General features: G+C 46.4%; 5 protein-coding genes across 20 annotated transcripts in view; 2 read left to right on the top strand and 3 right to left on the bottom strand.

Moving 5' to 3' along the window:
* The window catches only part of LOC121595635 (potassium voltage-gated channel protein Shaw-like), a 67,069-nt gene extending 57,438 nt beyond the window's left edge, over positions 1-9,631 (top strand). For all 9 annotated transcript variants that reach the window (XR_006005196.1, XM_041919744.1, XM_041919743.1 and 6 more), the window contains one exon: positions 2,153-9,631. Coding sequence is in view for 8 of the 9 variants with exons in the window: in XM_041919744.1 (XP_041775678.1) it covers positions 2,153-2,181 (29 nt within the window). In the remaining variant the exon portion in view is untranslated. The remainder of the gene's footprint in view (positions 1-2,152) is intronic.
* Positions 9,632-21,205: 11,574 nt separating this feature from the next.
* On the top strand, positions 21,206-78,249 carry LOC121595873 (potassium voltage-gated channel protein Shaw-like). Of its 5 annotated transcripts, none has more exons than XR_006005210.1 (10): positions 21,206-21,304; positions 22,698-23,010; positions 37,694-39,360; positions 42,893-43,010; positions 49,975-50,169; positions 50,272-50,490; positions 51,527-52,130; positions 52,346-52,435; positions 58,662-59,375; positions 75,802-75,893. XR_006005210.1 is itself a non-coding variant. In XM_041920205.1 (9 exons), exons 3-9 carry the CDS (start codon positions 39,158-39,160, stop codon positions 76,236-76,238), a joined length of 1,866 nt encoding a protein of 621 aa, XP_041776139.1. In that variant the 5' UTR covers positions 21,206-21,300; positions 22,698-23,010; positions 37,694-39,157; the 3' UTR covers positions 76,239-78,249. The 5 variants fall into 5 exon arrangements, 3 of the variants coding, with proteins under 3 accessions (XP_041776139.1, XP_041776137.1, XP_041776140.1); XR_006005209.1 differs by lacking the exon at positions 58,662-59,375 and adding an exon at positions 71,097-71,529 and having other exon boundaries at positions 75,802-75,887; XM_041920205.1 differs by lacking the exon at positions 58,662-59,375 and having other exon boundaries at positions 21,206-21,300; positions 75,802-78,249.
* Positions 33,486-34,773, bottom strand: LOC121595875. 4 transcript variants are annotated; one of them, XM_041920208.1, is made up of 3 exons: positions 34,483-34,594; positions 34,270-34,419; positions 33,486-34,215 (listed from the first exon to the last, which is right to left on the bottom strand). In XM_041920208.1, exons 1-3 carry the CDS (start codon positions 34,509-34,511, stop codon positions 33,642-33,644), a joined length of 753 nt encoding a protein of 250 aa, XP_041776142.1. In that variant the 5' UTR covers positions 34,512-34,594; the 3' UTR covers positions 33,486-33,641. The 4 variants fall into 4 exon arrangements, 3 of the variants coding, with proteins under 3 accessions (XP_041776142.1, XP_041776143.1, XP_041776144.1); XM_041920209.1 differs by having other exon boundaries at positions 34,270-34,401; XM_041920210.1 differs by having other exon boundaries at positions 34,270-34,398; positions 34,483-34,588.
* Positions 78,250-80,761: 2,512 nt separating the features above from the next.
* Positions 80,762-88,857, bottom strand: LOC121595874. The gene is made up of 5 exons (XM_041920207.1): positions 88,793-88,857; positions 86,094-87,017; positions 82,646-82,795; positions 82,411-82,574; positions 80,762-82,350 (listed from the first exon to the last, which is right to left on the bottom strand). Exons 2-5 carry the CDS (start codon positions 86,506-86,508, stop codon positions 81,217-81,219), a joined length of 1,863 nt encoding a protein of 620 aa, XP_041776141.1. The 5' UTR covers positions 86,509-87,017; positions 88,793-88,857; the 3' UTR covers positions 80,762-81,216.
* Positions 88,858-92,750: 3,893 nt separating this feature from the next.
* Positions 92,751-135,415, bottom strand: LOC121596034 (mediator of RNA polymerase II transcription subunit 15). Its single transcript, XM_041920602.1, has 5 exons — positions 134,586-135,415; positions 110,879-113,299; positions 93,919-94,107; positions 93,576-93,824; positions 92,751-93,496 (listed from the first exon to the last, which is right to left on the bottom strand). Exons 2-5 carry the CDS (start codon positions 112,136-112,138, stop codon positions 93,116-93,118), a joined length of 2,079 nt encoding a protein of 692 aa, XP_041776536.1. The 5' UTR covers positions 112,139-113,299; positions 134,586-135,415; the 3' UTR covers positions 92,751-93,115.
* Positions 135,416-139,430: the final 4,015 nt, after the last annotated feature.

Genomic DNA, 139,430 nt, shown 5'->3' with positions numbered 1-139,430 from the left:
AATTGCGATTGTGGCGATGTCCTTGGGCGACTCTTGAAGCCGGCCGCGTTGTAAGCTTTGCATGTCGGTGGAAGCAAGGCCGGGACTTATACCGTTGACATTGACATTCACCGGATTTGAATGACAAATATTACGAGCGTTTGGCTCGTGTTCGCGCGCTTGCGGTACTGTTTGCAGCGCTTAAAAAGAGGATGGGAAACATCACGTTCGGTAGCCGGTGCGGACTTGTGATGAAGGTAGAGGAACGGTGGTGAGAATGGTTATGATAATGGGTGTTGGTTTCCAATAAGTGTTTGTTGGAGTGGGGAAGAGTAAAATTCCACCAATGGAAGGCACTGTTGAGTGAGAATTAATCAGTCCTTGTTTCAGCTCTTGTTAACTCATCGATGAGTTTATGTTGGTAGTATAATGTTTTTCAGATGAATATTGAGATTAGCCTTATATTTTATGATGCTTCAAGAAGTACAGTAATGTTCTTATTGAATGATTCCCGTCCTTTGCAATTTTTAAAGCATTTAGCCTTAAAGACTTAAAGGCTAGCCTTCATCTGTATATGATATTCTTGTCCTACAAAAGCTCAACTTGAGCAGTAAAAAGCCCAAGCAATAAACTAGAAACATTATGAAATCGCCCATATTCTACACCATTTGTTACCCAATCTAATGAGAAATATGAGCTCTCTACTTCTTTGTCTGCGAGTGGAAGAAAGACGGACACGTTCCACACTGCAAGTACGGTACCATTTGAACACTTGTACAAACTTTTAGCCTCTTCATAAAACTGTCCCATTTGCCGTAAAAGAACACTCCAGCCGTTTCTTTTTCTGTTTTTTGTACGTTCAATGTCCCTTGAAGGCAACACAGTGCATGCAGCCCTATTCCTACTGTGAATCCCAGCCGCTCGCGCGTGTATGAATGTGTGTCAAGCGATGGCAAAAAGTAAATGATTAAAACCATAAACTGTAAGCGCACGAGGGGACGAGTAATGGAGCACAACAAGCGAAGCAATCCTGTGCCACGTACGCACGTGTGCCGTATGGTGGTCGCCTGGCGTCCTTTCACAAGCCATTTTTTCCCCCCGCAAGCTTGTTGGTCATGCCTATCGGGGCCAGCAAATGGGTGAAGTGAATGGGTAGGCTACAAATACAGCAATCCGAGTTTTTCCAAGCAAAAAGTCACACCGGAAGTTGCTCATAACCTTTCCCGTGAAAATGGTACTTCTTTTGGGGGGGGGGGGGGGGGGGGGGGAGTAGAAAAACAACCGGCGAAACTTGGGCAATACGGCCATGGGTTTTGCTACCGATGCCGGAAATGTTATCATTAAAATACAGACCACCAGCACACCCTGTTCCAATTTATGTGTGTTTGTGTGGAGCACTGTACTTCTGCTTGTCCATCGTTTTTATGGCTTGTCGTCCGGCAGCGGTAAATCCCCACAGGACACATTGTTTTATCGAGTTTCGGACAGGACTGGTGAAGCTGAAGCTAGAAACCTTTTCCGAGTGACATTTGGGCGTTTCGGTGTATTCAAGTGTGTGTGTGTGCTTGTGTGGGACGAACTTGGGATTGTATCGCTGTGGTATTAAACCAAGAAACTGGTCATTAAATTGGTCTTCTTGGGAAAAAAACTCCTAAAAAGCCTGAGTTTATTAAAATTTAATACCGCAACGGCAAAGCCTTAGACATCATTAAATTTAAACATAAATCGTTTGACAACTTCTTCCATCCCTCGGATTAAATTATCTCACCCCATCTCACCCGCCCATCTTGGCTCGGCAATCAATCAACGCAATAAACGTGCAACATCTCGCTCCAATAAGCTGCATCGATTTACACTCGACTCGACTCAATTTCGTAAATCAGTGCAATTTCCCACCCGTCAATCGCAGCAACTAGATACGAAGGTCGTGTCGGACAGATTCGCAACCCCCACCCCCCTCGCTTGTAAACAGTTTGCTTCCTTTTCCTTCGCTCTAAACTCCATCCTATTAACTACAATTTACTATTACTACCACTCGACCACTCGCAACCTCCATTCCATTGCAGCTCCTCTGTTCTGCGATCGATCATTGTTGCATCAACACTGAAGGCGGAAGTTTTAACCGTTTCTTTGCGCTTTTGCGTTGCTTTTCTCTCCTTCTCTCTCTTTGCAGAAACAAAAGAACCCGTGGGTAACGTTTAAAGACCCACGACCACAGCATACAGTCCCGCCCGCAGCCCGGGTTCGCGAGAGGAGCACGAGAGGATGTGGCTACATTGCAAACTGTCAGCCCGGGCACGGGAGCAGCACCGACCGAGCGAGCCGTTCCGTTCCCTTCCCTGGGCCAGAGATGCAGTGGCGTGAGCGTTTTACACAACGATTGGTCTTCGAGTTCCGGGAAGGATCGGGTTCGCTTCAATCAATGCCCGCCGGCTAAACGGATTGTGCCTCGCTGCGGTTAGATCGCCATCGTCGCCATCGTCGTCGTCGTTGTATGGCCCCGGGAACATTTCATTTAATTATCCGTTGTATTATCGCACAAACACACGTACCGAGTACGACGTGAAACACGTCGATACACACACACCCGCACAAACACTTTCCTATTACCAACAAACGATCAGTTTCTTCAGCTCGCCTTAAAGGGTCAGCAAAGCAAAAAAGAAATGTTGCAAAACACACCTCAAAAAAGCCCTCAAAACCTTGACCCTTGCTCTTTGATCTTGCGTGCTGCTTGGGTTGGTTTCGTGATCCGTTAAGGCTACTAGCGCAGCGAAGGAGGAAAAACTTTCCGGACGACGAAAACTTTCGGACACAAAGAACGCAAGCCCCAACCAGCAGGCAGCGTCCCCGGACATTGGGATAACTTTGTCTTACGAAGTTGTCCAGCTGCGTCCCTGGGGGTTGGCGGTAGTCGAAGGGACCACCCAGACAGGGCAAGAGAAGTTCTAAATCGTTTAAAAAGCCGGCAGCCTGCGTTGGCGGTCGTGTTGAAATGATGAATCGATGGCACAGTCGCTGGAAGTGGAAAACTTTTCCCCTCCTCATGATCGTTTACCGTGTGTTTTTTGGTTCCCCCCATTGTAGAGTGATTCTTTTAAGGCTTTATCCCGAATTTGAGCCGATGAGCTTTACTGCCGGACATTCCTGCACCAAAAAGGTACTCGGAAAGCTATTCAAATTTGAAAAAGCCAACCTGGTATGCAGTAAAAATGAAAAATGGACCACCAGTTCCATCAAGCTAGAACCCTACGCCCCTGGAGAAATATCGGACACGGCAAAGGGACGACCCATTCAACTGGTGGGGATGAATGTGTTTTTGGTCCTTCGAACCGGATCAGATTGCTCGTTTGTTTTGCACAGCGCTTCGTTTCCTCATTTCCATTGCGCTGCTTTCGAGCGAATGTTGGTGCAAAGGCAGCATGATTAATACGACGTTATGTGTCTTGTGCCAGGGATCTTTTGTGCTTGCTGGATTGTTCTCCACCCGTACCTCAAACACAATCAAAATGCTGGCAGATGCTCGGTTTGGTTGAAAAATGTTTGGCCCAGCTGTGTGCGATGGCCAACCGTTTCGAGCAAGCAACCGAAGGGCATGGGAACAGAATTCCACTCTCCTCGTCGGTGGGCTGCGTCGTCGGGTACCGTACATTGTAAATAATATGCATCGATAAACAACACGACCATACTTGAAGCGGAAGTGGAGCAGTGTAAGAAACGCGTAAAACACCCAACATCCCATCAACCGTATCGATAACTAGTTATGTAAAACTAACAAAAAAAAAAAGGAATGAAATATTATTACTTGTAAAACTGTAACCGTTGGGGGAAGGAGGTGAGGAGAAAGCACTCGATGGAGATACAACTCATCCCCGCGGAGAAGCAAAACCGATGGGGACATCTGGGGGTGGGAAATTCAAAAACAAATGTATATTTTAGAAACAAAAGGCAAATCGAAAAGTGATAAAACAGTTATTTCCAATGGGAAAAAGAAGACGGAAACGTACGAAGGCGGTAAAAGAGAAGATGATGTAGAGAGAAAGAGAGAGAGAGAGAGCACCCTTGGGGGATCTCACATTCTCTTCTCGATCTCTTACTCCGTTACGTACGTTCCGGGAAAGTTTCCGTTCTGATTCCTTCCCTCTACTCTTACACAAGCTCTCTCACTCTTTCTCTCTATCCCTTTCTATCTCTCACAAACGATTACACATACACAGCTCGATTGTGTATGCACACTTTCTTGCAATCATTGCTCTTTAATCGTTTTTGCGCTAGTTTGTGAGGCAAAACGTATTTTCGTACAAAAACGCAAGGAAAGAGAGGCACAACTTTGTGAAAGATATCATTGGGGTAGGAGTAATACATTTAAATAAGCAAAAACCTGAACCTTCGCGTTCGTTCGAACCGCATTCGATGGGAAAGAATGAATGAAAAGCTTGTAAATATTGTTGACCAAAAAAAAACACACACACACAGATAGGAAATAACTGTTACATGTACACTGTATCGCATAAGCATAAGATGCACCTATATTAACTCTTTCTGTGGCAATATTTCTCATGTACGGGCGATCGAATGTTTGTGTGTGTGTGTGTTTGAGTGTGCCTGTTTGTTTGGAGACTTGAGATTTGTGTACGTGCGAGTATTTTAACTCTGCCTTGCACTGAACGTACTCTACACTTCGACGCTGTCGTCCCTCCCTCGGCTTAAAGTCCACGCTAGCACAAAAAAAGCGATAAAACCCCCACTTTTAAACGAAAAGCAATAGCTACACCACTCTATACGTAAAAAGCGTTAACAGAGTCCTGTCGATCCAGGAGGTCGACCCAACCAGCGTTAAATTAAACAACAAATCTAACTACCAATGGGACCAACCGAACGCAGCAACACAGCGTGCGAAGCGGAGCAGCAACAACAACTTTGCAAAAGCTGATAAAAGCTTGACCCAAAGCTTTCAAGCCGAAAAAACGAACCAAAAGGCAGGAACGACACAAGGACAGGACACCGGAGCGCCGATGGAAAAGATGGGACATTTGCATGTTTATAACGGGAAATGAATTTGTTATGAAGCTTCCCAATGCTAACCGATGGGCCTTGGCTTCTCCTTTGGCTCTTTGGCGGTACGAAAAAGTTCAAACCTCACCACATCGGGCGGTACAGCACAGTGGATCCTCCTAGTACTGGACGAGCATGTTGATGATGATGTCGGTGACGATGGGGAAACTGATTGTTGGAGACACTGGCCGAAAGCGTGTATGGATTGTTTTGTGGGGATTCTGTATTTTTTTTCGTTTTTCACACCATTCACAGAAGACTAACTAGAAAACATGTTTGTGTGCTGAAACGTTAATTTGCATTTTAATACGTTTCTACTGAAGTGTGCAACAAGCGGGATATGTGGCACGGTTACAGAGCAAGCTATTGTTTGCTCTTACGTACTTGTAGGATCGAGTAATGACAACTCAATTGACTTGTTGTTATCACCAAACCATCGTTTTCCCATAACAATGACTTTGAATTTTAATAGCTTTATGTTTAAATAAAACACAAGGCTAATTTCAGGCTTGGTGCAATACAGCTGTAACGCGGATTGCATACATTTTGGCGCTTAATTTTGTGTTGGATGCAGGTGGGAAATATCATTTCCTGGTGTATATTTTACCATTAGAGGACACCTTCTTCCACCTTCTTATTAAAAAACTCCTTAAATAGACCCTGTGACTCATGCCAGTCTTCTTTCTTCATTTTTTGAACCCAAACCTCTACATAATGGTAGAATAATATTCAACAAATGTGTCCTTTCAGCTTCTACCATTCGCCTACACCGTGGTTACACTTATCCTACTCTTCTCATCACTTAACCCCTAACTCTCCAGCTCGATCCTCACTAACCAATCTTACCGTAAGTGGTACTTTCTCACCCTATCAGCAATCGCTCAAGCATTCTCGTGCTACGTGACGCACTTGACTATGCGTCACTTGCTGGCGACAGAGGTTTTTTTTTGTGCTGATTTTCTCACTGTTTAGTTTTTGTCCGCACAACCCACGAGAAGATGAAAAAAAACCGAACCCACACTGCTCCCCGTATCGATCCCTTATCATTGACACCACAACTTTTCCGCCATCGATAGCTGTCGTTCATCGTTTTTCACCTCCTTAATCAAATTCCGATGAGCCAGCAGAACCGGGCGAACTGGGTCGTCTTGGGGATCCTGTTGCCGTTGTGCGTGTGTGCGTGCGTATGTTTGTGTTGATTTGCTATACGAGCAAAACATTTTCAAACACCGAAATTTTGTCTGTTGTGAAAGAAACATGGCAACAAAAGTGTACTTTTCTGTTTCGAGGCACCGCACTCGACAGAAGGCTCCACGTGTGCTGTGGAACCAGGGAGGGGAGGGAAAAAGAGCATTTGACAAACATCGCCCGGGACTGGCCGTAAAGTGTGGCAAACATTTCTTCGCCCCACGCGACCCACGGGGTGAAAAAATTGGAAAACTTTTGGGGGAGCCATTTCCACGTAAACCGTCCTGCTCGTTGACCTATTTCCGGCGGCCTGTCCCGTCCTGTACGGTTCCCGGAGCCCCGGTTGATCGCTAGAAGCCGTTCAAAACTTTTACGCCTCAGTCCTCAGCGCCTTTCTGTTTTGTTTTGTTGAGAGTGTTACTCGATAAAGGTGAAATGTGTTGTTTTTTGTTGCTTTTTTCGGGGATACCTTTTCGTGCAGTATTTTATTGTCAGTTTTTTTTTTTTTTGGTCTCACCAAAAAACATTCTAGCGCCTTACTCGACCGGTGCGTCGCTTGTTGAACCAATGCTCTATGCAAACATCAGTCACCACAAAAAGTCACCTCTTTTTTCGCCTCCCCCCCAAAAACTGAATCATAAGAAACAGTAAAAGTTTGATGATTTGAAGCACCCCAAAACGTTTGCACCTTCCATCCGTATCTGATCATCTTTAACGACAAAAGACGTTCTGCTGCGTTCGGTAGCACAGAAAAAAAGGGGCGAGCAACAACTGCAAACATATGGGGACAAACAATCAGCCCATCAAACGGGCACACATACGCTCGTGTGCAGATGTACGAATAAAACATGCAACCTGGGAAGACTGCTTGCTCCCTCGGCATTCTCCAACACAAACAAACCGTCATAATAAGCAACAAAAAAAGGCAACTTTACGCTTCTGACTCCCAACAGCAGGCGGCAGGACTGGGTGACTTTATGAGCACAATCAATGGGCCGGAAAATTTATGCAAATAAGCTCTGACATTCAAGCATTTTCCGCATTTCTGTCTTTGTGTGCGCTTGCTATTTGTTACGGTTTGCGCGCTGTCTGTGTGTGTTTGTGTGTCGTTTATACATACAGCTTTCGAAACAGCTGCGGTTGATGCTTGCACATAATCAGTGGGAAACGAGGGATTTTTTTACTACTGCTTTCAAAGACACAAATCGTGCGATCGTGAGGATGGGAAACCTGAAGTGGAAAATTTTAAAGATACTTTGCCTTTTAACGTCTTTTTTTATGCTATCCTTGCGCCAGCAAAGCAATGCATTTAGATAGAAGACAAAGGCACACACTTTTCCCGGGGAAAGTGATGGAGACGCCTGGTGCTCTGTGTGAATATCTTTTAACGCACGCAATAATGGCTTTGGAACATTACAAAAAGAGCAACCTTAAGCCCGGTATGTGGTATGCAGTAAATGAGACACTATTACGCACACAATGCAACACATGTGATGAATAGCATTCCTTTTGTTGGTTGAAGTGATCCTCCCATGCAGGGGGGGGGGGTCTATCTTAATCATTTTCTTTGGAGTGTGGTTTTGACATCGTACCGATTGCACCGTACACACAAAGAAGGGTGTTGTTTTGTGCAAGTTCAACGTTCCATTTGTTTCACTCACTACAACCCCTCCTGAAAGGGACTCTTCGCTCAATGTCAAAGTGTTGCTGATTGATTGGGACCAGACCTGCTGCTGCCGGCTGCCTTTCAGTTCACCAATCGAGGCGTCGAGATGCTGATGTAGTGGAAAAAAATAAATAAAACGGTAATGGAAAGTGATAATGATGTGTTAATGTTGCACCTTGCTGTGCCGAACGAGTGCCAGCTTTCGGTAATGGGATTGTGCCGGTTTAAGTAAGACGTTAATGCCCCTTTGCACACAGTCCCTTGCGGGTGCTTGATTAATAAGTGGTGATTTCATGTGCCGGTATAAGATTGAACGGTTCGGAGATAACTGATGGACCGCACACACAGCTTTTGCTTTCTTTGAATAAATAAATCAGTCTGGGTGTGTGAAGCATTTCCCGCTATTTATTTTACTACACCATTGAGCTGCTCAGCCGTACAATGCACTCTTCAGCCGTGCCCAGTAATAATTCTTCCACGTGCTTCTCAACGCTTCAACCACTGGAACACACACAAACACACACACACATATTCGTCTGCCCACGGAGTGGCTTCAACGTGCACGCTACGGTATAAGCATTACTTCTCACTTTGATTGATCTGTGATTTATATTAAGCAAACAGCAATGCATTCGCATCGTCGGCCCGCTACTCAAGCACGCAAGCATTGAGTTCTGTGACAACTGTGCACTTGTGGTACTCTTTCGCAAATGGCAATGCGACTGTAAATAACTCACCAACCGCTAGCAAATACACTCAACACCGATGCGAAAGTAATACCTATTTTACTACACGCTGCGCTGTATCATTCTGCTAATGTAAGCAAGCGTGTCTAATGAAGGAACAATATAATGAACGTTACAAACAGCATTGTGCAACATTGATTGCATACTGCTGAGAAATCGAAAAGCTACAGCTACACCCTGATGCAAACCCAACGCAAAGCTACTTATACATAACATGATACTAACACTCAACACATTAAGCAATGTTACAAACGAACAGTAAGAATAGTTTCATTACGTACCTATGAACGCTATCAAGAGAAATCAAGCAAGCACAAGCAAGCAAGCACACATACAGCAAAACCATTATGCAACACCATACTTATAACGCTTCCTCACAAGGGATGAACTCTTACAAAAAAAGAAGCTTCAGGTTCGGTTTTATTCGTAAAATATACTTCTCTGAATGTGAATAATGTGTGAACAAAAAAGGGGCAACAACAAAAAACTGAAGAGAAGAAACGGTGGAAGGAAAATAATAGACAAAATGCAAGAGGGAAAGGAAGAAAAAGAGCGAAATTAAACAATAACACTACACAAGTATTGTAAAACAAATATCAATTGTTCTTCGAACTTTAATTGATAGTTTAAAAGTAAAGCAAACAAAAAACACACAAACTTACAAGGGATTATTAAGAAGGTCGATTGGAACAAAAAAAAAGGTATATTTGTACGGACAAAGTATGTAAGGCAAACGCATAACACAAAATTGAACATGATTCTCATGGATTGCGAGGGCACATTTGCTAGGATACAACAAATAAAAGCATTAAACAATAAACAAAAAACCACAACTAATATTAACACTCATGTCATTAAAAATATGCATTTGATAAAAACAAAACAAAAGATACTGAAAATAAAAGTTGTACATTTTCTTTCCGGTTTTGTTAAGCAGATCAGCAAATCTAGAAATCAGTATCGAGTAAGTGAAACGAATCAAAGCGATTAGAACAAACAAAACATATTACAAATAATTGTCTTGCACAAAGTGGTTGGCTCAGTGAGCAATGTTGAGAATGTTGTATATAGCGTAAGCAAAAGGCGTGCAAAATAATATGGAAAACGAAAGAAAATGTATTGAAGGAGCAAGTTAAGCGATGCACTCAAATACAATACACAAACACACGCTAGCTAAACGTGTTTTGCGTTCTTGTTTTTTCCGTACTCGGTTACTTGAATAGAATGGCAAAATAAATAAGACAAAGCAAACGTTTTTAAAAAGAAATGTTATTACAAAAGATATCAGCTTGCTAATATATACTATTTAAATCTTAATTCACTAATCGTAAGACAAAATTAAACCAATGTTGAAAAAAAGGCGAGCAAAATAAGCAGAGCATGTTAAAGGAAAAGAAGGAAACACAAACTGAAACGGTCTGAACGTGAGTGGTTTCTGGGTGCGATGAAAAGGTCACGCGGCACAAACGAATCGAAACTATCACAAGCATACACTAAACATATGTAAGGTCCAAAGCGAAGTGAAAGAAGAAGAGAAAGAGAGAGAGCGATAAAACCATACCACACGTAATCAAGAAATACATATTTTAGAACATACATAAAACTACACAAAACAACTAAAAATCCAAAATCACAACGCTGCTAAGAGAGTGCAAAACAGAGCCATACTAACATAAATACAATCTGTTGTACAACCAAAGGGGGGAAACAAACCGACAGACATGCAAAACCTAAAAACACAACAACAAGGGCACCGAAAACGGAAACGCATAACCTGAAGAGAAAAACACACACAAAACTACTGTAATACTTAAAGAAAAGCAAGGAAAAGTGGAAGTGGACACTTCCGCACCAAAAAAAAACAAGTAAACGATTGTGCAAAAAATAATGAAACAAAATGAATAACTAATGAGCGTTTTTAATTGCCACTTTGAGAAAGCTGCTGGGTGTGTGGGAAAGAGTAAAGAAACAAAAAACAACAACTGCAACTACGCTTGTACTTTATTTTGCTGTGGCGTAACGCGGGAAGCAAACTAATCAGTAAATGATGTGGAAAACAGGCAGGCACTTAGCTGTGCGCTCTTGCGCTGATGGCAGGATGTCATCAAGCTCTTCCCCAAAGCATGATAAGCGTACCACGGTATAGATAACAGTTTGTCGATGGGGTGCAATGAATTATGTACGTATTTTTTCTTCTACACTTCTCTCATTCGTGGATCGCTTTTCCTTCATTTTCCGATCGCAAGTGTAGCACAGCACAAACTTCATCGCTTTCACACATGGTGAGCTATCACGCCATATCGAAAAGGGAATTACTGCAAGAGGGCAAGTGAAGAAGCATCGTAATGAAAGTATAATTAATTAAATTGCTTTAAATTCTCGTATCCTTAATCACATCCAGTCTTTAAGCCGGACTGAAGGGGAGCACGCACGGGATGAAATTTGAAGTACTCATCTTCTCCCATGCTAACGGACATTGAAAGCTCATGTGTGGAGAAATGGTGTTTAACACACAACAAAAAAAAAAGTCCCACCCTTGAGTAAATTCCGCTTTTTTCCTTCCAACGGGCAAGAGCAACATCATACCACCCCTGGTAATTATTGCTACCCAGCCCGTACTCAACTTGCATCAACTCTCATTAACGCTAATTTCCATTCGCGATTATTATCATTACCGGAGTCCGAAACGTTGGGTTGGGAGGTGAGGGGTTGCGGTTCGAAACGGGGTCTGTCTCTCTTGTGGGAACACTCTTCATTACGTTGAGCGTGATGCAAACCACAACTTTTGCACCATTTAACAAGTTTTTAGGGTGCAAAATCAAATTATACGATCAACCTCTTTTTCACAGAATTTCTCCTGCAAATTCAGTGTGTGATCGTATGAAGCGAATTTGGATCAACTTTTGGTGGAATTAAATACAATTTAATGTGTCTGTATATAAACCAGTAAAGGCTGTACTTAACGAAAGGAAACAAATTTATATTAATCGTCTCCATAACTGATTTTGGGTTATTGAAAACCCGGTAGGTATTGTAACGAACTTACAGTCGTTGCCACCTCATTTTGGCTCTAAGGCATCAATTTTTGACAGTGCGCATCAATTTTTGCCTCTAATGCATTAATTTTTGACAGTGTGCATACATTTTTGACTCTGACGCACCTATTTTTGTCTGTAAGTCATCAATTTTTGACTCCTGTAGAAATCATGTCAATTTTACAAGCTATTTAGGCAGATTTTTACAGGGTTTTACAAGTCAGAATCGAATGTCAGCAAAACAATTTCAGAAGCACAAGATTCAGTTTAGCTGTCAAAAGTTGTTGTTTCACCGCACCGATGCTATTTTTCACAAGCGCAATTTGATTTTTAAATCGCTCAAGTTTATTTTTTAGAGGGTTTTCGCATCGTTTTGCAAATTCAAACACCTATTTTGAGAATATATGATTGAGATCAGTGCTGTTATGCGTTTAAGCATTATATTTATGAAATATTACGTATTTATGGAAAAAATTGCGATTTTCAGTGCAAAAAGCTACATAAACATTGTACATGTTTACATACGCAAGTGCTCGTAGCTTTTTGCACAGAAAATATTATTTTTTACAATAAATACATAATATTTCATAAATATAACGCTATAAACGCACTAAATAAATGATTTGTATACAAATAATCTCAACATACGTGATTTAATTTGCAAAACGATGCGAAAGGCCTCTAAAAAACCAACTTGAGTGATTTAAAAATCAAATTGCGCTATTGAAAATAGCATCGATGCGGTGAAACAACAACTTTTGACAGCTAAACTGCATCTTGAGCTTCTGAAATTGTTTTGCTGACATTCGATTCTGACTTGTAAAACCCTGTAACATTTGTTATCTTACATCTCATAAAAAATACAAAAAATGTGTAAATTGATTGTTTCTTGAGAAAAAATGATAAAATTTTAGAAATTCTAAAGCTTTTGTTTACAGCAGGAAATACATGCCAATTTTTTTCACTCCATTAAAACTTCCAAAATTGGCAATACAATTGTTTTATTTTAAATTCTATCAACAAAATGATTCACTACTTAACTTAATATCTATCATTTCAAAACACACAGTTTCAGAAATTACTTAAAATTTTGTAGATAAAGCGATTGACTCACAGTCAAAAATTGATGTCTTCGAGACAAAATTTGATGCCTTCGAGGCAAAAATCGTGAGACGCTGTCAAAAATTGGTGATTCCGAGACCAAAATAGGTGAGTTAGAGTCAAAATTTAGCGGCAACGACTGTAATAAATGCTGTTCAGTTACTATGAAGCAGCTAAGTTGATTCTAAAAGCATTCAAAATTGCGTGTATTGAGGCGCTCTAGGTTTTATCTAAGTTGATTTTTCCAACCTTTAGAAACAATTTCAATATGCATGACTAAATTATTGCCACAAAATCTCATCCAATTTTCTTCTATATTTGTCAAACTTATACCTAAATATGCTACGATTATACTATTATTCCGTTGATTTGTAGGTTTAACCAACTATAATCAGATTCTGATCCAATCCAATGCGTTTCCAAATCATCGTCTAGCCAGCCATTAATTGTTTTAATGCAACCAAACATTACGACCCGTTTGGGATGAAAGAGTTCTTTATTGGTGGTGCTCTTGAAACCAAATAAACTTACCTAGAACAGTTTCACAATCACACACAAAACAGTCGAAGAAACATCTCACCAACGGGCAACGGAAGTCGAAACGCACGTCACCGCAACAAAACACCTACTATCATCACCCAGATAACGCACACCGCTCGGACACACGAAGAATGCTCCACTGCTGGCGGCAGAATGCACGGCAGGAATGTGCTTTATTTCCACTCCGACGCACATTCGGTCAAGCATGGTGCGTAATGAAGTTAATAGGGAAAATTTATGATCCATACGGTCAGTTCACCTTCCGAGTTGGTCGGAACATTGGTCGGCAACGGGCAAGGCCAACTTCCGTCCGTATTTTTCGGTAATAAATCGAAAGATGACTACCAGATGCTGCTGCCGAACCGTTCCACTGCCTTCCCGTTTTCGCATCACGGTTCTTTGCTTCTTTGTGCTGAGGCGTCAAGTGGGAAGATAACGGCGCCGGAAAATCGAATGAAGCACCCACAAGTGCCGGCACAGAATGCTTCGGTGGCTTCAAATCAATAACTTAGTTTTTATTATTCCCTCCGCCTGCCAGGCCGCAATGGAATTGATATATTTGAGATACACCGCTTCTTTCAAATGTTGCCCCCGAGGCAAACCACTCGACCGGAGTCACGACAGGCATGTAACATACAGCGCTAAAAGTAACATAACTTCTTGACACAAGTGCTTATGGTGAATTTAAAAAAAAAAGGTTTCTTCCGAAAATGAAAATAGACACTTCACATTCGTGGGAATTGTAATTGTAACCGGGTTGGAAAACGCCCAACATCAAACACACATATCAAGTGAGCTCCGTCACCGTTTGATGAGGAAATGAGTTAAATTTAAATTTATCACGAAATTATTGACATTCACTTCTGAGGAACAGTTACTTCTCAAGGTAAAAGTGGTTTCTAATGAAGGCTCTTACTTTGCAGTGAATGTATAAAACACGCAAACAGATCTCATCCAGCATTCCAACGGTTGAAGTGCTTCACTGTTATCGCGTACAATAATGTGTGGGTACTCGCTGCATATGCTGCGCTCGATTTTTCCTTTTTCTTCGAATTTAATAATGAAACATCGTAAAACATGAATGCGTATCCCTCTGTGCAGGCTCCCGATATTCCACCGACATTCTACCGAACAAGCAAACCGTCCCTTGCCTTTGTCCATGCTAGATGGGGCGCACATTTCATCACAGCAAGCGTATGCCATTTCCACCAGCAAGCGTTACATCAATCCATGGGACCTGCTGTGCGGAAATCGCTGTGAGGTTGTGTGACCTACTACTGTTTGTGTGCATTCTGCATTGAGGTCGATCTCGTAGGTTAATATCACACATTCCAGCTAGCTCGCGATGCGTTACGATTTGAGCGGACGCAATATCATCGCAGCTATAGCATCAGCTTTGATGTACGGTTATTTGATGGCAGCATTTTTGTGCAATCGGTTTCACGGAAACAGGTATGGTTTATGATATGGTTTATCTTGGAATGATAAACAATATTGAATGAACCTTTGAAAATACTCAAAAAATAACAAAAAGATGAACAAAGTCAAACCATTTCAATGGAAATTCGAAATTCAGTTCGAGGAATAATAAATTATGATGAATGCCTTCCAAGCCTTTTTTAAACCTGTGCAGGTGAAGTAAAGGAGACTTGGTGATGAAGTTTACATAATATCAGGCGTTTTCTGTTTGAAGCATTAGCAACACGAAAATATATATTTTAATAAATTTATTTACTTAAAATTAGGATATTTATTAATTTTCAATATTAATTAATTATAATTAATTAATTTTCAATATTCCTCACTTATTTCCTATACATTTCGATTCGCTCTCGCTTCTCAAAGAAAAGATTAGAACCGCTTTTCCAGCTGTGCACCGTTATTTCTTCAATCTTCCCCATAAGCCAGCTGCTAAAAGCCACACTCAGCAAATGGAAATTGATAGAATAAATGATTATCATTGACAAACCTCAACAAACCCACACACACACACACACACCCCCACTTGCACACATCTACCTCCCGCGCGCACACACACACACAGATCACACACAATAAGCATAATCGTTATCATTTTTCATCCGTTCCCGGGCACGATGATCGTCAAAGTCGAAGAATTGGCAAATAATAATGCGCTGCTGCTGCGTCTGTGTTGGCTGCGTGTATCGAATTTCCCGCGATTTGCTTGCGTCGCACACACGATCTCCATCCATCTTTCACCGACAAAGCCACGCGGTTCCGATTACTTTCACACACACACACACACGTAGTCGTGGTCGATAGAACGAAATTGAAACTTGCTACATTCAGTGCCAGAGCAGACGACAGTTTCGGCGGGGCTGGAGATGGAAAAGTCGATATTGAGATAAAGTTTTCGCCCCCTCGCTTAGCCGCGGCAAACGGAACTGCGCGGTAAGTGGAACGACTCAGCCACTGTGGTTTGGGGTCGGGAGTATGTGTGTGTGTATGCGAATAAGAAATATTATGCTTACTCCGTGCGAATACAAAAAGTACAGGACAGGATTGATGATAACGTAACGCATGACGGCTAAGCCATTCTGCTGGCCATTCTGCTCGTTCTATGCCGGCGTAAACGATGATGAAATATTGGGATGTTTTTATAATAATCACAAGCACAGAGATTGGATGGCCGGTGGGGATGGGCAAGCTGCTGTACCGCTGCTGTACAGCAGCTTACACAATCAACCCGGGGCACGCCTCACACATGAGCGTTGCCCGATTGTGCTCGAAACATGATGTGCTGCAGTCGATGATGCTTCAACGTGCGCTTGGTGGCAAAAATCTCAACCCCGCACACGAATCAATCCCAACGAGGGCCGATATTTTAACGACAAAAAATGACTCCTCCTCGAGGATACTTTTCGTTTCACAGTGTGTGCCCTCCTTTTCTTTGCGCTGCTGCATCAAACAGCGTGCCAACTGGCGGAGGGTTGTGGAGCAGTTGAGAAGTTGTATAGAGTTGTGTGTTTTTTTTTTGCTCCTGCTCCTGCAGCTCACTTGCTTATCGGATGCGGCGTGTATGATTGATGATGTTTGAGCTGCTCATGCTTTTCAATAATAGGACAAAAATGGGAGAGGAAGCTCAAGCAAACAAAAAAAAGCTCGCTCAAACTCGTTCCAGACGGGTTTGGCATTATGTTCGGCTTTCCCCACCGGCTAGCCGCAGTTGCAGTTCTATGACGAAGGCGTATTTCATCACTTTGCTGACGTTCTTCCAGGGGGAGAGCAAAAGGATAGTGAAAAAGGCTCAGTAATATAGGGGTATCATTTCTCCTTCGTGGTGTTTGATTTATTCTCCCTTAATCTTGCCCGTTACCTTTTAACAAAAACACCAAAAAGCGGCACAAAGTTGTTCTACAAACGAGCAACCAAACTCATCAATATAAATCAATTAAAAACGATGAGCTTTGAACTGCGTTCAACCGCTCAACTACGTTACCAAGCAGCTGTGAACACCGCTAACGATAATTCCCTTTATAGCGTATGCAGTTTGATTTTATCACCTCGCTGTTCGCTAAAACCTCTATGGTTATGGTGGATCATTTGCTTCGATCTTCAATTAATTAAACCATTCCCCCGGGATGCACAACGCCTCGCCTCACCCTCGGTTGGTGTGCCGTGCAGCAACATCAGCGCTCAAACGGCGACCGTTTCCGCTAACGATGGCCGGAAACGGTAACTCAACGGATTAGCGTCACAAGCATGGGCATGGACCGAGGGCATGGAATAAAACGGAAATTCGAAAACTCGGCCAACTCGAGTGAGGACGTTTAATTGGGATAAAGTAAAACGATACAAACGGGATGTGGCAAAACTAAACGATTGTAATGTTTAACGCACAAAACACGTGTTTAAACACGATAATCAATTTATAAAGGAAGCGACTTTTAAATCTTGCTTCTACAGCATCCTCCAAATTATAATATGCGTAGTAGATCAGCTTCAGAAATGCGCTCACTCACACAGACACACACAGTGTGCTCATCAGTTAATGAGCAGGATAATTTTACGATCCTCAAGCCTTACCCTTTTCCCAAACGCACAGCATTTCTTGCCATCCCGCCAGTGCGACTGCACTGAGTAGAATTCATTATTTTCCAAGGTTACGACGGGTTGCGCACATAATTACACCCTTCCCGTGCATAATCCCAAAGCCACGCTCGTAAAACGCCGAAAGCAAAAGTGTCGGCACAAGAAATATTAACAGTTGGCTTATATATATAAAAAAGAGAAAGAAAAAAATGCTCGACAGAAAGCAACAAATCCTCCAAATGAAGCTGACAAGAAGGTCAACATTTTCTCATAGTGGTCGTCTTCGTCGTCGTCGTCGTCGTCGTCCGGACGTGCTCCAGTCCCGAATGAACCACTTTTGGTGGAATGTTTTTCTCGCTCCATTTTGCTTGTGCCCTCGTTTCATCCAGTTGGTTTGGCTGGTGTTTCGTCAAAAAAGTCCCCTCCCCCCTTCCAACTGAGCGCAACAATTGCAATGCACAACGGCTTCAACGGCTCTTCTCACAGTAGAACCGGTAAGTACCTAAAAGCGTGGAAGAGGGTGCCAAAAGGAGGTGAACATTTTCTCACCCACTGGCGCTCACTGCTGTTGCTACTGCTGCCTCTACTAGTACTACTGGTTGCATTTTAATGACGATTTTCTAATTAGGCCAACACCGTAGCCACCGTTGGCCGGCTTGCTTACAGGTGCGCCCTTAAAGTGTTAGCAGCGTGAAGTAGTACAGCCCCGCGCTGTATGCACTTGTTGTTTGGCACAAATGAGAAGTGTGTAAAAGAAGGAGCTACGAGGGAGAGTGAGAAAGCGAGAGAGAGCGAACAAAGAAAAACAACGAGTACGCGTGGGCTACGACTATCGTTAAAATTCATAATGATCGTCATACTCCAAAGGCTTAGCCGTAGTTGAAGCCCAACGGGAGCGCTGCAAGGGAGGAAAGCTTTTTTTATGAGTCTTGAAGAATGTTCCACAACGGTGGTGGAATGGTAAGTGAAGATGGTAGAAGAAAGAAAAAAACCCCGAACAAAACACACACACCCCATTGTTTGTGTGTGTGATGCGATTGTAACAACTTTTTCCTTTGTTTGGCGGCGGCGTGCAAAAGTTTGCAAATTTATGTTTATTGTCTCCTGCTCGGTTTTGCGCGTCTGGTAAATTGTTTCGTTTTTGCGCTCTCGTGCACACGGTCAAAGCAAAACACTCAGGCGTTTTTTTTTTTTCTGTTGCTATGGTTGATCATATTTTTTAACCCGCGATTATCTTGTAGCCGTTTGTTTCCCGCGCCACAAATGTATATGTGTTTGAATTAGTCGATAAAGTTATTCTACGAAAGTGCAAAAAATATGATTAAACTTTTTGCGCTAATTGCGGGCTCGCTGTTTGCTTCTCTGTGTAACCGAAACCTCCGCTTCCATTGGGGGGGGAGGAAACAATCTTGCAAGACATAATTCACACACACGAGCGCAATTCGTGAAAGGCAGAACTTTGCTCCACAACTCTTCTACGCCCGCCCATCCAAATGGTGACATTAATGATACTTAAAACTCTCTCCGTAGGTACTTGTTTTTTCTATTTATTTTTGTGTAAAAAAAATCCCCGTACCAAAAGCTGTACATTTCCATTTGGCAGGCGAGCGGCATTCACTGCGGCGCAATGTAATAAATAAGCAAGTGAAACCAGCTTTGCAGCTTCTGTCGATGCTCATTATTTTTAAGAGTGGCACGTGCGAAAACTCTGACATGTCGTGTTCAAGGCACTCATAACTCGTAACTCATACCTGTTGAATAGGAGAGTTTATTTTTTACCGAGCTTAGTGTGTCAATTCTCAATTAAAACGGAAATCACCTCAAGAAGCGTACGAAAACAATTGGCTGTGACATTTGCACACAATGAGCAATGGAATTCGCATCAAATACACGCTCTTTTTTGTTGATTCTTTTGACCCGTAGTCTGATGAATTGGTTATTATATGCTTTAGTTTCTATTAAATTTTCCAATTCCTTGCTTTTCAAACATTTACCCCCACTAAATCAAGCCTCCTATCCAACGCTTAAGATAAATCGCTTCAGCAACGTTCAGCAATCACCCCCAAGCCGTTCAAAACGGGAACACTTCCGGTTCTGATTATAGCACCATAAGGCGCCAAGTGCTTCCGCTGCTTGCTCCCTGCTCCCCGCGCCGAAGCCGGCGCACACAAATCGACCGACCAGCTTGTTTGAACGACTATTATTTACAGAGCCAACTTAAGAAAATGATTAATGAACAACCTTTTCCCCCGAAGCGCTGCTGCCCTCGGAGCGCTTGAATGAATGAGTGAAATCGAACGAACCCCCTAGCGTAGCCATAGGAGAAAGCCCATTCCCGTACGCTCGCCATGCTCGTAAACAAATAGATGTAACGATGGTTTTTATTGCTTTTCTTTTTTTCTGGTTTTGGCGAGATGTGAACCAAACACAAAAAACTACGCCCAACGTTGGCAGAAACTCAATCAACGGCCATTGACATGTTAGAGAGCAGAGGTAAAGTGGCTTTGCTTCCGTGTTTTCTTTAGACACACACACACACGAGTTAGGGCATAAAAAAGACTTGACTTCACGCTGATGGGAAACCAATTTTTGCAATACAAACAAGCACAACGTGATAACAAATAGTAGAGCTGCTGCTGGTAACTTTTCACCCACGAAAACATAATCGATTACTGGTGGTGGTTGGTTGTATTTGCACAGTAGTGATAATTTATTATTATTAACGATTCATCGACCGGGCTTCCTATTTTGTCGATAAAACTGTGCGGTTTCGATAAAGGTGTCAACTGTTTGATTAGTGGCTAATTGATTTCGGAATCGTGCCAATCGACACTAAGCCTACCGGGCAAACCCGTGCAGCTTTTTGCTGTTCTCTTCTTCACGGCGATCACAGTGAGAGTAAATTGTACCATTAATTTAATGTTGATTTAAAGAGGATAGTGATGTATTTTTTGCATATTATAGCATTACAAATATATTTAGAGACAAAAAAAATCTAAAAATTCCTACTAAACGTTTCGTTTCAATAATCGATTAGACCCTCAATATGATCTGTACAACATTATACAACAATTCTAATGTATATTTGAATTGTCATGATTACAGACTACCACATTAAGTCTGCAGTTAATCGAGCAAAATCCCAATTTACTCGAAAATTCTTCAAAAACGACACGCATGTTGTGTCATAAAAAACTCTGCCTGCAGTGCAAACCGTCATTTCAAACGCTTCCAGCATTCAAATAGCTGCAACGATTCAAACGAGCAAAACGATAAGTGTTCGATCTCTTTCTTGCTCTCACCAACAAAGCAAGCAAAAAGAGAGCGAACTCTACCGCTCGCTACAGGCTCTCGCAACTCACAGCATTACGCGCTGCTTCGTGCTGTCAGTGGAGGCGCCTGGCCGTCGGTACAACTTTCCCCCCAGCACACTCAACAGTTTGTCGAAACCGTGCGAGCGATAGAGCAAGCGCTCTCTCTCCCTCTCTCTCGCTTCAACAACACAATGCCGGATGGCACGACTGTCATTCTAGCCGTGGCTGTCAGCCGTTCGGCTCTTGTTTACCTTTTCCACTTCGGCTTTCCGGCACCGTTTGCGGCGTTACGAAGCGTGCGCTAGAAAGAGCAGGCAATGCATTGACTTCCTTTTATCGCGCACACACACACACACACACACACACACACACACACACAAACACGGCATGCGCTTGCAGGGATGTTATTCTAGCCTTGTTTTCCTCGGTCCACTTCTTTCTGTCTCTGCCTCTGGAGCTTCCTCGGCTCCACGGTCTGGCGTATCTTGCAACTCCACTGGCGCACCAGTGAATTTGAAACGCGGAAAGCGTAAAATTCGCTGTTAGTCGGTGCCAAATCGTGACCGCGTTCGCACACAACATAACCCTCCGGGAGTTTCGGGCAGGACGGTGACACACACACAGTGAGTGAGTGAAGATAGTAACGTTGATTAATTAATTAGAAAAAGAAAAAAAAAACATGTTTTGGTTTTAAAAAAGTTTTAAAAAAATATAAAAATGGAGCAACACGAGACTTGCTGATCATCCGCAACTCAAACTTCCCGTTTCTCCAGCACATGTGATCGGATGCGTGATGCGGCTAATTTTGCTGTACCCTCTTTTCTCCCCCCTGGGGTGGAAAATTAACCATCAAACACCCCGAAAAACCGTTACCGTTACTGGACCGTGCGATTGTGTGCGTGTTTTGTTCCCCTTCCACCCGATGTTTAGCGCCGAAATGGTGTTAATTGAACACAACATTAGAGTGAAGTTTGTTTTCCCCGGGTGGGCCCCATACATACATCACACCACCCCGTGGCCGTGGCCATATGCTGCTGCTACGATGTGCTACCACCGTTTGAAAGTTTAAAAATTGCGCAAAAGAAGCATAAATAAAGCACTTTCAGCAAAACAGTGCGTACGGGAACGGTGCGTTGTGTGGTGGCTGAGATGGTGTTGTTTGTTGCCCCAGTTGGTTCGTTAGCGTCCGTGGCCGTTAGCCTCCAGTCTCAGACCGGTTAATTAGATTATTCCGTCAGATCCGCCTGCAGTACATCAAAGGCATCGTTTTAATTAATCTCGTTTCCTTAACGAACGGTTGAATAATGGAGGTATTAGGTATTACAGTGCGTGTGTTTTTACCGGGTTTTTTCTTCTTTTTGTTGTGTCTGTGTTCAATTTTCGGGTAAATTTTTTTGAACCTTTTTGCCATAGACGGTATTTATCCCTGCTCTTCTAGCAAACATTTTTCTTTGCTTTTCTGTTACAACCCTCCCTTTGTGCTCTCTCCCTCTTTTTCTTTCGATTTTAACTTCTTTCGTCTCGAAAAGCTCCCGTTGCTGGTTTTCTCGCCCTTTTAATCCATTGTTTCAACAAAAGTTTCACTTTCGGCACGAAGCCAACAACAGTGCACAAGCGAGCGACCGGCACCAATTACACGCTTGCCGTGTAATTATGACACGGAAACCTCCTCGGAAACCATTTATTGTATCTGACCCGGCACCATCTTCAGGCGCAATTACGGCGAGCTCATGTGGAAAACTATTTGCACCCCCCGGTTATGCTGTGTAATTAAAACCATTTACGCCCTTTTCTCAAACACCCTCCAAACTCCTCTCTTGCATGGTGGCTAAGTGTGTGTGTGTGTGTGTGATTGCGCGAAAGCAATTTTCCCTGGTACGAGTGGCAAGACCCGATTACGATCTTGAGTTGAGTGTGATTTTTCCGGTGCTAAAGTTGAAGAAAAGGTCACCGCTTGCAAAGGTTTGTTTGAAGGCGAACAGCGATTCAAGTATCTAATTTGAATGTGTTTCATGTACAGGGATCGTCCATCCGACACAAAACCCATTAAACGGTGGGAAGACGTGCTTGTGTGTGTGTGTGTGTGTGTGCATACGTGTGTGTGGAAAGTCGAAAAGATTTATCTAAATTCGACCAGACAAGATTCGCGTGAAAGCAATGCAAATGTGCCAAAATGGAAGCAAAATTGCGAAAGCAATTAAAGGTGATGGTGTTTCAGGTGAAGTGAAGACGAAAGGGAGCAGGTGTTAAATGGAATGTAAAAGATACGACAAAAAAAACGAGAAGCTCATTGTGATTCAAACGACGTTCGCTGTGCTTAACAAATCAAAACGGTACGTTACTTCCATGAATGTTGTGTTGTTTTGTACAATTTAACCATCAGAAATCAATGGCTTTTGCAGAAGCTAGAATGACTTTTTTAAATTTAAAGTAAAGGCAGCAAAAGGGCATAACGGCTTGCTAGACAGTGATCATTCCTGAGGATCATAATTCCCTTTTAATTAAGTGATACTCCTTTCAGCAAGAAATAACACCATTTTTACCAATCGATAGTGAATAAATACATTTAATGTACATGCCTAACTCGTCTCGCCTGCCCAACGATTGTTCTCCATTCTTTCCCATCATTTTAACACTTTCCACCTAATTCCACAATAAGCAAATGATCACAACGGCTCGCCAGAGCGCTAGAACGAGGCCACCGAAAGCTAAAACCATCGTTTGCCATGGATTTAATGAAGTTAATCCCCACACGGAGGAAGTGAAATTTTCATTTCAACACCATACACATAACACACACTCACATGCTGCACAACAATTCGATGAATCATTCAAACCCACCAGGCTTCAACATAACTCCAGCACGCTGGACCAGATTACCACCAGATTGTTCCGTTGTTTTGTTTTTCCGTTTTTTTTTTTTTTTGTTGCACGCGTGGACTGAAGGTAGCACACATTTTGGATGGAAATCCCGCACTTTGCTTCCCAATCTTCAAAGTGACTGTACGTGTTTTTGGTGGTGGTGAATGTTCATCAGCTGTGCCCACTACCGCCAAGCGTATTGAGCGACTTTGCTTTATGCAGCGAAACGACCATTTGCAATTCAAATCCCGCGAATGTGCCGCCGATCGGAACCCGCCCAAGATTGAACTCGGGAAATTTTCTGTGCCACGGTGGACATTTTCGGCCCAATCAGCGTTTGGTGGAAGGAAAAACAAGAAAACGCGCAGAACCGAACCGAAAGAATAAATGTAACACGACAATGGGCTGCACGAAAATAAAGCGCCCGGCAACAACATCAATCCATCGCCGAGCGTGTGGAATGGAAAACTGCAGCACAATTTCGGAAAAAGCGATTTTTGTGCTCCTTCTTTTGTTGGTTTGTCCCAACACACCGGATACACACGGAGGGGGTAATTGAACTCGCAACGCATCATCACACCGTCGGTAGATAATGGATTCTTCCTTCGAGGGCAGAACACACTCTTACCCGCCCTATCGCCACGGCTTTTCAACGGCTTTTCATTGACAGTTTTTCAGATAGGCCCTTTCAAGCGCTCGTTATTTATCATCACATTGGGCCAAAAATAAAGGGGAAAAGTTCATCAACACCCTTCTTTTTTTTTGTGGGGAGGGAGGGTAAGAAATCGAGGCTCCCAAGGTCACAAACTCAATTTGCTTACCTCGCTCGTTTCCTTGCTTTCTGGAGCTCGGCATCTTTCGCCACCATTTACGATGGCATAAATTTTCCTCTGGTGGAAATCTGCCACCACCTTTGCACTGTAACGGCCGACGGCGTTCAAGATCCAATCTTGGCGCCGTGGAAGGAGGAAGAGGAAGGGGCTGTTGTTTTCCTTTCCACCGATTGAACAATCTTCCATTAAACATCCGCAAGTTTGGGTGCATGTTCTATTTTTTGACACCACGCGCCGATCGATTCCCCCTTTTTGCTTCACTCTCATGGTGAGGAGAACTGTAGCAAAAAAGATAAAAATTTACCCTCGCAAGTATCTTATATTTTCTTATCAAACTAATGATTTAGAGATAAAAAAACATCGATAAGAAATAAAATGGTGAATTATTTGGCGTGTTCCCAGACGATCACAATCATTAATCAAACCAACACCAACTGTCAACCGCTCTCACGATGATCGTCTCATTTTACCATCCAGTAAGAAAATGAAACTCCTCCTCATTTCCACCCACCAAGCCACACATTATCACTGATCCGAGCCGGATTTCCGTTTCATTTTCCCAGGCTTTTAGCTTCCCCTGCCAATGGGTGACACACGGTTTGCCATTTTCGCACAACGTAACGATCGTTCCGGTTCGATGGCATAAATATTTCTATTTTTCCAGTCCCCTCCCAACACCACCTTCTTGCTTTGGGCGTGCTCTCTAAAGTTCACCGTCGCCGCTAGCTCCCCAGACAAATAAATTAAATAAACATAACTCTTTTTCCCTCGCCACTCAGAACAGGCTTTTCTTTGGCACCTGGGTGACGACGAAACAAAACAATTTAAACACCACCTGGGACCTGTGTTGCTGTAACTCGGTGCGTTTCTATCGGTACGCACAGCCCGGATAGTACCGGAGAAACCTCCATTTCCATTTCCGTACCTAAATCCAGCCAAATATCAAGCCCAACTCTCCTGGCACCTCGTTGCGAAAGCACCCTTCTCCCTTCTTGCCTTAATCCAGCGGGCTTCCAGCATGGGGCCTAGATCTTAACAGCTTTTCCACCTACCTACCTGTTGGCTTGGTTTGGAATTGAAATATCCAATTTCGTTGTCGTTTGGGCCAGGGTGGCCCATTATTTGTCGTTGTTTGTCAGCGTACGACAGCCACTCGCCCGAAGGCTGGTGGCCGGAGACAACGGGTTTTGCCGGTGCGCCAGTTTCCATTTCCTGTTGAAACTTTACTTTCATCGGAAAATGGAGCCTCTATTTATCGGCCAATCTAGAGCATGGATAAGGATAATATGCCTATCTGGGACGGGCGCTGCCCTGTTTGTGGGGAATCGATGCAGAATCTTTCTTCATTAATCTCGTGCACAAACAAGTTGTCGTTGCGGCCCGGCCAATCCATTCATCATCATTCTTTGTAAACAAGGAAATGGGTTTCGAAACTTTTCAACCTAAAAACGCTTTTGAAATGAGCTTTCAATGGAAAATACACAAAGCGTAAAAAAGAAGCAACATGATAATTTCCACCATTAAAATGATACTTTACGCCTAAAAGTATGCAAAGTGTTCATTTTGTCCTTTAGAATCGCCAGCAACGAATTCGGTGTCACAAAACTGCATACATTTAGGCGCTGAGCACGCATTTGTTCGAACCATCCATTACACTGCTTGAATTAATTATATACTTCACTAGTTTCTTTCCACCTGAACGATTTCTCATACATACTTCAACAATTTCGAATCGATAATTGACCCATACAACCCAACCCAACTCTTCAGAAACTCCCAACTCTCAGACACCCAAAACTACGTCCCAAAGTTCCTCTCCCACAAAAGCACCATCCCAAGTCCCGAAAACTGTCAACGCCAAGGTATAAAACTTTACCCCACCCCAAACTTTAAAACACAATAACGTACGAGCTTAATTGACCAACACCTCCGGTCCGGAGACCGGAAGGAACTCTCTCTCTCTCGTTTGTAACAGGGACCAACTGGTAACCCGCCCAACAGGACTTTGAATTTAAATTGGATTTGAATTCCTTTGATTGATTTGCTCATGCTGTTGCACTCCAAAAAGCCCCTCCCCCGATAAGGTCCCATTGAGAGGTTGAAGCTGTACAGTTCCGCTCTCCCACCCAACAGATACAGATTAAGGAGAAAGAAAATCCGATACACAAACGTCTGGACACATTTCTTTCTGCCTCAGTTGATCCTGTCCCAATGCTGTCGCCTTCGCCACTGCCGAAAGCACACCCCTTCCACAAGCGTCCATCCCGGTCAGTGCTGAGTGGTGGTAATTTGCATATAAATTCGATCTGACGTCGTCGGTCGAATCGAATCGAAACTCGATTTCTACCGCTACCTCTTCCCCCGGCGCGCGTTGTTTCGAGGAGGGTTTCGATTTAGCATAGCGTCCTTGACTGACACATGGAAAACGATCGTCTGTCGTTGTTTCCTTTCCGGTAGTCCGGTACAAAAGAGAACCTGTTCGTGCAATTGCATGCCAGACTTTGCCCACTGTACTGCAGCAAGGGAACTCTCGGGTGTTTGCACCGAGACCGAACGTTTCACCCCAAAGAACACCAAGAAACATGAACGCTTCCAAAAATAAAATCAAACCACTTTTGTGAGCAAAAACCATCGCCGGTGGCATCGCTCTTGCTCACTTGCTCGCAGCGCTACCACAGTACCGACAACAGACGGGCGACACCACAGAAAATGTTTATTCATGTACCTTATGGCTTGGTTTTAAGGCTTGGCCCGTACTAGCTGCCGGTCTTTGCCGGGTTGTGTCGGGTAATGTGTCCCATCTTTGTGGCTTCCCCCGTGGCGGAAAAGCGGAGGGAGCGAGAAAAACAACAAGCTCGAGGAGGGTTTTTTGGCTCAGTTTATTCGTAGGGACCATCCCAAAACCAGAAAACGACGCAAACGAAACGCTCAGTACGGGGTAGCTTTAACCTCTTCTGAAACGATTTGATTTATTAGAACCTGAAAATGAAACACTGACCCTTTTGCAGGCCCTGCCTGGCCAATTTGGTGGCACGGTTCGCCAAAGTGTGATTTAATTCTTTGATTTGCTTGGGTTGCTCTTTCCGACACACAGCACTACTCTGTCGTCACGCTGCAGACAAACAGATAAAACGCCAGCCAACCCTGTTCGTAAAAAGGAAGTGAAGAATTACGCGCTTATCATTCAACCGCACGCACACGTGCAAATGTGCATCGTGCGTGGTTAATTAATTTTTCCCATTTATGTCGAACATCAATGGATCAAAAGTAAGGATACAGATCATCAGGAGCAGTGGATGGGAGGACGGCAGAAAAAAAAACACAATTTATAATTAATTGCTCTTTGCAGCAAACGGGAGAAAACCACTCGTTTGTTGTCAGTCATTGGGAAATTCGGAAGTAGGAAGATGCTGGTCATGCTGGATGAATCGATGTAATTGGAAAATGCCGGTTCGTTTGCGTAAAGCACGATAGGTGGTAGTTCAATTACCGTTTCGAGTGCGATGCTGTAATTAAATGGGTTTATAAAGGGGCGTTTCTGGAAAAAATGCCACATTTTTATTGATGAAAGAATGCTGCTGTTTAAGGATGATTTAACATGAATTTGTGCTCTTTTTGTTGCCAAGCAAAACGAATATTCCATAAGCGTTGCTCATGATTGTACCAAACAACCGTATCACTTCATCGATTTTATTGCCCCAAACACTCTCCAGTACAACTCACAACAGCTGATCTTTCTCAAATTTCCACAGTGAAAAGAATCACTAGAGTTTTCATTTCCGATCATCCGATCCGGTACGCAACGCGGTACCGTGAAAGCGAAACTGATCGTAAATCTCACCCTCTCGCACACACGTTCACTCTCTCCCAAACTAGAGCGGCCTGGTAAACACTGCGCTATAACAAAGCCGCTGGCGAACGCCACTGGAACGGAAAGAAAAAAACGAACCCTTCGACTTCGACAGCTATAAAAAGAACGAACTGTTGTTAATACGTCGTCGCCATCCTCGTCGCGTGGCGTGGCGGTGGCGCACGGGTCAGCCGGCGAGCAGCGTGTGCCGACGAAAACACTTCATTTTTCATTGCCAACACTTTCGAGGGAAAATGGGAAAACTGGTGAAAAGGGTTGATTGGCCCGAAACGAACAAAACGTTCGAGTTCGATCGAAACAAAGTGATCGGGAGTATTTTTGGAAGATGGATCATACACTGTCTCCTTTCAACGACTAAATTTATCATCGTTTGCGGATGTTTTTTTTCGCAAACTTGGTTTGATATTCCACGAAACATAGAACTTTGCTTATTTCAAAGAGAAGAACATCAGCATTAAAAAGCATATGAAAAAGCGTTTGCAAAATAAGATCATATCAACAACAAGCAGGAGGTTTGTTAATTAAAAGTAAACATTCCACACACCAGCACACACACACACACACACGCACACGAACTTTCGTTCGTTGCTCATTTGCTTGCAATCAGCAGCAACTCATCATCAACCGTGAAGCAGGAAAAAGCTTTCCTCGTAGCATTTCCGGCTACATATGAAAATAAATTCTTCCCTCACCCAAACAGGGATGTAGCGCAAGGAGGAGAAAAGTTTAACCGTACTGAAGAAAAATAATTGCACTAACCAAAAGGCCTTGTCGAGAGAAAAAGTATGTGTGTGTGTGCGGTTGCAGTGCTGTTTGCTGTGGGCTATGCGGAAAAAGGCGGCAAATAAAAACACATTACTCTCCTGCGTGTTGCTTGCGCGGTTGTCCCGTTTTTTGCTTTGATTTAAACCACGCGCAAACAGGCACTTTTCATGCGGGTGAAGGAAGATGGGGGAAAAATCCACCACGAAGTGCAGGAAAATTGTGCAGAACGGAATAAAAATAATAATCTGAGATTAAAAACAAAAGGCACCATCCGCTTCCACTTATCGTAATAACCCGCATGATGTTATCTTCGATCAGGAGGGTAAAGAGGATCAAGAGGATCTGTGGGGGGGGAGGGGGAAAACCTATGCAGAAAACTTTCAATCCACGCTCTACGGTGGAAATGCTGACGGGAAACCAGCATTTATGTTCTTCAATTATTTCTACACTTAGCCGCGAGCGCACCGAAGTTCAGTGCGAGTTCAGTGAGAAATGTCGATGATGAGGACCAGATAGCGAGTGAGATAGCGCGTGAAAGCGTCATTACATGAAAAGCTTACCGAGCGCTTTCAGCAGGAACAACTTCCGACTATTATTTATCGATCCGCCGCTGTACGCTTTAGTAAAGCTGCACGCATGAAACATACCTTTCTTAATGGATAAGATGCAGCAAAACTGCACCACCACCCGCAGCATCGGAGCATGTTTTAATCTATATGCAAATTACCAGCTAACATCTTGTCACCGGATCGGAGAACGCAACCTACCACCGGGAGACAATGCGCTAATACGCTCACACACACACACACTGCACTGCGGTCCAAGTCTTTAGCTGCGCGCCTGGAAAAGGGCGGCTGGCGAAGATTGCGCTTTTCATTGCCAACCTGGGGGAACACGGTTCAATACAATGACAACTGCGCTCAATCGCTCGACACCGTTACCGCTGATGAATCACACATCCGGCCGGGGAGGTTTACATCCGCAAGCGAGCAATATTGGTTTTACAACCACGGGAAACGATTCCAAATGGAGTGATGATTCAGACCATCAAATGTTACCATCGCAGGAAGAATGATGATGATGATGATGATGATAGTTTAAACGGAATAATGGTCGTTGCGGTGCCAGATAATGTTTATTGTTTCATTCTGGTTTAGAGGCAAGTAAATTAAGCTGTGAAATATTTGTGGAACGTTCGGATGGTGATCAAGCGAAACGTCTGTTGTAAAAATAAGAGATGAAATGGCAATCTGCTCTTAGAACCTAAAGTAATTACAAATTAATATAAATTCATATTTTCCATCTATTGCAACGCAAAAATCCACTCCACAACTTTCAATTAAAATACTAACCTTTCAACCACGACGCTTAATTACTCTTTTCGAGCTTAAATTCACACACAAACATTGGATTGGAACATTTAATTCAATAACCAACGAAAGCCACACTCTCTCTCCCTCGATTGCCACGTATTGCAATCACGTACCACCAAACAACACCAAACAGCACCGCTGGCAGTATATTTGAGTCGGCCACCGCCCCGAAAAAATAACACCCACCCACTCTCACCCTCAGGAAGCAGCTAAATTAAATTAAACTCTTTCAATTGAATTTTATTTAATTGCCACCAATTGTCACGGGTTCCGTTCCCGTGAATGCTTCCCGCTCGAGCGCTGTCACGCTGTATTCAATTTTTCAAACCTTATCCAAAGCACACAACCCCAAAACAGGAAGCGCCACACTAACCCGAAAAGAATTAAAAACAGCATCCCTCCCTTTCGCTTCTAGCCCACACCAAACAAACAAACAAACACGGCACAACTGTGGTGGTAGGGACACGTGCCCAATTGGGTGTCTCTATCACCAAAGCTCGCCTACTATGATCGTTTTCCACTGTGTATGTGTGTATGTGACTCCCGATGTGCAGCCTACCTAGCAGCCGTCGATTACGTTGTGGTTCGGTGAACTAATTTTTGCCATTGTTTGCGGATCGTTCGTTTCCGGTGGCGCATAGCTTCCGGTTTTGGGTAGGAGAGTGGCATACAAAAACACGAAACCAAGAGTCAAGTCGATACACAATGGGTGTTTAATTAGTGAATAGGGAAGGAAGGGAGGGAATGCAACAGGTGGGAAGATGGGGAACGTACTGAGATATTATTTAAAAGTATTGGAATGTAATTGCATCAGCGAAAAAAAATAATTAAAATCAAACATGAAAAGCATTAAAATGGATTCAATAAAAACAGCCCAATCACGGCATTATCTTGATCTCATTGGTGTGCGTTTTTACACTTATCTTTAAGCAGTTGTTATCCCAACTAAGCTTAATTATCAAATCATGTGTGAGACACCAACATCCACTCCTCTTCTCAATGCTCAACTTATGGAAAAAAGCCATTGATTACTGATTCATTCCCCTTCCCATCGCATCTAAATCCGACCATTCTACCCACTATAAGCCATCACCGCGCTCCGATTAGCTAACCCCAAAAAGTGTGTTGCCTCTTCTTGCACGACGTTAATTTATCTCCTCTCCCCTGCAGCTTAATCAGCACATTACCATCATCACCACCATCATCCTCCGCCTCCGCAGCAGCAAATCTAAAACAGCGCCGGTTTAACACCTTTTCCTCAACCTCAACTGCCTGCTGCTCGCCCCCGTCCCAACGCAACGTTCAAAAAACAAAACAAACCACCCACTTTCCTGTTTCGAGCATCGTAATTGTAAGCGACCGTTTGTTGCCCTGTGGCGGTTTAATACAGAGAGCGAGAGCGCCATAAAAATAGCACCAGCCCGGTTCTAGCGGGCGGAAACTCGGCACAATTCGGTGTATCGGAATTGTGTCAGATACAGTGCGACGACGCATTGGCAGAACAGATGTAACATCAACATTCGCGGTCGTATCTTTGTGAGTGTGTTTGTTGCCTTTCGGATTTACTCGGAAGAATACTGGAGGGATGTTTGGGGCAGAACTGTATGGCATTTTACAGAGCTCATCTTTAATCCAACTAAAAGCACTGATATTGATTTTTAAAACAGACGACCAAACAAACCGCACACAACGACATCTTCTTTAAATTCGCCTGTTTCGTTTAACCTCATTTCTGTGGCTGTCTGTTGCTGAGAAGGATCCTGTCATCCTGCAGCCGGAGAGACTGACTGAGATCTGCTTGACCCAAAGGCACCAGCAAGCTGGCTATCGATTTTGCTGTGCCAAGAAACTGCGAAAACTCACAACGAAACACACCAAACGAGACAAAAACCACTCAGACCACACTGTCTAACAGAGCTTTACAATGTCCAAGGGGTGGCTGTGGTGTGGTTTACTTGAAATAGGACCAGGACGAACAGAAAACAAGAATAAAAAGCGCCTCTCGACCCACTGCACAACAGGAAGTGTGCCAAGTGACAATAAGACGATATCAATTATTCAGATTCAATTTACATTCGTATTTGCCCTGGTGCTTCACCGCCGCACACAGTGGATGGATCCACCGACGCTTAAATCTTTCGCCATCGGCAGCCGCGCTTTAAGTCTTCCACCGCTGCTCGCTGCGGCACACGGGGAAACAAGACAATCGGATTAGCGGTGGAAAGCTTGTGTGGAAAGGCCACTACAACCGCTACAGATGGACGACGGTAGACCAACATGTACTGTCGCTGTGCGCCTTTTCCCGACCACACCCGACGCACCGGGGGGTGACCGCATTGGCGAAAATGCTAACCGGAACAAACGAACAAACGAACCGGGACCGCCCGGTCACCGGATATCGATTGCAAATCGGCTGTGCATGTCTGAACAATGTGCACGATGTGCTCTGCCCTTTCTACCCGAGGGATTTGGTGTGCCGTTTTTATGCCCTCCTCCCGCTTGGATCGATTGATTGTGATGCGGCACAGTATATCGCTCCCACCGGTGGGACACCACAGTGCAAAGATGGATGAGCAAAACCTTGCCCACCACAGCACACGCCTTGCCACCTTTGATTTGGCGTGTCATCAGGTGGGTTTTGGAATGCGCCGGAGGATTACAATTATGCTTAGCTCGCCCGGGAGGATGACAGTTTCTTCTCGTGGCGGTACAAAATGGGTTTGAGACCACCAAACAGACAAAGAAGAACACAGTCAATCCTTCATGGAACCACAGCGCGCTTACCACAGCGACTAGCGTTATTGCTCTAATCAGAAATAATCACTCGAACGGTCTTATTGATTTAGTACACATTGAGCTCACTCTGGCACTGCGGCCACATGAACCACTTTTGCTCGGCTGGTTTGATGTGGTTCACTTGTTATGCTGATGGACTTTGCGGTAAACAAATCCAACCCGATCGATACCAACACGGGAAGTAACAAACCGGCAACCCACCGCGGGCCATATTTATAGTTGAGGCCATTACTGCAGAAGGTCATTGAGAAATGGGAAGGAGAAATGTCTACGCGGCAAGCAGCATTGATTTGAGTACAGCCGTTCCGAACGTTTGCTCTCACATTATGATTATTGCACACTGAGAAACATTTGCTTGGAAAATTATAAGCCAATGATGAGGTTTAACATACTTGATTATTGGATGATGATGATGGTACTTCTTCACTACATTTTCAACCAACCCAACAACCACGATCAACAGCTCACTCATCAATCGGTAGTAAAATACTGCCAATCCAACCGAAAAAACGCTCCAGCGTCATTGCCAACAGCTCCAGTAAGCTGAGGTTGTGCTTACTCTCCGTTAGGCCGAACATTTTCGGATTCAGCTCAATTAGTTCGTTCGATTGCGCTGAATCGTCTTCCGGCTCCTCGTAGTACACGGTTGATTCCTCGAGCTCATCCTCTTCCGTTCGCTCCCAGTGCTGCCTCAAAAACCAGTATATCGCGTAAACATTAACATTGCACACCACAACGATCACCGCCACTACCAGCACAAATAATGCGATCGATCGCCCAACAGCCGCACACAGTGAACCGACATGCCATCTGTGCCGCGAACCATTCCGCAAATGCTCGCTGCAAACGTTCACAAACGTGCAGTTGGGATGCAGTGAGGCGTCACCCTTCAGCTCCGGATCGCAGCGGCAGTCAGTGTTGCTCTTCTCGGGCTCATCTTCATACTTGATGTCCTTCACCTTGCCGGCCGGACTTCCGAACCCGAGCTGCGACTTGGCATCACCGACGTGCAGCTTCCTTCGTGGAATGCATTTTTTCCTGCAAATACAAAGCGTGTTAAGTAGTGTTTTATTTAAACGATTTGTACCTTACGTTTGAAACACAGTCACTGGCGATGCGGTAGCCTTTGCCACCGGGATCCGTGTTTCCCGGGGGCTCACCGGGCTGGCGGTGCCTGATCGATTCGACCTCGGTCCGGTGAGTGTGTACTCGCTCTTAACCCTGCTAACGAAACGAGTGGAGCTGTGAATATGTTGGAGTTTGAGTTGGAGAGGGTGATGCAAAAGAGAAACGAAACACACTTACTTGCCAATGGTCAACATTTTGCTTACCATGTTTCGTTTGGCACTCGTTTGGAAACGGCTTTCTTCTTTGTCAACCGTCACTGTCTACTACGATCGATTCGAGGCGTCTTTCGCTCGCTTTGGAAAACCCGTAGCAACACGAGCAAATGTAGCAGGTTACTAGAGTGCATATGAAGAAAAGGAAAAGGAATGCAATTGAGACATTTGTAATTTCGCGACAACTGGTTTCAATATGTACAAAAATAGTCGCCATAAGTAACCCTCACCACAACTATTCCATGTTGTTTTGCCCCCACACTTTGCTGCACTTTAAATAGCATCGATCGAGGTTAACGAAGCACTGGCTGCTCTCTTTCTTCAGCTCGAATCAATGACCTTATTTCCATTTCTACCACATGCACACAGCAAGCCATCCTTTACGAACCGTTTCAGAAAATTAATGCCTTCTCCTAGTGCCACTTTTGGTGGCCACATAAAACACTAATAATGAGCTTCTTTGGTTACGGCCAGGGGGAGGCAGCCAGCCAGCACTAGCAGCAGTGTGTGGCGTCGTAAATTATGAAAACGCTATGACATTGCACTTCGGCTCCGGATCGAACCCGGATCGAATAATATCCTATTTTTCATCATTTCATACTTCATCAGCCCCTTATAAATCATTCACCAAAATACGTCCCGATGCGTTTTTTCTTCTCTCTCTCCCTCTCTGCTTCTCCATCCCAGCTCAGCGCTGGGAAAAACAGCGTTGACCCACTGGTATGGTATCGCTAGTACCACTAGTGGCATAGTTCACATCATCATCAGTCATGTTGTGGTGCGGTTGGTTTTTAACAACGTCACAAACGTTCCCCGAGCGGAGACGCTAGCCACGATCGTCCTGTCGAATCATTTTCTAAACACGAGTAATGTTGATTGGATTTTTGACATCGCCTTTGGCTTCTCGCTCGCCGTTAAAACGACCCCGGGACGGGAGCGAAACTTGACATAATATTTATATAACCAACTCATCACAAACTCCTGCTGAAGAATGGCCTACTTGAAGGCGCAATCACCTTACACCACCAAGGGTGGGTTTCGTTTCGGTGTGTCATCAGTTTCTCCCATACAGGCCATGGGATCGATGGGAACAAATATTTTCCTGCTCTCAAAAGCATTGAGCGAACACTTTAGAGCAAGAAGTGGAAGCAAAGTCCACAACCATCGGCTCCAGAGAGATATCGAGCTGCTGCTTTCAATCACCCACAAAAAGAGAAAAAGAGGAAGAGCGAAACGAAACAGAAGCAAAAAGTGAACTAATTCATGTCGCCAAACGGCCCCCCAAGTACGTACGAGAAAATGACAAACTTTATCGAGCGGCTTCTTCAAAATCTTTCCAAAGAAAGTTGTTCGAGTATAACAAAAAAGGACCCCAATGAATGGAGTCGGATTACGGCCAATGCCTGACTGCCTGCTGCTTTACGTAGGGTAGCTGTTTTTTTTTTTAGAGAAAGATGACGCAAGCTGTTCCTGTGCAGCATCTGGAAGCTTTCGGGAAGCGACCGCAGCACGCTCAGGCTCGTGCTACCGAACAACACCCTTCAAAATGCCCCTGTCGCAGGGAAAAACAACAAGAAACAAGAATATTCCAGGAAGTGATTAGAACAAACGAAAACCTATAAAATCCAATTTGTACAGCGATATTTTGCTGCCAATATCATGCTTGCGGCAAGGCAACTGTACGCTCGATCTTAATTGAACGTTCCGTGGGAAGTGAGAGGCTATTGAGTTTCTGTCCCGGGGCAGACATACTTTTGAACGATTGCGGATGGACGTACGAAATAATATGGAAAAGTTGAAGGGGGGAAAGAATTAAAAGATCATTTGTCTTCCCACACCCTGCTGTATTGGGTGAGTTCGATTGAATGAGAATTAATTATCATTTTGCTTATAATTCATGAAAAATGATCCATCTTTCCTGCGGAGGACTTCGAAGAAATGTTCACCAAACAAAACAAAACGCAGCACGAAATAAATAACCCAACGATGATGCTCATAATCTAACGAGTGATGCAAGAGATCTGAAATTAGGTTTACCCACTTTGCCCTTCTTCTCGTGCTGGGTGAGGGATATCAGGTCTTAGGACGTCCTTGATTGCATCTTGTCGAAAAGCGCTGAAATTATGAATAAACTTCTCGTTTACATTGCACGCTTCCAAAGACATTTTAAGAAAACATAACTCAGCTCCGGTGCATCATTCCAAGCAGAACTAAACATGCTCCTCTCGAACCCATCGACCATCTCGTGGTGCATCACTTCAAACATAAAATCCGTATACAATGAAGCCAGAAGCCGCTTTCGTCATCGCGGCCAACTCCCTCAATTTTAGAACCGTGTTTAGTACAACTCATCCCACCATCCCTCTTGCGCACAGCCAGCGCACAGCCCCCATTACGGTGGCGTGTTGTTCGGCGCTTGCCTTGGCGTAAATAAACAGTGTGCGCGCTCCGCCACCAGGGGGGAGGTACAGCCGTGTTTGAGCACGAGGACCCTAGGAATAACAGCATTGCTTTTGCGCCGTGAGAGTTTACGACGGAACTTGCGTCTTCTTCGGGCGAAGACACCTTCCACCTCCCTTCCCTCCCACATTGGCCCCCACAGTCGAGAACGCTTTGATGAGCAGCATCCGGATACTTCCGGGCTCCCTCGTCGTGCCACCTTCCCGCGAAGGGGTCTCTAAACAAGCCTCTCGTCAACGGGCCGCAATAAAACCATCACCCTTTCGTAACTGGCCGCACGGGTCGGCGGTCCGCGGTTCGGCGGGCGCAATGTTTGATTTATAGTGCGCCAGAAGCCGCACGCGCACGCGGTCTCTGTTTTTAGTGATCTTCAAAGTTTGCCCTTTTATTGCAGAGGATAAACAACGGTTCTGTGTCATGCGGTGTGTGCATGAGAGTGACCCAAATCATGCCGCCCCTGGGAGACTGAAACAACGTCTTCTTCCCTGTTTTAAGATTCCATTATAATTTGAGCAAACTTGCTTTGATGTTAATAACACATTTCGCCCTGAAATTAATCGCCTTTTGCACCCAAAATGCCAAATTGGATCCGTTTTCCGAGAAGCATGTACTTTCCTGGAGCAGCAGAAGCAGCAGCTTTCAATTGATTTATTCATGGTCAAAAAGTTAATTCCTTTCTCTGTTTGCGTTCTCTCTGTCTCTCTCTTTGTCCACAGACCATCCCTGCAGTCCGTTGGAACGTCACCGTGAAGCGTGCGCCCGGGTCCTGGGTACGATAAGACTCCACATTTGCAAAGTCGTCGACTGGAATTGCCCTCCTTCGTCGCCGTGTTTGGCCACAGCGTCACCATCATCATCATCATCATCATCTCGGAGCGCCGTGTCGTCATCTGAATTTTGTTGGCTTCGCTGTAATAAAGAGACGGGTCCAATTTGCTAAATGTGCCCCAAATGCTAGCCTCAGCGTGGAGGGTAATGGTGAAGATACTTTTAGGAACACATTCCTGGAATACGAGCGGCACGTGCAGGAGGAAGCCAGTGTAAGTGAGCTTTATACGCTTGATCCAGACATAAAACCACCGTCGTCGTAGCTGCCTGGTCAAAGACCCGTGCCACACGTTCCGCCGCACCACCAACCAGCGCGTTTAAACCATCCTCTGTACCACGCCTCCTCACACAAGCGAAAAGGGATACGCACCGGACGTGACCATAGAAATTGACTCCTTCGCCTTCATTTCCGCTCCGCGCCGGGATCGCACGAGCATCACCAGCCTTTCCAGTTGTTGCGGTGCGGTCACATTTTTTTTCCGGCGGCGTGACAAATCGATCCCAAGTTGCTTCCGTTGTTGCAATCGATACACGCGGTGCGCCCGGGAGCTTTCCCGGCCTACCCACGGGAAATGAGAAAACGCAAACGCATTAAACCGTAGCAGCAGCCGGCGGAGTCACATTCGGCATTCACGCGTGACGTGCGAAAGTGTTGATCATGCCAACTGCCTGACGGTACGCCTGGCATGTGCGTGTGCGTGGCAGTGAGTTTGGTGTTTTTCTGTCCCGTCAGTGCGTCTACAGTGAAGCGTTCTAGAGGTGGCTAACAAGAAGAAATAAATTATCGGTGGTGTGGTGTGTAGTTTGTAGCACAAGAAAAAAAAGAGCCGGTGTGAGTTAAGACGCCGGAAAAAGGACCGGTTGTGCCATTAAAAAAAGGACTTTTCCGAGACCGTTCAGCGCTCAAGAAGATTAGTTCGAAGAAGATGCAACAATAAGTGCCACGTAGAGAATGTTTCTCGGTGAGTCCCCGATAAATGGGACGATCCCTTTTTTGTGCTTTCATGTTTGTGTGGTACAAGGAAACAAAGTGAACCTCGGAGTAAGTGAATCTGTTCGTGCGTAAAACAAACCCACAAACTGTGTGTGCGCGTGTCTGCTATCGTCCCCATTAAAGCTGCTTAATTTGTGCAGTGTGCGTAAGTTACGAAACAGTACGACCCGCTGCAGCAGCTCCCAAGAACGACCACCCTTCAAGGTCGCCGAAGGATGCGGCCCTTTCCAGTGGCAAACAACCGGCGGTCCCTTTTGCGGTAGAGACGCTGCAAAACAATCTCCCCCCACCCCCTGGGCGGCCCCGGTGTTTAATTCATTTACTGCTCAAAGCACCCAATCTCCTGCTCGGCCGCACCATGAACATTATGGACTCGGAGAACCGGGTCGTGCTGAACGTGGGCGGCATACGGCACGAAACGTACAAGGCGACGCTCAAGAAGATACCGGCGACCCGGCTGTCGCGCCTTACCGAGGCGCTAGCCAATTACGATCCGATCCTGAACGAGTACTTCTTCGATCGGCACCCGGGCGTGTTCGCACAGGTGCTCAATTATTATCGGTAAGTGTGCATGTATGTGTATATATGTGTGTAGAGATGAAATATTATAAATGCCATCAGGGGAATGAACAAGGTACAGCCTTGTAGTGAATAAATTTGATAAAATGGTTGTGAGGTGAGTAACTGCATTTCGTGTTTATGTTAAACCGAATCATATTCTTAAAGGGATTTGAAAAGCTTCCCAGAATTTGAGAGCTTGCTTTATCGCAATATCAGCCTAAAGATATACAATCTCAGCTCATGATGGAATGCGTCTTCAAAATATCGCCTAAATATAGGCAATTTCTTTGCAAATGCTTTTATTTGATCCGTATTATGAATTGTGAACAATTAACAGCTCATTCTAATGAAAATATATATAAATGGACTCTGTAAATGTTGTTCTAAAGAGTTTACACACATAAATTCCTCATTGTAACTAGTTCCGTGAAGCTATACCAACACACTTCCTACAAACTTTATGACTCACTATCATATGGTTACTCTGGACGGTCTATTCCAAACCCTGTTCCCACATCCACTGTACACTGGAAAATTACACACCTCAGCGATTTCAAGCCGATTAGCACATACGTTTTACAGTCGTACGGGACCCTCTGCTAGTGGCTGTTAACGTTCTCGGCAAGCTCCAGCTACGATCGGTGTGAAAATTATCCGGAACACTTCCGCATTTCACGCTGCAATCACTGGACCGTGAGGAATGCAGCATGACACGCGTGTGTGTTTGTGTGTGTGTGTGTATGCAAAGAATTTGCATACTTTCAGGCGTCAGTGTCCACACCTCGGCCGAAAACGATGACAGCGCGAGCGCGGCACTAGGCACGAGTACCTGCCGGTTGTTTGTTTCTGCTGAATGTTGGACTTCTCCTGCTCCTTTCACACACACACACACACACCTAAGCCCTCCAAACTCGCCTCCCCTACCGTGAATGCGTTAAAAGTGGGAAGGATTCACAACGGTATCTTTCACACGAATGCTGAGGGACTGAGCTGAGTTTGCCTAAAAACCCCTAATGAGCCTGCTTATCGCACACACAAACTTCGGACACACCGTACGGCACAGCGGGAACAGTACGGGTGCCGAAGGATTGTGCTGGCAGGTGAATTATTTAGCGAGCTACTCCCGCCTCTTCTGTGCTTTATTGCCCGCAGCGTCAACAGGAAGGACGGCTAGCGAGCGCACGCCTTTCGGAAGATCGATGTTTGAGTTTGCTCGCCAAAAAACCAGCGGAGCCAGTTGCAGGATGAAAAACGAGTTGCCCCAAAAACTTTAAGCACCACACACTACACCTGGTTCTGGGGGATTGCCTATCTACCGGGTACGAGCGGGTGAGCTCGATGCTTCCAAAGCGCCCATTTCATATTAAACAACGTCCTGTCCTGTGCCTCATCTCCCCCCGAGAAGGTCCATTTTACGCTCCATTTTTAATGTATTCTTCAAAGTTATGAAAACCTTTCATTAAACTATTCCCGGTACAGACAAAAGATAGGGCGGCGGTAAGATATAGCTAACGAGAAGAATGCTTTGTGACGGTGTGGAGAAGAGGGCAGGAAGTGTTCGACACGTGTCTTACGGTTCGTTGCAGCCTGAAGCTACAACGGTATAGACACAATATGTGTTGTATCGTTTCCTTAGCTACAAACTGATCTCGTTCGGTTTCACTCCCTTCAAGCGGGCAGATCTTTCTATCCAACCCTCTGCTGCGCTATTCCCTCGTGCCAACCCAAATACCAACACACACACACACACACAACAAATTGATGATGTGAATATTTTACCAGATTAAAGCGAAAGTGCAAACAAGTGTAACAAATTACGGCGACTTAAATACGGGGAAAATACAAACTCTACCTGCGCGAGTACTGGCAAGTACTTTTATGCCCCATCCCCATCACATTTAATCATACGAAACAGGTTCACCCGCAAATAAATGGTTTACACAGTTTCCGGGGCGATGTCCGGGCGAGTCCTCGAGATTCCGAGCGGGCGGGCAAATTTAAACACCAGATAAGCGAACACCCTGCTGCTGCCCAGACCTGACCGCCCAGACACTCATAATTTTGGGCTAGGGGCAAGTTTTGCACCCGCAAATAAATTTGAAGCTGGTAATTTACGGGTCCATAAATATACGGGTCCGGCGACTGTTTTCTCGGACTGTTTCGGCAGTAGGAGTGTAGCCCTGCCGGGGCAGGTGTGAGTAAAGGAAGAGGCAAATTTAACACAGTAACTCAGCTTCCTTTGAGTGTTTAGTGTTTTGGAATATATTTTGAAGCGTGCAGGGAAGAGATGTTTGGGAAGTTTGTGTTTCCGTCCAGTGCACAGTGCCTTCGCAGCCTGAGTACGGAGTTCCTCAACATCATTCCCTTGATTATGCTGGAGTGCAATTGAGTTTGGAAACGTTGGTAACTACATAAAGGCACACCTTGCCAACGTAGAGAGTAACCCTAAGCGATGAGTTAATGTGCAAGTTTGTTGCTCTGAAGCTATAGATTTCAATTTACTTTGCATTGCTGGATTTTGAAGATTTGTACAAAAAACTTACATTGTGGGAAAGTTCTACGAACCACACTGCAAATAGCATCTGTTACCATTCTTTCCTCTTGGAAACTATTGGCACTTGTAAGTTTGTCGGTTGCCAAGTTTCACCCAAATGCTGCATCTTGTATAAAAGCGTTTCGAAGCACCATACTCACTCGCTTTGCACCCTCAATTTTCAGAAACATTTGATTAATAAAATAAAGAGCACAACCACCTCGCCGCTTACACGCGGTGGATTATGTATGACCGCGCGATGGTATGGCGCATACCGAGCCACCGAAAAAACCACCGCAGTCCATTTATGGTGCCCCATAAATAATCCAAAGTCACAAACGCGAACTCCATCGAGGGTTGAAAATAATACCGGCGTGCGGTTACTTCCACGTAATGAATTTTCACTTGAATTTTTCATCCAGCGGGGTTTGCTTTTTTTTTTCTTCTTCTTTCCTATGCATGTGTACATCGAAGCAAAGCAACGAGCACCGAGCTGCGTGAGTGCGTGAGTGCAAAGTTTTCATAAAAATTTCATCGGTGAAATGAGCCGGCATGTAGGAAAATTAAGCGAATTTTGCAGAGTGGAAACTGAGAACAAATGTCTGTTGCAGCAGGGCACACAGACATGAGGGTTCTCCACGGGATTTTTGTTATTAATGTGCCAAAAGTTATGTTTCCTGAGAGAAAGTTTCACTTGAAACTGTAACCCGGTGCTAAAACCACTCAGGTTTTCTTTCAAAATCCTTCTTTAAGTGGGCAAAATAAAAAGATAAGCTAATCTGAGTCTGAGTGCTGATTGCATACTTTCAGGCGTTTGATTTTCAATCTCTTCGACTCCTAAATGTATGTTAACATGCTGCAATGCAAACGGCATTATATTAGCCTCGTTCTGCGAACAAACACTTACTCCTAAATGTATGCAATCACCATATCAAATAGACCAATCCATTTTACCTACTTTATCTTTTTTTTTGTGCTTTTCCCAATCCCGTTTTACAGCACCGGTAAGCTGCACTACCCAACCGACGTCTGCGGTCCGCTGTTCGAGGAGGAGCTAGAGTTTTGGGGTCTCGACTCCAACCAGGTTGAACCGTGCTGCTGGATGACCTACACGCAGGTAAGCAAATGATCCCTGCCAAACACAAAACCGGGCAAAATGAACCTCCGCTCCCCCAACAGGAAAGGGAAATTATGTCGCAACAAACACACTTTGACTGAATTCGAAATATCATCTAACGACGCCAGGGGGGGGGGAAGGGGAGGGAAGGGCAAATCGTTAGATATGATTGATTTGTAAAGTACCAGCCACTATTTGGCCGACAGTCGCCCAAAACCGACCGTTCTCCCCACCTAGGTCACGAGGACAGCCATGACCATTTCATGGTCAGCGTGCACGCATGATGAATGGTTCCTAATTCTGCTCTGATTGATAGCAAAGGCAACCTTAACAGCAGGACAAACATTGCCCAGTCCCAATCATACCGTGGCAGCCGTACCATGGCAGACCTACATCAATCCGGCCCGCTCCGTCAACTACGCTCGGACGACAGCTACTTTGCGCTGGCCTTCGACATCTATCACCAGGCATTCCATTTTCGGTCAACGGTACGGTGCGGCAAATTGACACAAGCACCGAGCCGTCATACATCCTGTTTTTTCCGGCCATCCCGAGCCTGGTCGTGATTGGAGCGAAATTGCCCCACATGTGATGAGACACGCCGGTTTGACAGGCCGAGTTTCTGGCAAGCGTTCTGGCCAGCCGCGCAATTTGTGTGCGCGTTCGTTCTCAAGGACATACGCAAGCAGGACCGCCGAAGAATTCGATATATCTGTGTCAAGCTTCAGCCGAGCAGCGGGGCAATTTGTGTGTTGAAATCGCCTCGCAACAAATCGCTTTTTACTTAACGATACGAGGTGAAATAAGCCCCCCCCCCCTCGGGTGCGTGTGCGAATGTTGTGCGAAAGGGGCTGAACAAGCTGAACACATCGAAATTACACGTGCACGAATGTAATTTTAATCGAAATCGCAAAACATAAATCGTTACAAAACGCCACACAAAAGGGGAAGCAATCAATACGCGAATGGGTGGGGGAAAATGGACGGAATTACACACACAACACTATCATGTCGAGCAGAACACACCGAAATCATGTCGTCATAAATCGTTACATGAGAATGCAATGGCTTTGGGGCACGATCGATAAACGGATTCAATTGATTTTTTTACCATTTATATTGTCCACAAACGAATTAAAATAGGCAGAAGTTTCTGTTTTATTTTACATCTTAATTTTATTCTTCACACTTTGTTCAGTTACCACGAACATCACGAGATTGAACTTTTCATGCTTCACGTTTCTTTTATCACTTGTTTCACGCAATGAGTTTTTTCCGCTATTTATTTCTATTCATTATTATCGAAGGCATCTCAAACAGCATTGTGTGATTTAACGTGTGTCGGCGACGAAACAGCTCATAACCCTGCACTGTCACTAGCAAAATGAACGCATAAAACACTGCCAGCACAATCCACCTCATGGTACAGCGCTCATCGGTGTATCGGTTTCACCCTTTCAGTGCAATTGAATGTTTTAAACTGAATTATTGCGCCTCAGTTTCATGTATCTTACGCTCGATACTGATGATCTGTACCAATCAGTACCGCGAACGTACCCTCAACCCTCTTGTAATACGAACAACGGTTCTGTTGTTTACTCAGCTGCATAATCACCTCGCCGCTGCTTCGATTCCAAGACGCCTCTACATCAAAAGAAAGAGCTCTACTAAGAGTGATGAAACATTGCGCCAAACAAAGTTAAAGTGAATGAACACTTCTTGTTTGTGCTTTAAAATCCGCGTTATGTGAAATCTTTTTTCTTGCCATTCCGAAAACAAAAACTGCCTTTCATCGTACCCCTTAATAGTCGAGGCTCGATATCAATCACAGCTAAGCGAACGATCGAAGAATGAAAACCCATAATTTGATTTTTTCACACCTGCCACACAGCGAGAATGTTGCGCCCGTTTCGCCACCAGAACGTCACGCAGGAAGCTCATTTCCAGGCAAACGCTTTTCTTTTTTGTACATGTGTGCAACGATGCTAGATAGCTAGGCGGTCCAAATCCAACACGAATACGTTTACATATTTCCTTCCCCGTTCGGCCGACCCCGTTCTGACACCGAGCGACGAAAGATTGATGAGCGGGAGCTTGTTACGGAACGTGATTTGTTAACATTAACTCCATCGCTTCGAATCGAAGAACAACCCCACGGTGGTGTTGGTGTGACTTCGTCAGTTGGGCTAGCGCGTTGAGCAAAGGCTCGAGTCCGGCCCTCGAACATGGGCGCAATATTTTGATGACGATTGGATAACATGACCGCGAAAAGCTAGCAATCGCTATGGAAAATTGGATCGCATGCCTGTGAGACGAGTATCGAGAATTCACGCTCTCCCCGTACCGGTTCGAACGAAACACATCAAAGCTCAACGGGAACTGTCAGTGTGGTGCGATCCAGCCAAACCAGTTTTGCTGCAGTAAAGATAACCCGGGTACCCGGGAGTGTTTGGCTCGGTACGACAAGATTTACATTTCACAAGAAAAAGCGAAACAATACACACGCCCTGGGTCGGTAGCTTTCGGTGAACTCGCACGATGATACACTCACACCCCGGGAACGGTGCCGAAGCTGGCAAAGTGCCGCCTTTATCATGAAGCAGTTTCAAGACTTTATCACGCACCGCACGGCACGCCAAAACCGTGGGAGGGGTTCGCTCCCAATGCAAATAAGAGGATAAGAGGCGTGATTTTGTATCGCCATGGTAAACAATTTTGGGTATCGGTTGCTTTTTTCCACGGAACCGTTTATCATGTGGTATCGACACTGCGGCACTCGCAGGGAAAAATAAATATCCAAGAGAAGGCTCACGGTATTTCGATGTTTCTGGAAACTTTTTATTGATTGCCGATTTCGTGCCCGTCCTGCGAGTGCATTTCTTGGAAAAATAAAATCGTATCAAATCAGCTGAAAATGAAATCCAAATCAAAATTGACCGTATTTTATTAGCAAAGTTAAATCACACTAATTAGCTAAGAGGATTGCATAACTTTAGGCGATTCATTGTACTTTGATTCTCTTCTTCGACTTCTCCCTTTAACTCTACTGCTCGCCTGAAACTATGCATTTTGCCGAGCAAAGTGTACTGCACTACCTTCATATGACCTTGGAAGCCACTTTGAAGCTTAGTTTTGCTTAGTTCAGCTTTAATTTGCAAAGTGTATTAAACACTGCAAGCGATTTCGGACGTGACACATTGCTCTTTGCAGAACAGCATCACTCTAAACCCTACTCTAAATTCATTCGCTGAGAGTACAGCACACAATTCTAAACTACCCCTAGATGCCCCCCTCGGGCTCGATAAGTAAATGATTAAAGTGTATAATGCACAATACCACTCTGCTGGCTGCGAGCAATGATCTCGCGAGCAAACTTTGCTGCTCAAATATGATTTGGCTTCTTCGCAAAGGGGAACTGTCTGCTTCGGCATTCCGCTCTCCTCTTACGAAATCCGTTCTCTCTCTCTCTCTCTCTCTTGGCAAACCTCCCGCCAAGAAGCATAACCTGTTTGCACAAGAAATCCTTTCGCCCTAAAAAGCTAAAGCCCCTTTTATCGCTCCGCACCCAGCGTGGAATTCAAACAAACGAATCAAAACTTTTTCGCTCAAGAATTTATGCTTGCGTGAATGTTAATGCTACCGACGTGCCCCCCCCAGCGGGGGAAGAAGCAAAACGAAACTAGCGAAACAACGCAGCCCCCTTCGGGCTCTTTAAGGTGCTTCCGATTATCAGCCTTTCGGTGCAGCTTCTCCAGCTGGGAAGCGAAATAGATGCTGCACGGGAACGCTTTGCCGGGTGGAAAGTATTTTCAATTTTGCCAGCAACTTTTCAACCCATTCATTCGTCTCCCAGCGTAACGTTTGTGTAGATATGACTATTGTTTGGTGGGTGTGTGTGTGCGTGTGTACGTGAGCTCCCTGTCCTCTAGAATGCTTTACAAATTTTCCTCACTTTTTCTGCTGCGATAAAGTTCGGCAAAAAGATTTGAAAACTTGCAACTCTCCAGCCAGCTGCTGCCAGGAGAAAGTATGTTTCCGTTCCTTTTTATGTGAATATCGTTAGCACTAGAAATGTGCAGCTCCATCGTTTATTGGAATGTAAATTGTCCCTTTCTATGTGTAAACTTGTGCTTTAGACTCATTTATTGGCAAAGTAACTCGCTCAAACTGTTTTGTCCTTTTTTCCTACTAAATTCGTTCGTTTATGGGTGTAATAATGTACGACAAAACTACTCAACAAATAATTGATATGCTTCATTCATATGACATACAAATTTTGTTACGTATTCGATAGTGCAAACGTATTCAACTTAGTTTTAACCATCTCGTATACACCGAAGCAACGCATCAAACACAATCATTGCATATATTTAGGCGCAACATGGCTAATTTATGCCATAATCGGTTTTCATGATCATTTCTGCGCCACTTTTAATAAAACAATCGATTTCTGATCCTATCCCATCGCTTTAAAATCACATTATGATGCTGAGCAAACGAGTTTGGCCACATTTTGCCACAACGACACCAAAGTTTGCCCAACTCATTTGACAATCAATTTGTAGGCGTTCAAACGTATCACCTAACCGCTTGCCACACGACCTTCAAACATCTAGCTAGAGCTAAATACACACAGACACGCACACACACACACACACACGCACGCAAACATTAACACAAACATCCGCTTCCTTCCTCTTCAAACGAGCAGCAACCGCCAATCTGTCACGCTGCCGATAGATAATCCATCATCGAGGATCGGAAAACGCGCTGCGGCATACCGATGCTACCACACACTCACACGCCTCGCTAGTGCCACCCCAGCCCATTGGTGTCAGTTTCGTGGCTATTACCGAGACTGAGGCGATGAAAGGGGCTTTCAGATGAAAATATTTACATTTAAGGGCACGTGTAGCTCGAGCCGAGATGGCATATTGAGCGTTATGAATAGAAGGAGGCGCTAGAAGATTGCTGCCAGTGTTTCAAGTGAGCGCTTCTAAGAACGGAACGATAGTTCTTCACTCTAAATGAGGAACGTAAAGCCTTTATGCATGCACACATGTCGAAACATTGTGGAATATTCAATCGCCACGGTATGAGCGATCCAACCAACCGCCTCGAGTGCTAAACCTGTCTCGTCTCGTCGAGCCGAATGATTATCTTCCATTAGTGAAACTGTTTACCGTCTGCAATCCCTCAGGCAGGCGCCAGTGGAATTGCTAGAAATGGCTTTTCGGCCGCCCCATTCGGGCCTCGCCTACAAAGTATTATCAAGCACAGAAACAGGACAGGACGCGTGTACACACACACACATATTGGAGGAAAGGGTTTTTGAAAAATTTACAGTTTCGTCCGGACATGGCTGGCAGTGCAGACCATTGGACTGGTCTGGCTTGGCTTGGGCTTGATGTGACCGTTGGTTCCACAGGGCGCATCATGTCCGCATCAAATGATCCGTGCTGCGACGCCCAACGTCCACGTTTATCGTCCCTAACCTGCCGGTGGCGCCAGTACTTGAGCCTTAAGTCTCGTCCCGGTCGTCCGAAACTGTTTGCCCAGGATAATGTATTTCGCCTTCACGTTGCCGTTCGTCCACACGTACCGCACGTACGGTCTCGGATGAGCCGGCAATGTCGTCATCATTTCTCGTTTATTATTTACGCAAATAGCGCACCCCGGACCACGTATGGGCACGAGCCGTGTCCTAGACCAGGGCTCGTGTGCCACTACTACTACTACTGCAACTACTATCCCTGGGAAGCCCAACAGCTGCCTACCCTTTTCGTTATGATTACCCTGGGTAGTGAGGGTTTTTTTTCGGTTTGTTACCTCTTCTAAATCCTGCTCTGCAACGTCCCCATTTGGCGGCTCGACGTCATCACATTCCGTATAATCGTTTCATAGACCACAGTGCGGCGGGTTTCGGGACGTGCCCACCGCACTGGCTCGGGGCCTCGGTTTTGACGGTGTGGCTTTCCGCTCTCATTTTATGGTAATGATTTATTGAGCCGTGTAATATTCTTCCACACGGCAGCCCGTCGGTTTGCCCCGTGGGGACTCGCTCCGGGCGTGGTCCGGGTGCAGAATTTATGGACCCGGAATATGGGACCCGGGGATTGGGTTGGGAGCTTTGACATTGGTTAGCACGCTCGCTACACCCGGGTTTTAGCTAGTATTATCCGATGGACTAAACCACAACACCCGGAAAGCTTACCGCTGTTCATCTAATCCGGAAACAGTTCATTGTTTTGTCGTTCTGTGGTTTTTGTGTGTTTTTGATTCGGAAAAAATATAGGTATAGTTATATGAATCTTTTAAAAGAGCTCGTGAGTTTGAGACAAAATAAAATATAAAACTAAAAATAAGCAATCAGTAAGGCACCATTAAAACAATGTTGCAGTCATTTTGCATACATTTAGGCGTTGTGTAATATAATTTGACCGTTTTAAGCTCATTTTTGTCCCTCAATATCTTAAAGCTTAACTAATATGACACTCCTAACCTCAACGAAAATGTTCAATATGGTCTGGTATGGTGTGCTGGGAAAAGTCCAAAAAACAACACACACGACTCACCCTTCAAACCGAATCAAGCTAATCGAATCGTACTGCCCTGCGGGAGAGTATCATTGCGCAACAACTCCAACAACTTCGAAGCCAGTTCACCACAGCTTCCTATCGAAAAGGACAACCGTGTGCGTGTGTGTGCGGTTGCTAAAATACGATAAAAAACACCAAACAACACCATCATCGTCTCGTATCGATTCGATCGGCGCATGAGAGTCGCCGCAGTGTGAAGAGCGAACTCCCCAAAGGCTCGAGCCTAAGTTTGTTTACCCGAAATCGATGCATAATTAATTCCATTCTACCACTTCGCAACACACACACTCACTCACTCGCACACCTCACAGCCACCTTCTGATGATGTGTTCTTGTTTTTTTCTTCTGTGTCCTTCCTTCCGCAGCATCGTGATACGCAGGAAACGCTCGCCGTGCTGGAACGGCTTGATCTCGATACGGAGAAACCGACGGAGGAGGAGCTAGCTAGGAAATTCGGTTACGAGGACGATTATCTAAAGGGTACGGTTTCCTGGTGGCAGCACATGAAACCGCAAATGTGGTCGCTGTTCGATGAACCGTACAGCTCCAACGCTGCCAAGGTACGTATGCCGGCCGGGGTGATTAACGCCATCCAGTGACGCCTTACGCACACGTTCGTTCTCCTAACTCCCCCCCCCCCTTCACTCTCTCACCCCCCGCAGATAATCGGTGTGATATCGGTGTTTTTCATCTGCGTCTCCATCCTGTCCTTCTGCCTGAAGACGCACCCGGACATGCGGGTGCCGGTCATACGCAACATCACGGTCAAGACGGCAAACGGCAGCACGGCCTGGGTGCTGGACAAGACGCAAACGAACGCCCACGTCGCGTTCTTCTACATCGAGTGTGTCTGCAATGCGTGGTTCACGTTCGAAATTTTGGTAAGTAGCAACCTCGGGGGTAGCAGCATCGTGAGTTTGCAGCTTTTTTTGGTTTTTGGGATGGTAAAGTTGAATTGGAAATTCTTCGTGTGGGGGGATGTTTTAGAGAAAACCGATTTGGGAAAGTTTAATAAGAAAAATGCTGAAAGGGAAAAAATGCTCACATTCTTCCACCGCTGACTAATGCCGTCTAGCTCCTGTCCTCGCTGCAATGAGCCATTAAATTGTGTGCTCTAAGCCACTTCGGGCAGCATGATGCAAACACTGCGACAAACCGCAAGAAAAAGACGGGATTGAAAGAAATCCGCCAGATCATCCCACCACGAAGCACGGGAAGCAAAATGGCTGCAAAGCTAAAGTTTACCCTCCTGCCAGAACACCGCAAATCCTTAAGACAATGAATGAAGGCAATAAAGAGAGATTTTCCCGGAGCCCGGAGTGGTATGTTGCACCATTACTCACGCCGGCTGCTGGAAGGTGGACGAAAGGAAAGAAGAAGAAAGTGTAATGTAATTTCGCACACACCATACAAACACCGTGCTACCCAGTTCCCGAGTGGGACGAACGGCAGGAACAATGACACTCGGTAACAACTTGTCACTTGTTGACAATGGACAATGGTTGGGTGGCATTTTTCAGTGGAATCCATTCACCGTGCTAGTGGTAAATGAGTCACACGAGCCGAGAGTTGGTGTGTGTGTGTGTGGGTAGTAATGCGAGCCACAAAGTAGCGGACTTTGCTGAGGTTGAGGTGCACCGAGCACCAAGGGTTCGAGTGCAGTGTACAGCTCACAGCGGGTGGCGCAACAGAAACCACTGTGTCGTCGGTTGGACCGCACGCTGAGTGTGACCGTACGATAAATTGCTTGGAAAAAGGGAATAAAACGCCTCAGCAGGACTTGGGAATCGTTAGCGGGTCCTCTAGAGAGGACCTTGGCTGCTTTCAGTAAACAGCAAAAAATAATACTTGCTTTAATGTTCTTTTTATCCCCCCCCCCCCCCCCCACACAAACACACACGCTCACCCATCCCACAGGTACGCTTTATCTCCTCGCCGAACAAGTGCGAGTTTGTCACGTCATCTGTAAATATCATCGACTACATCGCGACGCTGAGCTTCTACGTGGATCTGGTGCTGCAGCGGTTCGCCTCCCATCTGGAGAATGCGGACATACTCGAGTTCTTCTCCATCATTCGCATCATGCGGCTGTTCAAGCTGACGCGCCACTCGTCCGGCCTCAAGATCCTGATCCAGACGTTTCGTGCGTCCGCCAAGGAGCTGACGCTGCTGGTGTTTTTCCTCGTGCTCGGCATCGTGATCTTCGCCAGCCTCGTCTACTACGCCGAGCGGATCCAGGCGAATCCACACAACGACTTCAACAGCATCCCGCTTGGGTTGTGGTGGGCACTGGTCACGATGACCACGGTCGGGTACGGTGATATGGCACCGAAGACGTACATCGGCATGTTTGTCGGTGCGCTGTGCGCGCTGGCCGGTGTGCTGACGATCGCCCTGCCCGTTCCCGTCATCGTGAGTAACTTTGCGATGTACTACTCGCACACGCAGGCCCGCGCCAAGCTGCCCAAGAAGCGAAGGCGCGTGCTGCCGGTGGAGCAACCACGCCAACCCCGCACAGCCGGTAAGTTTCCCAACCTTAACCGCTATTATGTGTTGCCGTTTCAAAAATTGTCTCTCTGTCTTTCGCCCCCGTTTTGCTTTATCGCTCCTACACACACACACACACACCCTTCGCCTTGCTTTGTTGCTCTTGCTGCTGCTGCTGCTGCTGCTGCTGATGCGCTTGCAATTGCTCCACAAACATAAACGCTTCGCGCTTCCCGCGTGCCGGACTAGGTCAAGGAGGTGGCATCGGTATGCCCGGCTCTGGCCCGATGGCACGCCGCATGAACCAGGTGAAGACGAAGGATCTGGGCCCGAAAATCGGTAAGTTTTTTTTGCTTTATTCCGCCGATGTGTGCCATTTGGTGCGCGCTGTCACCTTTTTAGCCTCCCAAAAACCGCTGTACGCCACTACTACCGCAACAGGCGCCCATAGCAACAGGGCGTTCGGTGCAGACGTCGCGGATAGGTTCACTAGACTCCACTAGCAAGCCTAGCAGAAGCAGAGCGGGTCTCCCGTGGGTTGCTAAGACCGCACGGGCTCATGTAACACACGCTACTCACGCGATCTTTTACACAGCGAAAATACAAACGCCACGACGAACAAGTCAACGGAAAGCAGAAGCAATTAACACGTTCTTTCGCGCAAATTAAAGTGCGTGTGTGAGGAACCCTTTTGCACCTACACAAAACAAAACAAAATAACATAAAAAAGATAGACACGCTTTTCGACACGCCAGCTTTAGTTTTAGTGGCTTAAGTGCGTGTTAAAACGATCGTGTCAAACATCACACACATTGCTCATTTTCACACCAACATTTTCTAGACTCCTAATGATTCGTGCTTCCGCTTTAGACTAATGTTTCTTTTTTCCAGTGACTTAAAGAAAAAAAAACGATCGCCATCATTAACACAAACCCTCGAGTACGACTCACAACCCTTAAAAACTCCCTCCACTAGAGAATTCTTCGTGCAGCCATTCATATTGCCTTGTGCTTTTCCAAGAAATCCATTCAACGCTTTATTAACCACCTTCACGCTATCGATAACCATCGATAAAAGGGAAAATGAAAGCAACTCCAACCCCCGGGCGAAAGCAACTTTCATTCGCCTGTTTTTTTTACCACATTTCCTCTTCGTCCGCGTTATCGTCCAGCAAAAACGCTACGATTTTTTATTCTTCCCTCCCTTTTTTCGGTTTCAAATAGATTTCTGCAGCTTTCAGCCGTTCTGTCAATTAGGTTTGCTCGTTTCAATTTTCAACCACCAGACGGGGAACGTGCTATTTTTTCAGACCTCAACAGCAGAAGCTTTTTTTAATGTCTCCTCTCCATTGCTTTAAGCTCGTCGCTTCAATCAAGTTAATATTTACACTCCTTTATTTTTCGATTATTCATTCAATTCAGCCAGAGCTTGTTTGTGCTTTCGTTTGATTCGATGTCTTTCATTTCCGTTTCGTACCCGCAAGAGGTTTCTTTGTTTGCTGCATTTGGCTAGGAAAGCTTTGTTCTGAAGCCTTTCGCCTGTACATTTCAAGAAGAATTGGAATAGTAATTCAATAGGTAATCAGCTTTGATAAGTGAAGGAAGGTAAATTACCCCTTAATGATGGTCATATTTGAATTGCTATAAGTGGTTCTATAAGACTTGACAGTAAGTGGCACACGGTATCGATAATATTGAAGCTTAATTGGTATAAAATCAATGAACTAGCTTTCATTTTCAGCCCAAATGACACATAATTACTATTATTTAGCTGCGTCAAATTAGCGCTTCTGTAATCGTATTTTGTGTTTCAATAAATTAATTTACATTTTCGCACACCATCCCTCCCGAACAACGATTTGCCAACCTGCCAAGTCCAATTATCCCTTGGAGAATATCGGGGGAAAAGGGGATTCCACTGCATTAATCCACCCAGCCAACCAAAACACCAGCAATGCGCAACCATCGGACGACCACTTCGACACCCGCCGCAGGGTACCGTCTGTTCTCGATAATTGTTCCAAAACTTTCACTCCTCCCCAAAGGCAACCCACTTCCAACCTACTACCAAACCACCACCATTCACCAGCCACCACTCAGTTCCACATTCCAATTTTGGGAAATGTGAACTTGCGAAAGGAAATGATTGCTGCTACACCGGACGCACCAACATCGCTCCTCCTACAACGATCCGACAAAGTGCGGCCAATGGCGCGTCCCGTGAGATTTGCCTCCGCACCGAACCATCCATCGGAATTAGCCACTGGGCCGTGAAGTCGCAGCAGCTCACGAACAAAAGCTCGAACCATTATTGTCCTTCCGATCGGTACCGCTCGGCTACGATTGAACTGTAGAAACATCCCTTCTTTGGGTCCGTGCAAGAAAGCCAACCAAATGCCCCTGGTGGCCAAATGTGCCTCGGGTGGAAATAATTAACATGACAGTTGACTCCGTGTCGTTTCCTTCCGTTTGCAAGCGAGTCTCAACATTATGGTTACGAGGACGTGTACAGCAACAGCAGTCACGCTGTGCTGTGCTATAAGGGTGACATCGGGCGCGACCTCCTTCGAGCGCGTCTGTGTGGGCCCTACCACCTCCCCCCCTTCACCGGTGGGACCGAAGCGTGTCAAACGGAAGTGATAAATAAAATCACTTCAAACAAAAACGACACTCGCTGCTGCTGCTACAATGAAAAGGAGCGGGCTATTGTTTTCTGAGAGCAGAAATAATGTTTCCACTGCCCTGCCGGGGAATGGGTCGCCATTCTTTGCAGGGTAAAAATAAAACCCCCACACACACACAGACACACACACAGCTCTTTGTTTTGCGGTAGAGAAATGATCAAAAATAACACCAGACTTGGTTTGGAAAGGGTCCAATGGAACAGTATCTTCACGCCGGTTAGCCCTTTCTCTGCTCTTAATAGGAAAGGCAACCAAGTGAACAGCGACGGTGGTTGACATAGATCGGTGCCTCTCCTTTCGCTTCCCAAACAAAAAGGCACTGTGTAAATACAATTTTCCCCTCCCAGCACTGGACGCCGACACGGTCCTCTTAAAGGTTCTCGCCTGTGTCTCACCGTGCAGACGACGTTCATTGTATTTGCTCGTGCACATACCATTGCTCGGTTTTTGATTGAGCCTCGCAATAGTATGGCCAGCCCGTCTGGATTTATTTCTTTTTACGACCACAACAACAATAAAGCGAGGCCGAGACAGCCCAACACAGTTGGCACACGATTTTGTATACTGGAGCTGACTGAAGAATACACAGTATTTTTAGGAAGAGCCTTTTCATTCGCCAGCACTCCAATGTATCCTCACCTCAAGGTCAAACTGTATGAATCAATATTTAAACACTGATTGGGTTTGTTGAAAGGTATGGGAAGAAACAAGCAGCATCTGTTACCAGTGTGAGTGTACGAACGCTTTGAAGCAATTGTAGCATCTCAACGTTTGGTCCTTCGAGCCGGATTTTTCAAAGGTTTCCACCTCGCTTAACAAGCTTCATCCATGCTCTCTCGGATCGGAGCGAATTTCAACCCTCACCACCCTCCCCAAAAAACAAACTTTAGTTAAAGAAGGCAAACCAGTCAGCTTCTTGTAGCCAGTAACCGGTGTGCACACTTGTCATCTGTCATACATCATCCGTACTTCCTCCAGTAAGCGTAGCGCCGGAACACACGTGCTCGGCAGTTCAGCACGCCGCTCAGACAGTACGCTGCAGTGCGGACATGCAAAAGCGTACTCACAAAGGCACACACACACACACACACACACACACACACACACACACACACACACACACACACACACACACACACACACACACACACACACACACACACACACACACACACACACACACACACCACACACACACACCACACACACACACACACACACACACACACACACACACACACACACACACACACACACACACACACACACCACACACACACACACACACACACACACAGCCACACGCTCCAAGCAAGAGCGAACCACTGGCATTGTCACTGCCATTTTTTGGTGAGGGAAAAAGTTTACTTTGCGCTTGCACGACGACTTTTTTCGTGCCTCGTTCGCCGCAGGGAGTTTCCGGGCGCGCACAGCACGTGCAAAACCGGAAACCCCCGGCCACTCTTGCGCCGCAGTGAAGCACTGGAGCATTTCGAGCATTCAAGCTGCCAGCTTTTTGCTACCAGTTGGTGAAATATTTTCGATCAAAATCTCATTAGTTGTACCAGCCAAACACAGATGGTTGACAAGAGCTTTTTACAGCGCCGAAGGCTTGTTTTTCCCTTTTGCGACAATCTTTGCTTAACCTTTTTATTAAATTAAAGTTGTACACTTTTTTGTTCCGATAAGGACCATCTCCTCACAAAAAGAAGCAAGAAGATTGATTTATGAATGCTTCTAGCTGATGGTTCCTACCGAACGGCTTGATTGCTTGACGTAATCATGCACATCAGTAATTAGTCAAGCGCGCGTCGTATGATGGCAGGTGTGGAGGCTTTTTGTGCGCACTCCACCTAACACTCAGTGGTCAGAATGATTAACATGATTAATTCGTTACTCAGCTTATCAGAGCTGCTCTCATGCTCTCGCTCTTTGCTGTCGCACTTACACACACAGCAAAACTACTCACCAGCTAGTACACTTCGGCGAAGGCTCGTTCGTCTTTTGTGGCAGTGATTTGTGCAAATTCGCCCACGAATCTTTACGCACCATTGCATGATAAGGTCCTGGACCTCAACCTCAATAGAACGTACCCTTTACTGGGCGACTAGCAGGACTACCAGGATGGAATGCTTCCCTTTCCTAGAACAGCATGAAACGAAGATAAATGGCAGTGATTATTCCATTTATCACCAGCGCCGAAATCTTCCGCGCTAGCCTTGAATTCGTGGCTTTGCTCAACGGATTTGGTTGTTGTCGAAAGCCCCGTCGGGGTCGGAACGGAAACAGTTCTCTCAGCAAGCAACATCCTCCTTGGCGGTGCCCAAAACAACAAGCTATAATAAAAAAAAAACGCAAAACCTCTCCGAATGACCCAGTAATGAAGCAACAAATGTGCAAAAGGTTCGCGAAAAATAACACCGATATTCGACACCCGAGCGCACGGCAAACGCAGGGCACGTTTTTTCCGGGAAACGCTACCAGAAACATCGGTTCCGGCGTTACATCAGTTCCGGCAGCTTGCCGGAACTCAGACAAGATACCGCGGGAGAAGCAGTGGGCACACGCAGTAGCGTACGTGCTCACCGTTTGGAGCAGTTCGTTCGTTGAGTTAATTAGCTTAAAAGTGGTTGCTTCATCAGCAAATGGATTCGGGGCGAATGCTTCCGTACGCCCTCATTACGGTGGCCAACACTTTCAGGCTTGGTGCGGGAGTTGCGATGAATGTTCTGCACAAAATGCCTTCGCCCACTGGCGGACATTTGTCACTGGATGCCAATGCCAGTGCGCCTACAGGAAGTTGAATTCGTGGAAAAGGGCAAACACATTCTACGGAAAGGGATGAAAGTGTTTCGAAATGGTTCAGGCTTACATTATGTTAAGTAGGAAACACAAATTAGAACCTATTCGTGAGTGGTCAACAGAGAAAATTGATTCACAAAAATGGACCAATTTGTTTGCGAATTAGAGTGGGAGCTTTTGATGAACGTATTGTTCAGTGATTCTGCTTACTTTTGGTAGTCAAACGTTGAAATGATTTGCTAGAAAAATATTTTCAAATGCTTATACATACTACCAGACTCAACGTAACTTTAAGAACAACTCAACTCTTTATCGCTTCTCGGAAAATTACCCTTATCAACGCGTCACCGTTATCCAATCAACGTCTCATGAATCCCTGCCTGTTTGTACCGTTTTAAACATTTACGAGCCTTCGATCAATACGGGAAACGGATTAACACATATCAGATTATCCCTCGTCAAAGGATCGTTTGAACCCTTCCCGAATCGTTATTTACGTGTGTTAGTATGGTTTACATATATGTTTCTGTTCTTTTTGACCACTACACTGATGTGGTTTTACATGTTTCTTTTGTTATACTAACACGATTAATGGTGAATTAAAATATGGATTAAATTTTATTATTTAACCAATTGCATTTTGTTGAGCTGATCAAACGACATGTCATAATGAGCAATGGACATTTTCAACACAAATACACCTACTTCGATTACGCTTTAATGAAGGGATCATACTGTGCGACTTGCATAACTTTAGGCGCTCTGTCAACGTTTGTGATACAGCGCCTAAAGGTATGTAGTTTGTAAAAACGATGCTGTTTGCCCGCTTTTTTATTCCAGTTAACCTTGTCAAGTTTCACAAAATGGCGTCCAATTCTAAGAACATCAAATATAATTTACCTTACATAACACACATCACGCAAACATGGAAATACTTCCAAGCTTCGTTCTACGAAATATTCAAACGAATTATAAAATGTCCACACCATCAGGTTCACCTTTCGCTAATGAAACGCTTTCCACCCCCCCTTTTTTGTATATTTCCACTCATTCACTCACTCCACCCCCCTCGCCCATCAGATGCCGCCTCAGCGTACATAGGCAAAGCGGGCGGCAAAATGGCACAGCTTTTATAACGAACAGCTTTTGCGCTAATCCCTGCACGATTGTTCGCATCACGCCGTCCTGTCGTACCCGTTCCGCCAACGATCAACGAACAACCACCGACCAACGCTAATGCTGCTGCGACTGCTGCTGGAAGGATGCAAAACTAATTCGGACACGCCGTAGAAACGCGTGCCGTGCCGCGTCTCTGTGTGTCACATGCGCCTTCCGGTGGATTTGCGAAAGTAAATAAAAACTCAACCACACACACACACAATTGCTGGTAAACAGCAGGAAAACCGATGTACCGGTATTGCGCGTTCCTAGAACACGCGACCGAATAATAATATACGCTCTAATGAAACGTCCATTACACTTATCATCCAGTTTGGAAGCAAAGAAGTGGTGAAGAGTGGCATAGACCGTTGGAGAGCAAAATATAATTGCTCGCGGTGTGCCCATTATACGGTGTGGGCAGCTTGACAACATACAATGACAGCAACAGCGACAACTAAACTCCCCAAATTATTTCCCAACCGCTTGTCAAGTTGTTGCAACCGAGGGTGGGGTCTTTTAAAATGATGCCTTCGAGCAAAAGCAGGATGCAACGCGACGCTCTAGCGAGAAAAGGGATGACTTGACGCTCATGTGGCGGTTCGGTTGAGACTTCGCTCTTCGCCGCGAGGAACGGTTCGTTGAGCAGCGCTTAAGTATACGTTTTCGGTGTCGTGCTAGCTGTCGTACCAAGAACAACCAAGTTCTATCTCTCTCTCTCTCTGTCTCTCTGTTACACTCTTCTACGAAATCGTTGTGTCAATGTCAACTGTTGTGTGTAAATTGTGCTCTTTGGCCGTTAGATTTGATTCGGTGTGTGTTCATTATCTGATGTGCATTTTTTGTATTTTGTGCGCTTTTTTAGAGTAGTTTTTGATGTAGTTTTGTTGATTTTTCTTTATTACTCATTTTATAACACTTTGTTACTTGTTTAAGAAAATTATTTCTCCCATATTCTTAAATAACATGCTAAACGTTTTGAGTTTTGAAGACTTTTCTTTATTATTTTGCTTTTCTCTATGCTTATCCAAATTACTTCCTCTCAATTACCTTTTTTAAATTCTTCCTTTTGATTTTGTTTCAATTCACATTATTTCAGCTCTGTCTCTCAGTGTCATAGTAGCATTTTTGTACCGTATTTTGGTATTTTTTCATAAATGTCTTTTCAATATACAGTCCGTGTATTCCGTACGTAAAAACTATCGCTTCCTGTAATGTTACTTTAATATTCATATTCCTTACCCAAAACCGTTTTTCCAGGTCGTACGATGCTGTATCTCATCGACAACCGTGGCCAACAAAACCTGCCAATTGCAGTACTGTCGTCAAAGCGGTCGTTTTGCGTCATACCGTGCCGTGTTGTTCATTGATTTCATCCAACCAAATCAAGCTCCACTCCACAACGCTGTTCAATCTAAATGTTTTGCTATCCCCAACGCTCAGATCCTTCTTCCCAGCAACGCTTAGCCGCCAAGCAATAGTTTTCCGCACGTCTGTAGAAAAAGATCGCCCATAACCGGTTCGAATGAATGGCACTGCTACTACCACTCGCCCACCTATTCGAAGCTTTCTTCTTCGAGAGCGTGCTGCTAACGAGCGCCTGATGGTGGTGGCTGCACCCGCTGCTACGATTGTACTTCCGCCTTTTTATGTGTCACATTCACCCCCCCCCCCCCCTTCGAGCACGTGGCGTGTGTTTCAATAAACCGATCTAACCGAGACGACGATCTCGTGCAGCGAGAGAGAGAAAGGGAAATCAACGGAAGGAACCAGTCCATGTGGAAATTGATGAACGTTTGTTCGGCCAACTGGATAATATTATCGACTGTTTGAGTGCTTTCGAGATGTTTTTCGGGCAATCGTTGAAATGGAACGCTAAAACTTTTACCCATTTTTGCAGGCAAACCGAGTGACTACAAAACTAAATGGAATGCTAGTTCCGATGCTCGCGGAATGATCCTTTATTTCGAAACGACATGCCAGGTGTTGGCGGGTTCTTATTTCAAACTGTTTTGAATACTGCACAGTGCTCCATACTAAATGGCAAGTTTGCTACCAAAAATTCCACCACCATTTCTACTTCATAAAGACTAAATTGAATGTGCCGCCTTTTTCGCATTATATGCGCTTCAAAAATCAGCATCACACTCCCTGAGCCCGAGGCAAGCGAAAACAATCATTCTTAAGCCCTTTCAATATATGCACAGACCCGGTATACAAACTCATCGGACCTTTATGACTTTGCCGCAGCGCCCGCTGCAGTGGTCGTAAAGCAGGACACACAAAAGGCAAACAGGCCACGCTGGGCCAGTGCCCCCCTCGTCGCTCTTTTGCAGATTCCCGGGTGATAAAATTCGCTTTCTCGAATAGCAGCAGCAGCAGCATGCCACATGCACACACAAAAAAAGCGCTCGACAATCAGTCTCTCCTCACGGTGGCAGCAGCGAACGAATATCTCGTGTGTCTCGTGCACGAAAAGCTTCAGCACCATCGTCACGGCACGCAGAAATGACACACACACACAGAGAGAGCCACACAAAAAACTACCCCCTAGTACACTAACAGGCGAGGTGTGAAGAATAAAGCGCTGCGGTTGGTTGATTTCACTTTTTTCCTGCATTTTTTCCCGCGCCATACTACAAATGGAAGAAGTAGAAAAACATGCATCGCCAAAACCCGTTCGTTTGCGTTTGCGAAAAGTGTGATGCGGGGATGAGGCGCTGCATGACTTTTGCCGCGTACAATGTTAATCCCGCCACTATTACGAGCGCCGGCACCGGAATGCGAGTGCTACTACATCCGGAGCCTACATTCAGGCGCGCGTGTTTTGGGAGTCCGGAGTTGCCACTGGCACTGCCTGCACCACAATCGAAACCGGAACCGGAAATGAAATGCCGAAAAAGTGCCGAAAAAACGACCCGCACGAAATGCATCCCGAGAAGGCTGCTGGTGCGACCGAACGGTACAACGAGTACAACGGTGTCGATGATTGTTGGCTGTATATTTTGCATAAGCTTAGGCTGATTGCTTTGTAGCGGCGGCACGGTGCATGTATCCACTTCGATGCGCTGGCAAACGATCTCTCGAGCCACGAGCCTTCAAGCGTGTTGTTAGCTACAATTTGAAGCAACAATAGTGAGCAACAACAGCCACACACACAGCCGAGCCGAGGATTATAGTTTGTCACCGTAATTTGTGCTTGCTCACGGCGCTCAAACATACGTTGGAGCGTACGCGCGGGCCTTCTGGTTTGTTTGTCAAACCCTGCTCGATGGTTCTTGAGGGCGCGTTCGGGCAACATGTTTCCCAAAGAGGACGGGTCCGTCGGGTAAACATGGCAAAGGGTATGGGAACAACCCTTCCCAAAGGTGGCGCACAAAACGGTGTTGCTCTATGAATGGTGGAAAATTAGGTGCCCATTCATGCCACAGAATCTTTAATGTTTAAACAAACCATGCCCGCTTGGAGGAGGACTGATTGCGATCCAGATAATACTCTGGAAATAGATTCAAATTCCCTTTTGTAAAAAGAAGACTTCTTTTTCATCCGGCTTTGAACAAAACGCTTTTTTGTGTTTATTTTCGGGCGAAAAGAAAAGCGAACCCTTTGTTCACTTGGGCAGCATCCCCGTAGGCCACTGCTTCGTCACAATCGAATGCCAATTTCCTAACAATCGGAAACCATTCCAACCGGAACACCGTAACACTGTTTGACACGCTCCGGTGTTGGTATTTTCCACTCTACGCCCAACTGCCACCTTTATCCTATTACGAGCATTGTGTGGTGAGGTTTTGAGGGTTTCTCCTGCATCACGAAACCTGCACAAAGCTCACCTGAAAAGCCAAAGGTCAATGTGTGTGTGTTTCTGTGGCTTTTGTGTTGTTTGGCTTTTACAGTTTCTGTTTTCCGGTTGTATTTGCTCCTTATGTTACTGTTGAGATTTTGTACGATCTTTTCCTGTTCGCTGGCCTGTTCTTTATCACGAATCTGATCGGTAAGATTCATTGTTTGATTCATTTCATATCATTTAGCTACCCATTTGAATGGAATTTATTTTCTTCAAATAAGTTCGTTCTTTCATCATTCAACGATTCAGCCTCTTGCGATTGACACTTACAACTTTATTCTATCCACTTGTTTCACTTAGTCCAATTTCGCACAAACCATTGCTAACCGCCCAACCGAACCAAACCATGTAATGGGATAGAATCGGTTCCGAATTTCGCTTCATTATTTGCCCTAACTTTGCCCAATTTTATTTTCTCGCCTACATTCGCTTGGTCGTTTTGTCCCGCCAAGACCCGCTCTCCATTCCCTCCCACAGCAAATTCTCCATCTGTGCGGAGAGAAACCGTAATGCCGAGGGCAAATAAACTCGTCTCGTAAAAAGTAACCATGTTCGTACAAGTGTCACATCGCTTAGCCATATCACGGAATTGGCGATAAACGGATGGCGAAACTATTTTTGGACAACTTTTTCCGGCGCTCCAGGGAGCGGGGAGGAAGGGGAAAGGAAGCGAAAGGTTGGCTGGCGCTGGGAGTTTCACTTGCCCCGATCGTACATGAAGACGACGGTACGTCGTTATTGAATTAGTATCCATTCCACCACAGTCCGCCACGCCTCCAACGCGCGTCTCATTGGCCGGGTGTAGGGCCCAACGCGCAGGGATACAGATTGCCCACCAGTCCTGGGAAAATGATTGCTCCTTTCCTCTCTCTCTCTCTCTCTCTCTCTCTCTCCCACTCCCGCTTTTGGAGCTCAATCTGCCCACCATCTCCCATCTCCGCACAGGAGAACGGCAGTTAACGAAGTTATGCGCTCTGCTGGAAACTCAATCAACACGCACGTCAAACTGATATGGGTGAGTTGCCCTCTCCCACCCTCCCCGAAGTGCCACGGCGAAAAGGAACCGCCATGCGACAGTTTTCTTTGGCCCTACCTTTGCCATGTGTGTGCGTGTGTCGCCTTGCTGACGTTTGAATGCTTAGTTGCCACACGCGCGAGAAGGTTGAATAGTTTATTCTATTCATTTTTCCCGATCGCTTTCCGCTCGCTTTTGTTGATATTGTTTTGGCCGCCTTTCTCCTGCTCCGCTTCACTGCCCGCCAATGAATATTCATGAGGTCAGGCAACATCTTCACGGTCGAAGTGCTGCGGCCTGTCGTGGTCAAAGGTCACCGGGATGGGCCCAGCATTTGCTGCTACAGTCCACGGCAGTAATCGCGCGCAGGGTAGGATGCTGGAGGAGGTGCATTACTTTTCCACTGCACCATCCAGCAAATCAAACAAACGTTAGGGAAAACTTTATTGTCCGCTCGCTCCGTGCGCGCGTTGGCCACGAGGCGCGTTAATGGTGCGACGTTAAATGATGCTTCATGTTGTCGTTTTTTTTTCTGCGCTTCTCGCGTCTTTGATACTTTTGGACAAGTTTTTCTCTTCCTACGCGTTCCTATCTACGTGAGTCATGCAAAGCAATGTGTTTTTGTTCAGTGTTTTAGTATCATTTTTCTGACTTGAACTTTGGTTGTGGAAAATATTTGCTTTATTCTTTTTGTTGCTGTTATGTATTTCATGTAACATTAAGCCACCCGATCTGCATGAATGGGAGGCTGCAGCCAGGAACCGAGCATTCTGGAGAATAATTGTTGACCGGGCCATGCCACATCGTCGTGCTCTATCGTGAGCAGGCCAACAAGAGAGAGAGAGAGAGAGAGAGAGAGAGAGAGAGAAAGAGAGAGAGAATAACATTCACTAAAACAATAATATGATACCAAAAATATTTTCAATTTACTGTTCTCGTAGGATGTATCAAGATATCTTCGGTTTTACTCAAACATGTCTATCAAAACTGAGCCCTAAATGAGTATTAATAAAACAATCATTTAAAGGCTTTTTTTATGCTTTCATTATTTGAAAAAGCCAATTTTCCATACTGCCGCTGAAACACTTTCCAAGCTGTCAAGAGAATGACTTGTTCGTGCGTGTTTCACACACAATTATCTGACGAACGGTGTCAACAATTTTGCAGCCGTGTAGCCTTACGATGATGGCTCACTTCTGCCACGATATAAGTTCAGAGAAAGTATTTTCATCAGCGATTCATAAACATTTTCCCCCGTGCTTGCTCTCCCCTCCTTGCCAGCATGTCTTCACCGAATGATCGATATTTTACTCGCAAACGTCTCGTATAACAACAAAGTACCGGTGTTTGCAAAAAAGCTCTTTGTCAACAGTCATGAAATCGCTGCTAAAACAAACTGCACGTGACAAACACGGGATACTGGTCTTTGGCCCGTGCTTCCCTACCTCTCCCACCCACCGGCAACGATCGCACGAAGTTGTCTCGTGGGAGTTTAAATTATATTTACAGGCCGTGCCTAGCATTCATAACGAACGACATGGCACAGCTGCGTTCGGTTCCCATCTCGTGCCGAACGCCCGAAGAGACCGAAGAACAAAAACTCGAGATAAACGTTTAATCGTCCTTCCAATGAAACAAACTGTCCACCACTGTGCGCCTTTCTGCGTGCGGTGGAAAACACTTCTTATTTATACAGTCGAAAATAAGATATTCGAGGACAGTTTTTGTTGCTGCTGCTGGTTCATTTTGGTCCCTGCCAATTTAACTTTCAACCAGCTGGAATACCGAACAGGTGTCCCGATTGTTATGTAAATCAGGACAACGCCGAGAACATCGCAAAGCAAATCCTTCCCCATGTAGCACCTGTACGCACCCACTGTTGCCGTTGAGTCTTGTTGAGCTTTTCCTTGTTCCCGTGCTTGAACATATGAAAATTTAAATCATTTTTTATACTGCTCCTGGCCCCGCATATAGATGGGGTCGCTACTCGTGGGCGGTATGTACGACGAAGGTTCAATTGTTCGCCGGCACGAATTAAACGATCGAATAAACGAATAAGTGCAGCCCCCATCGCGCCAATTATCGGTAATTGATGGCTTTACTCGTACCGATTATCGACCTTCCTTGTGGGATTGAACAACCGGTGCAATCAACCCCGTTCTCGATTTATGAGGCAGTTTTATTCGATGAGGTTATTGATTTTTTCCTTCACTCAGGAGAGCGAGACTCATACAAAAAACTCCACATACGGAGAAAAATACGAAAAAAAAGAACAAGTCAACTCAAGATTGCTTTTAAATTGCTCCCAACAGAAAATGGGCCTATAAACGCTCTTCGCTACCGCCTACAGGTATGCAAACGGTGCATGTAAACTAGATTATTTGATAATCGCGTCTATCAAAAGACAAACAAACTGCATTGCCTACCTTCAGGCGCACAAAACACATTTTGCCTTTCAATGCATTCCATAATTTAAATCCTTCCTTGCTGAATGATTATCCTTTCCGTAAACGCTTAAACGCCCTAAAGTATGCAATCCTAATGACATCAGCGCAACCATTTAGATCACCCGCTTAATTTATCGATACTCGCCTGTCATTATGTTCGATTAAAGCTCCTAACCGCGTCACTAATCGCCGCTAATATGCACTACGGATCAAACCGGGCGAGGGGTGGTAGTTTTATGTGCCCATTTTCCTAGCCCAGCGAAAATGGATGCAATTATTCACGCTGGTGGCGCACTCTTCTCGTTTTTTTGCATGCCTACCCACCATCCATCTCAGCGATCAAACGTGAATTTGGATCGTTTTGCCACGCGGGCTACGCAATAACACCGAAAAACATGAGTGCTTAGTGGGTTGGTTGTTTTCGCCGTGCCACTCCGCAACAATCCTTCCTCCTGAAGGCTCTCCGAACACGTCTAGCGTTCGGGGTCATAAATATACCGCAAATGGGTTTAACCTTCCGCATGATATTTGTGCAAACAGCTAATACGGGTGGCCACCGTGGGTCGGAAATTATTGCCACTAAGATCGACACTATATTTCATCGCATCGTTCGACATGGCGATATAATATGAAGCTCTCGTGCACAGTGTGTGGTAGAAATAAATGTTCCTCTTTTTTGCCTAGTTTCACTAGCTGCAGCTCCAAGCTTTTTTCAATATACACATATCCGTAGCATATGCTAGATACAAACATATCATATCACCACCATCACCACCGATCGGTCCGATGGAAAGATTCAATACTACGCGTGTTTGTAAATCATGTCACGTACCGGAAGCTTATTCAGCTGCACCACCAATGTGTGTTGTTTCACACACAGACACATATTCCGACTGTTTTAAAACACCTCGGTGAGTGTTAAAACGGAAATAAAACTCACACACTCACACCGGCGCATGGGAAAACCTCATAACATATTTAAGCACTCCGAGCACTTCCGGATCGATCGTGTCCTGGAGGTTTGGGTTTTGGGGTCTAAATTTCACGTACGAGCGTGCGAGTAATTTATATCGATTCGTAGCATTGCACTTTCACGTACCTCGCCCAAGCAAATACTTCCGCATTATGAGCACACAAGTGCAATATATATGTACTGCGAGCGGGCGATTTATTATTCGCCTAGCTTTCCGGGGACGTAGCAGTTTGCCCTCGATGATCACGCTTACGGAATAAATTTCCTGGAACTGTCTAGGGGTCGTTAAAATTAATAACAAAAAAATAACTCCAACTTCACTGTCGGAGGTATTTATTTTGCAAAAGCTGCTCTCCCGTGCTTTACTTTCCCTGGTTATGTAAAGACAACAAAAACTGCTCCACTTCTAGACCATTAAAAGAATCAACCCAAACTCCATTACTTCGCTCAGCCAGGTGAAAAAACTCCCATTTTATTCCCTCCCCGCTTCCGCTGCTCTCTACAGACGTTTCCGAATACGTTTACGAACTTTATCGAATCTCTCCCTTCCTACCCAAACCCCCTCCCAACCCATCACCTCTTATCTACAACCGTCCAAACCGTGAGCAAAGTCATAATCCTTTGCCGAACCGAATGTCTAGCCGAAAAACTTTTAACTCGCCTAATTGAGCACCCAAGTACCCTTTTCGCAGTACTTACGCAGAAGTTATTTGTGATGCGACAATCGGATCGTTAAATTGAGACCCGTCGCTCTGGAAGCGACGGGCACTCAACCGCTTCTCCTCTCTCTCGCTCTCCCTCTCTGCATCAACCTAATGGATCGTAAAATTTTCGGGCTGAAAAATTGAAAAATCAAATATAATTGTGCTAACCCGGGGCACGTGGCTGTGAAGTTCAACATGCTGCGTAAACGAACGAACGTCTTTAAGCTTCTCTTGCCCATTCACGACGATATTATTCACCTCAGCACAGCACGGGCTTCGGCGATTTAAATCGATGATGGTTTTCGTCCTAATCCGTTTTCATCCATCCATCCATTCACGAGGCTTACCGGACGGTTCATGCCGCCGATTTGTTGTGTGGGAGTTTTGATGACTTTCCTTAATCCCCTTCCTTTCCATCGCATAAACGCTTCCACCTGAGCAGCGTTTAGCTTCCGCAGGCCCGCAAATGCTGCTGCCGCTTTAAAACTAAGCCCACCGGAAAGCGATTCCACCCTCGGCACAAATTTATGATCATTATTTATGATGTTTGCCTAGTTTTGCCCAAACGGCAGCACACCGATCAACACCACGCGTCGCTCGATCCATCAACGGCAGCAGCACGCGCCCCCTATAAATCATTAGCAATTTGTCAACCTTCTCAACCGGCGCTCCGTTTTTAATGTGACCCACGGTGCGTCAACACGGCTCGGCTCGGCCAGCAAATAAATTATCTTTCGATTCATTCTAAATTCAAATTAAAACGCATCCCGGAGAGACCGGTAGCGACGGGGAGGTCCTGCTGCTTTTAATTTCGGGATGTTTGGCGCGTGCAACATTCGTGGTGCGTGGTGTTTGGGGAAAAGGGTTCGTGTTTCGTGAGGAAAGCTATAAATAATCAACTAATTTTGAAACATTTTTGTCAACTCTGTATAAACATGAGGCGAGCGTTGGGGAAACGATTGGTGAGATGAATTTTGATGTTTTTCCCATGCTGATAGCAGTTGATAGAAGCTAATCAAACATCGAGCGCTTGCGTATGATTTATTTGACCGAATCACGTATAGATCTATGTTTGGGAAGATTAATACTGAAGTATTAAACTACAGTGAAACGAATGTTACGTGCTTTTAAAGATAGAATGGTACCTGGCACTGAGGATTAAGTCTTAAATCAAGGACACAGCAAACAGATGAGTCAATTTATCAAGAACCTGTCTAAGGAGCTCCGATGCTCAACTGTGGACTTCAGCAAGAAACCAGATGACTTCCTTTCAATAGCCTTGTACCATTCTTAAAGCATCAGTACATAACTTTGATTACACACTTCCTTACTTTATCACCCGTCCCAAGCCAATCCAATAAATCCACCTTAACCGCTTATGATTCTTATCCCCAAAATAGCATACTGTGCTTGTATTATTGTCCCCCTGGGATGCCATCCAAAAACCTAATATGTACCAGCCACTACAGCTTCCATTGCACTTTATGATAAGAAAACCTTCCTTTGCTGCATCGGTGCACCACCCAGAAGCGAACCGCTGCACCCCATCCCAAGCAAGGCTACGATTATTTATTATCTTACATCGGGGAGGTGCCGAAACACACGAAACACGACGCAAAAGCAAGCCAACTGGAGCAACCCTTGGGTTGTCCTAGTTCCAGTTATTTCCCTTGAGCGCACGGTGTCTTCTCCCGTTCCCACCAGGGGGAGAAAGTTATAAGTGTCTTTTTCGCTGCCCACTGATGGACATACACACATAAGACACCAAAAATTCACCCGAGAGTTCCGGTACCGCTGCCAATAAAGTTCAATCCCCCCCCAGGCCGCTAGATACGACCGTGCCAACCGTGCTTGCTCCTGTGTCTGTGTCTGAGAAAACATCGCCGTACATCTTTAGTGCTTCCCAGCTCCCCTGGCGGGAATTGGCACAAGACACACTGACTTTTCAACGGTCCGTGGTCGTCTTTTCGCTGCTGGGATATTGGGGATATACTATTCCGGCCCTCTGTGGTGACCGAAATTCGTCTCCGCTATCCCCATTCTCGCTCCTAAACGTTCTGTGCTGTGGTTCTGATGAAAGAATAAATTCATATCAAATCAGATACCCATGCCAACTGCAGACCCAGACAGCAGGGTTGCGGGAGCGCAAGAAAGCATAGTTGATTCAGGAGCTTCTGACATCTTCGAGCCAAAAGTGAACAGCACACACACACACACCGCCCGAGCTGCTCGTATCCTAATCCCGAGCCCGGGTTCGGGTTTAGAGCGGGATGAACGGGAATGAAAATTTATACCACAAACTACCTTCCTCAAAAACGTTCCCCTCCGTGATGTCTTTCAAATCAAAACCGGCTTGCGTTACGGAAATGGTTTCTATAACGATGTTAAGCTGTGTCTTTGGAGATACGCTCCCTTCCACTCGCATTCTGCTACCCCCAAAACCCTAACGATCAGTTTTATCTGTTTGATTTTCTCGTCTCTTCGTTCCATTCTGCTACGCCTGCCTCCATCATCATCCTCATCCTCCTGTCAGCCATCACCGAAAGGACCTTTGTGTCGTTCTACGAGTGTACGTACGAGTCTTAACAACATGTGTGTGTATAATTTTCCACTCCTTTTTCCTATCTCACCGCACCATTGATGCGTTCGTTAATGCAATACAACCAATTTTCCGCTTCCTCTTTCGAGCACACCAAAACGAGCCGAAAAATCCATCAAAACGTTGGACAGCCGTTTGCCACCACTGCACACTACATTAACGCATTTGTGCGCTCTTCGTTCACCTACTTTTATTTAACGAATGGTTTTATTGTTTCAACCTTTTCTTCCGTCATCATCATGGCTGCTTCTAGGACGGGGCAATCGAGTTCGCAAAGCACGTCGATCGATGTCAACTTTTGTGTTGTGTCTGTGTCTGCTTTCTCCGTCTACCCTTTTTATCATCCCTTTTCCATCAATCTTCACAGTCGACACCATTCCCGGGCGTATGCTGTTCATAGTCCTCATCTGACGTCATACTGGTGTCTCGTGATTCCCTCCTGCAATCCAATATAAAACATTAAAAAGTATAAAACCAAGCACTAAAAACCAAACCAGCGGATCGCGTTGGTGGGGGGATCCCCTGTAGGGATTTCTCATAAAAGTGTTTCATATCCTGTTCGTTTCCCCCGCTCCGTCGTCCTCCCAGTCGCAGTCGCCACGGTCCAATCAAGCGGGAAAACGCTTCCATTCCCATTGCCAGATCACCATCACCACCACCACCGGCTTCCCGGGAGAAGTGGATCGCCTGATCATCTGATAGTTGCTGTGCCTTCTCGCTTTCTTTCTCACTCTCCCTCTCTGTCTATCTATCTCTCTCTCTCTCTTCACAGAGCAAACGAAACGGCGCATCTCGAACGCCATGAATCTGGTCAAAGTCAACACGAAGCTCTCGAGAGACTAGAAGCAAACCAAGAGTAAGCCAGTAGAGAAGCGAAAACCGTGAATCAAATCCAAACAAACAAAAAGAAAAGAAAAGAAAAGAAGCGCTTCCCCCTCATCTCAGGAGAGTAGCGTAATAAAAACCGGGAAATGCAAACGTAAATTTCGCCCACCGGGTATTTTGGTAAAAAACCTCCCCCAAAGATGTAACATACAAATTAGCTAAAATTGATTAACTGCAACTTTGTTTGGCGTTGGTTGGAGCTCGAACGGGGACACATTTTCCCATTGCGCAAAGCGGTGCGTGTCTATTTGTACACAAGTGTTAAAATGTCATCCACACCGAGGTCCTTGGGGGTCACAGCCAATTCATCTTCCGGGAAGGTACAGCGTGCCATTTCCGATTTCTCTAGCGTGTTTTTCTGTCCCGTGTATTTTTTCGCTATTACCCTCATTATTGATCTCGTTTCCATCTTGACGGGATATACGTTTGTTTTGATTTGTTTCCTGTTTCCCGGAATGTCCTCTATACTGAATATATTCTTTCCCATTATTGCTCCTGTTGTCCCCCCTATACGCCCCTGTGTTTGTACTGAACATCTTCAAAACCCAATCTCCGTTCCAGCAATCTCTGTAGCTGTTGTGTGTGTGCTGTGTCTGTCCGTTTGTATTGTAAGCATATTGTTCGTTCATGAAGTTTGTTCCCGCCTCAAAATTTAAACCCCCCCCCTCCCCCCACCACCACCTCCAAAGGACCTATTTTTTCGAGAATGATTCCTCTTTAGCTCTCGTTGCGTAAAGCGTTCCATACTAGTGTGTGAGTTGTTCAAGGGTATAAGACAATGCATTCGTTCGTAGAACATTATAATACCCAACTTTTACATTCCTTGTGTCCTCTCTCTCTTTCTCTCAGTAGCATATAGATAATGCCACCAGCAAGTTAACAAGCTCCTTTCTTATCTAGCAATTTATTAACCAGAACAATAGTATCATCACTTTCCAACTTTCCAGCTTTCTAACGACCAACAAAACTTTCCCTTTTCCCTCACTGCTACGTTTGCAACACTTGGCTGATTATCCGTTGATTTATTGACACCAGCAGCAGTAACGACACAACCCCGCCAAGTAGCCACGAAACGCACCGATAGCACGCTACACCATGCTACTACCATCACCAAACGAACTTTTTGACATGTGTTGTGTGATTTATTGGATTTTCGGGGGGAGGGGATAAACTTTTTTTTGTATAAAGCTCCTAAGAGACATTTAAAATAAGGCACCACTATTATTATGCAGACAAGTGAACAGCGTTCGTGCGGATAGTTGTATGGAGATGATCACTGCACGGTTGGGAAAGGAGTGGTCAAAAATACTAATAAAATCCGTATAAAAAACGCTCTTAGTAGGAATTGAAAATATGTATAAAATGTGCTGAATGTCCTTAAAGTCTTTTAAAAATAAATACAATAATAATTGCAACCAATTTTGACCATCTTCACTAGCACCATCACCCCAGTGTGGCTTGTCAGCAATGATAGCATCGTTACACGTCACTAAAAAAGAAACTATATCCTTTGTTGCACCCAGAATAGAACCTGTATCCATTTTTTTTTTGTAACATCCTGGCACTGGCTTCGTTGCTGTATTGCAACTTCCCCGATGGCCCTTGCCAGATCCTTTATCGAACCCGTGTGTGAATGTTGATTTTTGGAACATTTTTAAAAGCTGCTATCTCTCTCTCGGAACATGTTCCACGTGTTAGTTCACACGTCGTTGACCAAAAGGTACTGCTTCTTATCTGCCAGTATAAAAATGCAGGTGCAACGCTGGTCTGGAGCAAGCACAAATTTCCCAAAATAACTAACAATGATTCCAGTACATTCTTTCCCGCATGCCTCATACAGTGGACGCAAGCTAACGCTTTCCACGACCGATGCTCACCCTTTTTGGCATCGTTTATCACACCGGAGGGTGGGAAAATAAAACAAAAAGCTGGAGCAAAGGCTATTCACAACTAATTCTGCTACCCATTATGTTCCACCGGGCAGTGTGGCCATGCTGCGTGTGTATTGGCTGCCAAGGGAACAGACCGGGTCAGGTCGCTCGCCACGATACCGATCTTATGAAGCATCGTGCTGCTCTACCGTACCGTGCACGGGAGAGCGATGCTTTCCTTCGATCCTTCCAACGTTTGTGTTACATGAATGGGTTGGAATTTTTCCTTGACCTAAAGCATGAAAAACCAAACACACAAGCTATTTTTCACCAGCCAAAATCTCGTCCACAGGGTTGATAACGCAGCGGATGGAATTTTGCTCCATTGAGCCGTGATGCCGCTAAAAGCGGTGGTTTCTCTTTCACTCAATTGACCCACGTTCTGACCCTGGGCCAATCACTGCCGCTAAAGTAAAAAAAGGCTCCCCATTTCCTTCCCTTTGGGAACGTTCGCCCTATTTCGGGATATTTTTCACTTCGAGCCACAACACCACACGATGCGATCGCGATACACCGACCCGCGGTGAAAGGTACGGGCTTACAAACAAGGCAACCAAATATTGATTCTGCTGATATGTCGCGTATATTTTTTTTTTACTCTCCATCGGGAAAAACACAGCACATTCCCATTTCCAATGCTCCGTTTTGCAAGTTCCGCGTGTCAATATTGAAGCACAACAAAAACGCGTACAAATTGCCAACACGAATGAAGTGATTCCAATCAGCTGATGCTGGCTGTTTTCTTCTTCCAAAGGCATGCTTTTTTCATCACTGAGCTGCAAACTAAACTGCTCTCTTTTGCATGCTGCAGCGAACCCGCTCGGGGCGGTGCTCAAATCTTTCGTAATTAAATTCATTCACTCTAGCACACACCGGGCCGGTAATTTGCATTTCTTGCTCCCTGGGCTTCAAAGGGCAGCAACGAGTGAAGGTCGAGATTGCTTGTTGCTCGGAATTATTCGAGCAATTTTGTCGGGATTTGTGCTTCACGAAACATCACGCCAGATTTCCTGTGATTGATGTTGTAAGATGCTCCACTCTGTTTCTTAACTCGTCAGCCAACTGTCTTGCGTTACAAGAATGCCACCGAGACATTCTAGCAATAATGAAACTATATTCCTGATTTACTGCGCCTTATAAGCTACCAGCAATACGTTAAGGGATATTAAGCATCTAACAAACTGTCGCTGAGTGAGCCTTGGGACTCAGAATTGTCGTTAATTTTTAATCGTTTGCATAGATAATCTCCACCTCTAAAGTGTTATGTTCCAGTAGATTCCACCCCTATGATAGTGACATTGATATTTATGTGTGTTGGTGTGTCTGTGTGTGTGTAACTGATTTCCCTGTATGTGTTTAATGGCAATTGATAGTTTTGATGTTGTCGTCTGACTTTATATAAATATAGACATCCATCCTCCTTAGCCTGTAGCAACCTGAGTGTTTCGTCCCCACGTAGTCGTAGACGTACAATGTACAGTACACACGATGACACCTTCATTTAGAACCACACGCGTGTGTCAATGGGTTTCTCCTGTTCGTCCTGCATCATCACACCAGCTTCTCACGTTTCCCGCATTAACATTCTATTTCGCCTCACGCCAGACCTCTTAAGAAAGTCATCACCTTTAAGCACGCGAACAACAATCTCACCCCATTTCCCCCTTTCATCGCCTCCCATTTCCATCCGCTGCCACCGTTGCCGGCTGCTGAAAGATTAAAACAAATTATCTCAAATCTCCACCGCCTAAGCTTCATCATAAATTAACCACACGCACTGCCGGCGCCGGTTCGTGCCGTGCTAATCATCGTCCTAAATGACTGCTTCGAGCTGCTGAAGATGGCAGTAACGAAAGCCATTATACGGCTCCGGCTAGGTCATTCGAATGCGAGTTACGGTAGACAACACATTAACGCATCATTTTGCTGTAACGATCTTTCAATTTCGTGGTGTTTCTTACGCTCCCAAGCCATGCTCGGTGTTTGTGTAGCTATTGTTAGGCAAATTGCATAACTTTGGGCGTTTTGGTGTAGTGTAAACGCCTACAGCTATGCTATTCTCATATCATATCATTTCTTTCTTCATTCAATAGTGGTTACAACTCATCTGTTTTCTTTCACTCATATTCATTCGTCTTTAAAATACACTTACTTCTTCATTCAATATGTCAAATCATATAACAAATCACATGGATTTTTATTCACCCTGTTTGTGACCTAAACTTTATTGACGTTTGTGTAGCAACAGTGTTTGATTGCTCCCTTCTCAAGTAGATCCTTATGGTATGGTTGTTCTGAAAAACCGAAAGATCCACAGTTGTATCACACTCCTTTCTTAGAGATTCGTTTGATGTTCCGTGTTGGCATCCGACTGTCGGATCGTGTAACTTCTCTATCTCTTCAACCTCACTATCACTCTTACGTGTGTATCTCTCTCTCTCTCTCTCTCTCTCTCTCTCTCTCTCTCTCTCTCTCTCTCTCTCTCTCTCTCTCTCTCTCTCTATCTCTCTTCAATCTCTTTCGATGGTTTATGATTGTTTGTAGACATTTCAGGCATGTCGTTAACCTGTCGTTCCTTTCCATATCTTGCCCGTCGCCTCAATTTGAAGCTTCATTTTGCACTAATTTCTCTCTTTGCCACTATCAAACCCCTGCCCGCAGGTCCGATCGGGGCGAGCATCGTTGCGATGTGCCCGAAAAACGTGGGCCTGCACACCAATCCAGCCCTCGCGATGTGCAAGCCAACGTTCGAGGTTCGGCCGCCGAGCATCGTACCGACGCCGATGATGCTGGTGCCGCGCGACTCCACCTACAAGCCGACCGTTACCACTCCGACCGCAAACAGTGGCACAGGTGGGTTGACCATTACAGCGCTCGCCAATGCGACCAGCACCAACAACAACAGCACAACGACCGTCAACAACAACAGTAAGAACAGCGCCAACAGCAATAACGGCACCGGCGGAAAGACGATCGCCAACAGTAATAGCCAGAGCAGCATCGTTAAAAGCGCCAGCGGACAGCTGGCCAACTCGGTGCTTAAGAGCAATGGCACCACCGCGAAGGAGGCGAACGGCGAGGAGAAAAGTTTTCTCTGAGCGTTCGCGTGCACCGCCCTGCCGCGCCCGAATGTAGGCAACCGCCCAGCACCGCCAACCGAATGCCAAACACTTTGCAGACGCACCCACTCCTTACTAGCTGTAAGCGTTGTAAATATGAATTGTAAACCCCGTTGTATATGATGATACCGTGTCGCCGCCGCCAGATGGATGAGAACCGGCTCTCTAGTTCCCCGTACCGTTTCGTACAGTTCGTTCGATAGTGTGTGTGTGTTCTTTTTTGTACGTGTGTGTAACATAATTGTCACTTATTCAGCCAACCGTTTCAATCTGAGCGCAGTTGGGTGCGATAGCTACACTATCTGTTCGGTGACCTGCGAAGGAGAAAGGTGGCTCAATTTTCAATTATGCCTAAGAGCGCTTGAACCAGGCAATAAACGGCAGCACATACACCTTGCAATGATTGCGCATAGTTTTAATCGGATATTTGTAAGACAGCTGTTTGCCTGGAGAATGTATTTAAATAAACGTGAATATTTTATACTTCATGCTCTCAGCTCGAAAACACGCTAAAGTAAGCTTTGTCATGGTGCTTTTTCTACCATCCACCTGAGAGTTCTTGTAAAAAAAAAACCAACCAATACACCAATCGTTCGCATCTCTGTGAAGGTTTCTATTAAATGAATGACATGTTTGCACATTTTCATGTTAATTTTTAATCTTGTTTTTTTCATGCCCCACAAGCACTCCAATTCATTACAAAATCAATTATGTTTGAACTCTATTTACAATTCTGTATATGTTTTAAACGCTTTGCCTCCAAACTGTATTGTTTGTAAAAGAAACTCTAAAACAAAAAAACAATGAATAAAAGAAAGCAAAACACAGAATCATAAGCATTGAATGTGATAAAAGTAGATATAAAAGCATAAAAAAGGAAAGGCAAATCCTGCGGGTGTGTCGTGTGTGCATGAGTGTGAAGGCAAATGTGTGCGACCGTTCGAAATGTAATTTACAACTTTTTGCTAGAACACTATGGGAAATAAATAAACTCATTCACACAAAACTTGATCGTCTCTCCCTGCAGCAGAAGCTCAAGTGCGGTGTACTTCAATGCAAATGCATTCAATTAATGTAAATCAAAACAAAGAAGGACAGAGCCGAAAAGGAGAAAGTAAAGAGAAAAGTAAAACAAATCACAAAACTATCGTTTGCAGATGACAGGAGGAGAAATTATGGAAAGCAAAAGCTGAAACACACAAAAAGAACTATTCACACTTACCGATACACTGGTTGAGAAAATCTATCAAGCTTAACGTGTAAAAGTGAATATTAACAATATGCGCAAAACAAAACCAACCCTAGCTACTTGCCGCACTACTTCAAGTAAGCGATAAACGAAAGCAAATAAATATATTCAGAAAATAAAGAAATGAAACACACAAATCTCCCCCAAAGCTCATAAGATAACACTTTACGAGTCGAGAGTGAACAAACGGGTGCTGCAGCAAATCAGTGTCATTTATTGTTTTTTGTTTTATCCTTTATTTTCCCTACTTTTCCCCCAAGGTGATGTCTGACAGGAGTCAGGAGCACAACAACAAAAAAACACGGAAAATGAATGAAAAATATTATCCCAGCACAAACAAATACTAGGAAAATGCAATTTTTATTTGATTTTTTGCCTTTTAATCTTTTACTTACTGAGGGAGGGAGCGTAAGCGTTTATACCCACTGGAGACAATTGTATAATCCGATTTGTACGTTTTCATCCTTGCAGAAAGGGACGGACGCGAGCAAAAATAAAGCTCCATGACTTTTGGGGGTTTGAAAAAGTTGGAAAGAAATCGTGTCTAACTTAACGTGTGCAATAAGTTTATGGCAACCCGATACCCGCTCCTTTCCACTCTGCTCATGCTGATAATCACAGGACATAGGAAATACAAAGGAATGACACTTATCGAGCAGTGGATGGGGACGAATCTATTCACATAAAAACAAAAGCCCACTGGCAAAGCAAATTTCCAAACGAGGGTCTCAATAAAAATAATTACCGCAAAAATCTACGTGACAAAGTGTTTCTGTGTTTCATTTGGCATTGCGCCTTTTTGTTTTGTTTTCCCCGACTGCTGAAAAGCTCATCTCTTTATCGTGTTTGCTTCTCGCGAAGCACGATAACGCTTCGCACCCTTCCGAAAGGATCACACTTTTCTCATTTTTCGGCCTTTTCTCGTTTTCGTCACTGAACAAAGCAAAAAAAACAGTCCTTCCAATTTGTGTTGATAAAACCAACCAGTTCGCAACAACAACACCTGACCTGGTCACCTGGCTCACCACCGTTCGCCGGGGCCTTTGTTTTGGCCAAAGATTTATGCTCGCTTTCCCCCTCGGATGCTTCAATCTGTGCTGTGGCACATTAAAATCGTACTGCAATGAATTGTGCACTCCCTCGCGGACCCCTGACAAACCTGCTCTGTTCCAATCAGCTGAGCAGAAGCACGTTTTGCTGCCACGAAAGAACCGTTGCAATCTTTTCACGGTCGAGGTCGAAGAAGTTTTTTTTTTTAATTCGCAATCCCTCTCCCTCTCTTTTTCTCGTTCCTTGAAAAGCGCAAATCGTACAAGCAGCAGCAGCAGCAGCACCATCTACTCTTGGAGGTAATAAAGTACGAGATTAAAATTTCATTCCGAAACAAGAACACTGTGCGCCACCGCCGTGTGCCGTGTTCGTAATTCTGAATTCCATTCCGAAGCGCGGTCGGCGCGACGAGCGGCAGCAGTCGAACAACTAAAGCCCTTGAAAGTGAACCTTCCTATCTGAGGGGGCAGCAGCCGGAAAGTTCGTGGAAACTACATGGCACAAATTGCAGTCTGCCGTTTGGCTCTCTTTTTTTCTTTGCCCACGAAACGAGGAAGGCTATTTTTGCACTCGTCCCACTGCCAGGAAGGCTTGTGCGCCGCATTCAGCTGACCGACTCGGTGCCCGTTTTAGTTCACCCAGGCTTTTGCAAAAGTACAAAAGTTCATAAAGAAACCATTAAACTCAAGTCAATTGGAGAAAGTTAGTCTCATTTGCTATCCCCGTGTGCCGGGCCGTTCCCGAGCTGGACGCATTCCCGCAAACCATCCCATCCAGCTCCGGAGGGAATTAAATCAGAACGAACGATACAACCTACGACTACCTTTGGGGCTGGCCCGGAGTTTCGGGACCGATGAAGCTTTGCACAGCCGAATTTGGGGAACACATTTCAATTTTATTCCCACTGTGATTATGTTTTCGGATGACGAAACGAACAATGGGCACGGAGCTGGCCATCTAGCAAAAGCAATTGAGCAATAACGTCAACGACACGATTGTACGATTAGTTGTGGGGGGAAATGCAATCAACCAATGTTGGACCGTTTGAGCTTTATGCTTGCCGACAACCAAGCAAAGGTTAATTAAAACATTTCCCATTGATATTGCCGTGTTCCGTGATGATGGTTTCATTTGTTGCAAGTAAATGTTTTCTATGATCTTTGAACTTTTCATTAAACAACTTCCATTGAAGATTCAACGTAATGCTAATATGTTATTCTTTAATTAAAATGTTAAAGTGCAACTCCTACAAACTCAACTCAAGTCCAACATAGAGACTTGCTTATCTGTCCCCTCTTTTTTGCTAACAAGTGTATCATAACCACAATTCCTGTTTTTATATCTAGCATAAAACCATCTTGTTACTGATTTGAACCTTTCAACAAAGGTTACCCTTGTACAGCATAAACAGCTCCACTTTAAATCAGCCAAGGGAATCGTAATTTTCCTTCTCCAATCCAAAAACCACCAGCACGAAATTGGAACCATTCGAAAGCACTCGCACACACGCACACCGCATAGCCAGACTTCCGAATCCTTTATGACAACGGAATGCTCTTAACCTACATAAACTGCCACAATCAATTGTTTCACGCGTCTTTCTTCCCCGACGTGCGGTAACGTGCCAGGTCGCCCACCCCGCCCATACTCTGGTGGAGGTGAAGTGATAGAAATTATGTTTTACTGCCGTTATCCGTCGCATAAAGCGTGGTTTCCTATTTCTTCTCCACCACCACCACCCCGCTGAGGAGTGTTCTTGTCGTCGCTGGTCGTCGCCCCATAACGAATGGGGACCATATTTCGGCCCACATTAAACGAACAGGGCTCGTAAAAGTAAAGGTGCTTATGCTGTTGTTTCATATTTGATTCTCTCTCGATGTCTCTCTCTCTCCATTGGAAGCACATTTTCATGACATCGTTTTATTGCGGCGATATGACGATCACGAGATGATTGAACTGTGATGGAAAAGGTCGATCGGATGGTTATTAAGTCGCAAGATTATGATGTGAAGATTACGCAGGAAAATCCTTATCTTTTGAACCGTAAAGCAGCTCAGAAATAGCGTTGACTAAATATAAAACACCAACAAAAAGCGCCTCAAACTATGCAACCCACATGACATTGCGCCGTAAGGTATGCAGCACGCATTACACAACGCAATTCTTTGTTGGTTATTACTTTATTTTAGCAAAGCTGTCATCTTTGTTTGTTTATTTCTATAATAAATTATGGTACAGCCAGTGTCAAGGCTATTGGACGAGTTCCTTTCGATAGGAACTCTGAATATACGTTCAACTGAAACCTCCAGTGCAGGACAGTACATTACTAATCGAGTGGTGCAGTGGTAGAGATCTATTCTATAATGCATTTTCGTATTAAGAAGAGTGATGTGATGAAGAATTAATGAAATGCAGTGCAATCGAACCAAGTCGCATGACGATTTGCACAGTAACCTAATACTTCTCTTCTTCTACGTACCTTTTACTGTCTACACGTGTACTAACCTACATTTTCATCGCACTCGTTCATGGCAAATAAATACATTCAGCACACTCCCCACCCAGTCTACAAACACACACAGCTACAACCTAGTTTTTTTACAGACTTCTCGCCGCTTCTTCTTCCTGTACAAATCACGAAGCACTCACTCACACAGTCTATCCCGCACAAGGAATTTGATTGTACCGGATACACGCGCCGATATTATCTTCCGGACTACCTCGATCGATTCCCTCGCCAAAGTGTATTCCGAGCCGAAACGGTGTAACGGACGTCTCCACCCGGCACGGTGAAACTCCCGGCGGGCACAGCGAGTTACCACAGTGTACCGGTCGGCAGCTGGGCAAATCACCCATCCCTACGCCTATGAAGTCCTCCACGATGCACGGTAATGTGATCCGATCGAGACAGTTGATGCCCTCGAACTGACGAGCGTGCCAGTCGGCACGTGACATTGCCTTACCTTTGCGTTTTTTCGGAGCTTTGATATGTTCTTCTTCCTCATCAAAGATGCTACGAGAGAAAAACGATGGGAAAAACCCATCAAAGAATCCACCACCGCCACCTCCAGATCCTTCCTCATCCGCCGCTGGCTCATCGGCAGCAACATCGGGATCTTCCTCTGCCGGAACTGGTTCATCGGCTGCCGTTTCCAAATCGGCCGCTGGTGCTTCTGGAGATGGTGCTTCCACGATTGGATCTGCAACTGGGGAAGGTTCCACTGGGATATCGGCTGCCGGGGCAAGAGGATCATCCGCTAACGATGGATCGGAAAACGGTCCAGTTCCGGTGGTTGGTCCCGCCGATCCTCCTGGCGATCCGATGCCCCCTAGTGGGCCTCCTCCTGCTCCTCCCGGTGCTCCCTGTCCGCCCGAACCCGGCAATCCAATCCGAAACGATTGATCATCACACGGTTCGTACGATACGGAGCACATACCCTTCTCCTGCCGGATACAGGCACGGTAGTTTTGGTTCGCTAGATACCGCCCATTCTCCGCGAAGTTAAACGTCTGTATCAGACCCTCCGATCCGGTGTAGTACTGCATGCATCCGCTCGGCGACCGCTGACTGAACGGGATCTGTGACACACGAATCTCCCACAGCCGCTGTGCGAACGACCGGGAAGCAAAGTTCATCTCCAGCTCAATCGGCTCCTCGGCGCGACTTTTCGGGTTCAAATCGTAGTACAGATGCTGGCCCGAGTTTTGTCCGCACAGATCAAACGGACTGATGCCTCCGATCAGCCGGAACAGGTCGCCTTCACACACCCCCGTTCGTCGATTCGGTTGACCCTGTGCACGAGAGGTCACTTGGTTACTGATGAGCTTCAATAAAGACCGCCCATTACATACCAGCGCGAAGTGGATGAAATCAAACTTGAGCTGCGAGATGTCGGGATTCATCAGCTTAATCTTCAGCTTGCAGCTGCCCAGATCCTTCGGCACGATGCCGGGGAACGAGGGCGACACAAAGTAGGTAATGTTGTTCACAATCTCCTCGTTACAGGTGGCAACGACTGGGAATGGAGTAATGCCGTTCAACAGCAAGCAATATTGAGCAACACACGCCACCGCCGTAGATACTTACACACACAGCACACGCCGAAGCCGAGTGCACATTGGCCCCGTGCCGTTCCGCCCCCTATGCGGCACTCGTACACGTTCATGCACATGCCCGTCCGGCGACCATCATCCGACAGGCATTCGTCATCGACCGGTACCGGCAGGAAGTTCAGCACTGAAAACGAAGGAAACACAGAGAGAGATAGTCAGAGAGAGTGAGAGAGAGAGAGAAGGTATCAAAATCCGGCATTCTTAATGGCGTCGAATGCCTCCAGAGAGAAACTACGGGCAGGGAGGAGGACGTGTGTGTTTAACTATTCATGAGCCTTATGAGGGGGTAATGAGGACGTGTTGTCTCGATACGTGGTGTTTGCTCCCACCTCCCCCGAGTACTGATCTGTTTTCGGATGGACGAAGCAAAGGAACGGCAATGCATCGAGGCTATTTGCTTAGCCTGGGGTGAGGCTGTTTGTATCCTATTTCTGGCTTTCTGGGATGAAAGGTTACATCGGGAGTTCATTTGATGGGCCATTAAAACGTTCCCTCAACTGTCTCCCTGCTGCTCCAGCCTGCCAAAGGTGCATTAAAGCTGCCCGTAGCAGCGTACTGCATTCTCGGAACATTTTAGCATCAAACTTGACCTCACAAATGCTAGTTAGATGATGCTTTCAAAATAAATGATTCCAGCAAGCTTGCCCCCCCTCCTCCCCTCTATCGGTGCTTTAAATCGGCTTTTCTCACCAGCAGAGCCCTTGCGCGCCCGTGCGCTGAACCTTCAGCAACCCATTTACGATTACTTTAGCTCGCACCATGGATTATTCAGCACCCAATTAACCACGCCGTCTTCTCCACATCCCAAGACGACGACGACGACGGCTTCTAGCATGCATACCCAAGCGTGTGCAGAGCAAACAAGTGTCTCCAGCCTTCCCATGTCTCCTATCCTGCAAACTGCTAACCAACCAAACGCCATGTAGGACGTCGTGTCTAGAATGTGAACTTACGCTATCAAGCGTCTCCTATACCTCCAATCCCGACCTCTGCACGAAGAAAGCCAGCACAAACTTTGTCCTCCTGCACTGCACTTCTATTCCTGCAGCGTGTACGGTGAACGTGTTTAGCTTGTTCAACAGCTAGTACTACTACCGGCAGCATTACAAAACTCTACTTCTAGGCTCCAGCTCAACCTTCCCGCCGTAGTGCCTCTACCAAACGGCCTGAGGTAGCTTATTCTTGTTATTGTTTTGCCCGGCAACCACACGGCTGCGTTCTTCCAGGGAGCATTACGCCACTGTACAGGGCCGTGGTTCTGGTACGGTCGGTCGTTTGTTAATTTGGTGTCAGATCTGTTTAACCAACTACCAAAACCTACTCCTCCCCGTTCCGAACGATCGGCTGCAGGCGCTTGGTGCATGAAGTTTGCGTTCCAAAAACCTCTGCTTCACTTACTTAGTAAGGGTGCATCGCAGAATGGTGCATCGCAGCGCGTGAGTGCACAGGGTGGCCCTGTGTAGTTTGAATCGCCTTGTAAGTAATGATTTAACTTCCTGGTTCATTTCAGTTCCTGCTCACAGCAGGATGGCGAAGTGGATTTTAGGAAGCTTTTAGCAAGAGCATTTTGTGTGTGTGCGCGCGTTGGAGTGTAATATTCAGCACACTGTTTGTAAAATGGTGTGTTTTAATAAAGGAGATGCACGGATCATTAATCAATGTTAAAAGCATGCAGGCTAATTTTTGAATGCTAACTATATTACACTCCCTGGTACGTCGATTTATCATGCCTTGCTTTTGGTCAATATCAGAAAAGTTCAACAAGCATTGGTTTCTTCGTGCAAAAACAAATTTGTTTATCGTTTCTTTTACCGGATGTGATAGGTGCTAGCTTGCTCGAACGGTAGTTCATGTTATATTACAGATTAAATTTGCTTTTGTTGAGATTTTTTTAGTTATATAAAACAATAGGATTCTTGTAAGGCCTTTCCTAGTGTAATATGCATTCCTATCTGATAAAGAAAACATACTTCTCTATTTATTCTCCTCAATACAGGGTTTCCCACGATTTATTGGTCGTTTCCCATCAATTTTTAATGGGTTTCCATATTTGTGTGGTGCGTTTCCACGAGTTTTTGGTCGTTTCCCAGAATTTTTTGGTCCCATTGTATTGATATCCAGTCGGAAAATACCAATATATTATGGAAACGAACCAAAAATCTATGGGATACGACCAAAAAATCGTGGGAACGCACCAAAAAATCATGAGATCTGACCAATAAATCGTGGGAAACCCTGTAAGCTTATAGTTATGCTTAAAATTGTATTCTAATATGTAAAGAACTTTTGAAAATGTCGTTTTTCATATCTACTTTTAAGGAAAATATTTAACATTTTTCCCCCATGAAAATTCCACTTCTAACTCCATTTTGTACTGAAAATTTTGAGAATTTACTTTTTTCTTTTTTTTTTCTTTTTGGCTCAACAACCGCTGTCGGTCAAGGCCTGCCTGTACCACTACTTGTGGGCTTGGCTTTCTGTGACTTATTGATCCCCCCATAGCAGGATAGTCAGTCCTACGTATGGCGGCACGGTCCATTTGGGGCTTGAACCCATGACGGGTATGTTATTAAAGTCGTACGAGTTGACGACTGTACTACGAGACCGGCTAATTCTCCTTCAATTGTTCAAAACATTTCTCTATATTTCCATTTGGACCATTTCTTTGTAGCATTGAGAATGGCTATACTGTTGTGGGTAAAATAAAGACTGAGAAAGACTATCCTTTATTAGGGAGCGAGACCATTTTCTGTTCTTTTGCCAACCAGGATAACAAAGTAGAAGGAACATTTATCGTATTCTTCATAATTCATTTGAAACTTGTAAGTTTTTTACGTATGCTAACATACAAATTATTTGAATGTAAAGCTAAATAATAAGCTTAATAAGCTAAAGCAAAATTGAAATAAAACAAAATAGCTTTATACGTATCTTGATCAACAAGCGGCGCCTAATCATCATAAATCATCATTTCAATTCATATCACAACATTTTCCCTCTACACAGAGACACACAACCAACCTTTAATTTTGCTTTAATTCCGTGACCTTCAACCGACCAGATACAGAACTTTCGCCACGAAGGTTGCAATCTTCCCCTGCTTTGCTGCTTGCCGCCGGAGGAACAAAACATCGCCTAACCACGCCAATCCGATCCGATGCAATCACACTACAATTATGCTGTTACACGAAACAACTGTTGTCCGAACTGTTGTTACACCTCCCTTTGCCTCCCCCACTCAATCGAATCCGGTTTGCCCCATCTTGCTCATCCACTTTCCCGTGGGGGGGGAAGGGGATGTGCTCCTTCCCCACCCTTCCCAGCAAATGACAAACCCCGAGGGCTAAGAATTTCACATACACAGCGATTAGCGAAAAACTTTCACCTCCGTTACAAACCCCCCCTCCCGCCACAAACGTTACCTTTCCCGGAGCGCCGTCTTGTGCCGCCCTGCTGCCGGCTGCTTGCGTCACCGTAGAAGGAAGCGACACCGGTCGATTCGCCGTAGCTGTACCGGCTGCGCCGCACGGAACCGGTTGCCGTCCCGTTGCCGTACCGGTTCGTAACTAGGTCAAAGGAATCGCTCGACCTTGCCCCTGACTCCGGGTCCTGCTGGTGGCCCGCTGGCGCTCCCCAAATGTCGTACGTCTTCATCGAGGGCCACGATTTGGCGGACAGGGAAGGTGCGGCCGAGCCGGGGGTGGGTCCTCCTCCTACCGTGAGGCCTACCAGCAGCACAACGAAACCCAGTGGCACCGGTGACCTCAAACCGGTGTGAATCCTTTTTCTTCGCTTACGGGCTCGAGCGGCGGAACGGCTTTCCTGCGCCGTGGTCATGCTGACGATGCAAATTCAAAACGGCTCGTCCCGCTCAAAGTAGGCAATAAATATTGAAGAAGGTTGTAAATCCCTCCCTCGTCCGAGGTCTATCGTTCTCGCACAGCTGCGCTTGTGGTTGCGGTCGCTTTCAGCGCTGGCCAAACTTCGGTACTGGCATTCTTGGTGGGTTCGAGTATTTTCATTCGAGCAGTCGCGTTAACAACACAACACAACAACTTTGGCTTTTGCACATAATAATTAGGAATTATGAGGTCACAAAATGAAATGACACTGCTGAACTTTTTCCACCACTTCCACCACACACTCAGCGAATCGAAACTTTTATTAGGTCACAGGGAAATTTAAGCCATCAGCGTTGTCTTCCGTGCGGCATTCGTGCGGTTGCTTTTATTCATTGCACTTTTAAATTTCACTCCAAAAAAACACACACATACACACTGGCACACACTTTGTCTTCTTCGTTTTCCCTGGGTGGTATTAGCACATCAGCTCATAAACAGGACCTGCTGCTATAATTTGAACCGTTTAGGCATTAATTAGGCTTCACCAGTAGCTTAAATAGCACGAGCTTTTTTTGGTGCTCTTTTAACGACCTTTTCACTCATAAACTTAGGCATTACCAACCTTACAGAATGTGTGTGTATATCGCTTTAAAATGTTACCTACAAACACACATACATATGGGAAAGGTTGTTGTTTTTGAATTACCACTAAATAAAACACCGCTGCACACAAACACGCTACCGTGTAGTACCAACTTTTGACCGGCACAATATTCCAGCGGGAAAACAATTTCCCCATACACACACGCACGCGCGACCCACTGTAACGGTATGCGGCGGATAGCGGTAGCATAAAAATGAATGCATAAATTATACCACAAACACACACACACATACACACAGTGCACACGGTGATGAAATTTTGCTGCCTCCTAAAGTTCTTATCACGGAACCAGCGAACCGGTGGCGGCCAGGGTGGATGTAAAGGAGCGGACCAATTTTCAGCTCGTAAATTTTTGGCCCAACCTAACTACTGGCGAAGCATACACACACACACCGAGGGTTGTTTATTGTTTTTCTTTCTGCAAACAGTGTATGGGTGTTATCAGGAAGAGAGCTTTTTTTTGCGGGGAAACGTATTTCATATTAAAATAAAGCTTGTTGACATGTTGAGTGGAGGGCGTGTGTGTGTATGTGGTCGTGTTTTCGATTAATCGCAAGAGAAAAACAATTTTATAATACGGGAATGGAAATTGCTTGAAATTAAATGCATTTTTGGATGCCCCTATGAATATCCTAGTGACTTAATTAAGCCAATATTTTCAATGGAACATAATTTAATTCAGATGCATTCTTTAACCTTCACACAAAGTAATGAAAAAAACGAAATTAAGTACATGCCAAGACACTCCCTTTACAGAAAGCAGCCTTCACAATGGTATTGGCAATTAATTACGCTTTCATCAACTTCCAATCAGCAGTCAATTATTGTTGGCAGAAAGCATTAGACCCGGAACGAACTTTTGAATGAAGTCCAAGCCGTTTCACCCCTCCTTGACCACGACCGCACGCAAAAATTGTCACTTTCGTACGTTCTCATTATCTTGCGCCTTTGCCCGCGGCAGCAGCACCAGCATCCCCACAAGAGACACACGCAAACACACACACACACACGCACGTTTGTGGCTTGCAACAAACTTTCTCCAATTACTGTACGCGCACGAGACTCGGACCGAAGCGAGAGAGTTTGTCGGATTGTCTTTGCAGAAAGGAACAGCGCGCGTGTGTGTGTTTGAGAAGTTGGTCATTTGCGGGGAAGCATTCCAGGGTGTGTTTGTAACCCACAAAAATAATGTCTTTTTAATCACTGGACGACCACACTCAGTTAGAAATGTTTGGTTTTGCGGTGGAATGTGTTTCCCTTTTCGTGACGTGTTTTTTTCGAAGTTTTTTTTTGCTAAACAAGTACAAAATGCCTGATATTCACTGATTTCTTTGATAGCATTTTGTATGTTTTATCAATTTTTAATTAAAAATCATTAGTCTTGTCTCGTTAGCTTCACATCTTACACGCGCGGCTTGATATCTCACTGATTAATCGAATGCCACTCAGTGTTCGCGCTGCTTATCTTCACACGCCCATCAAAATACACATAAAACCTCCCATTAACACCTTTCCTCATTAGCGAAATGAGTTATGCGATGTGCATCGATGCACTTCATCTTCGATGCACTTCATCTTCATTGCACCGCACACACAAGCACGCGCGAAAACAAACCTCTTTTGCTCAAAGCACGACCACATGAGTGTCCATCCACAGACACGTCCGTTCGAGACGATCACTTAAAGCATACTACTACTACACCCGATCCACCGCGATCAGCACCGGTCGGCACGATCGCTTTCATGCTCTCCGGGAGAAAGAGATCTTTCTTTCTCGTGATTCATGATTCATGCCTTCCGTTTCGTACCGAACTGCCCCGACACGAGCGACGAGCGATGCAAGTTTAAAAAGATCATCATCATTTCTTTGCTCGTTTTCCGACTTCCTTCCTTTCGGCGCACGTCTCTTAGTCAGGGCTCAGGAAGGTCAAATGTTTATGCGCTTACCAGCACGCTTTGCTGCTGGTTTAAAGGGAATGTTGGATGCAGCGGATGCATTGGACGAGGCTTCGGTGGGATGCTGCACTAAACAAACCCTCGCGCGAAGGGGCGTTAAGTGAGAAACACCACAACGAGCCCGTGAAGCACTCTTGAGCGAAGGATCGGAATGGTTTGGATCTAACGCCGGGGGTGCTAATGACCCTTCGGGAGTTTGTTTTGGTTAGCACTAGAGATTGATCGAAGTTGAAGAGGAGGTGTTTACATTTTGAAATGGTAATTAAATTACAAATTTACTGGAAATATCCTGGTCACGTCACCAATTATGTTTAGAAGGGCCAATTAATACCTTTAAAGTTTGCTTCCAAATTTGTCGAATTAATTGTTTATTAAAAAATTTAAATAATTTAAAACTTTACCAACAGATATCACATTTCATGCACCGTTGTCTCCTTCCAAATTTTCGCCGAAAATCACAACATCCTTCTCCTCCTCCTTAAGCATTTAATTTCCCGCGCCAGCAACATCCTCAACCCGCTCGCACACGTCTGTGGGTGACGTCCTTCCCCACCGAATCTTACTTGCAAATGATAAACGACGGCTATGCGTCACCAGTTGATCGATCGGTGAAGGCGTCACTTTGTCGTTAATCTTTCTTCCACTATCCCCCCCCCCCTGTTCCGGTGTATTGCTTGTACCGTTTTAGCGCAACACACAAAGATGATTGTTTCTCTCGTCCGGAAACAGCGTCCTGGGGAAACAAAAACAAAAAAACACTTCCAGCTCGATGAATTTGTGGATCGATTTTTGAAGGGCACAGCACACCCTTCGAGGTGGCCACAGTGTCATCGACCTCGGCACGCTTTTAGTGGCGCTTTCCTTCCATTCCGTTTGCGTACCATCCGAATCGCTTCACGTTTTCGTTCCGTTGCGTATTGCGTGCGGTTTACGGCCGACTGTGCGCTTGCATGACCTACTTTAAGCGTTGATGCACATTTCTTCAAAAAGTGTGCGGCACTGATCACATGGTTTAAGCTGCTTCTTTTCGCGTCAAAGTCATGGTAAAACAAACCCCAAAGGTGTGCTGATAGATCTGGTGAAAAGCACACTAAAACACTAAAACGCCATCGTAAGCTTCTGTTTACTTTTCGTAATTAACCTCAGACATTGTATTGCCCACTGTAAAAAACCAACAACGGAACTGCTAAAAACTATACCACAAAAAGCACTCGAACGAAACGCAGAAGCAAAAACCAACCACGAGACACAGAGCTGCAACACACAAAAAGCCCGCGACAGATATACCCACAGACCCACTAACCACTAATCATCATCCACCTTGAGAGAGCCGCCGCTTCCGAAGGGAATTAGCTTCGTCTGATGTCTTCGTCTTCGTGTGAGCACCTTCAATTGCATCGTTTCTTTTCTTTTTTTTGCTTCTTTGTTGTTGTCGTCTTTCTCTATTTTCCTCTTGTTTCCTCCTTCCCGCGCGCGCGCACACACACACGCGTTCAAGTGGGGTTTGTGTAGTAATTTCACTTTTCTTTCAATTTCTGGTTTCCATCAACCGTCACACCGCCGCACGTTTGCCCTCAGGTGGAAAGTGTTTCCGATCCCGCGTCGGTGTTTACCTCGCGGCGCGTTGCGGAGGAGAGGCACATTTTTGCTGCCTGAAGGTGGGGCAGGCAGGGCGCTGCCTCTTAAACGAAAGTCAAGACTGCTCGTTGTACGCAGGCAAACATGTGAAACACTTTTGTCGGGTGTGACACGTTTGATGAACTGATCTCGGTACGCCTCCGAGAGGTCGCAGTGTTAAGAGCTGGCAGGTTATGTCGTCGATGTGGGATATTTTTTATTTCATCAATTTCCCCTTCATCACTGATGTTGTGGGGTATGTAACTTGGGGAAGAGTATGAAAAATGTGGTTCAAGACTGCCGAGGTCAAAGATGCTGGCGAAAAGTGAGGTCAGTAAGATCTTCTGCAATCAATTACAAGCGTGAAGAGGACTAACGATTGTTGTTGTTTAAAGCTGAAGTACAGTACATTGTGTTGATAACTTTGTTGCATTTGGTGCAACTTGTGCAAGCAACAAACTATTTCCAAAAATAAATATTACACATAAAAAATCATCTTTAGGAGTTTTTTTACGAAATGATGGAACAATTTCGAAGGTTTTCAGAAACGCAAGAGATAGAGCTTGAAATAGATATTCAACTATATTTTTTCAGTTTCAATCCGAAAGTTTCTTTTGCAAATTCAACTATTCATACAAACATCTCACATCTCAAACACGCATCTCAGATTAAAGAATAATATACCATATTTCATGTGACCTCAACCACTCGAATAGCAATCAGCGGATGTTAAATGTTTCTTCTTCTACTTGGCGTAACGTCCTACGCGGACATGCCGGCCTATACAACAGACTTTTGAGACTTGATTCATTACCACGTAGCCGGATAGTCAATCCTTGCTACGGGGGGAAGGTCCATTCAGGGATTGAACCCATGACGGGCATGTTATTAAGTCGTTCGAGTTGACGACTGTACTACGGGAACGCTCTTTATATTATGTTATATGTTATGTTTATAATCGTTAGAAAAAGCAATTTGAAGATAGTGATGCATCACATGTACCTAAAGAAACACTGTACATAAAAAATTTAAACGGTTTTGTTTTTAAATATGGTTCAAATTTGTTTGAAAATGTTTACTGTTGTTCATTTTTCTTGACCCAGTTCTTCCAAATGATTACAACGCCAAACGATGGTCGCGTACAAACATTGTACTACGCTCTCATGTGCGATGCTAGCGCCATCTGTTAGTGAGTTTGAAGACCTCATTTGAAAATAACGGCAAATTTATCAAATCAAATAAAAAAAACAAAATGCCGAGATTTATCGAGAATAGTATTTTTTCAGTTTTACTTTACTTAAAATAACTTACCATTTTATTCAAAGTAGTGATCCAACGACATGTTTATTGTGATAAATTTAAAATAAAAACCAACATCAGTGTCATCCCGTTTTTTGACAATAACAATCGTAAGCGTTTAATAATGATAATAAAATATTATTCATATTCATATATAAAAAAAAATACACCTAATACGTACGTATGTATAAGCCTACGCAATGGAAAGCATACATAAAACAACACTCTAACATAGAAATCATTATCGTATATAGTTCTGATTGATCGTTCTGAAGTCGTACCTCCACACTGTACACGTTTGTATATAAATTCCCTTCCCTCATCTATTTCCCATGCATAATAAAGCAAATGCGACAACGAACGTGTTGAGAACGAACACGTAAACGTAAGCTCTAGCGACAATCTCTAACGCAAGATAACACATACACCTTTTTAGATACGTCCAACACACCGAACATAGACAAACATTTAACATTTTTGTACACCCTGCACGCTACAAGACGCTTAAACCTGATAGCCTGATAAAGAGCTGGCTAGTGTACATAAGAAAGGCGTAGCTGCTCTTGGAAAAAACAGCCGCCGATAAATATCTATCACTAAAGCTTGTACAACTTCTCCACGGACACAATCAATGCACACACTCACGCAGATATAGGGACGGCAATAAGGACGATAGAAGAGAGCGCAAGGATCAAAGGACCCACTCAAGCAAACACAACCATCGATCTCTTGCAAGCTGTTCCCGCTGATCATCATCACCATCATTGCGCTTAGTCATGATATGCGTGGAGAGTGGATTTTGCCTTCATCGGCAAGATCGCTCTCTAGGAACTTCGGCTCAAATAAAATCGAACTCTTCCTGACTCAACCTGCTCTTTCTTCGAGTCGTCCAAACAGCGTCGTCCCATCTAAAACCCTGTCAGAGTGCTCCTGTCATTTGTGTGCCTTTCGTTCCCCCTTTCTTCGCTATAATTAATTTGTACATCGTCCTATTTCGAAATAAAAATGAGGAGTATGCATCAGTGTGAGCCTCACTTTTCTGCCTCTCTGTCCGCCAGCCACGTGCTTAGACGTGCTGATCGATACCGGTGTTGGGCGCGTCCTCCAGCTTACGCCACACAACGTTACACATCTCGCGTACCAGTGCCTTCTCGCCGTCGTCCAGCTGATCCGGTGGAGTGTTGCCGATTCGTTCCCGCTCTAGCTGCTCGCGTACTTCCAAAACCTGCAGCGCTCGTACGACCGCTTCGGGACGGCCGGAGATGGGATCGGGATGGGAGGAGGTCGTTGTCACCTGCCCCGTGCCGTTCGTTGTGGCACCGGCGTTGGTCGTTGCACTATTGTTCAGTACTACCGCTCGTTCCTCCTCTAGCTGCCGTATCCTCGACTCAAGTGCCCGGACGTACTGAAGCGTTTGATCGCTTAGGGTCGATCGCATGTTCAGATCCTATGAGGGGGAAGACCCGAAAAAGAAACCGTATAAGATTTCAGCTCCTAAATAAAGCGTATTCCACACAAGAACTTACCATTCCATTACGTCCAAACTGCGCAATGTTGTGCAGGTTCTCGTCGGCATTCGTGCTAGAACTGCTGCCATCGCCGTCGTCTCGAAGCGGGACGGCCGAATTGCCCGAATTACCACAGCTAGAGCAGACCGTAGCCGTACGACCACCTGTATTGTTTCGTTCCTCGTCCAGATACAGGCACAGCTCCTTCAGCTCCAAATTGTCACGGATCAGCTCCTGCTGCTTGTCATCCAGCTGTCTCAGTTTCGTCTACAATTTACAAAAACACAAAACATGATACACACATCAGCATATTGAGGAAGTCATTGCGAGGCCTTTGAGGACCTCATCTCATCCAACCTACCTGATAAGCGGAGACCTCCTGCCGCATAACGCTCGCCGTGTACCTGCCGAACCGTTGCCATTCCCGGGCCAGCTTGCGTCCCTTCTGCCGGTCGTCGTCCAGGAAGCAGCACAGATCTCGCAGCTCCTGATTGTCATCGCTTAGCCGCTGATTAGCCTCTTTCAGTGCCCGCAGCTCGGCCAGCAGATTCTGTTTGGGCGTTGTCAAATTGAAAGGAAAGAAAAATGGAAACGAACGCATGAATAAACAATAAAACGCGTTAAACGCTTTAGTGGAGAGTTTGTCCAGCTTCTTGCGGGAATTCGCTCCAGACATAAAGAAGCTCCCCGGACTCGGTTGATTTAACCTACTTCAGAAGGAGACATTAAGCAAACAATCAAACACACACACACCCACAGAGACACGGTGGGCTACATTTAGCAGCAGGCCCCATCCGGCTTCCATTTAACGAACTCTTCCCAATCTCACCGTGCGTCACGTTTGCGTGATGATACGCAAACCCCAAAACGTGGGGAGCAAACATGTGCGCGAAATGGGAACCCACACTTCAGCTCTCTACCACCACCACCACCGCCGGAAAGAATGTGAATCGTGTGTCGTGAAAAGTCACGTACGGTGAGACTAATTTACATTTCATTCTATTACACTTCCTCGGTGTGCGACCGGGCCTCCGGGCGCTTGAAGCCGCGGCAAATCAAACGCCTTTTTCGGGTGATAATGATGGAATCTTACCGAGCGTTGGGAGGTTTTTTCGTCTTCGCTTTCGCTACGACCGCCACTTGATGGTGAGTTTGGAAAGTACCGAGACACTACCGAGTGTAGACACCAGACCACGATCAACGCTGGACTCTTGGCGGTGTGTCTAAGTGGTCCTCCCGCGATCGTGGCGCATCTTGAAGGCGCATTATGATCCATCATTCCTGGGGAACTACAGACACACACACACAGATGGGGGATGGAAAATCGTGTGCTTTCAAATTAGGAAAATCTCTTCTACCGTAACACATGGCGCTGGATGCTGCAGAGAATTATATCTCCCCATCTTCCATGATCTTCCCCAAACCTCGCCGACCACTAGCGAAGATGTTCCGGCTAGAGGAAAAACCTCTTCAAAATCGCCCACCACAACCACTTACACCACACACACACACATACATAAGATGCTTTCTTCCGACTTGCCTCCAGGCGGGAGAGGTCCGAATTCCCGCACATGCAGATTGCTGAGCATGGTCCGCCCGATCATTTTCTGGCTGTTGACCTTTTCTCTAGCTGCCGCCGCCACTTGCTGGGAGTGGGAGGAGCGATCATGCCCACAGGTAAGCCGGGTGCAATATGGTGCGGGTGAAATGATGAGCCACGAACCCGGCTGACGGTGAAATTGGACGGCAGGAAGAATGTGGGATTGAGAGAAAGCAGAAGCATTCCTGTATTCTTTTTTTATTCGGTGGGGGAGCATACGTTGAGAGTTATATTGTTTTATTATTGGATTTTTGAATGGGTCTATGAGGGTGCAAGGAAGGTTGAGCTCTTATTAAGCTTAGGTTTATTCTTTGTTTTCGTAAGATTAGATGCATTTTAATGACGCCCTGAATTTAATGACGCAATATTCTAAATATGCAACAATCTTCCTTCCAATAGGTCATAACCTCGAACAAACACAAGCTTTCCCCTCCAAACAAATAGACGAAAAAATTTCTTTTTTAAATATCTTTATGATAATTACCCTTCTTTTACTACGTGATAAATGACTGGACTGGAGCCTTGCAGCCTTGACTGATATTATCGCTGCCATTGGCGTAACGCAAAGGTAAAATTTAATTTCCTAATTAGAAACACAACACCCAACAACTAATGAGCTAATGAACGTGACCCCCCTCTTGAGGAAAATAATCATCCAAAACGGTCACTAACAAATCGCTTACACGCTTACAGCGCAACCCTCGGAGGAGTTGAAGTGAGCTTAAGATAAATAATGCAAACATGTGTACATGGCAAGCAACTCAACCATATAAAATCCGGCCAAACCTACCGAACCGAAGCTCCTTCTTCTTTGCCAGTGCTGTTTGGTATTAAATGGCCCCGAAAAATGAGCTATCAAACGAGGAGCTTGCGAGGTGAGGAGTTGCAAGCCTCATAACATCCTCTCCGTTTTGAAGATGCATCACCAATGAAGATTGTTAGTTAAATTTTAATATGCATTCACGGTTGTAATTTCTTCAAACTGTCATCCTTGAATGACAAAAATAAATCTTATCATCAGGTCCAAAGAAGGTCATCTTAACCCTACTCCACACTTCCATCTAACGAGATGTAATTATTACCACAAAATCAAGCACGAGTAAACACAGTTCTCACATTGATTTGCAGTCGGCCCCGCAATGCAGGCTGGGAACAAACATGTGATCCAATTCTTCAGATGTTTCTGTTCCCAGCCCACCGCAAAACCCACAAACCCCGCCAAACCAGCGAGAAGAATCGATCCCAAACCACTAACACCGAATGGTGTGCGCGTCAGGAATGGCAAGAATGAAGGGGTATTAATTTTTGCACAGCCCAAGCTTTGTGCCGCATTTGGCGGCGTTTCATTCAACATTCACCTGCGCAAAAACACGCGGATCAGGTTTTGCTTTTCCCTTCCTTCTCCAGTGCTCACACGAATGGAGTAATTTCCACGCTGAAAGAATCCTGTCCTAGCCCCTAACCAGCCTCTCTCTCGGCTGCCCCCTACATCTACTTGGGAAATCGTACGATTGGGCTTATAGTTAGTCGGTGCGAATTAAAATCGAAGCAAAAGTGCAGCGCAATAATCTTCACTTGTGCGCTGGTGCTTTGCGTTCGGAATTTCGCTTTAATTATCCTCTACCCTTCAGCGGTAAGAGCAAAGCAACCCCCGACTAGGGGAGATGCAACGGGATACCTTACCGAGAAAAGGCGCACGAGGAAGCCAGGGGAAATGCGATCGATCGCGAGGTGCGATTTATGAAACGGTAAATAAAATGTTGCTTCCTTTCGGTGAACGGAGTGGCGGGAAACAAACACAACAAGCCACAACCAAATGCAAACATAGAACGATCTAAAGGGGGTAGCAAGGGGGCATTTGGAGGGCCTTCAAATGAGAGTTCGATACCGTTTCACCATCCCCGGGAATGGGGCAGGAAGTAGCAAATTTATCTCACCATTTTTTCTTTCGATTTTTGTATTTTGTTTTTGAATCTAGAATTGTGTGCGTGTGTGTGGGGAACTGGGATCTGTTCTCGGAGCAGAGGTTTGCGCTTGGGAAGATTCGTTTTGCTTCTTTTTAATGCCATTTTTCTACGACAAATTGGTATCTATAAACCCAAGACGCAAGACTAAGGACAGTGCTGTAGATGGAAAGAACATTTGCTCTCTGTGGTATTCAGATTTCTTTGATTATGCTGGCCCCTTGCTTTGTTGCAATCTGTTGTGCTTCATCTGTTTCTGCAAACGACGCTCTGTGAATGATTGAATTAAATTGCTTTTCTCTGTTCCGGAAATGTCCAACCACGACGTCCCTTTGTACACTTTGGCCTTCTTGAAGTTGCCGTTTTGTTAGACATTGGCATAGGTATTGCTATGAATAGCGAACGATTTTGAGGATTAAATGAAACTAATTATTGAATCCTCAATAAAGCGATCATTCCTACATAGAAGCTCCAATAACATTAACTATCGTATACATTCTTCAAATATATTTGTTCCTCATAATTAACATAAAACGGAGGTAAAGTAAATCAACAGTTTCACATGTATTTCCATCTCTGTGTCAAGCATCCGAGCACCAAGATAGGAAATAAACTCCAAACCATTTACCCAGCGCTTTGTGCCAGGCTGCACCTCTTTTTGATTCCCCACTGCATTGCAGGAATCCAATTTTCTCGCCTCTCACATTCCTAGCCACAACAACCCCCAGGAAAGGCCACAGTAAAAACACCACTCACCAGAAAGCTTTGAACTATCGGCCGGGTGGAGCAACAAAAACACCGAAACGGTAGGTCACAACGTAATCGTCAGTACCACAGACACAGAGATGCAAACGTGCCACGGTAAAAGAACGCTGTGCGATCAATTGAAATTAATTTCATTGGCCCCGGGATCCGGTGCCGTATTTGCTCAAAGCCCAGTTCCACCGCGCCGGTGTTCCACCGATCTACTTTTCCACCTTGATCGTTTTCCCTCCGATCGCTGCAAAATGCCAGAAATAATACCCGCACAACCGGCCCGATGTCACGATGTAGTAGTGCGTTGGCTAATACTCTATCAGACGGGCAAAAGACGCCCTTTCCCCTTCCCCCCCGGGCACCCTAATGATCGAGAGTTCACACTTTGCCGCTAGAAATGTTACAAACTCCACCCATAATTATCCAACCCAGTGCTAGGGAAGGGGGCGATGGAGCTAGTGGTAGGTTGCATTTATGAGCGATTTATTGAGCGATTGTAATTATAATTCGTTAATTGCTGGCACCTTCGCCGCACGAGTCGCCGATACCCCACCCCCTTTGGGGATTGGATTTGAGAGGGGAACAGGGGAAGCGATTTTGCCGTGGGAGTTCCTGTCAAGCGTAAAACCCACCCGGTAACGTTCACCCATAGACCCGCGACGTGCTACACACAATTTGCTCGACCAGCGACCCGCCGGACCTGAGGGAAATAATAGAAAAGAAAAAAAACCGGCCCACCAAAAGGTGAAAAGTGTTTTCGATTTACTGCCCGCTAATGTTCCACTTATGCAAGTAAACATAAAACGGGACCCTTTCGGGAAGGGAAATCGCTCTCCCGCCCGTCCCGTCTGCTAACTGTCCGTTGGCGAAGGGTTCTTTCACAGCTTCAAAGGCAAACCTTCAAACCATTCTCTTTGTGCCGCATTTTTCAGTCGTTGTTTTTGTTATTGCCTGTCTCTTCTTCTACTTCTTGTCTATTCGATTACCATCTCCCTGTGTGCGCCTTTCCAGGCCCTCGCTGCAGTTTTCTTTCATTTCTTTCTTACAAATGTGTTTCCTGCTTCAATCAATTTTCTTGTACCCTTGTGCCCTTCAATAGCAACCCTTCGTGCCCTTCAATAGCAACCACTTTTTTCTATTTATTCTAATATTATTTCCTCCGTTTAACCGCCGTGAGGGTTCCCTTTCTCCCCCTCCGTTCCACATGGAAAGCGTTTGTCTCTTGCAAATGATGTTTGAAAGGAGGACAAAACAACACAGCCGCACGGCCGCGAGTGCGGAGCACGGAGTAAACACACAAGTTATATTAGAGGGGAGCGAGAGGGGAAAAAAGAAAACAAGAAAACACCAACCCTCCCCAAGATAGTCGTGTGGAATTTCGAATTGGGTTCCGGCGCAGCAGTGCACGTGACACGTGACAGGAAGAGGAGCAGAGGCAAATACAAACAAACGCGTAACCTATTTCTCCGCAACTCCCTCAACGGTCAACGGTTTTGTTTGGGTGGGTCTTCATGGCGAGCGAAGGGCTTTGGACATCCTTTTCCCCTGTTTACAACCGAAACCGTTCCCGTAACAGCTGTTCAAAGTGCTGGTAGCAAATGACTCTTCACACTCTTCGGGGCCGGTGCCGGTGCGGGTGCTTTAATTCAAACCATATGTGAAGGGAGCTAAGCTCTCTTCTCCACGCCTTGTATCAATTATCATGCTTTCTGGAGATCCCAGAAAAAAGAGATCTCGAGAAAAACGTTCAACAGAAAATTGACATGTTTATCGATCACCTCAGATCTGGGATGAGCTGATCAAGAACACCTCAACCTGAAGATCAAAGAGCCTAAGAGGCCAAGGCACGCGCGCTCATCTTCTGAAGATGACTGGTGTTGGCCCGGTTGAATTTGATAATAATCTCTCCATTTCATCTCCAGTTTCATCTAGCACCCGGGCAGGATTCTTGAGCGTTACCCGAAACAGTACAGATGGATCGGATTCCGAAACGATCCCACATAGGAGCGTTATGTAAAAGTGTTGGAATTGGGTCATTCGCTGGATTGAACATTCTATTTATGGCTATTTATTTATCCTATTCCGCTTTCGTAGCCCTATCAACTGTGTAATGTACGCTGTTTGCATGCTACCGGAGGTTTATGATCATCTTGGGTGTTGAATGTACACAAACATGTGCTGAGTTTGTTTATAAAACATCGTTTTTTTTTGTTGCCCAGAGCGTCCTATTTCATCATTCTGACACATCTCCAGCGTTGTGTCCCTTTAAAAAGTGCTGTAACAATCAACAAACATCAGAAATGACTCCAAAGCCGTCTCAACATCTCAATCAACCATCCGTGGTGTAGAATTTTATTCGCGTCAGTTCCGTTAATGACTCTGTCCACTCCAATGCTCTAATGATGAATTGTCTTTAACGAACGATATCCTCCCCACACAAATCTCTTTCGGGGTAAATAATCACTTCCAAGCTTATAAACATATCATCCACACACCGCATAACAACAATCACAACAAAAACCCTTTTAATACCAACATCCTGCGGTGTCGGTAATCCCTCGACTCGCCAAAGAGGGAGACTCCCACTCCGCATCTGCCGTAGCGAATTCCAATACACACACACACACGCCCAGATCGCCGCTTCTTGCTCACCGGCACACCGGGACCTGACCCACTTCACAGCACACAGTGGTTAGAGCTACTGGTTCAGTGCGTAACCACTGATTAGCCCCTTTCCTCCCCCTCGCGCGACACCCCATCATAAACACCTCCCGAGGAGCGGGCGGGATGTCCTCCATCCGAAGAAGATGAAGAGATTAAAAGTCGTCCAAAGCCTGAAACCCGAAGCCATGTCCATCCCTGCGTCATCAGCCGTAACCAATTCTTGGTGGACCGGGACGGGAGGGGGGAGGTCTGCGGCCCCCTTTTTCTCAGGCGAATCAATCAGCCGGTCGGGTAGGTTGCGGTCTCATAAATCCAATCGAAGACTCCCCGGTAGCCACCCGGTGCGTCGTCCGGAAGTGCTCACGACCCCGCGCGCTCGAGACCCCGTTTTGCTTACGCATGCACACCACACGATGGACGATGACGATGATGATGGCGCAGTGGCAGAATGGTGGTGTCAGTTAATTAAGTGTACGACCGTGTACACCCGGCCGAAGCCGAGGAAGTTAGTCTTCTAATAACGAATGCGTCCGGTTGAAGGCCGCCGGCACTTGGCAGCGTCCGGCTTCACATCCAGGGAGATGCCTGCACCAACAGAGGAATGCCGTGCCATCCCTTGTTCGCTCTCTTTCCATGTCTCTCTCTCTCTCACCAGCCGGACAACACAACCCGAGACCCGACGGACCCGTTTACACATGTTTTGCAGCCCTGCACATGGGCTGCTTCTTCTACCAATCTGCTGGGCAGGCTTGGTTGGGAGACAAGCGCATATTCTTCGCCCTCTCCGCCGTGGGACACTGGGTGTCCGCAATGGGTCGTGGGAACTGAAATTTGAAGACGTCCACAGCGCGACATCGCAGCATCACACACGCCCTGGATCTCTCTCCCCGAATGCCCCGAGATGCTCTACAAAGCTACACACAAGCGCGCGTTTGTGTGAAGCGAGCGATGAGTAGCAGCAGTCGTTTTGGCTTCGAAAAACTCATGTAGGTCATTTTTTAACCAGTGATCTGCTTCCCGCTTATCCAGCCCGATTTGTCAGCGACTCCCAAGCGCTCCAGCAAGCACGCTCACTCACACCACACCATTAATCATCTTTTCTTCGCCACCTCAATGGTGCGGGACAATTTGTTATACTTACCCAAATCTTCTACACCCCGCACAAGTCCGACGGCTAAAGGATTAAAACTTACACAGAATCGGATCCGTTTGCTTGCCCCAACAGGCCCGGCAGGATATAGTGATGATTAAACGCCTCAAAGTCTTTGTGAGCATTGGGCATTGGAGTTGGCCTTTTCTTCTCGAAACACTTTGTATCTCTGCGCGCGTTTCACAGTGAAGTCGTCACTTGCTTTAATGAGACCGACCTGTCATTAGGGTGAGCGGGTGGGCGAGCTTTTCAACGCCTCCAAGCTTCCATACAGACATCCTCCAGCGACTGGCCGAATGCACCCAACTCCCTCGCGCGCATCGTTTTTCTGTCCAATTGAATAATGACACTAATGGTGCGCTGGTGGTGATGATGAGTTTGATGGTGGTAATCATCGCCCAAACGACGCCCAAAACTGGAACCGTTTAACCGGCATCATCGCTGTTTCCCTTCTTTTCTTTTGTTCACGCAATTGCAATCTCGCAATGCTGGGTAGCAGCAACCCGGTGAAGTGGTTGCAATTTTGTACCGTTTTCCCCGCATTTTTCGCTGGCTAGTTAAATGTTTCCCAATGAATCCCCACGAAGTACCCAACGGCCTCGAGACGAAGGAAACGCATCCAATTAGCCGTTCGATTCCGGTATCGGAAATAAGCCATCGTCGTGGTGCGTGGTCATCATTGCTTCCGCACGCTTCTCAAGCAGCTTCCCTTTCCCTACGGTCATCAATTTTCGTCCTATGACGTGCGAGCGCGTTGGACCACAAAGTCCATACGCACCACCGCTCGAGCCTTAAAAATTCCATAATGACAACCGGTGGGTCCGCAAGTTTGCGAAACCCCCTCGCAGACCATGAATGAAACACATTGTTGAGCCCGGCGAGCCTGTGTTTGATTGGAGTTGGCAGTGAAAAACACCCCGTACCAAGGGGGTAAATATTTGCCATAATCTCAATGCTCGCCGCGGGTGAAGCAGCTGTCCGGCCGCTTGCGCAGTGAAGTTGTGCGAGAAGCGCACAAAGATCGATCGAGGAGGAGACTGACCCTGACGCAGGGGCGACTATGTTGCGCACACGATCGATCAGCCTGTCAGCCGAAAGAGAGAAGAGGGAAAGAACGATCCAGTGGAACAAAGTGGAATGTGAACAAGCCGGGGCCCGTGAAAGAACGCTTCACCTGTCCCGGTGTCGAAAGTCGGCGCGAAACGCCAGAGACCCGGGGCCAAGAGAAAGAAGATACCCCGCGGTGTCGGTGAAGTTGGTCACCGATATTTCGAGCGTCTTTCGAGCGCAAGAAAGGCACCCTAAAGGGAACCTGTTGCAAATGGAGTACTGGGCTGACCTCTTACTGACCTGGGCCGCGTTCGTTCGTTCTTGCGCTTGCAGCCTGTAAAAAGTTTATTGAACTAACTTTATCAGCCGAACCTGTTAGGTAGTGCCTCTTGGGCCTCTTGGGCAGTATACGACCATCGACTGAATCGACTTTGTTTTTACGAGCCCATCTTCTCACTTTCTTTGCGTAACAACTGTAACGGATTTGGTGCACTGCACTGTTTGTTCAACAGCACTCGTTTTTATTCGCTTTTAACAACAGTTTGTGCGATAATTTACAACACAAACGCTTCATTGCTGGCTCCCGCACTCTCTTCGCGCGTAACCGAAAGCGTAATAAATACGTTACCAATAAAAAAAGACGCTCTGTTCCTTCCCGTTTGCCCGTTTGTACCGGCGAATCCACCGACAAGACATCCACCGATGACATCCATAAAGCGATCCGCGCAACTCAATCCTGGCACGTCGCCGCCGGTGGTGATATTTGTGGTCGTAAAGTATCGCTCTGTCTCTCTTTCAATGCTGCCTTGTACACCAAAACTTCACCACCTTCCGTTGCACAACCACAAGCGATGCGGATTGAAGTGAACATGTGTAATTATAGGTGTAATTTTATGGCTGAAGCGTTTGCTGCAGTAGTGTGACCCTTAGTGCAACTCCACCCAGCCCCACACAGAAGAGGCAATTTATTCTCAGACATAGACGTACGGGGCCCTGTCTAGCGCAAAATACTTTCCATTTCTTCTTCACAGAAGATGGATCTTTAGCATATTCTTCGCCTGCTCTGTTTGATAGAGGAAAGAGCAGACGAATAGGCTGATCAAAACCGATTCTTATGCTCTTCCAACCATGTCTGCGCTTCCCATGGGATGTGATGACGTGATTTGAATACATTTGTAATAATTGCCGCCATGGTCTCACTTTCCTCGGGCGGCCATTCTCTCACCGGAACTGGGCGAAACTTTTTTTTCCCATTGAGCGCCATTTCCCCCGTCGGATGGGTATGGTAGTGTGTTATAATTTAAAAAAAAAAGCAGAAAAAACCCACTTCCACACCCACCGATCTCGATTCTAGATTGCAAAATCACCCCCTTTGCTGCAGCTTTGCAAAAGCCACACCTCACCAGCATACCGGCAACCAGTCGACCTCGATCGGTTGCGCTGCAGACGGGAGCCTTACACTTTCACCGATGTGCATTTGGGCTTTGCACACACTGCGAGAGTAGAACGCCTCCAACGGCCAACGCGTCCAACGGCCGATCGTTCTTCCCACAGAATGCGGTGGGCTGCACCGGACACCCAAACGCTCTGAGAGCTCCGGGCTGTTGCTCCGGTTTGCGGTCCACTGCCCGCTGCCCCGTCACGGTTCACGGCAGTTTTGGGCGGTGGGAATCGCGGGATGAATGAATTATGTTTTGTTTACGCCGCAGCTTTGGTGTATGATTCGTTGCACACAAAAAAGGCTTCCCCCCTTCCTTCCCGTTTGAGTGGAGCACGAGCACGAGAGGAAACGGAAACAAAGTGGGTGAAATGTCACGCATGTGACTTTTTCATACGATCGTAAATTGATCCTCCGCAAAAGTGCGCAAAAAAAAGACACAGACACGCAGACACATTTCGCAGAAAACGTGTGCCCTTTTCCTCTTTTTTTTTGTTATGTACATATTCATAACATTTACAACACACGGTATCCGCCCTGTATCTAAAACAGCCCAACGCGTCATACCACATGGTGATGCCAGTCCAACCCATCTAAACGCCCAACCCGTTCTCTACGTACGCGCAATACTAGTTTGCGTTGGCGCTGCGGTTAGGAGGCAAAAGGGTTCGTTAGACTTTACGACATGACTCACTCCTGCACTCAAGCCTCGCCGTCGTCGTCGTCCGTGGTCCGTCGGGCCTCCCTAATCAAGCAATTGCTCAAACGACGGCACGATCCTCCGGCAAACTCCGCACTCCAGCCGGGTGGAAGTGATTATTGTCATCCAATAAACGGCACGAGACGGGGGCCAGACACCATCAAGCATCAACATAGATCAACACACCACGATGAATTCGGCAATGCCTAGAATCGTCCGTGGGCGATCGTCGTTACACTTACGCTTGATTAACGATCCAATCGAGCGGGGCAGGTTTCGAGCGACAAAATCCGGAGCGGGAGGCTCAGAAAACTCCCCCAAAAAAGGGGGGTGTGTGTGCGCTAGACGCACACAGATCCAATTCCGTTGTTTCGTCAATCTCCGCTTGAGATTATCAAACGAAACCATTTCGTTCGCTCGCTCCGTAGGGCCTAGAATTTGTGTGGGTGTATAATTCGATTTCCTGTTCGTAAATTGATTGGAGAGCGGTACAGAAGTGTCACTTAACGAAACAACGGTGCTGACACTATCGGGAAAAGGGTTGGAACGGAACATCGGACATCTCAACCAAGGGAATTTATGACACCGAATTATGGGAAGCTAAATTAGCTTTCATCAGCAAGACAATCACATTCGTTATTGATTTTTCCTATCTCTACAGCCTAGCTATGACTCCCCAATGACAAAAAGGCCATTTTGTCTTCTTTACAAACACTCAACACTTTTATTTGCATAAAAATAGGTTAAAATATTCCCCAAACATTCTTGACAAATAATATTCTCTTCACACACCCAGAACGCAAAGCAAATTTAAATGTCTCATTGCATGACTTGCTTTCAAAATATTCCGTCGAGGCCTGACTTTTTTTGTTGCGAAACACCAACTGCTAAATGCGTACACCGCCCTGCGTGTTACACCCAATTTTCATTCAAATTCAACAACAAAAACTACACGCTAATTTATGCCTGCCAGGTAAATCTCATCCCCCCACGGCGGCTGCTGTGCTACAGGGCGTGCTTTATAGGCGTGGGATTGGCTTCCGTCCCGTTCCCAGAATATAATCAGTGCGGGTACGGCGCAAAACATACACGTCGTTCAAGCACTACAATAGTATCACAATTCTTAGCCACCGCCAGCCAACCAACCAACAACAGACGATCGTTTACGTTCCCTCCCCGAGAAGTGTTTAAATGACGAAATTGCAGAAAACAGCAAGCAGCAGCATGCGTAAACAATGTTTTATTTGCGTATGGCGTGATTCGGGCAGCTCACACACCGACAGCACGCACAGAGCACGACCCGCCCGGTTGCGAAAGAAAGCGATAAAAAAACGTTCGCCAGCCAGTGCAATGTTTGTTAATGCAATTAAAGATGTTGTTGTCATGACGTTGCGTACCTTTATTTTTATGTTCTCTGGCCACAGCACAGCTCCAGCCGCTGTGCGCACTGTTTGGTATGTAGCATTTTGTTTGCATGTGTTATGTTAGTTTTTAGGCTCCGGTTGTTTTGGGGACTGAACGACACACAGCCACCACACCACAAACCATTGCCCAGTAGGTAAGGTGTGAGTTGATTGGGCAGTGGAAACTGGACTCACTAGTGAGCAGGGTAATTTTCTGCGCGTCAACATTCCACCGCATTTGGAAGGAAACGCGCCCCAAGAAATCTGGCCAATTTCGGTCCCCAAAAAGGAAGTGACACAATTCTCCACACCGAACGGGGCCACGTGAGCGTGCCGCGAGGGGAACCTACCACTCACTGGAGGTGAAGAAGGAAAACCCCTTCAAACCTCAAAGCATCCCTTGCCACCCCAAAAAACTCGCTTGCGGTGCGTCATAATTTTGGTCATTATGCTCGGTCAAACCACCCATCCCCATCCCCGGGGTTCGAACGTGCGTCCAAACCCATGGACAAAAATTAAGATAATGCCCAGATTTATCGAGGCTAGAGCCCCTTCGCCATCATCCTCCGTTTCTGACCCGCACAGTCACACAACACCGTACAGTGGTAGAGCCGATTTTTTTTTTTTGAAAGTCACAAAACACGCAAACACGGTTCAAACAAACGGCGGCTACCAAACGGGGTAAAATCCAAAATTCCCATCCACCTTGGCGACCCTGGGCGCCCAACACCGACACACACGCACGATCATTAGACTAACCGGATTGCGGTGGTGCGGTGGAATTTTTCGTTTTTCCGCAATTGCTAATAAACGGGTGCGAAGCGAACCGAATGGGCATGCGTGGAAAAACTGACACAAGTGTCTGAGAAATGGAGATCGGATGAAAGGCGAAGGGTGAGAAGAAAGAGGCAAACAAAAACAACGACAAAACTACTTAATTTTCGCTGCCCTGAAGTTTTTGCATTGCCTGGGAATGGGGCAGCCAAACGGCACAGAGACCGCTCTCTCTCTCTCTCAGCGCATGCAATTCGATCTGGTCGTATGGTGCCGAAAGGATGAAGAGCCTGAGCTGACCGTGACGTTAGCTTAAGCCGGTGAAGGGTACTACACACCAGCCCCAAACAGAGCGAACGAGAGGTGAGAAAACGTCTAAAGGGGAAGCCATACAGCCACTCGGCTTGCGACTTGCAATTAGATGTGACGGGGCAAACGGAACGGAGCGATGCCACCGAAACGAGTAATTGAAATTTCATTAAAGGCTTCCCAAACATGACCAACCGGTTAACACTCTCAGCCCGCACAGCGCAACAGCTGGCTGCAGCAATCTCTGACGGCAGCCGCCGTCGCAGCGCACGCAAAAACGAACGACTTCAACGCAAGCGACGAACCCTTATTTCGGCTGGAGTGGAGGATTTGAACAGACGAAGTTTTTGGGTTTTCTGTTTGAACGAACACTTGCAGTCGGAACCATACCATCCGGTACGGCTGTTTTATGATGTACCATCGCTTCAGAAAGCATTAAAAATTGAAGCGCCTGCGCCCAGCTGGTTCCGGTGCGCTTTGGAACCCAGCACACGCGACCATACGGCGAAGGGGGAATGAGAATGCTTTCTGTGCAAGGTGTTTTTACGATCCATTGCTACCGGGGGCAAAAGTACCGGAAATAATATGTTTCCCTTCGTTTATGCGCACATGTGAATTTTGTCTGTGTGTGTGTGTGCTATCCTTTTATTAATCTCCTCCCTTCCCCAAAGTCGCTTTCATTATTAGCAACAACGGGAAGCGATAAATTGCACCAGATTAGACGCGGGCTCGAACCCGGTACTCTCACTTTTGTTTCGCTTCTACACGTCGAACCCCCCAAACAGTGTCCCTTGTTTCCGTTTTTTGTGTGTTAAAGGGAGAGCGGCATTTCCAGTGCCCGCTCCGAAAAAAAACGAATCGCTCCACCCTCCGTGGCTTTATTTATTGCCCTTTTATAAACTATTGTACAGAGAGTTCTTTCTTTACTTTTGGGAATGTTTTATTGCTGTTTTTTTTGTTTCGTTTGTTGCTTCTCTGCTTCCAAAGGTTTTATTATTTGCCACTGTCTCCGTTCTCCGTCTTTGTCTGAATGGTGTGTGTGTGTGTGTGTGTGTGCCACCAGTGATTTAAAGATAAATGAACTTTATTTACCATTATGACGCTTAATTTGCGTGTCTTAACTGGCGGCCGTGTGAATTGGCACGACCGTATCGTAAATGGTTTTATTAAGAGTGACAATGCCGGACGGGGTAGGGAAATTATCTAACCAATTAAGACGATCAGAGACACATGATAAATCGTCTCAAATGAAGACACTTTGAGGTTATTTTCTTTGGTTGTTATTAATCTGACTTTTAAGTTTAAACTTTTATTACCTTTTCTCATCTAATTTAGTAAAATCCAACTATATTCTTCTCTTTCTCTTAGCTTCCAACGATCACAGCCATCATGAAGTTCATACGTCATAGCACACACACACACACACACACACACACACACACACACACACACACACACACACACACACACACAAGCACAGCATCATAATGCCGAATGAAATTAACCTAACGGAGCATTATTACTGGCCGCGATCGCGCCCGGCCACCAAGTGCGCGGGAATATATCTGCTTTGTCCCCCCAAAGCCCCCGAATCCGCAAGCCAAAAAGCAATCAGCAAGCAAACACGAAACAACAAGAAATGATCGCTTCTTCTCTCCCTTCTCTCCCAGTTCATTACACACACACTCACACACATATCATCGCAACGCAAATGCACAGCGAGCTCGTGTGCATGCGGCTACAAAGTTGAAGCATTTGTTTTTATTGCTCCGCGATCCGGGGCTACTACCGCCGCCGCCGGTCCGGTCCGTCCACCGGTTTTGCTTGGAATGCCACGTACGTATCGCGCAGCCGGCAGGTCCAATCGGCAGGTGAAACCGTCGGAAGCTGCCCCGCGAGGGAGCGCGATCGGAGGGCTGATTAAGGGTAATTTTTTCCGACTTAATGAAATAATCGTGCAAATGGGGTACCTTCAGACCCCCTCCCCCCGCGCTTGCAAAGAAGCTTTTGACGGCAGGGGAGAAAGAAGCGAGAAAGCGATGACCTTTGTTTGCAAAAAGTGTTTTTGGGGTTGATTGGCGCAAGGGTTCGCTGGCTGTCGATTCCAAATAGCAAAATGTCGCCTTCGCGTGTGTTTGGTTTTGTTTGGGATTTTTTTGCGTATTGGGAAAGGTTGTTGTAAGTAAAGCCCTGCGCAAAGCCTGCAAAGCATGGGAAAGTGAAGAACAATGAAGCGTACGGACACGACACGTTCGGTATGTAATTTTAATTTGATTTTAATTTTCACTCAAAATTCACCCTGTAATGCTGCTCTTTTTTCGCCCCGTCTTTTTGATTATGAAATTTCTCTCACAGCGGCCTTTTGCCCTTTTCAAAGGCTCGCCATATTTTTCAACACCTTTCTAGATGGAGCAAAACATCACACCCCGTTCAGACAAAACCTATTTGTACGGACCTAGAGTTGCGGCCATTTCGATTGTGCCCGTCTTGTCGCTCTAATCGCAATCGCCTTTCGTAAAGCAAAACTCATTCATCATAATCAAAGGGCTTGTACGGGGTGACTACATTGTTGGAGGTTGTGTGTGTCTAGGTCTGGGCGAAAGTCAACGGCGTAATGGAAGCACTCCCCCTTTGGCACGGTGGAGGAGACACTTTAGACGTGCCGTTTCCCCTAATGGAGAACAAAACGACAATGCTACAACAAGTCCGCCAACGGAAACGAACCATATCGAATTGACAAATTGCGCCCACCGCACTGGCACCGGAGACTTTTCGCAAAGCGCGTTGACTCACAACAGCACAGAGATGACAAAACCGGGGCGAACCAGCCTCTAAACGGTTTTAGAGATCGTGTCGGAAGATAACTTTCCTTTTTTTCCTTTCTTCCCTTTTAGTGTTTGTGTCGCAAACAAGACATGGCATGGTGGATCTTTAAAACGAGTTGGCGACCCCTCTCGTACACCTGACTCCTTGGCAAGAAACATCCAAAAGCAGGGAAATCGCATCAACACACACACACACACACACCACACACACACACACACACACACACACACACACACACACACACACAAACGGGGACATTTTTCGGGTGAAATTTTATCACTGATAAACAACACGCACGGCCGGGGAACAACTTTCGAACCAGTTACCAGAGACGGGACACGCACGGGTCCATTACGGGTCTATCGCGCCTTTAGGCGCCCCACCACATCCAGAAATCCGTCCCCTCACACATCGATGGGAACGGGGCGGGAAAAGGTCAAAAACTTTCTCCTTCGTTTGGGATCGAACGGGAGGGAGTGGACACTCCTTCCCCGTGCTGTTAAAGGTAAAAGCGGGAACTGGGCTGTGCCCACCCGGCATTGCGAAAACAGGTTTCCCGCTGGGTGTAAACACACGCGCGTGCCGCTCACTTGCAATCCCATTCCTCGATGTTCGATCCGTTCGAAAGTCCCGCAACCTGTCGGATGCACCAAACACTCCCGACTAGGGATTGGGATGCCAACTCACCTGAAAGTGTCGGTTCTGCTCCAGCGCCGAGATGCGCCCTCCGCCACCACCTCCACCCCCACTGGATGAGGTCGGTGTGGAGGAGGTTTCGGACTCCGCTTTCCGGACAAACTTCAACATTTCCTGGTTCTGCTGTTGTTGCTGCTGCTGCTGCTGCTGTGCTGATTGGTGCTGCTGGAGTGTCTGAACCGGATGCTGGGACTGCTGTTGCTGCTGCTGCAGCTGCTGCTGATGGACACCGGTCGCAGTGGGCAGGTGGGAAGGTTGCGATGGTTTGTGCAGACCCGACCCGTTCGTGGTCGGTCCGTTCGTACTCGCGGGTTGACTACTTTGATGCACTATTGCCGTCGTTTGATGGATGTGACCGGCGGAGGGACCGTTCGATGCCGGCGCCGGTTGTGGGGCTTTCGCGTGCGCCAGATGAGCCTGCAACGATCGGGTCGAGCTGGTCGTCTGATCTTCCGACGAAGATTCCGAGCTGAGCCTTGCGTGCGGTGCTGGAGGAAGATGATGTAGCGTTTGGATTTGCTGCTGCTGCTGCTGCTGCTGATGGACAGTGATCGCAGCCTGCTGCGATTGAACCGGCTGGCTCGCCGGAGCCGCTGGACCACCGTTCACCAGTGGAGGTAGATTCGAGAAGCGGATATGCTGACGGGGCGCAAGCAAGCGGGAAGGATTCGACGGCTTCTTCAGATGCTCGCCGAAGTATCCCTTGCCGGTGCCGTTGTACGCGAGCCCTCCGTTTTGGTAGGCAGCTTTCAGGTGACCGCCGTTCGTGTACCCGTTCTTGAGGATACCTCCCGGTGGGTGCGGTGGTGGTTGATAGCGGGGCGGTATGTGGCTACCCGGTGCCTGGCCCGTCCCACCACCACCACCGGCCGACGTTTGCTGGGGGATACCGCTCGCGGACTTTACCAGCCCACCACCATTGAGGGCGGACGTGAAGATGCCACCGCCAGGATGGTGCCCGACACCGTTCGACAGTGAGGTCGTCACCACCGTACCTGTTACTTGCTGATGTTGTTGTTGCTGCTGTTGCTGTTGCTGCTGTTGCTGTTGGAGGTGCTGTTGGGCTTGTTTGAGTTTGTGCTTGTGCAATTGCTGCTGAAGATGCTGCTGCTGGAGCTGGTGATGGTGCTGTTGCTGCTGTTGAAGCTGCTGCTGCTGCTGCTGTTGCTGTTGTGTGTGCGGTTGTGATTGCTTGCCTGTCAGACCTATGATATTTCCAGATAGCTTCAGGTTGCTAGTATTCGTTGTCATGACTACGGGGAGAGGAAGCTGGTGGGTTTAGCGAAGTAGAAAAGGCGTTGCTGCTACTGCTGCTGCTGCTGCTGCTGCTGCTGCTGGGTGTGTCTGAAGGCGACGGTAGGGTCTCCTCGAGCTTTTTTTACGATTCTTTGCTCCGGTTCTTCTGAAAACACATACACTTACACACTCACTCACTCTGCCTCTCTCTATCGCTCCCAGGAAATCGTACAGACTTCCTGCGCTGACTAATATTCTCGCGACTAACCATAAACGGAACCACTTCAAGCTATGCAGCGATAACGGCTCCACTTCAGGAATGCTTGCTTGTAACTTTTTCGATAAAAAAAACCCCCCTAAGAGGCTCAGCAGAACTTGCACTCGCTTACACACAAAAATCACTCCATAAAAAAACGATTCTTCTCCAAACGACACTATCGACGCGTCTCGCCTTTTTTTCTACGTTTTCCCCCCACAGGTTTCGTTTTCTATCACAAAATGCAGCCACTGCTTGCCGCCTAGATATCACACCGCACTGGAGCTACCGGGAACGACGACACGATCACTGCACACGGGACCTTTGCCTTCGACACCATCGGACACCACGCGCAGCACCGATGACCAGCATCACCAGCCTTCCCGGCCGCACCAAACATTGTCATCGACCGCTCGCGTTCCTAAACACCGACTTCGACGCCGAGCGCAAAAGGGAACCCGAAAAAGCTCAAGCTTCCTTATCATCCACTTACACAAAAACACACACACACAGACTGGCCAACTAGCCTATCGCTCGCTGCTAGTTACCTGTCGCAGGTCTAGACAGAAAACATTCACCTGATAACGTCGCAAACGAGCTTTTCCGTGTTTTATCTATCGCCCAGCACACCGAGGCACTGAGGCGAGTCCGATGTCCGTTGAAGTCCGTCCGGACCGTCCACGCGATGGCACGGGAGGTCCTGCCCTAGGGCTGGAGGCTGCTGCTGCTGACACACACACACACGGTTCACAACGGTGGTCCGTCTGCGACGATCGTGTGTCGATCACTGACAGACGCTGCCGGCCCGGGGTTTCGATTTTCGACCACCGATGGCGATCCTCGAGTTTCGCGAACAGGGCTCAACACACACACACACTTTGGCAAAAGTTCCGCGTGTGAAGGGAAACCGTCGATGGAGCCTGAAAAAAAAGAAAGGAAAAGAAGGGAGACGTGAGTCGTGGTGAGTTCCTCCTTGCTAGCCGGCGCACCGCCCCGGGGTTGGGTGTTTTTTTTTTTCAGCGTATCCGATCCACCTGCAGCCACCGGTGGAATGCGCTGGTGAAAGATGTAAAGCAGCGGACATGATCAAGTTTCAATTCATACGGACGGCTCTGTGTGTAAATCCGCGCCCTGTGTTCTCCGCAGATAAGCACACAGACAAACACACAGACGCGGCTTCAGTATCAAAATGGAAGAATAAAAATGCGCGCGCGCGCTCCCAAAACTCGCTCCAGGGGGAAAAAACAAGTTCGTTACGATTTAAACTGAATCGAAAGTACCCCTCCGTTTCGTCCCGCACAGTGGAGAGCCACCTTGGGAGCACTCTCCTCTCTCCCGAGGAAGCCCGGGATCGCTCCAAACGAAAGCCCGCCATTCAAAGGTTTGCCCGTTGAGCGTTCGCGTCTCTATCTCTCAAGCCCAAGACCGTCGTTGGCGTTGGTTCAAAATTTTAACGAACAAAAACCCAAACCCACCGCCACACACTCACAAGCCACTAACCGGTGTGTGCGAGCGTCTCGAGCGTTCGTGGCATGCGGCAACATAACCGGCAAACGAAAACCGCGACTATGCTGCGCGTGTGGGGAACGGGGAAGATCTCAAGAACGCCATCCCTCGTCTTCCGTCCTGCTGGGGGCCACACCACACCGTTCAAGGAACCGGTCTTGGCAGCCACGATCAGACCTCTCCAGGCAATATGCGAACGACAGAGAGAGAGAGAGAGAGAGCAAGAGAGAGCAAGGAGAGCACATGCCTCCTCTTCAATGCTACTTTCGACAGCGGCAGCATCACCATGACGACAAGCTCTCACAAACACCGAGACGCGCGTGTACTTTAAAAAGCTACAAACGTGGCGACTCCCTCCCGGGTCTCGCCCTTCTTTAGGGATTCTCCAACCAGTCCATCCCCCCAAACGTGGGCCCAAGTTTGTTGTGGTTTCGCGAAAATGCCGTGTTTTGTGTATGGCAGTTCCTGCCAACACCAACACATTGATATCTTCAGCTCGTGAAGTATCGCGCGCTTTTTTTCGTTTAACTCTCGCTGTCTCTGTTCCACCCTGCTGCCCCAACATAATTCGTTTGGAGCATGTTTGTGTGTCGCGCGGGCACGATCTGCCCCCGGAGAGCGGACTCTCTTCCCGCGCCCCGTGCAGCACACAAAAACACGCTCCAACACATAGAACAACAAAACCTGAACCTGACCAAATGCTGCTCCGAAAAAGGCCCTCGTCGGCGGGTTTTTGAGGTATGTGGCGCAAAAGGGCCTGGTCTTGCCGGGGGGGGGGGAGTAGTGGGGCCTTTTGCACGAAAGGCTCCAGTTTTCCAGCCTGGTGCGGGAAGAAGAGCCGAGAGCCGTCTTTCGTAACGCAGCGCGCTTTCCAAGACCAGCTCCTGCTTCTCACGCATCCTCGCGTGTGCGCTTGGGAAGCTGCCCGGTGCACTATAGCTCGGGCTGGATAAGGGCATCGGAACGCGCGAATGTAACACAGTTTTTGAGCCCGAGCTCGACCCCGCGCACTGAAGCAAACCGGAATGTAACGCAACGCCCCGCGCGCGCCCGAGCACAAGAACAGCGGGAAGATATGTTGGACAACGTAGTGTGTGTGTGTGTTTGCGCGGAACCTTAAACGTCCCGCGCGGTCGGTAATGAATCTCGCGGTGTGCCGCACGAGTCTTTTTGCTGCTGCTGCTGCTGCTGTCGTTATTGTTGTTGTTTTGTGTGAGCGAGTTTGAACCCGAAACCGCCCGCCCGGCGAAGCGCTTTTGCCGACGCGGAAACCACACACGCAGCCCCGGGTATGCCCGATTTTGGGGCTGAACTTGTGTTTTTGTCCATGTTTGGTAGTGGGTTCCAGTGGGTCCAAAGTAAAGGCTGTGCTTCGGAGCCGGGTGTGTCTGATCTTTGCAAAAGGTGTGATACAAAACGGGCTTTTGTCTGTAGCTTTGCAGCGGTGTGTGAAAAAAACCATAAGGCTCTAGCTAGTTGCTGAGAATATTGCTAGGAAGAATAGGCAGATGTGTTCAGTAAGCTTGCCAAAAGATAAGTTTTAATGCTCTCAGATGTCATTCAACTGCTTCCCAGTGTGTTCATAACTTCAGGACCTATTGCAATATCATAGGAGCAAAATCATTCTCAGAATATCTATGATATTTTCAGATATCATCATTTCAAAGCCTACATTTGAATTCCCTGATATGTCTTTTAGCTACTTCCAAGCAAGTTCCTGAGAATCAATAAAAGTGCTTTGGAGAGATTTGATTTTAAAGATATCTAAGAAATCTTCAGATATCAACGCTCCAAACGTTACATTTGAATGCTTTGAGATGTATTTTAGCTACTTCCAAACAAGTTCCTGTTTTAGAGACTCATTAAAAGTGCTTTGGAAAGATGTGATTTTAAAGATATCTAAGAAATCTTCAGCTATCAACGCTCCAAACGTTACATTTGAAAGCTTTGAGATGTCTTTTAGCTACTTCCAAGCAAGTTCCTGTCTGTGAGATTCATTAAAAGAGCTTTGGAAAGATGTGATTTTAAAGATATCTAAGAAATCTTCAGCTATCAACGCTCCAAACGTTACATTTGAAAGATTTGAGATGTCTTATAACTATTTCCAAGCATGTTCCTAAGCTTAAGACTTATTTCAATAGCCTTGGAGCAAAATCACTCTCAGAATATCTTAGATATCTTAAGATATCAACTCACTTAGCACAGATCTGTACACCTCCTCCTTTCTCTGACATAATGATCAATATCCTCAACAGGGCACTGACATTAAAATACATCGCCGACTGCTTGTTTGCACCAAACCTCTCCCTTAAGACATTGCTACCTACAATAAAACAGCACACAAATATGATCCCTACCCCCTACACCCCAGACACAACAAGTTTATAATCCCCAATACGCACCAAATTTGTCATGACAAGCACTCTCACCCACTCGAGTTTGTACGAGATATAAAATATTGCACTCATTTCATTACAAGATCCACTATCAAATTATTAACGACATGGTCGATCAAGAACAACATAACCAAAGCCATAAAGCTGTGCAGCACGCGCAACACCGTTCTGTCCCCGTCTCCTTGTGGCTCGTGTACACACACACGCACGCACACCACTGCCCCTTATTTACACCACATCGCTGCCAGGCATAATTTGTACGATCGGCGTTCCCGGCAGCCACTGCGCCCCGAGAGCAAAAACTTATCAACATCACATTAATCAAGATAAAAACGGTTACACCCGTACGCTGCCGGTAGGGGCTGCTACCGGTGGAAGCATATTTCATAAGCGCTTGGTTGGTTGTTTTTTTTTTCGCGTTTTAAACGCGAACGTGCCCATGTACTTGAGCCGGTGAGCCTGGTACCGTGGCATCTGGAAAACTGAAACAAAACAAACGATCCTCCAGCTCATAACATGTAAAGCATGTAATAACACACGGGTTGGCCTCGTCCCAGCTGGCAGGGGTGGTAGATAAGCATAAGTCTCCCCGAGAAGAATGACACCTTGACGCGCACACACCGCCATTGACATGATCGAGAGAGAGAGAGAGAAAGACAGGGAGAATGGCATCATCTCTGGTCAGTTGTGAACTAGAACACGGACGGTTAGACCACAGCGCCGGCATTCCGTTCCAGAAGAGTGCGCGCCAGCTCGCCAGCTCCACGGCTCCACGGTTGACACAACACGATGCTGCAGCTCCATCCAAGTGTAACAATCCGACAGATTGGCACGATTTGGATTGGCGCAACGAGCGTCGAAGCACCGGAGCACCGCTGAACAGACGGAAAGGTCAGCCATCAAAGGGCCGTGGAATAGAAGCAGAAGGCAGACACAAAAACACTTCTAGGTACTCCGAGCAGTTACAGTCTCCGCTACAATTGTAAACCTCTATTACAGTGTGAATAAGCTAAAAGAAAGACACTGGGAAGGGAGCGGCATAAAAAACCCAATCTCTCTCTCTCTCAGCCCTATGAAACAAAAAATTGCTTCATTCCACCGACCGATCCCAAAACCACAACCACTCATTTGCTTTACTCCAACACCCGGCGAAAGCCCGGCACCTCGTCCAAGCCCGTCGTGCATACCAAGCCCTCTGGACGGGACTATAAATTTCATCTGTTTATTAACCTCGATCCGTCGCTTTTTATTCGTCCTCCATCCCCCCCCCCCCTCCAACCCCGCCCTCAGCAAATGAAGCGGTGCATTCGCGCGCATAAAATCCTATAAATCTCGCCCCTGCACCCTTGCACTAGCACAGCAACTCAGGCCCCGGCTTGGGCTCAGAACTTTGGCGCAAACACACAAAAACATACAGCCGGTACTTTGCGGTACTTTTCACCCACCGGCGATGCCACTGGGTATTAGTGTGTGTGTAGGGATGGAGCTGGTTGGGCTTTCCCTTTGGCACGATCCATCCATCCATCCATCCAGTCAGCCAACTACCTCCCCTAACTAAGAGAAGAGACGTGCGGAAGATCAACGTGCGATCTTGTTTCGACGTTAGGCAACATTTCCTGGAATGTCTGGGGAAACCAGCGTTCCCTGCCGCAGCGGTGTCAACGGACTCTAATGATGTCTCTCCCCGCGCGCTAGAAACAATGACAACGCAAATTGCATAAGAGAAAGTACTGATGCAGCACTGGATGCAGTTCGCGCGATGCTCTTCCGAAAGCGGCAACGTCATCGTAGACAATTCCTCTCCAGCTTGCCTGCATATCGTGCATGTGATCGAGCGAGCGTGATTGCATCTTACATCAACCATTTAGATAAAGTCACCGTAAAGCACCAAGCTCTCCTCGACACCGAGGGGTTGACATTCTGAGTGGTCCGTGATTGATGAACCAGAATGCATTGTCTTTTCGAGCCTGTTGGTGCGTTTCGCAAAACCAGCTACAGCACGCCGGTACATCACTAGCAAATGTCACGCCTGGGAATTGATCGATCAATCAAGATCGTATGGCGCATCAAGCGAAGGCCATTTCGATTTAGCCAAAGATCACGATTGACACTGTTTGATGGTGTGGTTTTACGAAAACCAAATAAAGAAGTTCTTGTTGTCTTATGAAAGTTTTATTTACCAAAGGCATTAGACAATGTCTTCGTTCGTTAGCGCAGAAACAAACCTTTAAAATACCGCAAAATGTCCTTCACAAACAAGCATACAAACGAGAACAGAAACCTTAACCGACTTTAATCCACTCAGGCGTCTACCTGGCATGCCCAGCGCGACAGCAAAGTTGATCGATTGAGTTATTTTAATTTGTGGCGACATTCCTGCTCGCCACAGTCCGAAAAAACGAAACACTACAACCCGTGCAGAGTGTCGGGTGTCACAATCGCACGAAAAAAACAGAAACGATGATAGACCACCTGTAATTGAAAGGGTCTTTTAATCCAGCCGTACGCGGGTCTTCCATCATACCTTTCAACCCCGTGTCGAGTGCCTCAGGGAGCTGTGGAGGGTTCCTGTACTACATTACAAGACATTCAAGGCTCCAAGTGAACAATGACCAAAGGGGTGTGTAATAACCCGTCATCATTTCACCGAGGCCTAGTGGGGGCCATAATTATCCACAAGCTCTCTCTTTCTCCCCCCCATCGCACTCAGCTGCAAGCAGCCTATCGCAGCCTTTTGAACCCGCCCGCTGGTGTCGTTCAAGGCCATCTTTATTCGTCGCTGGTCGATAGTATAATTTTCAACCCTTACTTAAGGCAACCTCAATGGAGCCCGAGGAATCCACAGACCGATCGCGCCGCCGATCGGTGAAAAGGCATTTTTAATAACGTACCCAGCTCCGGGCCGGACAGTCGGTGACATCGAGCAGCGTTCAATTACGGGGCATCCCACTGGAGCTAGCTTTCATCCGAAAATGAGATCGAACCTCTTAACCCCTTCGGCTCGAAGCTGGGATCGAAGTGAAACCTCCGCTACGGCGATTTAAATGGACGCACAGCATTTGCATAAAAATACACCGACCTTCGGTGGATTTAATGTTTGAGTAGCTACGACGAGATTTTCTTCACCACATGCCGCCTCTCTCTCTCTCACACACGAGATGCACTCAAACTAAGGGAGGAGGCCCCTACAAAATGCCCATTCCCATTCATGAATCTCAACTCGCCCAACGGAACGGTGGACGGTGCAGCAAGCGGTGCATATGGACTCCACCAGTGACGCGACACGAAACCTGGCGAAGCTGTGGGCCTGGTTTTCGCGGTCCAAAACAGGAAAACCTGTTCCATACCACCCCGTTTTCGAGTGGAGGCCCCGGGGTAGGAGGTATTGGGTAGGGGCCCAGGCACACCAGGCGACGATGTTATCGACATATCTGCCCCAAGTCAACACAAAACTGCGGAGGTAGAAAGCTGTCGGAGTTGTTATCATTGAAAGCGGTTGATATGCGTGCCAAAGCGGCCAAAGAGAAAAGCCGGTTCCGTTCTCGCCGTGAGCTTCCTTGCCAGCTCTGAAACGGGGGAATGACGGGGAATGCGCAAAACTGGTAGGCTAGTGAGTTGATGATGTTATCGACGATCGTGATCAGTGTTTGGACCGCGGTAGACCATCTGTTCCAATATCTGTCCAGCGCGCTGTATTTATGAGGTACAAGCATTCAACTATTTACAGCCAAGTTAGTAAGAATGTTACAAAAAACGGAACAGATCTTCGGAACATTCGAACATACCTCCTTAAAGCTATCAATCTAGTCCCTAATCTCTCCCAGTACGTCTACTTGGACATTTAAATTTCCCTTCCAACGCCCTATAGACCTTGGACCGACATCCAACCAGCTAATTGTTACACTTTCGCAGCCCGCACACATCTCAAAAAAACGGAAGCAACACGGGCAACACGTCCTACATCTGGGTCCACCACCATCTGGGTCCTCTATCTGGGCAAACAGGTTCCGCTCCGTTCCACCACCTATGTTCCAGCCTCCACGTCCTTCCGATCAGCTGCCATTGATTTATGGATCGAGTTCGATCCGGGTTCGGATTAGACGTATCGAAACATGGCAGCCCTATCGCGCAGGGCACGCACACGTCTTCCGGGAGCTGCAGCTTGCATGACAGGCGCAAAAGGGGAGGCAAGCAAAAAGAGTCAACCGCGGCGACATTTATGGGGATGTAGATCATAAATAATCGCCCGGGTCCACCGGTGAAGGAAGAGAGATCGCCGCGAGAGCGGATGGGCTACTAATTTTCGTAGCGCGGAGTACGCCTCTAGCTGCAGACACCGCTCTAAGCAGCGGGCCCACTTTCGGTGCGGATGATTAGACGCTTGTGTGCAGATGATTTATGGCAGCGGCTCATCGATGAAACTGGCGGATGACTAAAACGGATGCAGTCAAACACACGCACGCACGCAGGGTTGTGTGAAGCATATTATTTTATCACGTTACAATATTTATTGAATGTTGCTTTTCCTCCCCTTTTTGGAGGGATTTTTCTCCCGCCGTTGGAACAAGGACGGCTGGGATGCTACAAACTATAAATCAACACTGCTAAAGAAGCGGGACCAGATCAGGCTTATCGTACGCTCTCTCGTGAGCGTGCTGTTAGATCGTGCGCCCTAATCATAGGGGTGTTAGAATGGGCTAAAGAGACAGGAAGAGGGCGTTTGAGCCTGTTGTACTTCTAGCTCACCCCGAGCAGAGCGTCACACATGGTCGTGTTAAACGGTGACCCTTATGGTGAAAATGTGAGGCTTTATTTCCTTTCAGTTCTGTTGGAATAACTTTGGGACGTTTTCCAGGGGCGTAATGGATATAAATGATCATTGCTGTACATTGGAGTTCAGACATTAGGACCTAAATTGATGGCATCTTTATGAGGCATTTTGACAGAAGTCAATATGCTGATCATCTAATAAATACCCATAATTGATCAAGTATTCAAAACCGAACCTACTCCTTTCGTTTTCTTCCTACGCACCAATAAGACGCGTTGGACTCCACAGAGTCCATGACTAATAGCAGACCCAACATCTCCAATGCCCATGTCCAAACTCATTGCCAAACGCGCGCGCCCCGAACGGAACCACCTACGGCCAAACGAGATGTGTTATGCAAGACGTTGCAAAATATTTCACCTCTCTCTCACTTCATCTCTCTTGCTCCTTCCTTCTCCCGTGTTTGATGCGAGGCACCAGTTAATTTAACCTTCAATTCTTGCTTCCCGTGTTTGGCCAGGGGAAACCGTTAACCATTTCCTTCGCTAAGTGGCCCATCATGCCCGTGCTCGTTTCGCGTTCCCGCCACGTTGACCTGCATCAAATTAGAAGCCTTCCCCAGATGATATGATGAACCGAAGAGACAGATCGAGAGAGGGAGAGAGAGAGAGAGCACTTGGAGAAATTAAAGTTTGATGCAGCTTCCATTACGCGCAGTAGAAAAAACCCTCTCCGCTTTGTTTCGTTCAGATCTGCTGAAGATGCGGTGAAGACTTAGGACCTTCTCAGGCCATCTCGCCATTGACCATTTTCCAATCGCACGCGGTAGTGGCTCTGTAGAGCTTGGGAGAAATTTATTACCAACCTCCCTTTAATCGAGATTTTCCTTCGGCCTTTTCTAGCTGCATGGTTAGAAGTCGGCCACAGGGTACCCTGTCCCGTGATTGGAAACGTGCCAGAGAGCGTGCTCTAGTAGCCAGGCAGAGATCATCCATACCCGACGATCCACAAATGATCCCGTTGCACGGCGCGCTCTGATGTCCTCCTTCGCCGCCTTGCCGTGCAGCGACCGCGTTCCCACTACACCCTTTCACCCTTTCCAAGGGTTTTCATGCCCCCCCCCGCTCCCTCTCCCTGCCCCACATTACCATCAATATCGAACAGCACCACCGGGGAGAAAGTTCACTGAACTCTTCGATCGGTTCGGTTTCGAGCGCGTTTCGGTTCATTCAGCGGTCTTCAGTCAGGCCAAACCGTCGAGCCAGGCCGCAGGCCTTTGGGAGGAGAGGGCACACCACCACCTTTTCCCTACCTCGCGCGGTCAACTTTCATAACGCCGGGCCATAAGTTTGGCGCTTTTCGGGCGTTTCGGTTGTTGTTGTTGTTATTATCGGTGTTTTTTTTTTTGGTTTTTGGTTTTCTGTTTCATTCCATTTCTCCGTGCACACCTCTGCATTTCTTCCTCTACTTAGCTTGACCGTGTTTTGTTTTCTTTTTCCACCCTTCCACCTTTCCCCTTTTGCTGTTGTGCTCTGTTTGTATGTGTGTTGTATGTCTTTATTTTTTCATACATTCACGCACTTTTTCCATCTTTTTTGTTTTTGCATTTCTTTCATTCTACTTTTCGGTTCTGTTTTTCTCTCTCTCTCTCTCTCTCTCTCTCTCTCTCTCTCTCTCTCTCTCTCTCTCTCTCTTTCTCCTAGCTGCGTTTGGTGCGTTTCCTTTGTCTTTTTCTTTTTGTTACGTTTTTGTGTTTTCTTTTCGGTTTTTCTTTTTTTGCTATTGGTAGCTTTTCTTTCCTTTCTTCCCCGGAGTTTGTCACCGCGGTTTTTCTTTTTCGGTGCTGTTGTTGATGCTGCGCACACCTTTCTTTCCGCCGGCGCTGCCACCACTACCGCCTCGATCGTATCATAATTTCTTCTTTCATCGATCACTTTCGTGAGCGGGGCGGAGTGGTGCTACAGAAAACCCGCTCCACCACTCAGCATCAACAACAAAAAAACAGGTCCCATGAGCCTCATTTTAGGAACGGCAAACCAGTAACAACGAAAAATCGCCGCCTCTCTCTCTCTCTCTCTCTCTCGCTCTCTCTCTCTCTCTCTCTCTCTTTGTTGCTCTATTCCTTCTCTTCATTGCGCTCCTTTCGCGGGCCAAAGAAAAAAAAACAGCCTTTCCTATCGGTTCAGGTTCAAGTTTACGGGGCGATCCTACACACAGCTCGCCCTCTGCCTGGTCCCGAAAGTGCGACCCAACGTCCGAACCGCCCCGAAGCGCTCCCAACAGGCTACTTTCTTTTCTTGCCGTCCAAAAGAGGAACCGCCGAATTCACGAAACAACAACAACAACAACAAAATCCCCCCAAAAATCAGTCCCCTCGATTTCGACCGTCCGTTCGGCGTCTTTCGATATCGTTCAACCTTTCAACTTTCCCGCTCCAACCCAACACACACTTTCACAATATTTTCCATTTGCACAGTTGTCCCGACCTGTCCCGAGATCTCACAAAGATCACGCATGATCAGTGACCGCCCTTTGCCCATGCGCTGGGAATACGGTCTTCCCCTCGGTGAGGTTGGCCCCAGCTGCTAGCGGGACCACAAAACGCTGCCAACGCTTCTGGTCGATAGCTCATATTTCGCTTGCTCCCGTGTATGCGTGTGTGTGTGTTTGTGTGTCATCTTCAACCCTCCGGAGACTTCACCGCTTGACGGACATGACAGACACGATGCCCACATCACTGTTGAAGTGTTTCGCCGCGAGCTCATCTTCCCTTGAGATGCGAGATCTCACGACAGACACGCTCCCTCCCTTCGAACCCTTCTGTACCACAGCAGTCGTGAGCGCTGATCGCAATCAACCGCAAGCATACCGACATACTCCACCACCAACCACCACCATCATCATCATCTTCTCGATCAACTCGACCGTAAGTTATTCGTTATTATTATTATATTTTATTTCATCCATTTTTTGCGTCTCACTTTTTTGTTGTGTTCATTATAGCTTCAAGTACACATTGCTGGATGGCGTAAAGAATTCAAAGCAAGCCGGCAAACTCTTCTCTCCGAGGGCACACTCAGCACTTGTAGGCTTAGGAAAATTGAAAACCAGTAGGCGGTCCAATGGCAATGGCATCTCTATGCGGCGAAGAAGTGTAGCAGAACACCGAAAGTGGAAAGCGAAAGCAGCAAAGGTTTCAATCAGCAAATCGCGAGAAGAAGCTGGATGCCATTAGCGAAATGCCATTAGCGGGCCTAGAATGATTTGCTGGCGAGGATGATGAGAACGAGCTGATAGTACCAGCTGCAGCTGCAGCTTCGTGAGATAATGAGGTATCTACAATAGGGAATGGGTTTACCTGCAGTAAGCTTACTTCTTTACACACGCCCAAAGAATGGGTCAAAATTGAGCCACAATGGGAAAGACTTGCCTTGCAACATTATTAACCCATAAACTTGTCAATCATTAAAAATCGTTTAAAATTCCCATTTGCAGCTCCCCCACATCTTTACGTCATTAAAAAAATCAATCTAAGCCCGCCCGCAGCTCGAGCCGAGGATCGTGACATTGAACCACCGAAACACAACATTCCAATTTCGAAACCAAACACTCCCTCCCAGAAACGAAGCCACCGCAAGCACCGCCAGGAATGTCCTCCGCTAACGGGCTAACCGTACATGGGAGGAAAAAGGATAAAACATCACCTCAGAAATCTAATTCACATTCCTCGTCATTCACGCGATCATTGATAGGTTGTTCAGAGGAGGGTTGGGAGAAGGAAGGCTACTCTCGCACGACTACTCCAAGCACAATAAAAACACCGATCGCAATCACCGCGAAACCCGTGTTGACAGAAACGGAGGAACCGGTGCCAAAGTAACAAAAAAAAAAGTATGTGCCGCGATCTTCTCGTACAAACGCACGCACACACGCACGATATGTTCGCCCAGGTGGTGGATCTTCGCGAGATCGGTATGTGTATGTTGTTTTTTTCTGTCCTCTTCTGTTGCTTCATCGTCCTTTTGCTTCTTGCTGCCCATCGCAAACGGTAAGATGTGGTAAAAAGGAGTGTTGTTAACCAAACCTTCGACTCCTCCTCATTCTCCAGCGACGAACGACACTCATCAGCCTTCAGCGAGGGCAGCCGCACGACAGCACGACGAGTACAAATCATAGTAATAATGATTTACCAATGTTGTCTCACCGTCTCATCAGCGGGCAACACCTCACTCGCCGCAGTTGGAAGAGGTAAGCCGCGTTTTGCAGCGACACGACACGATCAGCTGAAGATCAGTTTACCCTCCCAAGTTCCATGGCGTTTGATATAGAAGTTAATGAAAGATTTTTCACCAAAGGGAAACCGCACGGAGGGCAAACCCCGGGAGCAAATCGAAACACTGTGGCAAAAGTGCGGAGGTCGCTTCTCTAGCCATCGGATGACGAAAGAGGTTCGACGCTGTTCGACGACCAAATGCCGCGATCGGGCGAGAGGATGAAAGCACACACGCGTCACACAGGAAGGTAAAATAATTACGACAAAAAGGCCAACATTAATTCCGACGCTATCAAACAGCAATCAGTGACGTGGCGCGTCTTCGGGTCGGGGTAAGCGCGGCGATCGTTTGGCGCGCTATTTGCGCTCCTCTTTGACTCGACCGGAGGTAGGTCGATATCGTACATCTCGGTATGCACTCCCTACTGGCCGACAGACCCTTTTGCTGGCAACCCTTCTTGTGGATGGTGTAAAATTGTCTCCACGGTTACTAGAGCGCCCTCTAGCAGTTGCCAACTACACCATCCTATGGGGGGGAAGAGGTTCCGATCGCCCCGGACATCATCAATCCCTCCCCGTGGACGAATGGAGAGCATCTCATAATGGGAGAAAATTAGCTCTGAAACTCAAACGGTCCGCCCCTATCGGGCCGGCGATTCCCTCCCCAATGGACCGGGCTTTTCTTTATCGCTTTTCCCGCTTCCCCACTATCAGTCGCTGAGATTCCACCGTGGCTGCAGCCGCGACCGCACTCGAGAACGACCGCATAAGCGACGAACCCCCCCCTTACATCCACATACATGCATTGCTTTCAATGTAATCTTCACGTACCCAGAGGAGCGCCTTACGGGTCACCAAACCAGGTGGACCGAAAAGCCGATCAACTTTCTCCACATGCGCCGCGCACCGGCCTCGTTGTTTGCAACAAAGTGTATGCTTATGTGTGTGTGTTTTTGTTGTACCCAGCATGACCATCCCGAACCACAAAACCCATTCAGTGGCGCAATTATTTGCCCTATCACAGCAGGCAGGAAATTGATGTGCGCCAGTCATGGTTAAAAGCAGCATCTTGAAGCGGCTGTGGCGAAAAGTCGCGCGAAAAGTCGACTCAATTACCCCTCGGCGAGGTGGAGATAGTTAAGTGGATGATAAAGGCATTGCTTGGTTCATTTATTTTTAATCACCTGTTGGTGTTGGTGCTCCGGCGTCGCTTCCCGAACGCGTTGCCTTTGGCGATGACCCGAAGCAACGATTTTAATCAAACAACGCTGCTTTCGTTTCATTGACCGGTTTGGAGCTTAGTGTTGTGAGCATTGTGACAGACCTTACTTCCTGTCTTTCAAGTTCCCCCCGGATCAAATGGTTTCCCCCATTACAATGTGACGAAACGAGCCAGCCAAACAATCGCTTTTCCTCTGGTCATTATACAGCCCAAGATTGTGAATGGCAGATAGGAGGAGGCTGCCCTCCGGAACACACCGCATTCCCTGCTGGTGCTTTGGGTTTTGTTTTCCCTCTCATGATAACGATCTAAACCAATTATTGCATAACATACGTGCAGAGCTCCCTATTCTTAACCTTATGTCCCGGCTTCCAAAAAGCTAAGAAGCACCCAATAAACCGAGGTAATTGTTTTATGGCTCTCCGCACCTACTCCAACAGCCTTTAAGCTCCCTCGGAGTCGCACGAACCATGGCCTCACGCTTTGCAGCCGTGGCTGGTGGCTTTGCGCGTGAGAAAAACTCCCAACCCGACTCTCTAGATATGAGCGTCCTCCTTCTGTTCTGACTCGCTAGGCTCTGAATTATAATCGACTGTCACGTTCTGTCTACGCTAGTCCACCAAAAAACACCCTGATCGTATCCGTGAGATTTGGATTTAAATGATCGCGCGTATGGGCTCTATCTTCCGTGATCTTGGCGGAATGAGAACGATTTGCTGAGGATTTTCTTTTGCCAAAAAAAAACAAACGTCCACAAAAGACCACAATAGACACAGTCTTCCTTCAATTGATGGATTGGTGAGAACTTCCCGCACCAGGCCAACAATCAAGCTAGCAAAGTTGAGCTCCACGACGAAAACAAAACGAAACCACACGTCCGTGAAACTAAATTAAAGTTTATCAGTCAAACAACTCGACCGACAATAAGCTTTCGGCAGTTTGCGAAACACCCAGAAAAACACAATAAAAAAAACGACGCAAATCTTGCGCCATTAGATCAATCCACCATTTGCAATAGACGGCTCGCACGCCGTTTGGTGGTCTTGGAGGAGGGAGCAACATGAACCCATCATTAGCGCCGCTGCCCAGGCAATAGAAGAGCGCACGGATTCTAGCCTGCCAATGTTCTGATTCAATTTCAGAACCCTCGCTGTGGTTTTTATGCTTCAGCTGACTCACGCTTTAGATTGAATAATTATTGCGTCTTATTACTGCTTGCTGCTGCTGCCGCCACTGCACGAGCAGTGTGTTTTGTCGGTGGTCGGTTTTCAAGCATTTTCCGCGTGACTCTCAAGCAATTGGCCGGATGCCCGGGTCCGAAAAATAGTCCCATCGACCTTGGAACGAGAAGAGCTGCTGACAGGCCGCCAAGATCGCGTAACTTCCGCTCCGTTTCAGGTCCGGCCGGCTGCCGGCAATCCCGCAAGCCGTACTGGGTCGGCAAATCACAGACCACAAATCGCACACCACAAACTCACAATAATTACCCGTGTGCCCTGTCATTCCACGCAAAGCAAAGGGAAGCAAACATTCTCACACACAGGGTGTTATAGAGGTTGTTTTTTTCCTCTGGATTTTCGGAAGTTCCCTCCATTGGCACCGGATGGTAGTAATTTGTCACGAACGCTTGCCTCCATGGCTTCCCTGTTCGGCCGGATCTACTCGGGCTGTCTTTGGGCTGTCGGATAAAGATCTTGCCCCGGGTCGGTCTGATGGGCGATGCTTCTTGCGTGTCTGTAGAACTCCCCGAGAACCCCATTACCACGGGAATGGATTTTCACTTTTTATGATCACTCATTCCCACATTAGTGTTGTGGGGTGATCGTTTCGGGGTCTTCTCTTCGGGGCTTTGGGCTCTTCCTGCTGGACCTTATGGTCCGAAAAGCCCCGACATTATCCGCTTGTTCAGTGTCGCCCTAAATGACCCAAACTATGGCCCAAAGTTAAGCCTCGGAAGAAACATTCTTCCGTGTTTTCTTCTTGCCTTTGAGCTCTGTTTCCCACTCTATTGGTTCTAGGTCCGGAAACAAACCTACACGCATTAGAGGATCTGTTTCCCCTAATAGAACCTTGGAAACTTCTCCACAAAAGAAAAAGCGCAGCGCAACCACGCAACCCGCGGCAAATAAAACCTCCGAATTAATCCTCCAACTATCGGAAGCTTGTCGATCGTGGTGGTCCAGCGCGTATCTTCCGATTCACCCATCGGAGCAAGAGAGGGAAGAGGACGAAAACGGGAACCAAAAGAAAAAAAAATCCCCGCTCGGGTGAATCGTCAACGCCAACTTCTTCCCCCGTCTAGACTGATGGGTCGCCCACCAAAAGGCCAACAGGTCTCGACCCGGTTTTATTGCTATTATTTTATCCCTTACCTACGACCTCATCCTCTCTGTTCCCTGTTCATTTCCCCGGGTGCTTTTCACAGCACACTTACATTCTCTTTCTCATTACACCTTCCCTTTCCCCCCACCGAGTGATCGTTTGATCTTTCATCGTGTACGGCGTTTCGGACGCCGACCACAGTCTCTTTGCGAAGACCTTTTTCCTTTCTCTCCACACTGTCTCTCTCTCTCCCGCACGCTCAACTGATGATCACTGATCGGTATTTTATTTGGAATGTTTCAGAGTTCGATAATGACCGGATTAAGAGATTACTTCTCCCAGAGCGACAGTCCGTGGCGAACCGATTTTGAGGTTCGTCGTCTGCCCGCGCTCGCCGATTCTTGATCGCCGATGTTTCCCCTTTGCATCGATGCAACCATTCCCATTCCATGCACATAAAACCCATTGCACATCTAGGTGTAGAATACCAACAAAAAAAACGCCGGCATTATTTTATTGGATCCATTTGCCTATGCAACGGCGGCCCGGGACGGACCAACGGACACACTTTAACGCCACAATCGCAATCGAACGACTAATTTCGTTCGGATTAAAGAAGCCGTGTTTTACGCCTGTGTGCGGCCTCCTTTCCCCCGATGATGCAACGCTAAGAATGATTTGTACGATGACGCATTCGTGATGGTACACCGAACAAATCACGATAACTCCCTTCACGGCTAGACAAAAGTTCGTCTGTCTAGGCCCCTCCGCTACAGCTAACCTTATGGCTATTTATTTGAAACGATCAAAGTGCGACCGGACCGGCCAACATTGGCGTGTGTGCTCGAGAAATCGAAATCCATTCCGGCTGATGACCAATAAGCGGCTTTCGGGGAGCACCGTTCTTGAGCTAACGGCCATACGATAGGGCTAGAGATAGGCGGCGACTCGTCTCGACATACCACCGGCTAGAAGTTTCTCCGCCAGCGCGCACCATTCGAGCGGTTGTAAATACTCAAATCATCCGGCATTTATCCGGCAATCCAGTGCGTTGTAAACTCGCCCGCTAATATCTTGTAGTGCCCGTAAAACGCTAAGCTTCGAATGGTTATTTCGAGCGGCTCTGGCGATATCGAAGGGACATTATTGTGTGTGTCCCCAACTCTTGCGGCGTTTTGAAGGTTTTGGTGGTGAAGGTGGAGACTGACATTCCATTCGGGTGTAGCAATGTTTATCTAGCACTGTTTAAGGTCAAAGTTCCGGATGCTGGTCAAGGAATGGCGGCCAATTTCACGCACGAAGGCCATCAAGAGAGACTGTAGCTAAACCGATCCGCCACATCCGGGCACACTAACGAGACGCGGTGGTTGCCTCATTTCAATGGTGCGTAATCAATTTCAAGCGTTTAGTTGCAAATGTTTGGTAATAGAGTTGAGGGGGAACGAGTTGTGTCGTTTGGTTCCTCAAATATAAGATTCGGTTACTCCAATCTTATACAAGTTTGGAATCAATTCGTATTCTTCTAATGTAGCTGTAAGCGTGAAGTGAAGTGAATTTAAATGTAATGAAATATCTTGTTGTTAAATGCACCAAAAATCAATGTCAAACCACCTTCAAGTGCCAAACTACTGCTCCTCTGTTCTTGTTTTAAGCCCATCTTTCTCTTACCCTTCTCTTTCCATCGCTCCCTTTCGGATCTCTCCCAACCCAGACAAGGAATTCCAATTGCTTATTTTCACAATTTATTGATCGATTGCTTTGACTTCGTGTGCATATTCGCAGCCCTGCAAGCCCTGCCGGCGGAAAGCTGCCCTTCATGCGGTGCGAGGACACGGGTAGGAAACCGGGGCACCGATAATTGACGATTGGCATGAAAATAAGCACTCTTCCCGAGCCCACGCCGTCGCACTCCCCACTACACTGCAAATCTCGCTCCAGCTTCAACGACTTGCGATCTCGCGATCTCTGTCATCCCCACTCGTTCCAAACCCACCGGGGAAGGGAATGCTATCCCCCAAAGTGTGCTAGCCATCCAACCAACAACCATCCACCATAAACAAAGGCAGTTTAAATCACTCAACATTCGTGAAATTTATTGATTTCGTTCACATTGACAAACGCCGCACCGCAAGGGCGAGTGCGCAATTGCGATGTTTTTCCACTCGACGCAGCGAACAGTGATCCGTGATCCGTCCCTCCATCAAGGATCGTTCGGAAAATGGATCGCTTTTTTGCCTCTCTCTCTCTCTCTCCCCTCTGTACGGATCCGTTTTTCCACTTCCAATCTCGAACATAATCAGACGTACTCCACAAAACGTGACAGTTAAATGCGCCGACTGCAACACGAAGAGCGAGTGTGGGCAATGATGGCCGCTCCGGCCGTACGTGCCCGTGTTTCCTTTGTGTGAGGTGACGCGTAGCAATGCAACATCCTGGAATGTTTGCGAGTTGCCAAATTTCCTCCCTGCAAAACTAAAGAGCAGGAAGGCACCAAATTGGACCCACTGAACCGCAAACCCCAACCCGAGTTCCTGTCTGTCAACTCGGCAACCCATGCAAAACGGCGTCCGGCGACAACAGGCGGGGAAACAACGACAATTTGGCACTCAAAACAAGAGCAAAACCACCATAATGGGCATGCAGGGGGAAAAAAACGACAACGGGGCAAAGGATGTAATGAGTTTGACATTTAGCATGCGCGAGAAGCTTACCCAACACAATACCTACAAACAGTGGGTAGTGAAAGCAGGAGAAAAAGTGCACTTTTCTGGGCGTAATTTTCCTGTCTCCAACAGTGCTCCGGTTAGCTTTGATTTTGTACCCCGTTTCGTTTAGAGCTGCGCTGCTCATCACCATCCCCATGGTTCCCGGTTTAAGCAACGTTCTGCCTGGTCGTCGTCTTTTTTTTCCTGGAACACAGATCTCGATTGTGTGGTCGAAGCGCGCAATTGTTCGCTCACTTCCTGGCCATACCCATTTGGCCACCCAAAAGCCACTGGACCGATTGCCGTTGGACCGAACAGGAAGAAGAAGTAGTAGTTAGCGCAAACGAACGAGCGAAAAAAAAACGCAACAACTACCCCGAACATGTCAACCAGGGGGGCGGGAGGAAAGGTTTGGAAAGGGAATGGAAAATGGATACGGATACGGTTCATCGGTTCCCTTCGATGCGCCCGGGTTTAGGGTTGCATTCGTTCGCTCGGGCGCATTTGCATACTGGGCTATCCGGTTGGAAGGGCGAGCGAGAGAGAAAGGAAGAAAGGATGAAGGTCTTTACGGGTGACGAACTTCTGGAGCAGATCGAGCTTGTAGAGGAAGCATCTCGCCACTTACCGATCGAGTGGAACGAGTTTTTCTGGTGTAAATTTGATTATACAGTTGGTTTAGTTTGTTTTTTGCGCTATGTCAGGAAATGCTTCATCGAATCCTGGTCATGGCACCAACAATGAATGAAGTCTCTCATCGACTTTTTCAACTGTACTAATCAAAATACCAGAAACCGTCACGTTGAGCTCAAAAGGCACAACAAAAAGACATTATTCTCTAAATAACCTCCATTAATCCTGGTCACGGCACCAACAATCGCATATTGCAGCACTAAAACAGTGCCCGTAACGCTTTGTACTGCGCACAGCTTGAACGTTAGCTATCTTCCCCATGGGTAAGACACCCAACAGCAGCAAGCTACAGCAAAACAACAATCTTCAACCTACCCAACTGCATAAGAAAACCGACTCGCCACAACAATGTTGCCAAAAGTCACGTTCACAGCGATTATCAACGTCGCCTGTGGTATCTCGCCAGCCCCGCGCGCGCGCGCACTTCTCCTTCGATTCGGGCGATCCACAGTGATTATTGCAACTGCAGCGACGTAATTTCTCTGTCCAATTCAAACTACTCACTCACTCACACACCCATTCAAACCCCAGCCCCCCCCCCCAGTGCCCAAAATACAATGTAACATGCGACGTTGATGCTTTTCCCCCCGATCGGTCCCTCGAGCGGATTGAATCTCCTCTGCGAAAGCCATTCTGAGTTTGTTTGCGCCTGTCAATCAGACTGCTCACAAAACTGGAGCGTGTAAATTGATGGCCTTTAGCGAAGGCGAGTGAACCGTCGCTTGTCGTCGATTTTGCATAAAACAATCGATCGAGCGGCCAATTTCGCGCAACAACAATGTGGACGTCGTGGTTTTGTCAAATGGGACGAATTGGCGTCGAGATTGGATTTTCGATGTTTTGCAATACTTGTGCTCGAGTACAGAAGGTACACACACGCTCAAGGACGCGTGCCAGTGTGTTGCAACTATTTGCAGAAGGAAAAGTGCCTATCACTACACACGATCGTTCGCAAAATCGAGTGTCCTTCTATGATCGTTCATAAATAATTCAAACACGAAATACAATCATTCAAACAGAGCTAAAAAGCACACACTACACGTACAAGAGCTTCGCACTACTGTTTCCTACTTTCGATTTCATCGACTAACATACCGATCCAGATCGCACCGTTCCCTTCCCATCCGACTTCATGAGCGACTCTTGAGGCGCAACCGCTTTGACGCGCTTATTTGGTACGCCTTCACTTTAACTGAAACGCTAGACGTCTCTCCGCTTTTTCTTATCCGCCTAATGAAGCGAGTGCCACAACTTCTCGCTGTTTCGAGGCTAAACATTAAACAGACCCACAACAACAATAAAAAACTTCTTCACATCTTTTGCGCAGTACCAGTGCTTGTGCAGAGCCTCCTACCGAGGCAAGGACATCACGAACCAGGCCCGTAGCATCCTGTACATGCTGATTGCTCAAGTACCACCAATACAAACACGCTCGCTCTTCGGGGCGTGGACCAGTTTAAATACGGATGGCTTGGGATTGGAAAACGCGGTAGCATAAAATCTTCCCTCGCCGAGCAATGAGGTTGGGCCCGTTTGTTCCCGATTTTCAAGTTCACTTTAGCGCACTTTAACGAAGGCGAAGAACGCTCCAAGTGTGTTTTTGTAACGGGTTGAACAGGACTTCCAACGTGCTTCGGTTTTCCACTTTGAGGAGGCATTCCTTTCCAACTCCTTCCCGCACAGAGTAATGGTTGTCTAATTTTCGTTTTACTCTAACGCTGCGAGGAGCAGCACATACACAGAGCCAGCCACTCCGCAGCCAGGCGCAAAGCCAGTGCGAACGAGTATGAACTTGACCTAAGCACCTTAAAAGCCTACAGAAGAATTTCGGCGACCGCCGCCCTGGGGCCTTCCTGGGTTTGCTGGACCGTTTTGTGCTTTCTGCGCTTTGCTTTTCTACGTTCCTTTCGTGCCGTGTTTCGGGGTTGCGTAGTTGCCGGCTTGTTTGCCTCCCTTAGCACAGGTCCCGTTTTGTTCACCTTCTTTCCCTGTTGTTGTTTTTTTTTTGTGGGGGTAATCCAATAATAAAACATGCAGCAGTTTGTGTGAACCTCAAGAACTCTGGACAAGTTGCCGGGCGCACATGCAGATGTACCGGTGCGCCACACCGGTTGTGCTCTTATTTTGCTGGTTTTGCGCTCTTTTTTTTCGGGCCTGTTTTTATGATGCTACCGATGTTTATGTAGCTGGGCCAGTTTGTTCAAAGTTCCTCGAGCTTCTCGAGACATTTCAACCAAATTGACCAAATTGAGTGGAGTAAAGCATTCCAACGAAACGGTACTATTCCGACAGGCAACATAAAGCGGGAGATTAATTACCTTTGAATCTTTAAGCTAGAAGACGGAAGACACACACCAACTCCAACTCCAACACACTCTCCACTAATTTCGCCGCCAACTCGTTAATGATCGTCGATCGATCGTCGGTTTGTGCTCTCCGCTCGATGCTCCCGTTGCTTCGGACACCACGGATTGGAATGTAGCGTCTAGGCTGCGGCTGACCAATGTGCGACCACGTGTTTACAAATTCAAACCACTCGGCACGCACGAAACGCTCACGCTTTGCCCGGTTTAAGCACTGGAGCTAGACACTTTACCGAAAATTTCGCACAGAATCGCTAAAACTACCCAAAGACACTCCCCACGCGCGCCGCACACAGACGAAGATTTACCAAACGCAAAGGAATCACTCTACACAGTTAGGGCACGTTGATTCTGCGTCGCAATAAAACTCTTCACCAACAAGCTAAACAAGCCTTCACGACGATGCCTTTTCTTGGGTCGATCTTGAGGTTGAGGCGTTAGTTTCTCGAAGGGAATCCGTATCCACTCGCCAAAGACGCACACAATCTCTACACCGTCGATCAAGTTGGATGGTTTGACATTGAATTCCAAACTTTAGCATCTGCTGTATGTTAAACACTTCCGAGGAACGATTCACCTTCGTCTTTGGAGCTCAAAGCTTAAGATCTGCGTCACAACCCTTTTTGCAAAACACACAAATTACCGTCGTTAGAACACACTGAGGTTTTAGTTGATGGAACTTTATCTAAATCGAATGCTACGATCCACTCGGGGTTTAACCGCTTTTATTTTTCAAACACTCGCAGCACGAGCACGCACCTTTCCGTTACCTACGCAATCGTGTCTCTCGGAGAAACTGAACCGAAAGGGCAGAACGAAAAGCCGCCAGAGCCGTGGAAGCCGTACAAGCGCGCTCTCTCTCGACTTAGGCTTTTGCTCTTTCTCTCATTGGCTAAAAGGGAGAACGAGCAGCATAGATGCGTTTTTACAGGGTTCGTTGCTGGGATGTTGGAGATTTCTCAATATTATAAGTGACTGTCTGAGTATTATGGTTCAGAGCGAAGATCTGAGCTCAAGAAGAACAATTAGCTCTGTGATACTGTAATATAATTATTCCTCGATCATCCTACGACGTCCAACCCTGCATTTTCTTCAAATTGAGTAATTCCCAACTCTAGCTCTTCTTCCAACAAATCTCCCTCTCTCGATCAGTCGTTCGTTTGGCGCTCTCTGTTAAAATTTTCCCAACAGTGTCCAGCTTTTCTCAAGGGAATTTTCTACTACTGCTGTTCTGTTGCACGTTTCATGTTTTTTTCTTCCTTCTTTTTTGTTTGCATCGTTACAAAGAAAGCATTCTGTTTCAGCCTCTACCCTACTGCCAACAGGATAAACTGCTGCTGATAACTCCCATGTGATGCATGGGAAGGAAGGCAGCATGAGAGCAAAAAAAAAGGTCGTTCCGCATGGAATGTCACGTTGTGTAACGACGAGCCGGCGAATTTTTGCTTCCTGCTCCTTAGAACGCTCCCGTTGAACTTAACGTTGCATAATTTCTACAAAGGCAAAGGTCAGTCGACTCATCGCTGCTTCGCCGTTCGATTTCCGCAACATTGGAGCGGAGTTTTTGCAAATGGGTTACACCAACACAAACACGCACCTACAGAGTGCACTACATTGGGGAAGGAAAAACGCAGACGGTCTTAAATCGCAAGCCGGACAGCGTGTGGCGGATGTAGAGCCTACTCCATCAACAAACTCAACCTCAATCCATCCGGTGCCTGCGGAAGATCGTCCCACGAGAGCTCATTTGTGGCTCTGGCAAGACATCTTTGCCGTCCACCGAACCATCACGCTGGAATGTCTTAGAGGTCGTCCCGAACTGCGCACCATCATGCATGCTACTTGGGATGGCGTAGGGTCTCTCCAGCCGCTCAAGTAGCTGCTGATCAGGAACGATCGTAGCTTTCGCAAAGTAACAACAGCAACGACGAAAACAAACAGCCCTCAAGAAGCGAACCCACCGGTACGATCGACCTACCGTAGATGGGGTTACCGTGGCAACCGCAGTGCAGTTCTCTCTGTCTGCGTGTGTGTTGCACCACCGAATGTCAAGTCGCTCGGCCCGCCCGACTCCCTTCCCCGGGGAAAAGAGCTCGGAGCAGAAAGGGGAAGAGCGCAAAAAAGCTTCTTTTTTTTTGCTGGAATACAAAATCCTCCCGATCGCATGGTCGAGATATTCCATTCAGCATCTTGGGCGAACGTGCTGAGAACTCGAGCGTACCGACCGAGCATCCGGCTGTGTGTCTGTGTGTGAACTTTGCTTGCCCACCATCTCGAGACATTGTGACTTTTCCTTTGGCGCGTTTGTCGACTGTCGACTTAGAAGCGATCGTTTGCCCTTGTTTGGTTCTTCCTATCCCATCCCAACCCACTTCTAACGATCAGCATCCCACCACCAGCGAGAAGCCTTCGCGGACCTTCGAACCGGATCGTGACGTACGGAACGTATTTCCCTTGCTTTCGCACTCTCTTTCTCGCACGCGTTCCCTCTCTCTCTTTCTCGTACAATTACAATTCCACCCTGCACTTACCTCCTTCGGTGCGAGATCCTCTCATGGGCTCATCGGAACCCCCTGCCGGTCCGCATTCCTGACCTTCTTCCCAAGTGCATCCTTTTGTTAGGTGGGCCCCTAATACCGTGTCCTGTCGTGCGCACGGTTTCGCCTTCGCTGTGCTACACCTTCGCAATCGCATCGTCTTACCACCTTACCCACTTCTACCGAAAGCTTTCTCTTTCCTTAGGTATGTTGTTGTGTACGATTGCTTCTTCCTCCTCTTCGTCTTGCAGCTCTGTGTGCTGTGTGTGTTTCGCCGTAAGAACTTCACTGAAGGAAGGATGCTCATCATCACCACCGGTGCCCAATCATCTTCAGGTTGGCCGCTGCACCTACAGCTACGTGCTTGCCGGGAGTGCCCTGTCCCATTTGCCTGAGAAGCCAGCACCCTTCGGTGAGGTGCTAGCTGGAAGGTGCACATCCTTCACATTCCCACCTTTACCACGGGGCTGAATGGAATGGAAGCTGTAGACCGTAGCTCGTAAATCTCGAATGCGAACAAACCGTACAACCGACAAACTAATTAAAGTTTGCACGGACACACGAGCAAACGCCGTACAGTAATGGGCATTAACTCAAATCGTATCGGTTTTTGAAGGATTTTGCGGCTTGAAGTAGAGCTGGATTCATTGTGAAGATATTGTATATTGTTCAAGTAATCCCTCTCTTAGGTATCATGCTTAGAAATAGTGTGAATATCCTTCTTTTTCTAGTTTCAAAGTAAATAACCTAATGTCTTACAATTCCTATTCTTCAAGTCTTTCCTCTTGAGAAGCTCTCGTTTAGTCTCACAAATGATTTCCATCGCACACCATCACATCGTCCGAAAAGTCTGTCCAATAAGTTAAAAATGTTTAATTTACTCTCCGCAAGCTTCCTGCTTCTGCCTGGCAGTCGGGATTTCCACTCGTTTCAATTAAATCTAAACATCTAAATCACTCATCATTCGGCTTGGCTTCGGTCCTGCCTCCTCTAAATCCAAATTAGCCATACGCCGACCAACGCTCTGCGGGGGGCTATGCAATTTACAGCGCACAGCTGGTAGATCGATCCGGCCCGGGGGAAAAGCCAAGGGAAAAGAGCCTCAAGAACATCTTACCGTATGGTTCTCTTATGAGTGTGACTTTCCCCTCGGCGGTCGACGCTACCGCTAACCGCTTTGGCCGTTAGTCGTGCCGTCGGTGTAACGATCTGCTATCACGATGTGGAATGTGTGGAGAGAGAGGTTTCCTCGCGGTAATTTATTTTCCGTCACCAAATTTCACCCTCGGTCCCTGCGTTTTATGCCCGCCTCGCGGTATGGCATGTTTACAAAACACAATAAATCGAATAGGGAAGCAGTGTTGGGCGGGAAACTGAAGGTGACAAAGAAGAGGATGCAACAGCACTCATCTGGTGGAAAACTTGTTCCATTTTCCATGCATCACTGGAGCGTGTGGTATGAGTTTGAGGGATTGTTAGGTCGAGTTTGTTCTTTGATTTTCCATTTGTAACAGAAATTCTTCCACAAACAGCGACACACACACACATAAACAGCCCTTCAAAGTGCATCATGCTGCTTTATAAAGTCCCGTAGTGCCGCTTCCTTTCCCGTTCGCAACGCACCAAGTGCACCGCAAAGCGCAACGGGCGAAGACGACCTCCGACGACGACGACGACGATCACGCAACCGATCATGCGCGAAATCCCTTTTCTGGCTCCAGATTTTCTGCTCCCATAACTTACGCGCCACCGCCTGCCTTCCTCCTTCGTTCTTTCGCGCAACATTACACAAACCTCCACGCTTAAATAAAGTACACAAAAAAAAAAACCGAAACAAAGACTATTATGTTGGGCCGTCCCCGCGGCAAATAAATTCCGTTTCAGTTGTGCCTCGTTCCTCTGCCACCCGTCCCGTGCTGTTGCAGAAAGTTGTGATTTCGCCTATCTTATTGAATTTCGAAATGGAAAAACTCGGTACCCAACTGCACTGTACAGAGTCGTCTTCTGAAAGCGTCTTCTGAAAGCGGTCTCGATTTTGGATTTTTTTTTTTTTTGTTCGATTCGTTGCTGTACCTTGGCTCGGCTGTTGTACCAATACTCCGTTTCAACCCGCTCGGAAGCTCGTTTGTTCGGAGCATAAGAAAAAGTATGATCTTGGCCTTGGCTCTCGGTTTGGGCGCATTGTTCTATTCGTGCCCCAACATAACTCTCTGAGGCACTTTTCTGTACTTTTTTCCCTCTTTCTCGCGCGCACTCTCTCTAT

This window comes from Anopheles merus, chromosome 3R (genome assembly GCF_017562075.2).
Source record: "Anopheles merus strain MAF chromosome 3R, AmerM5.1, whole genome shotgun sequence".
NCBI classification, from domain to species: domain Eukaryota; kingdom Metazoa; phylum Arthropoda; class Insecta; order Diptera; family Culicidae; genus Anopheles; species Anopheles merus.
The sequence above is the reverse complement of the archived record's forward strand: the minus strand, read 5'-3'. Positions and strand labels throughout refer to the sequence as shown.

Bases quoted from the DNA above. Each gene is read 5' to 3' on its own strand.
- LOC121595875 (XM_041920208.1), bottom strand. From the start codon at position 34,511: ATGGTAAGCAAAATGTTGACCATTGGCAA. The intron at 34,420-34,482 runs GTAAGTGTGTTT...ACATATTCACAG, and splicing joins AAAATGTTGACCATTGGCAA to CTCCACTCGTTTCGTTAGCA. The intron at 34,216-34,269 runs GTAAGGTACAAA...TTGTATTTGCAG, and splicing joins CCAGTGACTGTGTTTCAAAC to GAAAAAATGCATTCCACGAA.
- LOC121595873 (XM_041920205.1), top strand. From the start codon at position 39,158: ATGAACATTATGGACTCGGAGAACCGGGTCGTGCTGAACGTGGGCGGC. The intron at 50,170-50,271 runs GTACGTATGCCG...CACCCCCCGCAG, and splicing joins ACAGCTCCAACGCTGCCAAG to ATAATCGGTGTGATATCGGT. The intron at 52,131-52,345 runs GTAAGTTTCCCA...GTGCCGGACTAG, and splicing joins ACGCCAACCCCGCACAGCCG to GTCAAGGAGGTGGCATCGGT.
- LOC121595874 (XM_041920207.1), bottom strand. From the start codon at position 86,508: ATGACCACGGCGCAGGAAAGCCGTTCCGCCGCTCGAGCCCGTAAGCGA. The intron at 82,796-86,093 runs GTAACGTTTGTG...CTTCGTTTTCAG, and splicing joins AAGACGGCGCTCCGGGAAAG to TGCTGAACTTCCTGCCGGTA. The intron at 82,351-82,410 runs GTATGTAATGGG...TCTCGTGCACAG, and splicing joins ATTTCATCCACTTCGCGCTG to GGTCAACCGAATCGACGAAC.
- LOC121596034 (XM_041920602.1), bottom strand. From the start codon at position 112,138: ATGACAACGAATACTAGCAACCTGAAGCTATCTGGAAATATCATAGGT. The intron at 94,108-110,878 runs GTGAGTTGGCAT...ACGCCCAAACAG, and splicing joins AGCAGAACCGACACTTTCAG to AATCTGCTGGCCGAGCTGCG. The intron at 93,825-93,918 runs GTAGGTTGGATG...TGTAAATTGTAG, and splicing joins AGGAGGTCTCCGCTTATCAG to ACGAAACTGAGACAGCTGGA.